The sequence below is a fragment of the Rattus norvegicus genome, chromosome 15, assembly GCF_036323735.1.
Source record: "Rattus norvegicus strain BN/NHsdMcwi chromosome 15, GRCr8, whole genome shotgun sequence".
Lineage (NCBI taxonomy): Eukaryota > Metazoa > Chordata > Mammalia > Rodentia > Muridae > Rattus > Rattus norvegicus.
This window is the reverse complement of record NC_086033.1, coordinates 29,697,643-29,841,821: the sequence shown is the minus strand read 5'-3', so window position 1 is coordinate 29,841,821 and position 144,179 is coordinate 29,697,643. Positions and strand designations below refer to the sequence as shown.

Genomic DNA, 144,179 nt, shown 5'->3' with positions numbered 1-144,179 from the left:
ATAAACACTATACTCAAACATCTCACACACACAATTACACACACACCATACACAGCACTGACACCTATTGAATATATGCCACACACATACATATACATCACAAACATCACACAGACACAAACACATCACATGCACACAAACAAATATTAACATACATATCACACACAACATGGACACCCACACACACAGTGCCACAAGCACACAGAAACAATCTATGTGATAAATATATATTATATATCATTTTAACTTTAAAAGTTTGATGCCTATTTATAATATCCAGTGTCTCTTTAAAAGTACAGTTTTTTTTGTATTTTAATATTATGTTATTTAATTTATTTTGTTCATTATTCTCTTTATTTCCATATCAAATGTTATTCCCTTTCCCAGGTTGCCTTCTGGCAACCACCTACCCCATCCACCCTCCCCCTGCTTCTCTGACAGTGTTCCCTACCCACTCTCTCCTTCTTCCCCGCCCTAGTATTCCCCTACACTGGGGCATCCAGCAGTCACAGGAACAAGGTTCTCTCCTCTCATTGATACCCAACAAGGCCACCCTCTACTACATATGCAGCTGGAGCCATGGGTACCTCTATGCGTACACTTTTGTTGGTGGTTTATTCCCTATGAGCTCTGCGGTGTCTGATTGGTTGATTGATTCAAAAGCACAGTTTTTAATTGATGTCTCATATAAAAATTTTATCATTTATAACATATATATAATGTTATTATATAATGTGATATATTTATATTATAATGTCAACACCTATAATATAATATATGATATAAAATAGCATTATATAATATTACTACATTGTTATATATAATATAATGTGTTTAAATTATAATATGTAATGATATATATACACATATAATTTTTATAGGAGCAATTGAAAATTGGATATTGAAAGAGACATTTTAAATAAGGTTGAACTTTTAAAGTTATACTATATTTTAATTGCAGTATTAGCATTACATCTTTGGGAACAAACAAGAAACGGAAGGTTATGGATTTACTACTGGTGTTTATGTGGTGAGAAGTAAAGGGATCAACTTGTACTAGTTTTTGTCAACTTGACACAAACAATAGTCATCTAGAAAGAAGGAACCGATACTGGATAAAATGCATTTCCACTGGCATGTAAGCAAATCTATGGAGCATTTTCTTGGTTAATGATCAAAGTGAAAGTACCAAGCTCACTGTGGGTGATGGGACTCCCATTCTTTTAGTGCTGTGTTGTTTCAAAATAAAAATTCTCCTGAAACCGAGGACCAAAGAGGATCACCTCGGTTAGCAGCATGGGTTCTATTTCAGTTCCTGACTCTGGGTTCTTCCTTGACTTCCTGCCTTGGCTTCCTATGATGATGGTCTGTAACCTGTGAGCCAAATTAACCCTTCACTCTCCAATCTGCTTTTGGTCGGATTTTATTTCAGTAATAGAAAGAAAACTAGGACAGCATGTAAACTCCGCTGTCTAAAGACAGACTTTCAGGAAGGACAGAAGCTTTGGTGTAGTGAGCAGGCTGTGAAAGCCCCAGGCAGGAGGTGGTGAGTGTCCCAGTCCAGATGACAGGATCAAAATGAGCAGGGTCTTAAGAGGCTTGGAGGGAGAACTTTGATTTCACTTTCAAGCTGTCTACTCTTAATCTTTTTCGGTTTGTTATAGCTTTGTATTGTGAATATTCTATTGAACGACCATTCATACACTGTAGTGTAGTCTATGATTATTGTTTTACACACAGAACCATCTCAACATCATCAAATAAATTTTAACAAAGTTCCTCACCACAAAAATCAACTTCATACCTAGCAATAGTTATGCCTATCTTTTTCCCTCTAATTCTGTCACTGATAAAATCTTGTCAATCGGTTAATAGCTATTACATATGTGGTCTGTTGCAGTTGGTTCCTATCATGTGCTTTTTTAAGTATTTCACACTTCATTTTTTAGCAGAGGTCAATATGTCATTTTTTTCCATTGCTGTGACATTGCTTTCCATGGGTTGGCTACATATTTTCTAGTCATCTACTGGCAGCCACTGGGTTATTCCCACTTTGTGAAGTTATGGGTACACAGACATGAGCACTTGTATACTACTTCTTATGTAATACACACTCTCACTTCTCTTTAATACATTACTAGGAAATTAATTACTATTTTCCAGAGCAGCTTCAATTTTTTCCTTCCCATAAAGAGTGCATGCTGATTTCAAATTCTCCAGACTTTAGACAAAACTTGTTCTATTGTCTCTATTTTATATTTTCAGTTTTAGTGGGAGTGAGTGGTGTTGTCTTATGATATTATTGCTGTGAAAAGGCAGTGTGACCAAGACAACTGTTTGTATAAAAACATTTAATTGGGGCTAGCTTATAGTTAATGGACATTACAGATAACAGACAGGTGTAGCCCATTATTATCATGGTGGGAATCCTGGTAATGCTCAGTCATGGTGCTGAAGGAGATGAAAGTTCTGCCTCTTGAACCTCAGGCAATGAACACAGACTGGATGCACCTAAGACCTCAAAGCCCTGTTTCCACAGTGCAATACTTCCACTAACAAGGCCACACTTCCTCCAATAAAGCCATACTTACTAATAGTGCCGCTCCATATTCAAACACAGGAATCTTTTGGGGTGGGTGTACCTATTCAAACCACCACCTGTACAGTATACTCTTAGAATTTTGTCCTTCTCTAAAAATTCACAGTGTTCAACATTCTTCCATGTGTTTATCAAGCATTTCCATAAAATCATTAGAAGACCACCTATGCAACTTTTTGCTCATTTTTAAACCTATGTTATTACTTTGTTTATTGCTAAAGTATGCAGAGGATTATGAATTGTGGTTTGAAGTATGCTATCAGATAAATGAATTGTAAATACTTTGTTCCCATTGTGGGGCCATTCTCATGTAATTGTTAAAGTACTTTGAACCATAAAGATCATTTTATTTGTTTTCATTTTTCCTTCCTATTCCAGTAAAATACTTAAGACTTGCCTCGACCATTCACAAGAATCTACACCATGTTTGTTAACATATGCTTTATAGCTTTGCTCTTTTATTTTTAATCTAGGATCCATTTAGATTTAGGTTTTATGTATTGAATAAAATAGAGGTATCTTCATACTTTCACACAGGAACATCGAAATTTGTTCCCAAATTCTCAGCCTCATATAGAAAAAAGAAACAGGATAGCTTAAACTTACCTTCAAAATGAAAAAAAAAAACACAAAATTCTGGAGATATAACTATCCCTGACTTCCAGCTGTACTACAGAGAAATAGTAATAAAAACTGCTTGGTTTGGGTATGTAAACAAACAGGTTGATCAATGGAATCAGATAGAACACCCAGAACACCCAGAAACAAACCCCCACATATGTGGTCACTTGATTTTTTGAAATAGAAACCAAACTGATACAATGGAAAACTAGAGCATCTTGAACAAAAAGTGCTTATCTAACTGGATGTTCTCATGTAGAAGAGTGCAAATAATTCCTATTTATCACCCTGCACAAACCTCAAATCACAGTTGATCAAAGACCACAACATAAAATCAGATAAACTAAATCTAATAGAACAGAAAGTAGAGAATAGCCTTAAACCTCTTGGTAAAGAGACAACTTCCTGAACACATCACCAATAGCTCGGGCACTAAGATCAATAACTAAAAAATGGGACCTCATAAATCTGAAAACCTTCAGTAGGTCAAAGGACTCCTTCAATGACACCCTACATATTGGGAAAATACTTTCACCTACCCACATCTGACAAAGGATTAATATCTAAAATATAGAAGGAACTCAAGGAGGTAGACACCAACACAAATAACCCAATTTAAAAAATAAGGTCCAGAGCTAACAGAACAGAGAAATCTCCTACAAATCAAAGCAACCTTGACATTCCACCTTATCCAGTGTCTGGATGTGCATGGATGGGGGGTGTTGGGGAGAGTATATACTCATAGTCTCCTCCTTCTCAGGGGAAAAAGTAAGAAGAGAATGGAGGTAAAATCTGTGTGAAAGGGTATTGTTAGAAGGAGAACTGATATTGGGATGCAAAGTGAATAAGTAAATCCATTAATAATAATAATAATAGCCCAGACCCGGTGAGAGAGAGACCCAACCGCCTGGTCAGGTGGGCACTCCTGAGGCTGCAGAGCGGAAGAGACCACCAACTCTGCTCACCCCTGCCCACATCCCTGGCCCATGAGGAAACTGTATAAGGCCTCTGGGCTCCCGTGGGGGAGGGCCCAGGAGCGGCAGGACCCCTGTGCCTGAGACACCGCCAGAACCTGAAAGAAACAGACCAGATAAACAGTTCTCTGAACCCAAATCCCGTGGGAGAGAGAGCTAAACCTTCAGAGAGGCAGACAAGCCTGGGAAACCAGAAGTGACTGCTCCCTGCACACACATCTCTGACGCCAGAGGAAAAAGCCAAAGACCATCTGGAACCCTGGTGCACTGAAGCTCCCGGAAGGGGCGGCACAGGTCTTCCTGGTTGCTGCCGCTGCAGAGAGCCCGTGGGCAGCACCCCACGAGCGAACCTGAGCCTCGGGACCACAGGTAAGACCAAATTTTCTGCTGCAAGAAAGCTGCCTCGTGAACTCAAGACACAGGCCCACAGGAACAGCTGAAGACCTGTAGAGAGGAAAAACTACACGCCAGAAAGCAGAACACTCTGTCCCCATAACTGACTGAAAGAGAGGAAAACAGGTCTACAGCACTCCTGTCACACGGGCTTATAGGACAGTCTAGCCACTGTCAGAAATAGCAGAACAAAGTAACACTAGAGATAATCTGATGGCGAGAGGCAAGCGCAGGAACACAAGCAACAGAAACCAAGACTACATGGCACCATCGGAGCCCAATTCTCCCATCGAAACAAACATGGAATATCCAAACACACCAGAAAAGCAAGATCTATTTTCAAAATCATATTTGATCATGATGCTGGAGGACTTCAAGAAAGACATGAAGAACTCCCTTAGAGAACAAGTAGAAGCCTACAGAGAGGAATCGCAAAAATCCCTGAAAGAATTCCAGGAAAACACAATCAAACAGTTGAAGGAATTAAAAATGGAAATAGAAGCAATCAAGAAAGAACACATGGAAACAACCCTGGATATAGAAAACCAAAAGAAGAGACAAGGAGCTGTAGATACAAGCCTCACCAACAGAATTCAAGAGATGGAAGAGAGAATCTCAGGAGCAGAAGATTCCATAGAAATCATTGACTCAACTGTCAAAGATAATGTAAAGCGGAAAAAGCTACTGGTCCAAAACATACAGGAAATCCAGGACTCAATGAGAAGATCAAACCTAAGGATAATAGGTATAGAAGAGAGTGAAGACTCCCAGCTCAAAGGACCAGTAAATATCTTCAACAAAATCATAGAAGAAAACTTCCCTAACCTAAAAAAAGAGATACCCATAGACATACAAGAAGCCTACAGAACTCCAAATAGATTGGACCAGAAAAGAAACACCTCCCGTCACATAATTGTCAAAACACCAAATGCACAAAATAAAGAAAGAATATTAAAAGCAGTAAGGGAAAAAGGTCAAGTAACATATAAAGGGAGACCTATCAGAATCACACCAGACTTCTCACCAGAAACTATGAAGGCCAGAAGATCCTGGACTGATGTCATACAGACCCTAAGAGAACACAAATGCCAGCCCAGGTTACTGTATCCAGAAAAACTCTCAATTAACATTGATGGAGAAACCAAGATATTCCATGACAAAACCAAATTTACACAATATCTTTCTACAAATCCAGCACTACAAAGGATAATAAATGGTAAAGCCCAACATAAGGAGGCAAGCTATACCCTAGAAGAAGCAAGAAACTAATCGTCTTGGCAACAAAACAAAGAGAATGAAAGCACACAAACATAACCTCACATCCAAATATGAATATAAAGGGAAGCAATAATCACTATTCCTTAATATCTCTCAATATCAATGGCCTCAACTCCCCAATAAAAAGACATAGATTAACAAACTGGATACGCAATGAGGACCCTGCATTCTGCTGCCTACAGGAAACACACCTCAGAGACAAAGACAGACACTACCTCAGAGTGAAAGGCTGGAAAACAACTTTCCAAGCAAATGGTCAGAAGAAGCAAGCTGGAGTAGCCATTCTAATATCAAATGAAATCAATTTCCAACTAAAAGTCATCAAAAAAGATAAGGAAGGACACTTCATATTCATCAAAGGAAAAATCCACCAAGATGAACTCTCAATCCTAAATATCTATGCCCCAAATACAAGGGCACCTACATACGTAAAAGAAACCTTACTAAAGCTCAAAACACACATTGCACCTCACACAATAATAGTGGGAGATTTCAACACACCACTCTCATCAATGGACAGATCATGGAAACAGAAATTAAACAGTGATGTCGACAGACTAAGAGAAGTCATGAGCCAAATGGACTTAACGGATATTTATAGAACATTCTATCCTAAAGCAAAAGGATATACCTTCTTCTCAGCTCCTCATGGTACTTTCTCCAAAATTGACCATATAATTGGTCAAAAAACGGGCCTCAACAGGTACAGAAAGATAGAGATAATCCCATGCATGCTATCGGACCACCACGGTCTAAAACTGGTCTTCAATAACAATAAGGGAAGAATGCCCACATATACGTGGAAATTGAACAATGCTCTACTCAATGATAACCTGGTCAAGGAAGAAATAAAGAAAGAAATTAAAAACTTTTTAGAATTTAATGAAAATGAAGATACAACATACCGAAACTTATGGGACACAATGAAAGCTGTGCTAAGAGGAAAACTCATAGCACTGAGTGCCTGCAGAAAGAAACAGGAAAGAGCATATGTCAGCAGCTTGACAGCACACCTAAAAGCTCTAGAACAAAAAGAAGCAAATACACCCAGGAGGAGTAGAAGGCAGGAAATAATCAAACTCAGAGCTGAAATCAACCAAGTAGAAACAAAAAGGACCATAGAAAGAATCAACAGAACCAAAAGTTGGTTCTTTCAGAAAATCAACAAGATAGATAAACCCTTAGCCAGACTAACGAGAGGACACAGAGAGTGTGTCCAAATTAACAAAATCAGAAATGAAAAGGGAGACATAACTACAGATTCAGAGGAAATTCAAAAAATCATCAGATCTTACTATAAAAACCTATATTCAACAAAATTTGAAAATCTTCAGGAAATGGACAATTTCCTAGACAGATACCAGGTATCGAAGTTAAATCAGGAACAGATAAACCAGTTAAACAACCCCATAACTCCTAAGGAAATAGAAGCAGTCATTAAAGGTCTCCCAACCAAAAAGAGCCCAGGTCCAGACGGGTTTAGTGCAGAATTCTATCAAACCTTCATAGAAGACCTCATACCAATATTATCCAAACTATTCCACAAAATTGAAACAGATGGAGCACTACCGAATTCCTTCTACGAAGCCACAATTACTCTTATACCTAAATCACACAAAGACACAACAAAGAAAGAGAACTTCAGACCAATTTCCCTTATGAATATCGACGCAAAAATACCCAATAAAATTCTGGGAAACCGAATTCAAGAGCTCATCAAAACAATCATCCACCATGATCAAGTACGCTTCATCCCAGGCATGCAGGGATGGTTTAATATACGGAAAACCATCAACGTGATCCATCATATAAACAAACTGAAAGAACAAAACCACATGATCATTTCATTAGATGCTGAGAAAGCATTTGACAAAATTCAACACCCCTTCATGATAAAAGTCCTGGAAAGAATAGGAATTCAAGGCCCATACCTAAACATAGTAAAAGCCATATACAGCAAACCAGTTGCTAACATTAAACTAAATGGAGAGAAACTTGAAGCAATCCCACTAAAATCAGGGACTAGACAAGGCTGCCCACTCTCTCCCTACTTATTCAATATAGTTCTTGAAGTTCTAGCCAGAGCAATCAGACAACAAAAGGAGATCAAGGGGATACAGATCGGAAAAGAAGAGGTCAAAATATCACTATTTGCAGATGACATGATAGTATATTTAAGTGATCCCAAAAGTTCCACCAGAGAACTACTAAAGCTGATAAACAACTTCAGCAAAGTGGCTGGGTATAAAATTAACTCAAATAAATCAGTTGCCTTCCTCTATACAAAAGAGAAACAAGCCGAGAAAGAAATTAGGGAAACGACACCCTTCATAATAGACCCAAATAATATAAAGTACCTCGGTGTGACTTTAACCAAGCAAGTAAAAGATCTGTACAATAAGAACTTCAAGACACTGAGGAAAGAAATTGAAGAAGACCTCAGAAGATGGAAAGATCTCCCATGGCTCATGGATTGGCAGGATTAATATAGTAAAAATGGCCATTTTACCAAAAGCAATCTACAGATTCAATGCAATCCCCATCAAAATACCAATCCAATTCTTCAAAGAGTTAGACAGAACAATTTGCAAATTCATCTGGAATAACAAAAAACCCAGGATAGCTAAAGCTATCCTCAACAATAAAAGGACTTCAGGGGGAATCACTATCCCTGAACTCAAGCAGTATTACAGAGCAATAGTGATAAAAACTGCATGGTATTGGTACAGAGACAGACAGATAGACCAATGGAATAGAATTGAAGACCCAGAAATGAACCCACACACCTATGGTCACTTGATTTTTGACAAAGGAGCCAAAACCATCCAATGGAAAAAAGATAGCATTTTCAGCAAGTGGTGCTGGTTCAACTGGAGGGCAACATGTAGAAGAATGCAGATCGATCCATGCTTATCACCTTGTACAAAACTTAAGTCCAAGTGGATCAAGGACCTCCACATCAAACCAGACACACTCAAACTAATAGAAGAAAAACTAGGGAAGCATCTGGAACACATGGGCACTGGAAAAAATTTCCTGAACAAAACACCAATGGCTTATGCTCTAAGATCAAGAATCGACAAATGGGATCTCATAAAACTGCAAAGCTTCTGTAAGGCAAAGGACACGGTGGCTAGGACAAAACGGCAACCAACAGATTGGGAAAAGATCTTTACCAATCCTACAACAGATAGAGGCCTTATATCCAAAATATACAAAGAACTCAAGAAGTTAGACCGCAAGGAAACAAATAACCCTATTAAAAAATGGGGTTCAGAGCTAAACAAAGAATTCACAGCTGAGGAATGCCGAATGGCTGAGAAACACCTAAAGAAATGTTCAACATCTTTAGTCATAAGGGAAATGCAAATCAAAACAACCCTGAGATTTCACCTCACACCAGTGAGAATGGCTAAGATCAAAAACTCAGGTGACAGCAGATGCTGGCGAGGATGTGGAGAAAGAGGAACACTCCTCCATTGTTGGTGGGATTGCAGACTGGTAAAACCATTCTGGAAATCAGTCTGGAGGTTCCTCAGAAAATTGGACATTGAACTGCCTGAGGATCCAGCTATACCTCTCTTGGGCATATAACCAAAAGATGCCTCAACATATAAAAGAGACACGTGCTCCACTATGTTCATCGCAGCCTTATTTATAATAGCCAGAAACTGGAAAGAACCCAGATGCCCTTCAACAGAGGAATGGATACAGAAAATGTGGTACATCTACACAATGGAATATTACTCAGCTATCAAAAACAACGAGTTTATGAAATTCGTAGGCAAATGGTTGGAACTGGAAAATATCATCCTGAGTGAGCTAACCCAATCACAGAAAGACATACATGGTATGCACTCATTGATAAGTGGCTATTAGCCCAAATGCTTGAATTACCCTAGATCCCTAGAACAAACGAAACTCAAGACGGATGATCAAAATGTGAATGCTTCACTCCTTCTTTAAATGAGGAAAAAGAATACCCTTGGCAGGGAAGGGAGAGGCAAAGATTAAAACAGAGACTGAAGGAACACCCATTCAGAGCCTGCCCCACATGTGGCCCATACATATACAGCCACCCAATTAGACAAGATGGATGAAGCAAAGAAGTGCAGACCGACAGGAGCCGGATGTAGATCGCTCCTGAGAGACACAGCCAGAATACAGCAAATACAGAGGCGAATGCCAGCAGCAAACCACTGAACTGAGAATAGGTCCCCCGTTGAAGGAATCAGAGAAAGAACTGGAAGAGCTTGAAGGGGCTCGAGACCCCAAAAGTACAACAATGCCAAGCAACCAGAGCTTCCAGGGACTAAGCCACTACCTAAAGACTATACATGGACTGACCCTGGTCTCTGACCCCATAGGTAGCAATGAATATCCTAGTAAGAGCACCAGTGGAAGGGGAAGCCCTGGGTCCTGCTAAGACTGAACCCCCAGTGAACTAGACTATGGGGGGAGGGCGGCAATGGGGGGAGGGTTGGGAGGGGAACACCCATAAGGAAGGGGAGGGGGGAGGGGGATTTTGCCCGGAAACCGGGAAAGGGAATAACACTTGAAATGTATATAAGAAATACTCAAGTTAATTAAAAAAAATACAAAAGAAAAAAAATAATAATAATAAAATATTTCTGGTTTTAGTCTTGTTCAGTTCACAAGGCACACTTTGCTCTATTGTTCAGGAAGTTAAAACTGTTTGGGGAAGATCAAATCCTTTATTATCATACCTGGAAATAACTAGCAACACTAGGAACACATTTACACATTTCAGTAGAAATTGCCCACACTTGAATGGGGCTCTGGCCACGGTCATGTGTGTGTGTGTGTGTGTGTGTGTGTGTGTGTGTGTGTGCGCGCGCGCGCGCGTGCACATGTGTGTGTATAATCATGCCATAAGGATCACAAAACTAACTCGCCATGGCATATAAAATAATATGATAGTAGCATTAAAAACATGGACCAATGAAATGAAAACAAAGACCCAAACACTAGTGCATAAAAGTTCTGCCATCTCCTATTTTGACTATGGTGCTGAAAACCAGGACCTTCCCCAGACAATGTGGAAAAATTTGATGCCCACTTGTAGAAAAATGAACTTACTTATCTATCACCTTGCACAAAGCCTAAACCCAAGTAGATCAAAGTTCCCATTGTGAATGTGAAACACTGAAACTGATAGAAGAAAACATAGATAGTACCTTAGATCATGTAGATGTAGGGAAAGAGTTTCTTAAGAGGTTTCATTTTGTCCAAAAATTAAGGACAAAATCTGACCTGTAGGATGGGGGGAGCATAATTGATTGCCCAGGGTTATGGAGGAAGGGCTAAGGGAGATTCAATCCTGAATACCTCAAACAGGAGGATGGCAGAAGTTGGCTTCCTCCTTCCTCCCAGTCTGGCACCATCAAGCTGACTCTCCCACCATCCACACTAGGAAGAACTTACTTCACTGCTTGTTTCACCTCATGAGTCCCCGCCCTGGTTCAGCCCCTGAGTATGCAGATGAAGTCTCTTCAAACGCCTCTGCCCTAGCCAAGGGTACACAACCACACAAATCTTGTCCCAGAGACCCTGGCCACCTCCCCAGGGGCATAAATGCAACCTTTGCCCTAAAAAATCCAAACCAGTTCTTTGAAGCTGGGCCCAAGTGTGTTCCCAAGTGTGATGCTACACTGCACTCACACACATCCAGTTAAGCTTCCCTCCATCAAGTTCAGCCTGGGGAAAAATGGGCCTGGCTACCAAATGAGGTAAGTGGACGCAGGGCAGCATGTGACTTCATAGAACTATAAAGTTTCTACACAGTAAAGAAACAAGCCAATTAAGAGGAAGCTCACAAAATGAGAGAGAATTATAGCCAGTTAGATACATGACCAAGGACTACTATGTATATAAAAGAATTTTTAAATTGTCAAAACCAAACTACTCAGTTACAAAATGGGCTATGGTTTAGGATAGAGAGCACTTAAAGAAGAAATAAAAGTGGCTAAGAAATATTCAAAGTATATAATATTCTTGACAATTGTCAGATTAAAAATACTTTGAGATTTCATCTTATCCTAATAAGAATAGCTAAGATACACAAGACAATTGACAACAAATCTTGGGAAGGCTGTGGGGTCCTGGAGCCCTCACTGACTGTTAATAGGAAGGGAAGCTGGTCCAGTCACTCTGGAAGCCCATGTGGAGAACCCTAAAAATAAATCTACCACATGACCTAGCCGTCCTACTCCTTGTATGTGTTCAAAGACTAGACATTCTTTTCCATTAATACTTGCTTAGCCATGCTCACTGCTCCTATATTCATAATAGCTAGGAAGTAGAAATGAGCTAAATGCCCCCAAACTGAATGCCTTTTCATGAAGAGCTCATGAAAAACTGGTGCATTTCCTATGGAGTACTATTCAGGTATAAAGAAAATAAAGTCGTGACCTGTTCAGGTAAATGGATGGGACTTGGAACTAGAAAATATTACACTGAGTGAGGTAACCCAGACCCACAAAGTCTCTCTTAATTGTGATTTCCAGATTACAGTCTTAAGATGTGAGTAATTGGCCTGAGGAAATGCAGAAACTGGAAAAGTAAAAAAGTATCGTAGTGGGGAGAAAGCATTATAGTGAGAGGCTTAGAATGCCAAGGGTGCGTTTTTTTTTTAAATAAAGAAATAGGAAAAATTGGAGATACTGGATAGAGAACAATATACACAAAAAAAAAGGAAGAAGGAAGAGGAATGACTAGCACTACGTGTGTTTTAAAAACCATAGGAAATAGCACATGGCTTTAATCTCAGTATTTGGGAGGCAGAGGCAGGTGAATATCTGAGAGAGTGAGGTCAGCCTTTTATTCACAGTGAGTTCCAAGACATTCAGAGATGCATAGTGAGACCATCTCAATTGAAGAAGAGGAAGGGAAATAGGAGGAGGAGGAGAAGGAGGAGGAGGAGGAGGTGGAGGAGGAGGAGGAGGAGAGGCAGAGTCAGAGGCAGAGGAGGAAGAAGAAGGAGAAGAAGAAGAGGAAGAGGAAGAAGATGATGAGGAGGAGAAGCAGCCAACATAGGGGATCATATCTAATGTTTATCTAAAATAATATATGCTATACGTAAATGAAATATATATCACACAAACACACATCAAGTTCTGATACTTGAAAAAATTGCTTTCTATTTTAATGATTTTCTATAGCATCCATTAATATCCTAGTGGACATACTAAGTACCATTATTAAAAGATAAGAACCTTTGTATTATGAGTATTCTCCACCAGTTGCACTGAGATGTCTTTAGAGTGGGGGCAATCTAAATGGCACCTGTCAATCAACTCTAGAGTGTTGACATCTAATTAGTTATTCTCACTAAGACGTCATTCAATATGCTCATTGTATGTTTTAGAAACAGGATTTTAAGATGTATTAGAACATCTGTTTCCTAAGCATAAAATACAGGAAACTCCTTATCTCAACAGAGGAAAATGCATCTGTCTTTGGCCATGGTCTCAGGTTTATGTACAGACAGGACGTGCCTGAGGAGCACTGTGTACTGACTGCACAGAAGTATGTGGCAGAGTCCCCAATATGGGCAGATGTGATGTTCAGCGAGAGCCGTTTGTCTTTCTTGTTCAGTAGGACAATGATTCCTTGTCCTTCTTTTATTTCTGTACTCCAGAAATCCTGCATAATAAGCAACTGGAGACCTGCTCTAGGCTCGTGCTTGTACCAGTAGAAATACGAGGAAAGGCTGTCTGTGTAGGTGCAGATGATAACGGCACTGTCTCCCTCCAAGACACTCAAGTGAGACAGGTGCTGCTCCACCTGCTCTCCTCTGCTCACACCTGTGCAAAAGAAAAGAGAAGGCGACCATGAGGCTGCCATTCTCCAGACATTTCTTTCCTTACTACAGTGATTTCAGAAAATCTGGAAAAGGCCAGTCTGCTCCACAGACTGATAACGAACACTGACAAACACCTTGTTCCCCCAAAGCTCTCACTCACAATTCAGCTGCAGCCAGAAGAACAGGAACAATGGTTCAGTCAGTGTCTTCATTGCTCTCCCTCCGGACTGTGGCCTTCAGTCAGACAGGATGCTTCTGTGATCAGCTCTGTGTCAAAGCATTGAGGCTTCTTCATCTGTCTGTGCAGAGGGCTGCGGATTGCAGGCTGCTCTTAGGACAGGCAAGCAGAGAGTCTCTTTGTGAGTTTGCAGCCATGGAGATGCTCTGCCACCTTGTGGATAGCTCCTTTCTTCTGCACCAGCTGCTCCAGTCCCCTTTATGATATTACTTTTCTTCATTTAATTTTTTTGCTTTTATTCAAAATTTGTCTTACAGTTATAGAATGCAGAGCTGAGAACTGATTGAATGTTATCTACCTATAGCACACAGTTTTATATATTTCTATAATCTTAGAATAAATATTTCTGACACATTCCTGACAGCTTCATCCAGCATACAGAATAGTTAATGCTAAGTAGAATTAGAAGACATTGAGACAGATACTCCATTAATGGATCTCACTGTTCTCCTGCCAGCCCAACCAGGATACAATGCCTGTTCAGACACTAGCCACCCCAAGATGTACAAATTTGGAATTTCTGGAACCAGTGAGAACCTACACAGTGAAAAGATTTTAAAACTGATAGCAATCAAACAACACAACTACACAGAAAATTGGCACACATAAAGTGATTGCAACCCTTTTGAGCAACTGGCCCTTGAAAACAGAGAGAGAGAGAGAGAGAGAGAGAGAGAGAGAGAGAGAGAGAGAGAGAGAGAGGAAAGGCAGTTTACACACTAAACCATATTCCTGTCTCTATAACTGCTTTTAATGAACCTAAAAGATTTTCTTTTCTTTTCTTTTTTTTGGAGCTGGGGACCACCTAAAATATTTTTATAATTTGTGATTTATTTTTCATTTTATTCTAAGAATTTTGGAGTTTTTCCATTGTTGTTTTCAATGTATCATCGGCTCTTTTCCCATGTTATGTAATTGTTCAGTTTCTCTTGCTAATAATTTCTAATCCTATCCCACCACAATCTTATAAGAAACAAGCATTCATTTTAATTCTTTTGTATTTGTTAAGGATTAAATTATTACCAGTAGTGTGATCTACTTTAGAAAATGTCCCATGTGCTATGGAGAGGAGGAATTTGTACTTTGAAGCTTTAGGTGAAGTGTTCTGTGGATGTCTGTTAGATCCATGGCGTCTTTTAATTCTGATATTTCTTTCCTCATTATTATTTAGCATGTTCTATGTAAAGATGAATGGGGCTTGATGGTGTGATGGTGAGCATACTTACCTTCCAAAGACGTGTGCATATTTTATCCATCAAATGTTAGTTAGCCACCAGGTTCTCTCTCTCTCTCTCTCTCTCTCTCTCTCTCTCTGTCTCTCTCTCTCTCTCTCTCTCTCTCTCTCTCTCTTTCTCCCTCCCTCCCTCCCCCCTCTCTCTCAATAAGAGTTTTAGGTAAAAATGTTTACAGAAGTTTTCAGTTTTAAAAGAAAGGTTTATAATTATAAATCTTTCATTAGAATAGCAGAGAAACCCTCTTCTGGTGAAACCCAATTGTACCACCTGGGAACTAAACTTCATGATTGTCCATGGGCACATGAACCAGATCTACCAACAGCTCCCAGGAATCCCTTGAATTTGCTCCAGAAATCTAGCATACTCAGCTTCCTACAACAAGTAGGAAACATGGACTCCTATGCTTACATGCCTACCCAACCCAGAAACTTAGTAAACAAGAAACACAATCCATGGGCTTCCTTCAGAAAAGGATTTGTTTCCCCTGCTTAGGTGTACACATCTCAGAAACTATCCTCCAGTCCCTGGCCAGCCTGCTGCACTAGATCCATCTAAAACCTCTAGGAACTTCGTTCCAGCAGCCCAGGCCACAGGCTTTTGTAACAAACAGGCTACCTGACTGCTCCAGCTTAGGATAGCACATTCCATTCTGGAACATTCTGTACCAGACCCATGTAGGAAAATTACTCACACTTAATCTTTTCCTGTACATTATACATGCCTCTACTAAGAAGAAAGGCAGACTGAATAAGGATCATGGGATGGAGGAGTAGTAAAGGAAGGAAAAGGAGAAGGAAGAACCATAACCAATGATGTACTGTAGATGTGAAATTTCAACACAGAAGCAAGTGTAAAACCAAGATATAGGTCTACTCCACACATCACTAATCCCATACACCTTTCCTGGAAGAAATTCCAGACAAAGAATTCAAAAGAGTGATTTTAAGTGTGCTTAAACAACTGAACACAGACACAAATACAGTAAAAACAAAACAAAACAAATCAAAGCAAAGCAAACAAACCAAAGAAATGAATGAAATAAGGAATTATATCCCAGTCATGAAAATACAGTTTAACACCAAGATAAAATTGCTGAAGAAAACTGAAACTGAAATGTAGCAGAGAAATAAACTCTCAATGAAATGAGACTTCGGTGAAAAGTCTTACCAATAGAATAGATTACATAGAATATTGAATCCAAGCACTGGAGAATATGCACACTTCTCAATGCTCCATGAAAATGTTTACAGATTGACCATGCATTAGGATAGAAAGCAAGTCTCAACAAATGGAGGACATTTGTCATAAAATCTTGTATTATATCTCATAATAATTCAATAAAGATGGCTGATAAAAGCAGTGGAAACTGCAGCACGGGCACAAGCCATGGAGACTAAGTACCACACTAGTGACTGGTAATGGATCCAAGATGGAAAATATTAAATCCCTAGAATTCAAAGAAAATAAAAACACAACATAACAATATTTATGAGGCACACTGGAGGCATTTATACGAAGGAAGTTTATTTATTTGTTCTTTTTTTTGAGACAGTGTCTCTATTTCTAATCCTGGTTGTCCTGGAATTCACTATGTAGTTCTCACCAGGTTGGCCTCAAAGTCACAAACATCCACCTGCCACTACCTCCTGGGTGCTGGGGTTGAAGGCATGTTTACCACACCCAGCAAAGGAGATGGACCTACTTCAAACAAATTGAGAAATATCCAGTTTGTAGCTAAATATACACTGAAAAGCCTTAGAAAGTTCTTAGAAATGACACTCCTAAAATAATAAATAGAAAGAAATAATCAAATCAGGGATGAATTTAATTAAAAGCAAGAAATGCAATTTATTTATTAAACCCAGGGTCGGTCTTTAAAAAGACTATTATGCTTTTACCCAAATTAACCCAAAGAAAGTGATAAACTCAAAATTAATCAAAAGAAAGTGATAAAGTCAAAATTAAATAAAGTTATAGATGAAAAGGAGATATTATAACAGACACAAAAGAAATTCATAAAATCAGAAGAATGTACTACAAACATTTATGTTTAAGTCCTTTTAGAAAATCTAAAGAGAACAGATCAATTTCCTAAGACTTACCAAAGTTAAATCAAAATGAAGTAAAAACATTGAAGAAGACATTTTACAATCTACAAGATGAAAGCTGTAATTAAAATCCCCTATCTAGGAAGGCAAAAAGACACATGCTGTTAATCCTAGCAGTAGGAAGGCAGAGACAGTTGAATAACTCTGAGTTACAAGCCAGCCTTGTCTACATAGCATGCTCCAGGACAGTGAGTGCTACAACACAGAAAGACTTTGTCAAAACAAAACACAACAAAAACAAAACCAAACAAACAAAATCCTTTCTCCATCCAGAAAAAGACAAGGGCCAAATGAATTCAGCACAGAGTTCTATTAGACCTTCAGAGAACTGACACTGTATTCCTCAAATTATTCCATAAATCCACAAGAAAGGGATATTTCTAAATTCTTTTAATGAATGCAGTATTACCCTGATATCAAATCCAGTAAAAAAAATTAACAAAAAGAAAAAAAATTGACAAATTTCCGTAATGTACATACAAGCAAAAACTCTCAACAAAGGACTTTCAATCAAACTTAAGAACTCTTCAAAAAAGAACACATCAACTGTGATAGTTAGGCTTTATCCTACAAACTATAATTAGATCCTTATATTTCACTCTGAACAAAGCTCAATTCCAAGTGTATCAAGAGCCTCAGCATAAGACCTGATGTCCTGAACTGTTAGAAGGGAAAGTAGGGAATTTGCTTCAACTTAAAGGCACTTTCTGAACAGGGCTCCAGTAGTACAGGCACCAAGACTGTCAATCAATGATCAGGACTCTGTGAAACTGAAACCTTCTATACCACACAGAAGACCATCATGTGAGTGAAGAGGCAGCCTAGGGAATGGAGACACCTTTCTCAGATACACACTGCTGAAGACAAGTACGAAATAGCAAGACAAAACAACCTAATAAAAAATGGGATTTGAAATAAAGATAGTTTCTAAAGGAAGAAATACAAATATAAATTTTTTTATATATCAAAATCATTACCCATCATGGAAAAGAAAATTAAAGCTAATTTTTTTTTGTTTTTTTTCTTGGATATTTTATGTATTTACATTTCAAATGCCCCTCCTCCTCCCATATTTCCTCCTCCTCCCCCTGCTTCTATGAGGATGTTCCCACTCCGACCTACCCACTTCAACCTCAACACCCTGGAATTCCCCTAAATTGGGGAAACAAGACTTCACAGAACCAAGGGCTTTTCCTCCTATTGATGCTGGACAATGCCATTCTCTGCTACATATGCGGCTGAAGACATGGGTCTCTCTATGTGGACTCGTTTGTTGGTGGTTTAGCCTTGGGAGCTCTGGTGGGGTCTGCCTGGTTTATATTGTTGTTCTTCCTATGGGTTTGCAAACCCCTTCAGCTTCTTTAGTCTTTCCTCTATCTCCTCCACTGGGGTCCCCATGCTTTGTCCAGTGATTAGCTGCAAGCATCCTCATCTATTTCAGTAGGGTTCTGGCAGAGTCTCTCAGGAGACATCCATATTGGGCTCTTGTCAGCAAATACTTTTTGGCAGCAGCAAAAGTGACTTAGTTTGGTGGCTAAATATAGAATGGATTCCCCAGGTGGGGCAGTCTCTGGATGACCTTTTCTTCAGTCCCTACTCCACTTTTTGTCCCTGTATTTCCTCCCGTGAGTATTTTGTTCTCCATTCTAAGAAGGACTGAAGTACCCACATTTTGGCCTTCCTTCTTCTTGACCTTCATGTGATCTGTGTAATTTTTCTTTGGTGTTCCAAGCTTTTGGGCTAATATCTACTCATCGGTGAGTGCATACCATGTGTGTTCTTTTGTACTGGGTTACCTCACTCAGGATGGTATTTAAATTAAAACTGCTTTAAGGTTTAGTCTTATTCCAGTCAGAATGGCAAAGAGAAAAATGACAGATGATGATGTGGAGACAGGGGGATTCTTAATCACTTTTGGTAGTGTAAACTAGTGTCACCACTATGGAAACTAATGTCGGTGTTACTCAGAAAAGTTAAAATAGCCCAACCATATGATCCAGCTATACCACTTTAGGACAGATTCTCAAAGGACACCGTATCCTTACTACAAAGATAACTGTTTATCCCTGTTCATTGCTACACTGGTTGCAATAGCTAGGACGTGGAAACAAAGTAAGGGTCCATTAGTGATTGAATGGATAATTGGCTGTGATACATGCACAAGATTATACAATCAAGCCATCCAAAATTACCACATAGATGGGGAGAAGGCTCATGGAGTCAGTATTCTTCAGTCATGTTGCCATGGACATCTACCGATGATCTAGGACATGGTTCCACATTCATCCACATACTGAAAATTCTAAGTAGACTCAGTAGCTCTAAACAAAGATAGGACTTGAGGTTTATGGGAAGGGTGTTATGAGTTGAATAGGAGAGGGTTTAGAAATTGGGGAATTAGGATTGAATTTGATTAAACAAAAGTTATATATTATGACATTCACAAGTCACAACTAAAAGATAGGCAAGATAAAAATAAAGCAGGAGAATAATTAACTAAACAAACTAATGTTAATGATGCACCACAAGGTCCTAGAGAAAGAAAGAAGCAAAACCTCAAAACAGAAGAAGTAATAGAACACAAGTAATATAATGCAGAAAACGAAATGGAAGGTATAGGACAAAAATTTAAAAATAAAACAAAGATAGTTTGTTAAAGGAAAAGACTGAAAATCCTTATCCCCATTAACCAAGAGATGGACTAACACAAATTCATAAAGCTATAGGTAAAATGGGTGGTATAAGAGTTATACATAAATCCTATGGGCTGTTACGGCTGTTTATTTTAAAACTATACTCTAAGAGGATGAAAATAGAAAAGTAGATGAAAATATAAAAGTAGATAATTTCCTGAATATATATATGAATTACTGGATTTACTTCAGGAAGACCTAAACCACATAAATAAATCCATAGCAGGCAATGAAAGCGAAGCAACCAGAGCCTCCACACAGAGAAATGGTCAGGACAGGACACTGAATGCCAGATTCTCCCAGAACTTTAACGAAGTATAACCATGCTTTTCAAAATGTTCCATTTGTAGAAACTGAAGGAAATCTATGAAAATATCCTGTGATATCTGCATTACCTGCTACAAAACTCAAGTCACACACACACACACACACACACAAACACACACACACACACACACACACACACAAACACACCAGTGGAATTGGACTTTAGGACTTAGAAGTAAAACAACACAACTCTAGCACATGCAATGGTGAAAAGACATTTTCTTCAGTAAATGGTGCTGGTGAAAAACAGATTATGAAGAAGAATGAAATGTTGGCTGTCACCCTGTGCAAAATTAAGTACAAATTAACCAAATTTAAGACGAGACCTTCAAATACTAATTACTGAAAAGATAAGACAAGGGAAATCACATTAAGAATATACCAGGTTTTTTTTTTTTTTACTATGATTGTATCTTATGTACATTCTGGTTTTTGTTAGAATTGCAAGTTTTACAAGATTAATTCATGTAAATCTTAAACAAAATTTAAAAGCCATTTTTCATAGACAAAGAGAGAAAAACGATCTACAAAATTTGTATGGAGGTACAAAAGACCAAAGAGAGCTAAAGCAATCACAAACAACAAAGATGGTGAGGGAGTTACAGATTTCAAATGTACTACAGAACCAAACAATTAAAATGGCAGGATGAAGATGTATAGACATAATTTCACTGGGGATCAAGATTAAAGGAGTCAATGGTGAACAGCATGGAGAGACCTCTAATGAGGGTGCAGCCTCAGCAGAAGTAGACTCTGACATGTTGAAGACATTAGGACGTGGCTGTGGGACAGTCCGTCATCAGGAACAGTGGCAGCTCTAGGGTGGGCACACCTTGAGCCTATGAAAGAAGCCACATGTGCTGTGCATGGCAAAGCTGTTGAAGTGGAGATAGCCAAGCCCCTTGGAGCTCAGAAAATCATGAGTGAGTTCCAGACACCAAACAATGAACATTCACGCTGGTGGGCTTATCTTTAATCTGATTGTAGCTGTTCCCTGGTTTTAATTTGTTCTTATTGTGCAACAATACATCCTTAAGATATTAAGTTGGATTTTAACAGCATTTAAAAGGTCTCTGAAGATGTGAATTGTTTAAAGACTGTGAACATTTTAAAGTCATACTCTGTTATATATTGTAACAGTAACATGAAATCCTAGGAATCACCAAGAAAGGAAAGGTTATGACTTAGTACTGGTATGCTTATGTCAAATACACAAGTGTTCCACTGTGGCATTTATATTAGGCAACTCAATACAATCTACAGTCATTTGGGAAGAAAAAAAACTTTAACTGAGCAATCTCTTCACTCAGAATGGTGTCTAACCATATCTGTGTAGTGTTATCTTGATTAATAATGTCTGTGAGCAGGCCCAGTCCACTACAGATATCCTCCTTGGACAGGTGGTCCTGTCTTCTCTAAGAAAGCTGAGTGGGCCAGAAATCCAGAAAGCCAGAAAGCAAAATTTTTCTATTATCTCTGCTTCAGTTCTGGCCTCCTGCCTTGAGTTTCTGCCTTAGATTCCTTGTAGGACAGGTTAGAATTGGCAAGGTGGAATAATCCCCTGTTGATGTTATTTTTATCACAGCAACAGAGACACAAGCTAGGACAAAATGTTTATGTTTATACCCCTAGGCTGCCAGTGGTGTCAAAAAGCTTCTTTTTGCATTGGGCACCATTCAATGCAGAAATCAAAGAACTAAAAATAAACAACTGAGAGTGTTCAACCCTAAGTGGGACATTTTTATTAGCCTCTCTGATAAAGGCTCACGGAACATTCAAGAAAAGGAGGTAGAACAAATATCAAAGCTGGGTGGTGGTGGCATGCACCTGTGATTCCAGTACTTAAGTCAGGTTAATCTCTGAGTTTGAGGCCAACTTGATCTACAAAGCAAGTTCCAAAACATCTGGGGCAACAGAGAAAAACCCGTCTCAAAATATTGTGAAAAAATAGATAGATTAGGTAGATAGACAGACAGACAGGGAGGCGGGGAAGTAGATATACAGACAGAGATCTGAGAGCCTGAAGATAGGAAGGATTGCTGGGGATTGCTGTTTTCCCAGCATGACATGGCTGTCATAGTTATGAATTCCTAGCATATGTGATTTCTGACATGACCTCTCCTTACATGAGACTAAGCCAGCCAAATATGCCACATGAATAGGGAACTGCTTCGTGGGCCTCACTCCATGCAAAGGACTATTGTCAGCTGATAACTTCTGGAGAATGGCAAATAACTCTTCTTTGAAGATGTAGGCATTTGTAGGTTTCCCATGCACACACCAATATAAATATTGACCAGACTTAGTGGAATTGGTATCTGTTGCTATGACCACAACAAACAAACAAAGCAACAACTTGGGAAAGAAAAAAGCTTTATCTTAGCTTATAATTCCAGATGATAGTCTATCCCTGAGAGAAGTCAGTGCAGAAACTTGAAAGCAGCCCTGCCTGCTATTTTATCCAGTATTACCTCTGGCCACTTTCCAGCCAAAAGGATAGAGCATGAACAAAGATGCTGTTTACTATCTGTCCTGCAGGTCACCTTGTACACAGAGATTTCTTAGACAATGTAGGACCATCTGGCTAGGATGATCTGGCCCATAATGGGCTGGACCTCCCAGCAGTTATTAACAAACAAGACAATTTCCCAAGACAAATCTCTGAAGGTCCCCATTCAAATAGGACAAATATTCACGGTTCACCAAAATACAAAGAATAAGGTGATAAAAGCTGCAAACAGAGGTAGAATCAGTTTCCTCCAGCAACAAACTCCCACATAGGTTTTCCAATCCTGTCTCATCAGGTCTAAACACATGTATATATGGACAATACCAAATGGAGTCAGTAGGTTGCATGTACTATACACGTATACGTGTATATGTATATGATGTGTCTATATGATGCATATGTACATGTATATCATTTGTATATATTATGCATATATGTAGAGAGAAAAAGGGAGAGACAAATGCAGACTGGGAACATTTGTAGGAAGATAACACTAGCAGGAGTAGGGATGGTACAAGGGATGGTGTTGAGGTAAATATGAGCAAACGATGATATATTTGGATGAAAATGTCATAAGAACACATTATTGTGCACATTGACTAAAAATAATTAAGATTCTCTTAGTGACTGTAATTTCTTCCCCTGTGAGAACTCTAACAAATACTTAATTGCAAAGGAATGCAGCGAAGCACAGATGTGTCGTTCATTAAGACAACATCACAACAAGAGCACAGGAAAGCCAGGCTGTGATGGGCATTTTGTGGCACTTGACAAGCATTCATTTCCTGATACACACAATTTCCTTTTGTGTAATTGACTTTTTACACTTTTTGACATGGGTTACTAAGAATTGGCAGCCATCATAGCGAAATTTGCAGTAGATATTAAGAATAATCATATCCAGGAATGAGGAAATCAAGCACAAAATTCGTGAAGCAGTCTGCTCAAGTTCCCTCAGCTACTAAGTCCAGAACTTGAACCCAAGCCCTATTCTCCTGAACATTGCTATGCTGTCCCACGACAGAAGATTCAACATCTTTGGCATGTCTGCTAAGTACTGAACAAGAAAGCACATGGAAACCACACAGCTCAGAAGTGCCCCTACTTCAAAAGCTTAACTGGATTTGCTTATCATGCACTCCATACAGACTAACAGGCATGCTCTGAAGTTCCAGTGTCTCTCATAAGACAAACTCATAGAGTCTTCTGAGTTCTGTTTGACAGTGCAACTTAATGACAGCTTTCATGGCTTCTCATAGATATCTGTGATCAGTCTCCCATCCTACTGCCAACGGGGAAACTGTTCATTAAGTTGGAAGGGTAGATGCACGATAGAAGGCAACAAGAGCTCACTATGATACACTACCTACAGCAGCTTCTTCTCTATCAGTGCATTGTTCCTAGATCTCAGGATATTTCTGTAGTACGAAGAAGGTCAACATATAGCATGAATTTCACTTAGCAAGAAAAATGCCCCACCTTGGACAACAAGGCAAGTCCCATACCTTAAGTAGTCTTCTGCTAACCAGTGCAGAACGTAGATGAAGCATACTTGGCACTGCTACATGAATCAGCATTGTATCTGACAGCTGTAGATAAAATATAACCTTCTTCCTGGATCCTCCCCTGCCATGATTGTCAAAAACTTCTAACTGCAAATCAGCAATGATAGCTACTGCTACCACGAGGTGTTCTTCCAATTTAATTCATGAGCACTAGAGGTCAGCCAGGAGCTCAGCTCAAATATCAAATTCTTCAGTTAGACCTCTGGTGGTAGATTTGGTCAAAAACATTTTTTTCTTTGTCAGAACAAACACTGTGTGATAATTTTTTGGATATTTTTTATTTACATTTCAAATGTTATCTCCTTTCTCCCACCCAACCACCCAACACTTCCCACCTCCCCTCCATGTTCTGATATTCCCCTACACTGGGGGGTCTAGCCTTGGCAGGACCAAGGGCTCCTACCTTTGGTGCCCAACAAGGCCATCCTCTGAATTTGCAGAGGAGACATGGGTCTGTCCATGTGTACTCTTTGGATGGTGATTTAGTCCCTGGGGGCTCTGGTTGGTTGGTATTGTTGTTCTGGGGTTGCAAGCCCCTTCAGCTCCTTCAATCCTTTTTTCTAACTCCTCTAATGGGGACCCCATTCTCAGTTCAATGATTGACTGTGAGCATTCGCCTCTGTATTTGTTATGCTCTCACAGAGACTCTCAGGGGACAGCTATATCAGGCTACTGTCAGCATGCACTTCTTGGCATCAGCAATATTGTGTGGGTTTGGTGGCTGTATGGACATGGACTGGATTCCCAGGTGGGACAGTCTCTGGATGGCCTTTCCTTCAGCCTTTGCTCCAAACTTTGCCTCCGTATCTCTTCCTGTGAATATGTTTGTTCCCCCTAAGGATGGATGTATCCGCACTTTGGTCATCCTTCTTCTTGAACGTCATGTGTTCTGTGCATTGCATTTTGGGTAATTCAAACTTTTGGGCTAATATCTACTTACCAGTAAGTGTATACCGTGTGTGTGTGTGTGTGTGTGTGTGTGTGTGTGTTTCTTTTTTTGTGTGTGATTGGGTTACCTCACTCAGGATATTTTCTAGTTCCATCCATTTGCATATGAATTTCATGGTCATTGTTTTTAATAGCTGAGTAATACTCCATTGTGTAGATGTACCACATTGTCTGTATCCATTCCTCTGTTGAGGGGCATCTGGGTTGCTTCCAGCTTCTGGCTATTAAACGTAAGGCTGTTATGAACATAGTGAAACATCTGTACTTGTTATATGTTGGAGCATCTTTTGGGAATATGCCCAGGAATGGTATAGCTGAGTCCTTAGGTAGTACTGTGTCCAATTTCCTGGGATATTGAATCACTGAGAGGCACCCAAAGAAATGTTCAACATTCTTAGTCATCAGGGAAATGCAAATCAAAACAACCCTGAGATTCTCCCTCACCCCAGTCAAAATGGCTAAGATAAAAGTCTCAGGTGACAACAGATGCTGGCGAGGATGTAGAGAAAGAGGAACACTTCTCCATTTCTGGTGGGATTTCAAGCTGGTACAACCACTCTGGAAATCAATCTGGACGTTCCTCAGAAAATTTGGAATACTACCACCTGAGGACCCAGCTATACCACTCCTGAGGAACCGTTAAAAAGGACAACTACTAACAAATTCATAGGATATTACACTTATTTATTCATTAAAACGTTCTTTAAATTTGTGTCCTTGTTGACTTCTCAGGCTTTTGCTTCTTACAGTAAAGAATATAAATTTTGCGTCTGCTAAGATTCTGTCGCTTGCATTCAGTGAGTTCTCTGAGTGCACATTGGCTTCCCTTCCCTGCCTGGGATTCTCCTGCCAAACTCAGAGAGGTGGACTTGCAGAATCCTTCTGCTCTGAAGTTTCCTTGTTGGTTTTTAATTTAGGAAGACTTGCTAAAGTCACAGTGAAACATTGAAGTCTAAGATCATTAGTGATTAGGGACCCATGTGACATTTTCTGTCAATTAGAGTTTATTTTGTTGAACCGGGAGCCATGCTCCGTGTACTCACATGCACAAGACTTACCCTCTGTGGCTATGCAGTGGCTCTCCTCAGCTCTCTGACTAGCTGTGGCCTGAAGTCTCCTTTGTCAAATATGAGACGTGCAGTGCCATGTTTACAGCTGTCAATTACTTCCGATGCTGATCTCTATGGTTGGACTTTCAGTGTTTGATGTCCTTAGCTACGGGAAGTGTTTCCTGGAGACACAGATAGTATTCTTTGTCAATGCCCCCAGGTAGCCTATGGTTTTTAATTGGTGAATTGAAGTTATTTACCTTCTTTATCATGTACAGTTTATGCAAATTACCTAGAAACAGGACCTGGATCATACACTCCCTAATTAAAAGCAGTCACTGCTTTTGCAGAGGACTTAGATTCAGTGCCTGACCTCCACGTGGTAAATCCTTTCCTCTAATAACGCCAATTTCCAGAATCTAATATCCCTTTCTGGCCTCCATGAGCACCAGACTTCACCCAGTACACACATATACATGCTGACAAAAAGGTTACACACATGATATAAAAATAATCTTTAAAAACATATCTGGAAACACATTTCTCAGAATTTCCTTCTCCATGTTGCTGTGTTTTGGGGGTGGACATGGAAAAGGCAGCTGTAGAAGACTTAAGAAACAGGTGTGATGTATTTAATTATTTTTATATAGCCCTGCAGATTCAGGCCCCATAAATATTTGATGTCCATTAGATTCCAGCTCACTTTACCATTAACTCTCTACTCCTCACTTCTACAGCTTTTCTTTATTCAGGTCGATTCTGTGTGCATCACATTGGCAAATGGCGTGATTTCTGATGCTCCCCCAAACCAGAGGGACTGAGGAGGTGAGGGAGGTTTATCCTTCTAGATTCCATTGGCTTTCTGGGTCTCACTGAATTCTTACAAATCTCAGGACAGCCAGGTGCTATGCTCATGTACCTGTCCTCCCCAACTGCTGGTTAAGCTGAACTTCAGTACCTCAGGCTCAGCATTAGATACAAAGGTAAAGATTGGTGGAGTCACCACCAGTATTTCATGGAGAGAAATCCTTATAGTCTGTCTCTGACTACCACATTCATGCTGGATCTCCTTCTGAGTGTAGCTTTCTCCAGGAAATTATGCTCTTTGCTATTCCAGATGCCTCCTCTGAGGTATGTTCTGTTAACAAATTAAAGAGAAACTTCAAATTATTGTGGTGCAAGATTCCCAAGTGAAGAAAATATTACACATATTCTCAGCAGTCTATTTTTAACTCTGTTTTAAGTCAGTGTAGTATACAAAGCCGCTCACGATAATTATTTCTAAATTGCATGCCCTGAGGTTTTACTTAGAAACACAGTTCTCATGCAGACCACAGACGGGGCATCCACAGTTGAGATCTTCTTGTTCAGGATGTGCAGGTGTGCATCTCAGCTGGGCTCCCTCTCTCAGGGAGCCTCTGCTTAAGGAGCCCCAGTTTTTGTTCAGCTTGTGCTATCACTTCAAACACTGTGTCAGTTTCCCAGAGAGCACAGAAATACTTCCCCGAATCCTCTGGCTGAGAGGCTGAAATGACAAGGCTGATGGACTTGAGTGATTGCTGGAAGATTACAGAATAGCGGCCGCTCCTCTGGTTCTGAGAATCAAAAGAAGGTTGGAGAATAAGGAAAACCATCTCTCCACTAAGAAGCTGCTTGTACCAAAAAAGATAATATGTGCCATAACTTGTCTCATATGAACACTCCAGGGTGACTTCTTCCCCCTCCTGCCTGCTTGCTGATGAGTGAGCTTGAGTCACTTTCTGGGCCATATTACATCCTGCAAAACAACCAGAAGAACGAATTAAAAGCTTATCCTGTGGAAGTGTGAACCAAACATTGTTGGAATTGGGCCCCTTAGGACCCAAAGAGAAAGGCAACTGAATACAAATTTCTCTGGCTTCCCTCAACTCCTTCTTGCCCCTCGTATCTATAGGAACCGTCATTTGCCTGGGGCAATGCTTCCTGTTAGATACACTTAGTTATACGTGATGCATCATACCAGACAAAGCCAAGGCCACCAGCACACAGAGCAGGCTCTGAGGAGGAATGTGGCACATGTCCCTCTGCAGGAGTGTGTCTGTTCCACCTCAGCTCAGCTCAGCTCTCAGTCTGAGCAACAGGCAGTGTGCACATGAACTGCCTGTGTGTCTTTCATTACCTCAAGCAGGAAATGGGGTTTTGTGTGATCATAGGCCACAAGTTCCGTACACAGTGATCAAATGTGTAGCTCACCACAGACCTTTACTTGCTTCCTTGTTTTTCTTAGTAGTCAAAAGAGGCAGCACTTAGAAAAGGGAGCTTCAGAAAACTCGTGCCTGCTGAGGGTGTAGCTGCTTTAAACACGTGGGTGCTATTCTGTTGCCTTATTAAACTTAATAAAGAAAAAAAGTTCTCAAGGATCTCATAAATTACCCCATGAACCTTTGGGATCTGAAATAATCTTCCTTTCTTAGTGAGTGTGTTGGTTTATCTAAATTCCACAATGAACAAAGTTAGTTTTAAATCACATGGTGAAGGATAGTAGATCAGAATTATTAAAGATCCATGTTTGTTTCTAGTCTGTAAAATAGTAAGAGGAATGACATAATAATCTTTAAAGGCTAAGTAGATGCTCAGTGTGTCAGGGGTCACTTATGAATCATGAGTCATCTCCAGCAGTCACACATGAATTCAGTTGCTGTGGGTGCACCTGAAGTCTGAGCACTAAGAAGCAGAGACGAGAGAATCCTGGAATCTCACTGGTCAGTCAGTCGGTGGGCTTCAGTCTCAGTGAAAGCCTCAACCAAAGACACTAATCAATCAATCAAATAAACAATTATTCAATCAATAAATGTACAAAGCAATAGAGGAAGATACACAATTTGACCACTGGTTTACACACACACACAGACACACACACACACACACACACACACACACACAGAAACACAAATATACACAGACAGGGAGAAAGATGAACAGAGAGACAGAGATACATACACACAAACACACACACATATACAAACACACATATGCACACAGAGAGACAGATGAACAGACAGAGAAACATACATACAGAGATGGGGAGGGGAAGATTGACAGGCAGACATTACACCAATTAAAAAACCCACTGTTACAAAAAATGATTAGGTTTTTAAAGTCTAACATCAAGTTTTATTCAGAAGGTATGTTCATTTCTCTCCAAACAGAGAACTATACTTATTACATGTCCTTGAAGTTTCTGTCCCACTGACATGAAGGATTCAGTCTTGCTTGTTAAATTCTGTGTATTTTTAATTTACAAAACAGTCTCATAATAAACTTGCCAGGTCTCTCTGTGACTCAAACCTATTACATGTCCATGCTACACATAAACCGTCTGTACTTAGAAACATGCTAATTCCAGGTGACTTGGTGGTGGAATTTCTGTGTCCTGCTGTATCCTATTCTGAATGTAGCTCTTCATCTTCCAGGTGTAGTTGTTAATCCAACGGATGAATTAAAATAACCCAGGAAGCAATCAAAACAGAAAATACAAACATTGTCCCTGAAAGAGTTCCAGGCCTCTCTGAGATCAAGTGACCCATAAGCAAGTACATCAGAGACTACTGAGGACTCTGAGGTATCCTCCTCTGTTCACTTCACTGCTGAGAGCTGAGATCACATGCCCTGGACTGCAGTCTCTGTACTTAGCAGGAGACCATGGGAGCCACAGCAGCCTGAGGAGCTCAGGATGGCAGGGCTCTGCCCCTGCTCTAGTTCTCCACAGAGCAGGTGGATGTTCTCCTGCATAGCCACAGACTCTGAGATGTGGCTTTGGAGTACACTGGGTTTGAGTCCTGGGCTGAACAATTGGTCTTATTCTAAATGATCCTGTGTCTTTCCTTGTGATTTATTGATAGACAATACTTCCTAGTGAAGACAAAGTTTAAGATTGGTAGAGAGACAGCTCATCAGTGAACAGCACTTGCTGCTAATAATAAAGGTAGAAGCTCAGCTCCCAGAACATTTGACAAGCTAAGTGTCCTGCAAAAACTCAGACTCCAGCCTTGAGGGATTGGACACCATCTTTTGTCCTTCACATGCACACAGGAGTGATCAACCATGTATATACACAAGTCTTTGTGTACTCACACAGATGTGTGTGCTAGCATACACACACATACACAAACACAAAACCAACCAACCAACCAACCTATCAATCAATCAATATAATCTTTTAAAAAGAAAGGAGCTGGGGCTGGGGATTTAGCTCAGTGGTAGAGCGCTTACCTAGGAAGCGCAAGGCCCTGGGTTCGGTCCCCAACTCCGAAAAGAAGAACCAAAAAAAAAAAAAAAAAAGAAAGGAGCTTAATATTCAAAAATAAGAAAAAGAAATTAGTAATTCAGGAAAATTGGGATAATGGTGTGCTTAGCTAAGAAGTTGGGAGGAAGTTCAATACAGAGAGAGAGAGACAGAGAGAGAGAGACAGAGAGAGAGAGACAGAGAGAGAGAGAGAGAGAGAGAGAGAGAGAGAGAAAGAGAAAGTATAAATGCCACTGAGGATGTTTGAAATAGCCTTAAAGATACTTATTGTTTCATGTTTACCTGAACTACACTCTGTATTTTTTAAGGAAGTTATCCCAGTCAAGGTGGCAATACCCCTCAAGAGACAGATCATCTAATAAGAAACCAAATGCCAGGCATGAGAAACTTCTTTCCATATGTGGATCATGGAAATCCAAGAGGCTCTAGGAAGAGTGCTGGCTATTCCTGTTGCCCTTGGATCCCAGAGATTGAAGTTAAGTCCCTATTGAAGATACAGTGCACGTTGTTTATAGGACTTTAAAGACTTGAACTGGATCTGACCTGAAAACCTCGCTGCTGACCGCTAACTTTCATAACATCAAAAGGTGCCATTCAAGTTGCCAAAGCAGGGAAGACACCAATAGTTCTACCTTGACGTGATTCTTATGAATCACATTAGTGGAGAACCCTGCAAGGTACTTACAAAGGTGCAATGGTAGCACTAATAAATTGGTTATAAACAATGCCTCTCTAATGGGACTCATGGCCCACTCAGCAAGAGAGAAATAAAGCTTGGCATTAAAATGTAGCTAACTACTCAGACCTCATGACATAATGGGTCTTAGAGGAGAATCTACTATTGCCTCTTACTAAACCAGAAACCTTTTATACTGTAATCTAAATACTCCTCCTTATGCCCATGAGTAAGTGTAGATCTCCTACTTCTCAAGGAAGCTTTCCTTTGCGGCAGATGGAGACTATTATAGGAAACCACCACGGGTCAAAATATAGACAACAAGCCATGGGATAGTCAGCCCCTTCTATACATCTACAACAAGGTGCTGAATCTCTCTCTACATCTACATCTATGTTGAATGCTCAGAAAACACTGGAGAAAAGAAGGTAGCAAGAAAGTCTAAGAGTGAGAAGGCCAGGAAGTCTGCTGTAAGACTGTCTGTTAGAAATGACAGGGAAGCAATGCTCTTGGGTGATACCACAACAGACTGCATAACTAGTCCTGAACAATGATGGCGCCCATAGACATAGTAAATGTCATGGGGCTCCATCCCTAGACAAAGAACTACAGACAACTGAGTACAGAGACAAATGGACATCCCCAGGGAGGAGCATTTGATGAATGCTACAGCATCAAGTGGTCAGCACAGAAATCATATGGACACAAACAACACCAGACTCAACAGGTTTATTTATATAGTCATGTACACACACTAGAGGGGTGTGTGTGTGTGTGTGTGTGTGTGTGTGTGTGTGTGTGTGTGTGTGTGTGTAAAAGGGTAACCATAGAAACAGTGGCCACGGATTTGAAGTTACTATTGGAGAGCTTAGGTAAAGCTGGAGGTGGAGGACACAGAAGATGTTTCAGGGAGGGAAGAGGAGGGGAAAATGAGATAAATATGTTTTAATCAAAATAAAAATAATAACCTAAAATATCAAAGTTAATAAATCAATCTGTGATCTGTGATAAGGTCTGAGGGGCCATCTCAGAACTAATTTTTTTAATTTTTATTTACAGCATCATAAAACAAGTTTTTCATGCAATATTTTTGATCATATTCTTTCCCCTTACCCCAACCCCTCCCAAATCCTTCCCCCTACCTTCTACCTAACCCAACTCCATGATCTCTCTCTCTCTCTCTCAATCTCTCTGTCTCTCTCTCTCTCTCAAAGCCATTATTTTTTAAAAAATGTAATAGATTAAAAAAACAGTGAAAAGACAAAAACAAACCAAAACAAAGAGAATGTGGAAACCATTATGTGTTAGGGGTCCTGCCCTGTAGTGTAGGTGGAATGCAGACTACCATGCTAATTAGGGTAATCAAGATTATAAGAGCCCTTTAATTTTTGGCCAGTGACCAATAAAATGGTAATGCCTTAGAGTCTCTTGGTGTCAAAGGTGTCAAAGGTCAGGCATACAGCATTTTTATAAAATCTGTGAAAGACAAAGTTATATCAAAATTCAGCTAGTGTTTTAGTAACTTTGTAACTTCTATTTTGACAGAACATAGTAGGAATTTCAGGCACAACACAACATTTATTTTGACTCTATCTTCAATTATTTTATTTTATATTTAGTTGGTATGAATATAATTTTGGTTAATATATCTGGACCAAGGTCAGGGTTACAGAGATTCCCAGTGTGTGTGTGGTCAAGGCAGATGTGACTGAGAAATGTGAAAACGGACATAAAATGGAGTTAGGAGACAGAGCTGCCTCACTGATGTCGTGGTTGACATGGAAGAAAAGTGGTTTCATTTAGCACCAGGAACCAACTGCAATAGCTTCTTCCTTTTTACAATCAACACTTTTGTTCATATAGCATATTTATTCAGGTTTTCCCCTCCCATTACGCCTGTCATTTCAGTTTTGCTTTGTTTTGGCACGTTTAAATATATTGGCCTGTTTGTTGTTTTGATTATTATTTTGTGGGTTTTGATTTTGTTGTTTGGGGTGGGTGATACTTTTGTTTTATTTTGTTTTTTGAAGCTGAGAGAGGGAGAACGAACATGAAGTTGGTAGACTGGAAAGGGGAGTTGGGAAGATAAGCATGAGTCCCCACTCTATTGCCTATACTCACTCAACTTTCAACTGTTCTGACTCCAGTCTGATTAAAGGTGAAACATGATCACCAACCCTGGCTTTTTGCAGAGACAAACCAGAAATCCTTACCCTTCCTTCCTCCTTACCCAAAACCACTGGGAATTCACATCTCCAAAACATCACAGAAAATTAAAATCAAAACAGATTTGTGAGACTGAACTGTTGTGTTGGGTCCTCAAGAGACAATGGCCCCGACAAAGGCTTATCCGATGACATAGCTCTGGGAATCTTGGCAGGAGTTGGAGAAGGAGAAGAATGAGAGTGAGGAGCTTCAGTATCTAGATGTTCAGTGATGCCATTCACTGTCACAGGAGCCTATACTTGGTGTTGTTCTTCAGTTATTGTTAGAGTTTTCAGAAAAAGAAAACCCTTCTGTAAATCATCTTTCTCTCACAAAACCATGACTACATCAGCAATGGCCAAAATATTTCTTCAGACACTGAAGCATGGAGACCCACACACACAATTGACTGCAGGCTGAAAATGCATCTGGCAAAGGAATTTATGTCAAACCTCAAACTCCAAAAGCAGACGTTTGCTTGCCCACCACAGGAAGACACCGAACTGGTTATTGTTATGTTATACTACATCAATCTGTCAAAACTCTCTCTCAGCTCTCTTTAAATAATTTCCCGCCTTCCATTCCAGAGGAAGCTCAGGGTTCGGCCTCAAGGTACCCAGAGTTTCCAAATTCTCTGTGGTACATCCTTAAGTATGCATTCCCTCTCCTGCTGATGTCCAGCTCAGTGTTTGCATTCTGTGAATCCTACCCCAATCAGATGCAAATACTGTTTCCAATTTCTGACTCTAGTTTAAAATGTGACAAGGATAGAAGACTTTGAAGGACATGGGAAGGTCACTTACTGGTATTTTGAGATATATCTCCTATGCTTAATGCCAACTGGCTTTATTTTCCTTTGTAACTTTCCCTTTGTGATACTGAAAATCTATTCACTGTGGATGAGAAAGAGAATTTATAGCATTCACATTCTTAAATTAAATATCTTCCACAGTGTTTTTGTTCATTTTGTTCTCCTGAGACAGAGTTCCACTGTGTTGCTAAGGCTAGATTCCCAATCCTAGGCTCACATTCCTTCTCACTTGGCTTCCATCTTGTCACATCAACTCTGTGACAAGAAACTATTTAAACGTATAAGACAATGAAAGTTTTTCCATTAGAAATCTGGTTGGCATTTCTACAGCACCAAATGAGTAAACCTTGCAAAGTGTTATGCAATAAGAGGTCCTTTTTCAATTCTGTGCATTGCAGATGGCCGTACAGATGGGAGCTGATTTTATATGATAGGAGTTTTACATCCACTTTATATTTTGTTCATCTATGAAATATACATGTGAAATCATTTCTTTAGTGAAGGTTATGCATTTTCATTATATGAGGAAATTGAATTCTTCATTCCCCACTGATGTCTTCTGTCTATTGTAGACATGACTGCATCCTTGTGAAAACCTCCTGCTTTGCATACTTGAATTTGTTGGAGGTAGATGACATGAGAGGCAAAACAAGAGGAAGTGGTCATGTGAATCACCACTACTCTGGTCATCAGAGGAAATTAAGGTAAAAGAAAGCTCTATGTGATTCCTATCCCAGGATCAAAGTCATTGCCTCCTGACACTGCACTGTAACACCACACATTCAGAACATTGTTGACAAGAGTGCAGGGAGACAGGGACTCTGTAATTTATAGTTGCCACAAACCAATCACACAAAGAACTATTTATACAACTACGCAGCAAAGTGGTTCATCTAAACTAGCTAAGGGAATGGATGGAAGACGCCAGCTGCTCTTGAGGGAGACAGGAGAAAACAAGCCATGACTCCAGCTTGGTCTGTCTCTGGACCAATGGTCTAATCCTCACACTCACTGAGTGACCCCTTCACCTGCTCCTGCAAATGACAACTCCTGTGCATCTCTGCCAGGCTCAGCCCGCAGCAGGGCTTTGCTGGAGCCTCAGCTGCAGGTTTGGGTCTGGGCTGCAGGTGTGTGGAGAGCACTGTGTACTTGCTGCACAGAAGTAGGTGGCTGAGTCTCCAGGCTGAGAGTCTTCGATGTGCAAGGAGAGCTGTTTCTCACTTTTCCTGAGGAAGACTGTGAATCGTCCATCTTTCTTTTTATTGGACACTGATCGTATGGCTATCAGGGGTACAGGGCCTTCCCCAGGGAACTGCTGATACCATGGGAAGTAGTCAAAAGCGCTGTCCTCATAACTGCAGCTCAGAAATGTGGGTCCTCCTTCCCAGACTGTCAGAGATATGGGACTTTGTTTCACCTGCTGCTGGTCACGTCTCTCCTGCTGGCCACTCACCCCTGTGTAGAGAAATAACAACTGTTGTTAGCTTTCCAGGAATTACTTCCTGCTTATGATATCATGACTTCCTGGTGCCTCAATTCTCTTGTGCCTCCACATTAATCCATTAATCCACATTATCTTTGGGTTTCTCCTCCATGACTCACCAGCCAGGTGAAGGCCTAGGAGTAAAAACAATGCTGTCAGGATCTTGTCCATTCCTCCTAGACTGAAGCATGTGGGGAACTCAGGTGGCCTTTTATCTCCCCACAGAACAGACTCCAACTTCACAGGCACCTCAGTCCTTTCAGCAGGCTCCACCCTTCACAAACACTTTGTCTGAAGCTCTTTCTGACATAGAAAGTACTTCCCATTTTGCTCAAGAGATACCTGCATATGCACATTTATTTTAGCACTAAAACCATTGCCAAAATGGAGGTGCAGCTCATGCACCCCCTGTCTACTGATGAATGGAGAAAATCTTGTACCTAAAACAACAGAGTGATATTCATCTATGAGGAAATAGCAACTCACAAAATATGTAGGAACATGCATGGTATTGAAGGACGTGATATTATAAGTAAAGCAGACATGTAGGGACACACATCACATAAGTATTCTTCTATATGAAAGCACACACACACACACACACACACACATACACACACAGTCACAAATAAATAAAGATGGGGGAAAGTAAAGATGACCTAAAACTGTAAGTTAGACAAATGCGTAAGGGGAGGGGGACAGGGGCAGAGAAAACAAGAGGACAATGAAGAGTGAAGGCAAGATGAATATGAAAAACCTCACCACATATGTGTATATTAATATTTCACAAGTCAGTAATTTGTACAATTAATGTGTGCTGATAGCTTTGATGATGTGATGAAAGAAAAGATAAATTTAAAGGTTCTCAATCCTAGAAGCATAGACACACACACATGGGCTAAGGGGAATGCTCCTACAAGACACCACAGGCTAGCAAATAAAAAAGCCAGCGCAAAGAATGGGCTGCCTCTTTTGGTGTGTGAATTAGCTATTTTTTTCTACTGCCAAGATAAATATAATGACCAGAAGCAACTTGGAGAGGAAATGATTTCTGCGGTTTACATTTCAGATTATTGTGTATCCCTAAACAAGTCAAGTCAGGATTTCAGGCTGAAATCGTGTCAGGAAACATAAACAAAAAGCGCTCACTGGCTTGCTCTCCTGGCTTGCACATCTTGATTTTTATACAATCAAGGACCTCTTGCCCAAGAGTGACAGTGCTAACAGTGAGCTGGGCACTTCCGAATCAATTATTTTTATTTATTCTTCCTTCATATATAACATCCCACGTACAGTTTCCCCTCTACCCTCTCTTCTCAGACCCTCCTCCCAGTTTCTTGTTCTCCAGATTCTCTCCTCCTACATCTAACTTTGGAAAAGGCAAGCTTCCCAGGGATATCTACCAAAATGGATGTCAAACATGGATGTCAAGCTCATATCAATTGTCAATGAAGAAAATGTTCACATACATGCCTCCGAACCGTTAGTAAGTCAAATACAAGTTTTGGATTGTGGTTCCTTTTTCCTGGGTATCTACTTTGTGTCAAGTTGACAAAAAATTATCCATCACAACTTACCACTTGTCAACCTGATACATAAAAATCATTATTAAACGACAATCTTTCTTTTCAAGTTGACAAAAAATTATCCATCACAACTTACCACTTGTCAACCTGATACATAAAAATCATTATTAAACGACAATGAGCTACAAGTTCTCATTTTAGTATCACAATATAAAACAAAATATAACTTTTAAATAACCAGTCTTTTAAAATATTTTAAGTACTTTAAAGGTTCAAAACCTTTTTAATATCTAAACTTCTCTAACACTCTGTTCCTGTAAAATCCAAAACAAGTTACAAACTTCTTACTCCAAGTGGTAAGAACCAGAGTCCACTTGGAGCAGACAAAGTAAATTCCTGGTGCTAAGCCTTAGCTTCTCCCATGTTCCCTTCTGTCCTGCAGCTTCTGCTCTGCAAACGGTGTCATATGTGAGACTCTTACACTTTGATTGCTATGTTGTTTTTACAGTTGAAGCCCTGATCTCCCCAGACCACAGTTTCTGTGTGTGGAACCTTAGGAGAGAATTCCAAGAAGATTTGCTTCAGTTAATCCCATGTTCATTACAACTGACTCTTCAGGCCTAGCTCCTCAGAACAAATTGTCCCCAAAAAGCAGAGGATTCATTTGCACAGATTTTAATTCAAATCATCTAATCAACTGTCCTGGTAGGGTTTTTCTTCTCTTTTAAATCTTCTAAGCCAGGCCTACACTGTCTGTACATCTCACATGATTCTTATGTCCTAACACCCCAGCAGTAGAGCTCATTACATTCTGAGCACTTATGGCCTTTCTCTTCCAAAATTCCAAAAGACTCCCACAATCTTCCCAAAAGGCAGCATGGTCAGGTTCGACATAGCAACACCCTCATGCTCCTGGGATTAATTTCTGTATTAATTACTTCCTGCTATGATGAAACTCTGACCCAAAACAACAAAGGGTTATTCCGTTTTACCAGTTCTACATTACAGTCCTGCACCGAGGGTAGTTAGGACAGGATCTGAAGCAGAGAAAATGGAGCCACACAGCACAGTGACACCTGAACAGTCCTTATAGTGACACATGGCTGCTTGGTAAAAAAGTCCTGTAACATGCACAGCAGGGAGACATTGGCCAAAGCTGCTCCATATCAATGGTGAGGGTCTCTGATACTGCCAGAGAGGATGGGTGATTTCAACTATCTCTAAGATTCTCATTGAATATTTATTTTAAGACTGTGACTGAATACAGAGACTTGAAAACTGAAAAAGTCAAAGAAGGATGAGGAAGAAGTGCTATCATTCGCTGAGTGCCTAACTTCCAACTCTCTGGGTTGTGTTTCCGTGTCTTTCCATGACAGGCACAGTTCTAGTCTTTGAACTAGCCTCAGCACTCAGGAACAGAAAACTGAAGACGACCACAGATACCTGTGTGTCTAGAGAAGATGATGAAGGAAAGAGTGTGGATATCGCCTCCCCATCCAGTCAGAGAAGATCTTGATGGAGAAGATTGAACTGGCTTCAAATGAAACACAGATTTCCCAGTGGAAAGCACTGGGTTATATCAGTGTGGCTTGAGAAGAACCACATGTGGGTGACAACCTTAGAGATGGACAATAGAGAAGTTAATGTGCCCTTGTCCTTGAAGGATAACGTGCATCTTCCTAGTGTTCACTTGCAAATTCCTGTTTGTTGACAAGAAGGGCCCAGGATTAACAGATATACTATAGGTAAATGACTGGATAGATCCATGGATTTGATCTCTAAGTAAACTTAGGCAACATAGGAGATAAGGCTTTACTTATTTTAAACAATTTAAATTCCATCTTACTGAGGGGTGCAGAAGAGCCAGCGCCCTCAGCCGCTCTGAAGCAGCACTGCCCCCCTGTGGCCACATAGGAAGGTCTTCCCTCAGCAGATTTTTGAGCTTAAGGTTCAGGCCTTGAGGAAATTCATGGACACGCTGGGGGACAATATTTCTGACCTATGTTGAGGTCAACTACAGGATGGCTTTCTTTCCTTCCCTTCCAGACATTTCTCCAAGTCCCCATCTTCCTATCTTGCCTAAAACTACTTCCTTCTGGAAAACGAGAAGCCACTCATAAGAAATGAGGAAATGAAAATGCACATTACTTATATTAAACCATCATAAAATAAGTAAATGGCTGAATTTGACATGAGTTATGTTTTATTTACCCCGAATACAAACTACTTGTACAAATTATTATTAAACCATAAACATAACTTTTCCACTAATTTTATGTTTCTCTTAGTATTGGGAATTACATATAATCACATCAACCCCTCCTTCCCTTTCCTCTTCCCCAAACTGGCCATCTATTTCTCCTTGCTCTTCAAATCTATGTCCTCTGTTTTCATTAAATATTGTTACATATGTATGTGCATACACATTTATTCATGCATACAGAAATACAATTTCTTCAGTCTCTATGTTAATTGTGTGTATGTCTTCAGTACTGACCAATCAGTATTGGATAACCAATCGGTGTGCTCCTCTCAGGGAAAGACCATTTCCCCATCATCGGCATTCTTGGTTTCCAGTAGTTCATTGTCTAGAATGGAGACTGTGTGTGCTTTCCCTGTCCATTTTAGCTGCTGTGTTTCAGCTCCTGTTGAGGCAGTTATGTTGGTGAGATCTCATCTGTGCAGCTTCCAACATTCCTAGGAGACACAGTTAGTTACACAGCATCACCTGACCCTCTGGCTTCCACCATCTTTCCTGCTGACTTCTCCAGGGTTTCTTGAGTCTCAGCAGGAACAGGGGTTGTACTGTAGACACACCCACCATCACTAGGATCCACAGCTCCTCACTTTGAATTGCTGTGGTTTTCTGTAATGGCCTCCATCACCTACTAAAGTCATGGAGACCCCACAACCTCCGCTGTACTAAACCAGACAATCCCTAGCTGAATTCTAAGTATTTGTCCTTATCCCATGCATGCTCATTAAGAGAGTCATTATATTGTTCATTATAGAATGAGTCAGTCATTCTCTTTTATCAAGTTGTAAAAGCTTTGAAAACATTCTATTTAAAGTTATTTAAACTATGTGTAATAGTGTTATATATACTGTTTAATAATAATACATGGTTGAGTTCTTTTTTCATATTTTATAGTTATTTTCTTGAAGATCTTCAGATGTCTGTCTAGAAAATCTCAAAGCAGTGACAAGTAAAGTTAAATGAATGAAAAGATAACTCAAAAGAATGAACTGGAAGATTCAATAGCTTCAATATACCCTAAAGTTTTCTGTAAATTTAATAAAATTACACTATAATGCTAAGGAGCATTTTTTGATGTATTGGAGACCAGCCCACTGTGGGTGCCACCATTTTGTGGGAAAGTGACCAGGTCTATGTAAGGAAGCTAATGAAGAATGAGTCTGTGAGTGAGTTAGCAACAGACTTTCTCCACGGTTTCTATTTGAATCTCCTGTTTGAGTTCCTGCCTTGATTACCACCAACGATGAACTATGACCTGGAAGCAAAAGCACAATACATTCTTTCACCCTCTAGGTTGCATTTTTTCATAGCAGCGATAAGAATGCTGGAGCATCCACCTTTCTGTGCCTCCTATAGCTTACATGGCTTGATCTTCTGGCTGTTGCTGCAGTTTGATTTCTCTTCACTAACCCTGACCCCATCCACAGCAGTACTACCTGGATGCCTGCCTTTGATTTCCACTCCGTTTCTCCTTACAATTTCTTGCCCTTTCACCACTGATTAGAAACAGAGAAATAGCTGTTTCACAGATGGTTGTCATTGCAGCATCCAGGAGCCCTGTAAACACTCCCATGACCTCTGAGAAGATGGGTGCTCTGCAGAACAATGGAGCAGCTTTCCCTCACCTCTTCATTTCCTGAGCCAGATCCTTAGGTGCCCTGAATGCTGACAGCCAGACTCACAGCAAACCTGGGTGCACAGAAGCCCCAGCAGAGAGCACAGCAGCTGTCTTTGCAGTGTGGCTTAAATGATCACATTGATTCAAACCTCCTGTCAGCCTCTCTATTAGTTCTAGAATGGACATCTATGCCTCAGAACAAAGCATGTATTGAACAATAAAGATAAAAACCAAAGTCCTTAACCTCATAGGCCAAAGCTTACATGAAGTTAAAATTCTACAAATATAAATAAAAAAATGATATTAACCCTGGCAGACATTCTGTGGTGGCTTCCTGATGTCTTGTGACTGGTTAGGCACTCACCCACCCAGCTGAAGTTTTGTGTACAGGCTGCAGGTGTGTGGGGAGCACTGTGGATTCATAGCACAGAAATAAGTGCCTGAGTCTGTGGTCTGGGAGGAAGAAATGTGCAAAGAGCTGCTTCGTTCCTTAACCACTGTCGTGGATGTCAGTCTTCCACTCTGCTTTGTCCCAGAAGGATTGTTCAACAGGCTGACCAGGCTTCCCCCAGGACGTTGGAAAAACCACTGCAGCTCAGTTGCTGTGGTGGAAAATTTGCACTGCAGCTCTGCGTTCTCTCCCTCCTGCAGAACCAAGGACACAGGACTCTGCTGCACTTGCTGCCCTTTCACCCCTGATTAGAAACAGAGAAAGAGACACTGATGACTGTCATTGCAGTGCCCACAGAGCCTTGAACATGTCCTCTGAGAAGGTGGGAGCTCTGCAGGACTCCTAAGCTTCACCCCCACCCCTCCATGTGCTGAGCCAGATCCTCTCAGGTGCCCTGAATGCTGACAGCCAGACTCACAGCAAACCTGGGTGCACAGAAGCCCCAGCAGAGAGCGCAGCAGCCTCTTCATGGTGCTTGTGTGGCTGCTGGAGACAGAAGCAAGTAACCAACCCCTGGGCTGTGGTGACAGTGGGGATGGTGAAGTGACCCCTCCTCCTGAGACTCATCAGCTCCACCCAGGAACCCTAAGAGGCCATACCCTGTGTTGTTTCCTCCCTGACTTCAGAGTCTGAAGCTCCTCACAAGCCAGACCTGCCTAGAATCTGGGTGGAGAACAGTGAGGGAAGGGTACATTTTGAGATGACCCTGGGGTTCTATGTACTTAGGAAACCAGGAGCAGGGGAGGACCGGCACATCAAAGAGAACATGCTTCAGCCGCACAGTAGCCTGGAAACTCAGAGAAACAACAACCAGGGAACAGGTGCGTGCTCTCCCGAAAGACCATGAACTGCTGCCTGAAAGATGGGTCAGCAGATAATGGTGCCTGCTGTCCTGGTAGGACCTTAGTTCCCTTCCTAACATCTGCACCAGGTGCCTCACAGCTGCCTGTAACTCCAGCTCCAGGGATTCTGATGCTCTCATCTGTCTTCCTCAGAACCTCTGCATGGGTTGACATTGGCATAGACTCACTAACAAACCTTACAAAAACCAGTCTTCACTGTGAAATAATTTAAATGAAATCACTGCAGTAGGGAGAGAGAGAGAGAGAGAGAGAGAGAGAGAGAGAGAGAGAGAGAGAGAGAGAGAGAGAGGGGGGGGGGAGAGGAAGAAAGAAAGGAAGGAAGAAAGGAAGAAAAAAAAGAAAGAAAGAAAATAGAGATATAGCATAAGTGTAATGGTTTCCTAGCTTTGGAATGCATTTTAAAATGTGGGACACTCCTGTAATAGTCAAGATGTGTTCTAAATGCTGCAGAAAATGGTGACTGTGTATGAAGGAAGAACACTGGGGAAACTAATGCAGGAGTGTGCATTTTAAAGTTTCACCATAATGAAGATTACTTAAGAAATGAAACCAGTAAGAACACACATACACACACACACACACACACACACACAATCTCCTCAAAACTAGCTCACAGTAAACATTATGACATCTAAGCCTGTAGTTGTCTCATACAGTATTAAAACAATTAATTACCTCTAGTTTGATCAGAATTCATTAATGTAATTTTGTACAATTTTTACTCTTCGGTGAAAATGTTCCTCAAGAATCAGATATCTTTTTCTAACAAAACACAAGTAAATGGCAGCTCAGATTTATCCCATAGGAATGAAGCACTTCCCAAGATTGCACTTTCTCTGCTTGTTGCTTTCAGGGACCATGCCAACCCCCCTGAAAGTGCCTGAGGCTGGGACCCTGGTCTCCTACTCCGCAAGGCTCAGGTTGTGTCCACCTCAGCACTTGTGACTCAGGGCAGAGGAGCACCCAGCTCCCTTGGTCCCATTCTCAGGGGATCCTCATTTGGTGAGATGTTCACCCTTCCTGCACTGAACCTGAAAGCTCCCCATGCCTGAGACAAACAGAATTCCTGTGTGAGCTTCAGGTGACCCAGATGAGAGTGTCACACATGCAGGGAAGGACCCTGAGGGACAAGGGATGAGCAGCTGCTGAACATTCACGGGTGCAGCCATCATGGTGGGGCGCCCCTGGGCTCTGCCCCCTCCTACAGCATCAGTGCTGTGTGGGGAACTCAGCCACAGGAGGGTCTCTGTTCAGACTAAAGCCACACACTGTTCTTTCTGTGAAGAACACCTACTGAGGCAGTGACACTCACAGGGTTCTCTGAGCTTTCGTGTACACAACAAGGTCACCAAGGTGAGCAGAAAGCAGCTCACTCCTTCCTGAGAGATTTCCAGGAAGTAAATAGAGTTCGATGAGGTACACAGAGGTTGCTCTGAGCTGAAGGAGCTTTAGAAACCTTCATCCTAATAACACTGAAGAAACAACTAAGAAGAGACATTTTCTTTTCCTTGGCCTGCCTCTACCCTCTGTGTAAGGTAGAGCAAATGTTCTGTCGGAACATTTACTGAAAGTGGAAGAGGTTTTAAAAAATAATTATTCAGTAATTTCATACACGAACATAATACACTCATGACCACCACCTCCCAACACCTCCTACAACTCGTTCCAGAACCCACTATTATCCCATTCACCCTCCCAAAGCCAGGAAACTAAAATGGGGTAGTAAGACAAGAATGAGTTGGTAAGAAAATAGGGTAGTAAGCACAGGTAGTATAAAGCTAAATATGCCATGGGGAGAGGTGAGTTAAGATGAGAGGGGATGGCAGGGCAGGGCAGAGATGGGAGGTTTCCTTGAGTTGACTGTAATCTATGGCAAAACCGTTCATTTTGCAGAGAGGAGTGTCCTCAAGAGGCTCAACTGAGAACTGAGAAGTTCCCAACTGCTGTGGACTTTCCTCTGTTCCTGCTGCCTTCCCAGGGTGAATAAGGAGGATTGGTAATCATCCACATGGAAAGGGTAATGTGTGTCTAACTGTAAGGCTTATAGGTTTTAAAAAGAAGAATATAAAGTTATGAAATGAAATGGGAGAAAAATATTATACAGTGATAAAATCACAGCTTCTTTACTCATTTCAAACAAAAGCCAGGAACACAGAATTCAGACACTGAGGAGTTACTAGATTTCTAGAATATGTCATCAAAATGCGGAGAAAGATGTGTGATTTATGCAGCTAAGAATATTGCACATGTGTTTCCATATGAATAAGTGAATTTAGAAGTATATATTCAAATAAACATTGTGAAAGTACATTTAAAATAACAAGTCCAGCACAGACAATCTTCAGTTTGGTGAACTCTAAGTCCCATCAACAAATGGTAAAGTGATGAGAGCCTTAGTTACCTGTGTAGTGCCTTCCTTTCTTATGAATTCAACATAACTTAGGATTGCCACCTGCCATACTGTAAGTCCTGCCTACAGGAGGAAACTATGCAGAGCATGGACACCAGTGGGCAGTGGTTATGAGAATCGACTTCCTGTTCCAGTACCACAATTCTCAGTCTAGCAAGGGTTAATCTCCCTCTCCCTCCCCCTCTTCTTCTCCTGCCTGCCTCCCCCAGTGTGTGTGTGTGTGTGCGCGCGTGTGTGCGTGATCAATCAAAATGAGGGCATTGAGAACCTTAACAGGTCCATTCTGTGAGGCAATTTTTGCAAAGGCAGCTCACTAAGGACAAATCCTCCTTAGACAGGTCAGAGAGCACAAAGTGTCGAAGCAGTGAACAGTGAGAGCAGAAAAGCATATTAGAAGCAGTTAGGGAGGGGGGAGAGATACAGGTTCCAACACCAGACACTGTCTGGAAATAAACCACTTTGATTTGAGTTAAGGAACCAGGAAGCAAATACTCATAATGTAAAACAGCATTGGCTAAAAGCTGAGAAATGATGTTGGCAGCATCTACAATGGAGAGACTGTGGACTCAGCCATGCAACCGAGCCAGATCCAAAATATGTTTATGGCCACTTCCTCATCACCTGGTGGGTGAAATTGTAATTGAGGGGCATTTGGTGAAGAACAGTCTTCAAATTGTTGTACTTTTTAAACACAGTTTAAAACTCAAGACTATGCCACGTGACCACCCCACTGGCACTTCTTATACCTGGAGTCTATCTGGATAAGGGACTCTGGAGCACAACTGGGACTGGACATCTCATAGTCATTTACTCTGCATTCGGGTCAGTTGTCATCGCTGTAGTGGCCTCATCTGCTTCAAAATGAAAGTTCTTTGATGAGGGCTGAAAACTACATTTGTCTCTGTGTGTAATTATAAATATTTTGAATACAGTTAGGAGCTACACTGATTTAGGAAAGCGGCTGGAGTGGGTTCTCCTTTAGCGTCTATGACATTCTCAGCCATGGGGACTTTACTAGGTTTAGAGTTTTAGGCTGAAGTTCCCTCCTACTGAACGTGCCTTAAGTTCAGTAAGGCATATGTTAGCTTCTCCCAATGTAGAAGTGCTGCTATTACACCCCTGTGGATATCCTGACACGTTGGTCATTGTTTTCTTTCAGAGACTTTACATTTTGCTATGATTATTCATTGCTTTTCTCCAGTGGAGTCTTACAGAACATCTCTGCACACTGTGAGAACTCACCTCAGGGAGGAGTCTTCAGGGCAGTTCTAGTTATATATTCCTCCAAGCCCTATGTCTGAAGTACATGGTGCCCTAAACAAAATGGTCTTACCTTCATGTTCTATGAGGCAATCAATGGCAGTGGTAATAGTCAATTTTATTTGGAAGAAACTCTAGAAATCCTCTGACCAACAACTTTAAAGGAGGGTTCCCTTGCCTGACACTGGGATTTTTTATTACACTTAGCACTCATTCCAGTCTTGACAAGCTCTCACCTGAGAGACTCTGTTCTATGCTGGGCCATTAGTAAGAGTTTTTGGAGTAGAAACACAATTTGACATTCCATTTTTCTCCATAAACTGTAAGATAACATTCACTTCTTTATGTACAGAAAACTGAGTCTTTCTTTTTTTTTTTTTTTTATTATTAACTTGAGTATTTCTTATATACATTTCGAGTGTTATTCCCTTTCCCAGTTTCCGGGCAAACATCCCCCTCCCCCCTCCCCTTTCTTATCGGTGTTCCCCTCCCCACCCTCCCCCCATTGTCCCCCTCCCCCCAACAGTCTAGTTCACTGGGGGTTCAGTGTTAGCAGGACCCAGGGCTTCCCCTTCCACTGGTGCTCTTACTAGGATATTCATTGCTACCTATGAGGTCAGAGTCCAGGGTCAGTCCATGTATAGTCTTTAGGTAGTGGCTTAGTCCCTGGAAGCTCTAGTTGCTTGGCATTGTTGTACATATGGGGTCTCGAGCCCCTTCAAGCTCTTCCAGTTCTTTCTCTGATTCCTTCAACGGGGGTCCTATTCTCAGTTCAGTGGTTTGCTGCTGGTATTCGCCTCTGTATTTGCTGTATTCTGGCTGTGTCTCTCAGGAGCGATCTACATCCGGCTCCTGTCGGTCTGCACTTCTTTGCTTCATCAATCTTGTCTAATTGGGTGGCTGTACATGTATGGGCCACATGTGGGGCAGGCTCTGAATGGGTGTTCCTTCAGTCTCTGTTTTAATCTTTGCCTCTCTCCTCTCTGCCAAGGGTATTCTTGTTCCCCTTTTAAAGAAGGAGTGAACCATTCACATTTTGATCATCTGTCTTGAGTTTCATTTGTTCTAGGCATTTAGGGTAATTCAAGCATTTGGGCTAATAGCCACTTATCAGTGAGTGCATACCATGTATGTCTTTCTGTGTTTGGGTTAGCTCACTCAGGATGATATTTTCCAGTTCCAGCCATTTGCCTACGAATTTCATAAAGTCGTTGTTTTTGATAGCTGAGTAATATTCCATTGTGTAGATGTACCACATTTTCTGTATCCATTCCTCTGTTTAAGGGCATCTGGGTTCTTTCCAGCTTCTGGCTATTATAAATAAGGCTGCAATGAACATAGTGGAGCACATGTCTTTTTTATATTTTGGGGCATCTTTTGGGTATATGCCCAAGAGAGGTATAGCTGGATCCTCAGGCAGTTCAATGTCCAATTTTCTGAGGATCCTCCAGACTGATTTCCAGAATGGTTGTACCAGTTAGCAATCCCACCAACAATGGAGGAGTGTTCCTCTTTCTCCACATCCTCGCCAGCATCTGTTGTCCCCTGAGTTTTTGATCTTAGCCATTCTCACTGGTGTGAGGTGAAATCTCAGGGTTGAAACTGAGTCTTTCTTAACACACATTACAGTTTGTTTTTTTATTTTTTAAATTTCAGGTCTTTCTTTCTTTAGAAAGAGATAAACATGAATACCAGAGCATTTGAGTTTAAACTAATATTTTGTTTAGAGAATTGAGAAGATTCAAAACCTTTCTCTCCTTTCCCATATTATCAAAGAACCCAAATCCCAGGTGAGTGGCTACACCACATTATCAGGATTTAGTCAAAGTGCAATGGAGGAAGAGAGTGGTCATTAATGGGGAGAGTTTTCTCGATACACAAGCTCCCTCCTTCACAAGATGTAGAACTGGGAAGGGAGGGAAGGAGCTCCCTCTCCGGGCATCATCTTGAAAGCTCCACCAGCTGTATTTCATGAGCACATTCACTAAGTGAAGACTGTCACGGAGTATGGTGGTTTGAATGAGAATGGCCCCAATAGGCTCAAATATCTGAATGTTTTGTTCTTAGCTGGTAGACTGTTTAGGAAGGATCATGAGGTGAGATCTTGTCAGGAGAAACATGTCATTGGTGGTGATCTTAGAAATCTCAAAGCCAAAACCAGGCCCAGTTCTCCCTCTCTCTGCCCCTTGCTTGTAATATGATGTAAGCCCTTAGCTACTGCTCCAGGGCCATGACTGCCTGCCTGCCTGCCTGCCTGCCTGCCTGACTGACTGATTGACTGCTACACTCCCCATCATAATGGTCACCCTCTGATACTGTGATTAAACCCTCAATTAAATGCCCTTTTTGTAAATTGTCTTGATTGTGGTGTCTCTTCACAACAAAAGACAAGAACTGAGACAGGAATAAGGAGGGAATCTTTGAAAGATGTACCTAGGAGAGGAAAAATGTACATAACTTATGGAGTGAGACTGAAGCAGATTTTGAAAGCTAGAGTTTATGTTCTTCATTTGTCATAAATTCATGGGGTAATAACAGACGATCGTTGGAAAACTTAAATCACTCAATTTTGTAAGACAGCCAGGTAGAGCTAAGTTCCATGGTAGGGTGTCCCTGGAGGTATTTTCTGGGAGAGGGCTGGCGCTATTTCTGGGGATCAAAACCTGGGTTCTTACTAGCACTGACATCCATCCTATCTTGTCAAAATAACCACAAATACCTACATTTCTAGCAATTTGACCTGTGATTTGTAGGTATTTTTTAAGCAGCTAGGAAAACAATCACTTAGCCAAAGCACATAGCCTCCCTCCCCCGGCCTTCCCTCTCCTCAGCCCTCCTGCACCCTTGGTTCATGTGCAGCTTCCCCTGCCGTCTCCCTCACTGTGTCTCCACAGCACAGTAGTACAGGGCAGAGTCTGACAGCTGTGCTGAGGGCTTCTGCAGACGGAAGGAGCGGCTGCTCTTATGGAGAGTGGCGTGGAACCCTTCGTGCTCGGTCCTCTTGCTGTCTGTGGAGCTCCTCAGGAGTAGCCGAGGGGCTTCACTGAGATATTGCACATACCAGAACAGGGTAGGACCTGAGTAAGTAGTCTGATAGGTGCAGGTCAGCATCACAGGCGACCCCTCTGTGAGACTGACCAGGCCTTCTGTCTGGGTCACTGAGTCTCCATTACTCCTTCCTGAAAATAAATAATAAAAATGAATAAATAAGTACAAAAATGCATAAATACAGAGGAATTACTTTTTTATCTGAGAAGGAACACTAAAGACTTCTAGAGTTGTAAGAAACGGACATCATTAACCCTTAGAGTTGAACATAACTTACGGAGCATTAGGAGGAGCACGAGAACAGAGCAGGTGTCAGGAAGCATGTTCATAGAAGAAATGACACTTGGTCCTTGAGGGCACCAAAGTCACAGGGCAAGTCCTCTGCAGAATCTCCTCAAACTCCTCACTCAGAGACAAGAACTTCTGTCTGCACAGTGAGTCTGTCCTTTTAAACAACCATGTGAATGAGATGTTAACCACATCTGAAGAGGCAGCGCCCTCTGCTGATTTCCCTTCAACCTGCACCACAGAGGTCAGCACAGCACATTGTAAAGAAACTTGGAAGCTCCACAAAGGAGGCAGGTCTCCAGTCCCCAGTGGATGCCTGAAATCACTAGTGCTACTGAACTATTTGTATCCTACGGTATTTAGTGTGGTGAGCATATATAAAAGAATATACACATTCAAATACACCTCTGATAAAATTTATCTACCTTTTCTCATTTTATTCGTTCTTAGAGAATGTTATGCAATGAAGCTTGATTGTATTTATCTGTTCTTTCCAGTCTAACCCAGTTCTGTGTCCCCACCCCCTTTCTTTTTTTAAATTTTATATTTCTTGAATATTTTATTATTTACATTTCAAATGTTATCCACCTTTCCCCTTCTCCATACTTCCCCCTGGCCCCGCTTCTGTGAAGATGCTCCCACGCTTCCAGGACTAGACTGAGGCTAGTATACACAGGCAGTAAGCTCCAGAGACTACAATTACATCTGGCGAATAAGAGATACTTTTATAAACATGACTTCATAATAGAAGTCCTAAAGAGACTAGACACAAGGGACATGGCTCAACAAAATAAAGAATCAATATACAGCAAACTCACAACCAAGAATCAACCTAAATGGAGCAAATTTTAAAGCATTTCCACCAAAATCAGGAACCATACAAAGTTGTCCATTTAATCAATTTAGTGATTGAAATCTTAGCTAGAGTTATAAGACAATTAAAGATCAAGAAGACACAAATAAGGAAGGAAGAAGTCAAGTATCTTTACTTGACAATTATATGATTTTTATATGTTAAAGACTCCCCTAGGAACTCCTACAGCTGATAACACTTTCAGCAAAGCAGCAAGAGAGAAAAGAAACATGTATAACTCAGTAGACTTCCATATAGTAAAAACAAACACATTAAGAAAGAAATCATGGAAACAACACAATAGTCTCAAAAATATAGAAATATCTTGTATAAACTCTACCAATGTAAATGAAAAATGTATATAGTAGCAATTTTAAACACAGAAGAAACAGAAGAAATCAGATATGATACCCCAGGCTTATTGGTTGGCAGGATTAATATAGTGAAAGTGGCCATCCTAACAAAAAGCAATTGACAGATACAATGCAATCTGCATCAAAATTCCAACAGAAATCTTCACACAAGTAGAAAAATACTTCAGCTTCATATGACACACCAAAAACACAGATGGCTAAAACAATCAAGAACAATAAAAGAACTGCTTGTGATGTCACAATCCTGGATTTTGAGTTGTTCTACAAAATTATTGTCAGAAAAAGAGCATGGTATTGGCATTAAAACAGACATGTTGATCAAGGGAATATAATTAAAGACCAGACATAAGTCCATAAAACTCAAGTATAAATAGAACAAGGACATGAATAGATGTAAAGATATTCTGAATCTAACAGAGAAATGTGGAATAGTCTTGAAATCATTGGTACAGGAAAAAACCTTCTGATCAGGACATCAATAGCACAGTTGCTAAAAACAATAATTGATAAGTGGAACTTCATGAAACTGAAAAGATTGTGTATAGGCCATGATTTGAACAATATGGGACTTTATGGAAGGAGAAATTATCACTATCAATTATGCATATGATATAGGACTGTCATAGTCAGAGTTTCTATTCCTGCAAACACATTATGCACAAGAAGCAAATTGGGGAGGAAAGGGTTTATTCAGCTCACACTTCACATTGCTGTTCATCACCAAAGGAAGTCAGGGCAGAACTCAAGCAGGTCAGGAAGCAGGAGCTGATGCAGAGGCCATGGATGAATGCTGCTTACTGGCTTGTTCCCCTGGCTTGCTCAGCCTGCTTCCTTATACAACACAAGCCCAGGGATGGCATCACCCAGAATGGGCCCTCCCACCCTTGATCACTAATTGAGAAAATGCTTTACAGCTAGATCTCATGGAGGCATTTCCTCATTTCCTCAAGGGAGGCTCCTTTCTCTGTGATAACTCCAGCTTGTGTCAAGTTGACACACAAAACCAGCTAGTACAAGGAATTATATCTAATATAAATAAATAAAAAATAAAAAGACTGCTCATCAGGAAAAGAAACAACCTAAGTAAAACTGGGAATGATCTAAACAGAATGTTCTCAAAATATAAAACAAAGATGGCTGAAAAATATTCAAAGAAAATTTCAACATCTTTAGACCTCAGGAAAAATGTGAATTAAAACCTCTATGAGATTTCACCTTACATCAGTAATAAGGACCAAAATCAATAAAATAAATACCTTATGTGAGTGAAAATGTAGTGTAAAGGGAACACTTATCCACTGCTGGAGAGAGTGCTAACTTTGACAGCCACTATGGAACCAAGTGCGATGTTCTTCAGGAAGACAGAACTAGATGCATTTCAATACTCAACTACCCCACATTGGGCACATCCTCATAGGACTCTGTCCTACTACAGAAACACTTGTTTTCTGCTCTTCAATTCATAATAACTAGAAATTGGGAGCAGCCTAGATCCCAGGATAGGTAATGAAGATGTGGTACATATACACAATGAAATATCACTCAGTATTGAGCTATGAAATTTACAAGTAAATGGTTGAAACTAGAAAAAAATCATCCTGAGTCATGTTACCCAGACCCCCAAAACAAATATAGTATGTATTTGCTTAAATGTGGATATTAGCTTTTAAGTCTTCAATAGGCTTCCTACAATCTTTACTCCTACAGAAGTTCAGAATAAGATAGTGATTAGGGTAGAGGGATTATTTTTCCTGAGTAGAGGAAAAATAGAATAGATAGTAAAAGAGACAGAGTGAGTATGGAACAGGAGGACTAAACAGAAAGTAGGAGGGGTGAGAGGATAAGGGAGGGGACAGAGGAAGAGAAACTAAGCTCCAACTGAGACATCATATGGAACCTACTACAGAGGAAGCTTCTTAATAAATACATTCATCTGTGTGTGCGTGTGCATGTGTAAATGGAATCTAAATGAAATTATCAAATAACAGGGAGACAAAGAACCAAGTAGACATCACTTACCAACAAGTGAATCCACCAGTTCCAAGAATGGGTATCATCTGAGTTGTTAGCCAAAGGTGCCCCATGGAAATATTTAAAAAAAACTCAAGCGATTTCCTAGTTTTCAAGGCTATTGGTTTCTCTCCACAAACTGATGGTAACACACTGTTGTTGAAGACAATACATACACATCCCATTAAAAATGGCAATGTCAGGCTGTTGCCTAACTAGAGTTTTCAGCCCTGTGGATTAATAATGTTCATGGTATAGGAAAGGACTCTGAACACTGCCAGAGGAGAGAGATAAACACAAACACAGCTCTAAACACTTTGACTTACAATGTTGACCTGCCTAAATGGTACACTAGTGCAATAATGGCACAAATGATACTGGACTACCTCTGAATGGAACTAAGGCCCACTCCATGAGGAGGAACCTGTGCCTCATTCTTCTGTGGTGGACAAAAACCTCAAACTAGATAGGGCATAGACCCTGGGAAAACCACATATTGTTCTCCTAAAGCATGTATCAATATAATGACTTCTAATGACTTCTGCTATAGCCTGAGATCATTGTCTTGTTTGGAAATAAGTAGGGAAGCATCCTCTGTAGTAGATGGAAACAAACAGAGAAACCTACTAGTCCATGACTGGAAAATGCACAGAAATGAGAGATTCTGAAACTTCCAGTGCTAAATAGAATGTTTTCATTGAACTTCTTCCCTCAAGTAATTTTATAGAAGAAAAGCAGAAAGATTGTAAGATCCAGTGGACATGGAAGGCAGTAAGGAAATAATGCCTTTTAGAACCATTAAGAGTGATTTACATGTGAACTCAGTAATAAGGGCAACCTACACAAGGCCTGCACAGATCAAATACAGATAGAGTTTCATTTACGACAGGAGGAAATGGGCATGATGCTCAGGCCTAAACAAGAAGTCTCCAATTGACAATGTCAGAAAAACAAAAAACAAAAAAACTTAGTTTTTTCCAACAGAGTTCGACTGTGTACATAAACCACACTTGAAGGCAACCTCATGTCCAGAAGTAGATGGCAAACTCATATAAATTCAAAGTATTTTCAGAAATATTTTCTCCTCTCAGGATGTTCTGTCTGGGGATTGTTTACCATATTTGTCATTTTCTTGTACATGATGGTTTTGAAATTTGTGTTTTTATGGATTTTTGTATGTGCACATGTCCCCATGTGTTTGTGCTTCTCATGCATCTTATTTGGTTGTGTTTTTTTCTGGTTGTTTCTTTTGTTCCATTCTGATATGTTTATTTGCTTGCTTGTTTTCTAAGAATAGAGGGAGGGTGTAGAGTTCTATGTGGGGAGGTGAGGAGGTACTGGTAGGAGATGACGGAAGCAAAGCTCTGGTCAGGATAGATTACATGAAAACCATATATCTTCAATTAAAAACAGAATAACAGTTGTTCAGTCTGTGTCTTGCTTGCTCCAAGTACCCATGTTACACAGATTGGAGCTCTTGTTTCTTGTTGGTAGACAGATTGGACCATGTCCTTTCCAGACCCAACATACATAGCTGAAAATGGTGGATTTAACAAGAGGTGATGGTTCCTGCAGGAGTGAGGTGGAGACAGAAGCCTAATCCCTGGCTGGAGGATACCTCCTGGTTCTAGGCAATGACAGAGGCCCAAGATGAGGAAGGATTCACTTTTTGGATTGAGCCCCCTTGAATAACCACTGTGGTCTGTGATTCCACAGGACTCCATGCTGCTGTTGGAGGTTCATGCTGCTGTCCGAGGCTGCAACAAAGCCTGAGAAACATGAGGACTTACACAGTCTGTACTACTTCTTGATGCCTTGGTGAAGTTCTCGGGCTTTGCTCCCTCATGGAGCCATGTTGAGGTGAGCAGTATATGTAAACCACCGGACACCACGTTGAGGTTCCTCGACTATGCAGTCACTGAGGGCCATGAGTTGGTCACTGGTCCTGATGTACCCAAGGTCAGTGTTATGTCTTCACCTATATTACCACCTAAGCCAGTGCTGCCTGAAGCCATGTTATTGCCCAAGACTACGGGAGGAGTTGGCCCCTCCCCTTAGTGGCAGTCACACAGAGGCACTAGCTATGGATGATGGAGAGCTGGCCCAAAGCACTGCAGTATGGGAGGGTAAGGAATGGGAAAACTAACTCCAGACACCTCATAGCTCTCTTCAGATGATGGTTTTTGGCATGGATGCAGGAGGAGGAAGATTCTTTCTCTTTTTGGGGTATTGCCACTAGGAATTTGATGATGCTTTGGTGACGAAATGGACCATACAAAAGGGACATTTCCCCTCTTTTATGTGGGAGGAGGTCAAGAGGAGAAGGCATGGGTATGAGACAATTGAGAGGTGAGCATGGTCAGGGCATATGCTGTGAGATTCCTAAATAATAAACTAAAATTAATAATAATAATAAAAGTTCATTTTATATCTTGTCTAGAAAACATCTAAAATTGCTATCTGTAGTCCTCTAGCTCATTTGTTTATGAGACAAACTCTTTCAAGTCAAGGCTAATCAGGAATGGAACTAGGACAAAGCTCTATTGGATCAGTTAGGAAGCATTTTCTGGGTACCACATTTCTGGACCATGTTTCCATGTTTAGATCTAACCTAATTCAATAGCCATATCCTACCAGGAATCTATGGTTACGGTCGGTGGTTGCTAATTGCGAACTCTCTGAGATGACTGAATCAATAATTCTTACTGCAAAGGCTATTACTCTAGTAACACCACTTGTAGCTATGCTCACAGAAATCTTACTGGCAATTAGGAATTGTTTATTGTCTAGGAAGCTCAGAAAAGTCTGTATTTTAAAGGCATGTAGTTGCAATAGGGATGGAAGCTGTCTGAATCACAAGGGGGTCAGTCAATCTGTGAAGCTCCAGAAAGAAAAGGTTTCAGCCAATCCATCATCATTGTAGCCACTCAGCTGCAGTTGTAAAGGGATAACAGCAATGGACAGACAATACGTGAATGCGTAAGGCTGGATGTTTCCAGTTCCTCACAGAAAGTGGCAAGGCAGGAGTTTTCAACTGTGCAATGTAATCTGCCAACCCTTGGGGAAAATCAGTTGTTAAGATTACATTTAATTATTTAATTAAATAATTTGTCCAATATTGTATGTTATTGGGGAGGTTTTCACTTTTTATTTTGAAAGCACTGTTTTAATAGGTTTTGCATGTGTATACTTAAATATATAGATAGATAGATATACTACTTATAGATATATAATATATTATATGAAAATATATTATTATATGACATATAAACATTTTGGTAGATCCATTGCTAAAAGCAGGACTGTGATAAAAGTTGCAAATAAGGTCTCTGTAATTTATAATTTAACTTTTGGCTTTGATTCTTTCTAAAGCAAAATATTTTTATAATACATAATTAAATGTATTATATTTTTAAAATGTAAAAACAATAGAAACGATGTCTTGATTTAATAATAAGATTTGTTTGTCTTGCCTTTTGATGACTTAATTTATTATACCTTCAGGAATTAGTACTCTTATTAACTTCATGTTGAGCAGATTAGCTGGAAGAGTTGTTGGTGCTCTCTAAACAGAGGATGGAAACCATTGCTCTCAGTTCTCATTTTGGGAAATGACCCAAATGACTCAGCACTATTTAAGAGAGGTTTATATTTTATGATAAAAGCACAAGAATTTGATGAAGTGTGGTGTATATTTTAATCACTGATGTTTCTGAGTTTTTAACATTCTACAAATCAGCATCATTCAGTATGAATTTAACTGTGCGCTTCTGCAGTGAGATTTTTATTTTTCCTAATGCATTCTCTATAATTGGTGGAGATCTGATGAAGCCACAGCTGTGCAAAGCCTCCTGCAGAGTCTTCCTGTGGCAGGGGTTGTAGTCGCACACCCAGCTGCAGTTTGTGGCCAGGCTGCAGGCTCACTGGGAGCACTGTGCCTGCCCTGCACAGAGGTAGGTGCCTGAGTCCTCCAGCTGGGCATTGCTGATGTGCAGGGTGCTGTAGCGCTCCTTAGAACTGAATGTTGAGTTTAATCTCCCGTTCTCCTTTGTTCCTGAAGCCAGGTAGAACAGGTTGATGAGGCTGCTCCTGGGATTCTGTCGGAACCACTGCACAGTTGTAATGGTGATAGAAAAATTGCATCTCAGAACAGAACTGGTTCCCTCATGTAGACTCAAGGCTGAAGGACTCTGCTCCACTGAATCTCCTTTCACCCCTGTTAGAAACAGAAAAAGAAATCAGAACTAAAGAGAGGTATCCACCCATATCAATCAAATACCCCATGAAACACCCATGAGGAAGAATGCACAGGAGATTTTCATCTACTTTCTCCCCCTCCACCACCGACATTTCTGGAGAATCCCTAAAAGGAACTTAGCTTAGCACAACTCACAGCAAATCTGCACCCACAGAATCCCCAGCACAGCTCCCAGGTTCCTCTCCATGGCCCTGTCCACTTGCTGGGATGTCTTCTCTCCAGCTCTGAAGGGCGTCAGTCTTGTGCCCAGACAACTTGTGCTCACAGACTACAGGTTCTCTCTGAGTCACTGAGCTCCCTCATTCATCTGAACAAGGAACTCCACCCACCTCCACCTCATGACTCTGCACTGTCATTGCTCCAGGACTGTGGAGGGCATTGATGTAGAGCCCAGGACACTGTTTCGAATGTAGTGTGTAATATAAGGAGTTTGGGGGGAAATGTGTGAGGAAGGGGAATACATTAATGAAGAATGCCAGTGAGGAAGGTAATGGCTCCAGTGTGTAAAGCAGAGCCTTGCAGAATCCTAGCGAGACTGTTTGACGTTTTGTTGTTCTGAATTTTTTCCAGACAATATGATCTGGTCATTGTCTCTACTCCTCCATCACGTCCACGATCTTTCCCACCTCCTCACCCACCTAACTCTATGCCCTTTCTTTTTTCTCTCTTTAGAAAGCAAACAAACAGGGGAACAAGTAAAAACCCCTTAAAACACATTTAAAATAAAAATAGCAAGAAAGACACACACACACACACACACACACACACACACACACACAACCATAAAAACACAAGGCATGTAGCCCTAAAATAGAGATGAAACCAGTATGACAAGAAAAAGAAAAGAAAAAAGGAAGGAAGCAAAGAAGAAGGAAAAAGAAAGAGCTCAAATTAAGAAATGTGACACAAGGACACCACTGGATTCATTCTATATTGGTCTTCTAATGATGAGCGTAGGGCCCACCCTTAAGTGTGATCATTGTACCCAATTAGATAAGCCCTGATAGGACTCTTAAATTACACAATGTAACAAATCAGCGTGCAATGTGCTACACAAAATGAAAATAATTTCTTGCAATTAAAATATTCTTATGCGTAGAAAATGTTCCCAACACAGTTTTAAGAAAAACAAGGCATGTCTGTGTTTTCACCTTGATTTATTTTCTAACTCTTGGCTTCTTTTGCTGTGCTCATTAGGAAAACAAAACTGATTCAGAACAGGCTACAGACGACTGGTCAGATTAAGTAAGGCTCTCTCCCTTCTAGTTTTTCATACATTAAATTGACCAGCTTTCTGCTCAAGAAGTAGTTATTATCTTTTGTTCTAATTTAGAATGTATATTATATTTATTATATATGATATAAAAGATATTGCAATAATCTCTAGTTCTTTGATTTTATGAAATTTTAGGTATAAAACTAAAAAATAGAAAGCAGTGGAGATTTTTTTTCTCTTGTGCGCCCATCCTCATAATAGAGGAGTTTCTATTTTGTTTAAATCTGTTCAGAGATTTGTCCTTTAAACAGGCTCTAGCTATCTCTGCTTTCATACAGAATGACCAAGTGCTAATGGCTGTAGTGCTAGGTAGCTACACTCCATCATCCCTACTCCTTTCTTTGTGAGTGGATTGCCTTATGTCCTTATGTCACGTCTCAGTGCTTCAAACCTCAGGGAAACTTAAGAAAAAGTAATTTCTAGGAACCCTGCAGTGCCCCCTAGTGAACCCACACAACCAACAAAGTCACTTCAGACCATCCTCACAAGCCTCATTACATCAGCCCTTTGCATCCTGGTGAAGGAAATGCAGAAGTCAGAAGACAAGGGTGTCTAAAGTACTCAATAGAAGAAATAAAAATGGCTAAAAGACATCTGAAATTTTTTCATCAGCCTTAGCAACCAGGGCAATGAAATTTAAACAACTTTGAAGTTTCATCTCACTCAAGTAAAAAATACAAAGTAAAACAACTGATAGCAATTTCTAGTGGTAGCTACGGGGAAAGGAACCCACATTCATTACTGGAGGAGGTGAAGCTACTCTGGATATTAGTGTGAAAAATCTTCAAACATCTAAAGATAACTGTACCACATGACCTACCAGTGCCACCTCTTGGTATATGTCCAAAGAATGCTACCTCCCACTCCAGATACTTGCTTAGCTGTGTTCTATGCTGTTCTATTCACAGTATGTTGGGAATGGAAACACCCTAATGTGCTTCAACTAGTGAGCATAATGAAAATGTGGTATCTATATGTAATGGGATGTTCGTCAATGTAAAGAAAAATGGCATCATACACTTTGCAGGAAGATCGATGGAATTAGAAATGATTGTAATGAATGACTTGACCAAGGCTTGGAAAGACAATGGCTGCATATTCTGCCACTGAATTCCTAACTCCATAGGAAAAGGTAGAGGTTCCTAGCTCCAAATTTTCAAATAAAGTATATGACCTGGTGTAACCACAGAGACCAGAAAGGTACAAGGGATCATGTGTTTGGGGAGAAGCACTAGAGTAAGAAAGAGCAGGACAAGGAAAATTTAATGGGAGAAATAGGAAAAACGAAGCCAGGGTAGTTGGGAAAGGAAAGGATGTCAACACAGAAGGAGAAGGAGAAAGATGAAATAACAATAACCATGCCTTTGAAAAGAAACATAAGGATCTTGGGACTGAACTGAACTGATCCAACATCTCCCTGCACTCAAATCCCTTGGAGGAGATTGCTGAACACCCAGAAGTGCAGACAATCCTGAGACCACATGACAGACCGCCTCTTCTGCCCACATCTGCCCACATCTCTGGCCCAAGATGAAACTGCATAGCGCCTCTGAATACAGGAGTATAGGATCAGTCAGCAGCAGAAACCTGCTGGTGTTGGGAGCGATGCCCTTGAAGCCCTCCATTAGTGATGTTATTATTATAGTTAGATTTAAGTATGACTGGGTTCATGGAAAATCCCCAGCCAGCTGAAGAAGACTAATACAAATCTAGTGGTCAAGATGAATAATAATATGATAAATTCTCTTGCTGAGAAATACATCTGACATCAAGACGCCCAATGTGATGACTTGTAACCTTTCTGAAAAACTGACATCCTGCTGACTAATATGACAAACATGTGAACTTTCTGACATTCTATCAACATCAGCCCATTCCCCGATCGTATAAATATTGTGTCCTTGGCCTGTGTAAATGTGTCACACTACCCCCTCCCTCTGTTACCCTTGTTATAGTATAACTTCAGCCTTGGGAAAATAAAATTGTCACCTTGATCAGACTCTTGTCTTGGCATCCTTCTTCCTGTCTCCTGTCCCCTATTCTCTTCCAGGTACCCAGCACCCTCAGTGACATGCTGGGTCAAGCCTGGGTCCAGAACTGAACTGAACTGAACTGGTCACACAGCTCCCCTCACCCAAACCCCGTTGGGGGGGGTGCTAGACCCTAAGAAGTGCAGACACTCCTGAGAATTCAGAGTAGGCTACTCTCTGCCCACATTCCCGATCCAAGAGGAAATCGTCTAGTCTGTTCCCAATCCGATTGAAAGAAAACAGGTCTACAGGAGTGCTGACACACAGGACTACAGGAAGGTCAAGCCACTGTCAGAGACAGCTAGACAAGCTAACGCCAGAGACAACCTGATGACGAGAGGCAAGCCCAGGAACCTAAGCAACAGAAACCAAGACTACTTGGCACCGTCAGAGCACATTTCTCCCATCAAAGCAAATACTGGATATCCAAACAAACTGGAAAAGCAAGATTTAGGTATAAAATCACATTTTATGATGATGATGGAGGACTTTAAGAAGGATATACATATCTCCCGTAAAGAAATACAAGACAACACAAGTAAACAAGTAGAAGCCCTTAAAGAGGAAGCATAAAGATCTCTTAAAGAATTACAGGAAAAAAACAACCAAACAGGAGAAGGAAATGAACAAAACCACCCAGGATTTAAAAATGGAAATAGAAACAATAAAGAAGCACAAAGGGAGACAACCCTGGAGATAGAATACCTAAAGAAGAGATCAGGATTCATAGATGCAAGCATCACACACAAAATACAAGAGATAAGAGAGAGAATCTCAGGGGCAGAAGATACCATACAAAACATTGACATAACCGTCAAAGATAATGTAAAACATAAAAGGCTCCTAGCCAAAAACATCCAGGAAATACAGGATACAAAGAGAAGATCAAACCTAAGACTAATAGGGATAGAAGAGAGTGAAGATTCCCAATTTAAAGGTCTAGTAAATATAATTTGGTAACTAAGTAAAATTATCCATCCTATATAGATATATTTAGAGTTCTTTATCTAAATATATTTTATCCTAACTAGCATTACCATGCTAAGACCTTCTTAGACTAGATCATCATCTTAAATCCTAAACAACTTAAGCTTATAGTAAGACTATAACTATATAGTCTTCAATCTCATCAGAGACCTGAGGAATAAATTTTACCTGGGTAGGCAGGGACTCAGCTTCCAAATATTATACAAATGGCAGAGACAAGCAGACTGGCTGGACAGTCCCCACAACAATTGTGTCTCCACAATGTTGGAGTACCCATTTTCTGCCTCAGTATATCTGACAGATGTTTTATGAAGCAGGGATTATGAAGGAGTTGCCTTCCCTGTAATGGTAGAGCTTGACAAGCCACTTCCCTGCATCCATATTTTTTTGGACAGATTTTAGTCTGTAGATAAGATTAGAACATTTTTTTGTCCAGTGCTGAGCTTGCCACAAATTAAGTATGTAGGGTATATGCAATCACATGTGTGTATGTATGTATGTACGTACGTATGTATGTATGTGCATGTTCATGTGTACATGTAGAGACTAGCGAAAAACCTTGCATATTGTTTCTCATATTCTGAAGAGGTAGGTGTGTGTGTGTGTGTGTGTGTGTGTGTGTGTGTCTGTGTGTGTGTCTGTGTGTCTGTGTGTCTGTGTGTGTCTGTGTCTGTGTCTGTGTCTGTGTAGCTTGTATTCCAATTGGGTCCATCAAAATTGTTTTGATGAGAGGGTCTGCCTGTAGCTTCTGGGAGTACACCCCCAGTTAATTCTGATTGGTAAATAAAGATGCCCGTAGCCAATAGCTGGGAAGGAGAGACATTGGTGTGGTTTAGGCTTCCTGGGCTTGGAACTACCAGAAGGAGGAAGGAGGACGACACGGAAGTTGCCATGGAGGGGTAATAATGTGAGGAGGGAGAAGCAGTGCCACCATATAAGGGACCAGGAGAACATGACCCAGAGGGCTGGTCAATTTGGTCAAAATCAGTCAAGATGGAACATAGAAATTAGTAAGTTGTAACTCAGAGTTATTGGTAGGAGGTAGATTCTAACAGCATAGAGGATAGACAGTCATCCAGCTATTGTACTGCTTAAGGCGTATTAAAATTTAAAGGCTGTTTGTGTGACTTTCATTTGGGAACATAAACCACTGAGGTAGGTATTAACTCTGTGCTGGGAATAATATAATATAATATAATAAAATATAATATAATATAATAATACTATGCATGTGCATGAATATGTTTGTTTAGCTATCCATATGTGCATATTCGTGAGGAGCTCAGATGTCAATCTTGGATGTCATTTTTCTGAGGCTATCTACCTTGTATATTTTAGACAAGCTCTCTCACTGATGCCTGGAGTTCATTATTGATGGTTGAGTATCAGGCTACAGGGATCTCTCTGTTCTTACCTCTCAGCACAGCCACCGTGCCCTACTTTTATGTGTGCACTGCAAATCCTACTCAGGTGCTCACGGTTACATGGCGACTACTCACTTGCATTTCTCAAGCCAAGCAACAGCTTGAGAATTCCCTCTTACTTTTCCTTTTTTCCTTTTGTTTACTCCTGAGCATTCATCCTCATAGGCTGTGTTCATAGAAGTAAAATATCTTCTTGTACAATCATCACCAGTAGAAGGAGAGGAAACTAAAGTTCTGTCCTGGAGCCAGCGAGCACTAATGTGCTAGCACTGCGACTCCTGTCTGCATTTCAGCAGGACATGGAGATGTTAGGATGAAAGAATCGATTTCTGATGTTCCCATGGTGGAATCATACACATCAGGGAGAAGACAGTGCATATAAAATATTCATAAGCATACAAAATAAAGTCGCAGAAGGAATCATACTACAATTTTTCAAGTAGATTTCAAGAATTTAAGGTGACAACAACAATAGAAGAATACATTTATAACTGTGAAGATTGCTTTGGAAAAAAATACCAATGAGCTAGAATTCATTATTCTTCTCTTTTATTTTTAGTGGTTGTGAGGAATGACATAATTATGAAAGATTTCTAAGAATTCCTGGTTCTGGTAAATTTTTATATTAACTAACAAGCAACAAATTCTTTCCGAAATGGAAGTACTTAAATATTATGACCAATTCTCATCAGTACATTTAGCATTGAAAGAAGAATATACAAGGAATTCAGCATGAAAGACTGAGTAGAGAAGGCAAATTTTAGGACAAAAATTGAGGAGCATTCCTATCATTTCTGTAAAGGCAACACATAAAATGAGAAATTGATGTCCACATTCTGGTATTCCACTATCAGCCATTTCGTCTAGTCACTCTTGAAATAATGTCTACTCAGAAAATAATTCTCATGGACAATAACTCTTGTCTCCTTTATTCAAAAACAATTATCATTGAACATTAGAGAATTTTGAAAATACACAAAGGACTTCTGAGACAAAGTCAGACAGTGGATATTTTAGGTAGAAATTAGTTGAGCAAAGACAGCTGGGACTGCTCAACTTTACTTCTCTCCTCACCAAGTCCAAAGAGATGCTTCATAAACCTCAAGGATAGAAATCGTGAGTCTGAGAATCCCCTGAAATGGGTGTTTGTGTTCATCTCCCCCTACAGACTCAGACACTGTGCGCTCAGAGCACAGAAGTACACAGCCGAGTCGCTCCAGTGCACAGAGGCTTTCCGCAGGTGGAAGGAAGAGTCACTCTTGTTGAATTCAGTCTCAAAGCCATTCTCTCCTTGAACCACGGGGTCTCCTGAATAGTACCCGAGGAGCAGCTGCAGCCCCTGCTGTGGGTACTGGACATACCAGAACAGGGAAGGTGGCACAGAGGAGGAATACTTGCATCTCAGCTGCAGAGAGGCTTCTTCAGAGACAGTGACATGAACATCAGGTTGAGTCACTGACTGAGCTTGGCCATCTCCTGGAAGGGAATATTAGGTCAGTAAGTTCAGTGCAGTCTTCAGTGAGGACAGTCAGAATGCAGAGATGCAGATATCACAAGGAAGCTGTACTCACTCAGGAGAAAGTTTATCCCCAGCACCGGGAGGAGCACCAGGAACATGGTTGAGCCTTGGAACTCTCAGGAATAGGATAGGTAGGAAAATCACTGAGGAAGGCAAGAGCTTGAAAGCTCTTATGAGGAAGGGTCTGCTGGAGAGGTCTCCTGCTCAGGTAAAAACAGATGCTGCAAACAGGAGCCTGGAAAGTTTTGAATATCTGATTCTTGTCACTTGCCTTTGCTAAATACTGAGCCAACTGCAAGAAGGATGCGGTGAGCAGGTGGAGATCTTCAAAGGAAGAAGGAACAGTAGTGAGTGCAGCAGCGCCCTCTGGAGGCCACATGAGGAACCAAGGGTCTTGAGGTTCCCCATTCTGCCTCCTGTGGTGTTCCTGTTTTACAAACAAAGCAAAACTTTCACAACACATTGCTCCTTTCCTAATCTATGATGAGGGATTAGGTTTAGCATCTGGTGGACATGGATGGCTGGTTAATATTCCTTATGAAACCAGGTTTTGAACTAAACCCTAGACTTCAGATGCAACTGTCTCAGACTGAGTGTGGATGACTAGCACAGCCATGATGGTGAGGCTTTATGGTACAGCTATAGCCCTTGGTGGATGCCCTGCAGCACAGAGACAATGAAAAACACTCGGAGTTAGATTGCCTCTGCTGTCAATGATTACCTCTACTGTCAATGACAAGACAGGACTCTAGATAGGAAAGGCTGACTGCTAAAGCTAGAGGAACTACAACTATGAGACCTCTATGGCTGGTTAAGGTACTATCCACTGGGAAAGAAACAGGATTAAAAACATTAGGTTTTTTCTGGGTCAATGGAATGCAATGGCTCAGTGTTAATACATATGTTTTTTGACTTCAGGAACAAAAAGGAAATTCATCCCAAGGGTCTTCTCTCATCTGTTTTTTCTTGTAGTGATTGTCTTTCCTGGGGAAGAGGGGCTTTATCAATGCCAGCAATTTGTGAGTGTTTAGTCTATAAATGAACCTGTGGGGTGGGTGTGTGTGTGTGTGTGTGTGTGTGTGTGTGTGTGTGTGTGTGTTTTCCAGGTTTTTTTTCAAATCCCCCTCAAACAAGGCAAAATTCACAAGAGTTAGAAGATAACAGTCATCTAAGAATTCAGGTTTACAAATACTTGAAGAAGATGGAAGGAGATAGAGTCACATTGAAACTTGGTCAGAAAGAAGGAAACTCATCAAAAACAAAGACCAGCAATTCCTGCTGGCTTTCAGTTTACTTTGGCAATTTGCAGAACCCAGCATGTATGTGTGCATGCATATGATTCTGGTAGTTTGAATATGCTTGGCCTAGAGAGTGGCACCTTGCTGGAGTAGGTGTGGCCTTTTTGGAGGAAGTGTGCCTTCTAGCTACCTGGAAGTCAGTTTTCTCCTAGCAGCCTACAGAAGAATATGTAGAACTCTAAACTCCTTCATTGCCAACCTGCCTGGATGCTGCCCTGCTCCCACCTTGATGATAATGGATTGAACCTGTGAACCTGTAAGCCAGCCCCAATTAAATATTCTTATAAGACTTGCCTTGGTCATGGTGTCTCTTCACAGCGATGGAAACCCTAAATAAGACAGAAGTTGATCAACCAAAATGATGTAATTGAGACCTTAACAGGCCCATTCAGTGAGGCAAGTTTGTGCTAAATACAGCACAAGAAGTACAGAATTCTCTCCAAACATATCAACTGCATATGTAGGGAGTTGAGATACCCATTCCAACACCAGACACTGTCTGGAAACAAACATGTGATTTTGAATTAAGGAGCCAAGGAGAAAATACTCAAAATATAAACCAGCATTAGCTAAAGGCCATGGGTCACTTAAATAAGTCCAACTCAGTCATGCATCCTAGCCAGATCCAAAATATATTTATGGACACTTTATCATCACCTGGTAAACAAAATTTGTAATTGAGGAGTATTTGCTGAGTAACAGTCTTCAGAATCTTTTACTTTTAGAATACAATTTAAAATTCAAGACCATGGCCTTCACCCTTTTCTCATAGTACACTGTACCCAGATCCCTTGGGGAAGAGAGTTGGACTCTCAGAAGTGTCGACAATCCTGACAGCTCAGGTGACACCACCACTTCTGCGCATATTCCTGGCCCTAGAGGAACCCACCTGGAGCTGTCTGGGCACAGGAAGCCTGGAGCAGTCTGGGACAGGATCCTTCCAGTTTCTGCCTGCTCCCTGAGCTGACCCTGTGACCCATCTCTCTGTACCCAGACCTGGAGTGCTGACACACAGAATTACAGGAGGGTCAATCCACTGTCAGAGACAGCAAGACAAGCTAACACCAGAGAAAACTAGATGGCAAGAGGCAAGCACAGGAACCTAAGCAACAGAAACCAAGACTACTTTGTAACATCAGAACACAGTTCTCCCACAAAAGCAAATCCTGGATATTCCAACACACAGAAAAAAAAAGATTTAGATTTAAAATCACATTTCATGATGATGATAGAGTACTTTGAGAAAGACATAAATAACTCCCTTAAAGAAATATAGGACAACACAAGTAAACAAATAGAAGCCCTTAAAGAGGAAACACAAAAATCCCTTAAAGAATCACAGAAAAACACAACCAAACAGTTGAAGGAATTGGACAAAACTATTCAGGATCAAAAAATGTAAATAAAAACAATAAAGAAATAATAAAGGGAGACAATTCTGGAGATAGAAAAATTAGAAAAGAGATCAGGAGTCATAGACATAAGCATCACCAACAGATTACAAAATATAGAAGAGAGAATCTCAGGGGCAGGAGATACCATAGAAAACATTAACACAATTGTCAAAGAAAATGTGAAACGAAAAAGCTCCTAACCCAAAACATCCAGAAAATGGAGGACATAATGAGAAGATCAAACCTAAGGGTAATAACTATAGAAGAGAGTGAAGATTCACAACTTAAGGGCCAGTAAATATCTTCAACAAAAGTATAGAAAAAAACTTCCTTAACCCAAAGAAAGAGATGCCCATAAACATACAAGAAGCCTACAGAAATCCAAATAGATTGGACCAGAGAAGAAATTCCTCCTGTCACATAGTAGTCAAAATACCCAATGAACAAAACAACAACAGAAAAGAATATCAAAAGCAGTAAAGGAAAAAGGTCAAGTAACATATAAAGGAAGACCTATCAAAATTACACAAGACTTCTCACCAGAGACTACAAAAGCCAGAAGATACTGGGCAGATGTCACACAGACACTAAAAGAACACAAATGCAGAGGTGGATGCTGGCAGCCAACCATTGAACTGAGAATGGGGTACCCATTGGAGGAGTTTAGAAAAAGGATTGAGGGAGCTGAAGGGGTTTGCAACCCCATAAGAACAACAATACCAACCAACCAGAGCTTCCAGGGACTAAACCACCATCCAAAGTGTACACATGGACAGAGCCATGGCTCCAGCTGCATATGTAGCAGAGGATGGCCTTGTTGTGTACCAATGAGAGGAGAAGCCCTTGGTTCTCCCAAGGATGGACCCCCCAGTGTAAGAGAATTTCAGGGCAGGGAGGTTGGAAGGGGTTGGTGGTTGAGTAGGGAGTACCCTCATAGAAGATCAGGAAAGGTGAATGGGATAGGAGGTTCATGGATGGCAACCAGGAAAGGGGATTACATTTGAAGTGTAAATAAAATATATGCAATAAAAAATTCAAGACCATGACATATCTTGTGATCACACCTCTTGGCTCTTCTTATACATGGAGTCTTTCTGTATTTCATGAAAAGTTCATCAAGTGAAGGCAGTCAGAAAGTGTGAGAATTGGGTTCCCGGTTGATAGTCTGTTTAGAAATCATCATGAGGGTTGGTCTTGTCAGAGGAGCCATGTCATTGTTGGTGAGCTTTGGAGCCAACATCTCCCTCTTTGTGGTAAGTTGAAGGCCTCAGGTACTGGTCCAGTGCCATGCCTGGTTGACTGCTACTACACTCCCTACCAGGATGTGAATCTGTAATCAAGCCCCCAGTTAAATGCTTTCTAATAGGTTGTCTTTTTTTCTTATAAAGAACAACATTAACTTGGAGCTGGCTTACAGGTTCAGAGGTTCAGTCCATTACAATCAAGGTAGGAACAGGGGAGCATCTAGGCAGGCGTGATGCAGTCAGAGCTGAGAGTTCTATATCTTCATCTGAAGGCTGTTAGAGGAAGACTGACTTCCAGGCAGCTAGGATGAGGGTTTTAAGCCCATGCCCACAGTGCCACACCTACTCCAACAAGGCCACACCTCCTAATAGTACCACTTCCTGGGCTAAGCATATACAAATCAAATTCCACTCCCTGATCCCCATAGGCTTGTTCAAACACCTGAGTCTGTGGGGGCCATATCTACCTACAGCATAATAAAAAAAAAACACATTTAGTCCACCTTCCAAAGTTCCCATAGTCTATAGCAGTTTCAACAATATTAAAAGTTTAAGTTCAAGGTCTCTTCTGAGATTCATCCAATCACTTAACCGTAATCCCCAAAACAAGACAGGAAACCAGCTGGGCAAACTTCAAACTCTGCCATCTCCATGTCTGATGTCAAGGTGGTCTTCAGATCTCCAGCTCCTTTATCATCTTTGTTGACTGCAACAAACTTCTTTCTCCTGGGCTGGTTCCACTCCCTGTTAGCAGCTTTCCTCAACAGATTGCCCATGAATATGGCATGTCAAACATCTTGGGGTCTCCTAGGCAACATATGATTTTCTGGGCTCCTCCAAAGGCTAAATCACTTCTCCAGCTCTGACCTCTGTAGCACTCTAAGCTCAGGTTGATCCACTCCAGTGTTGCTGCTGTTCTTGGTGATCATCCCATGGTACTGGCATCTCCAATACACTAAGGTCTTTTGCTTCACTAATAGTCTCTCATAGGCTCTCTTCATCATGCCAAGCCTCAAATCCTTTGCATGACTCCTTCAGTCCTGGGCCATCAACTGCAACTGAGTCTGAACCTTCACCAATAGCCTGCCATGACCTCTCACAGCGCTATGCCTCAGCTGCTCTTCATGACTTTAAAACCAGGAACACTTTAGTGACTCTTACATGAGCCAAATACAGCTGCAGCACAAGGTACAACCTTGGCTATCTCTGAATCACAACTTCTTCATTCTGTCAGAAGACATTTCCCAGAAGATTTCATCTCAATGATGCTGGTCTCTTCTTTTTTTTTAATTTTTTATTCGATATATTTCTTTACTTACATTTCAAAGGTTATTCCCCTTCCTGGTTTCCTATCCATAATTCCCATCCCCTCTACTCCCCCTCCCCCATACAGGTATTCCCCCCATACATCCCCCTTTCAGCCCCCCATAATCCCCTGCACTGGGGGTCCAACCTTGGGAGAACCAAGGGCTTCCTTTCCACTGGTGCCCCAACAAGGCTATTCTCTGCTACCAATGCATTTGCAGCCCTGGGTCAGTCCATGTAGAATCTTTCAGTAGTGGTTTAGTCCGTGGAAGCCCTGGTTGGTTGGCATTGTTGTTTTTATGGTTAATAGATTGTCTTGAACATGGTCACTTCACAGTCATAGATAAGCAAGCAAGTCCAGAATTTGGGCTACATTCTCTGTTTTATGGATCAAGGAGAGGAAGAATATAAATAACTTAAGGAGTGAGCCTGAAGAAAATATTTAAAGACTAGAGTCTCTGTTCCTCATTAGGTTATGAATTAATGGAGATTTGCGAAAGATTGTAAGAGAATTTAAGCCACTGAATTTTGTAAGACATTTTCGTAGAGATAAATCCTAATCAGGGTTTTCCCAGATATGTTTCCTGCGAGAGATCTCTAGGGAGAGAACAATTATGTCAGGTAATCAAATCGTGTTTTGGTTTGTTTGTTTGTTGGTTGGTTGGTTTTTTATTTTGTTCTGTTTTTTTCTTTTCTTTTTTGCACTGATGTCTATCCTACCCTGTTAGAATATCCAGCAATTCCTAGATTTCTAGTTATCTGATCTGACATTTGTTCATGTTTTCAAGAAACCAGGTAAACATCACTCAGTGAAAGCACTTAGGCTCCCTCACAGAGCCTCCCCCTCAGCCCTCCTGCACCCTTGGTTCATGTGCAGCTTCCCCTGCCGTCTCCCTCACTGTGTCTCCACAGCACAGTAGTACAGGGCAGAGTCTGACAGCTGTGCTGAGGGCTTCTGCAGTCGGAAGGAGCGGCTGCTCTTATGGAGAGCGGCGTGGAACCCTGCGTGCTCGGTCCTCTTGCTGTCTGTGGAGCTCCTCAGGAGTAGCCGAGGGGCTTCACTGAGATATTGCACATACCAGAACAGGGTAGGAGCTGAGTAAGTAGTCTGATAGGTGCAGTTCAGCATCACAGGCGACCCCTCTGTGAGAGTGACCAGGCCTTCTGTCTGGGTCACTGAGTCTCCATTGCTCCTCCCTGAAAATAAATAATAAAAAATGAACAAATAAGTACATAAACACCTAAGTACAGAGGAATTACTTTTTTTATTTGAGAAGAAGCACTAAAGACTTCTAGAGTTGTAAGGAAAGGACATGATTAACCCTTAGAGTTGAACATAACTTACAGAGCATTAGGAGGAGCACGAGAACAGAGCAGGTGTCAGGAAGCATGTTCATAGAAGAAATGACACTTGGTCCTTGAGTGCACCAAAGTCACAGGGCAAGTCCTCTGCAGGATCTCCTCAAACTCCTCACTCAGAGACAAGGACCTCTGTCTGCACAGTGAGTCTGTCATGTTAAGTCACTACCTGAATGAGATGTTAACCACATCTGAAGAGACAGCGCCCTCTGCTGATTTCCCTCCAACCTGCACCACAGAGTTCTGGAAAACACAGTGTAAATAAACTTGGAACCACACCCAAAGAAGGTAGGTCTCAAGTCCCCAGTGGATGGCTGAAATCACTAGTGTCACTGAACTATGTGTGTCCTACCGTATATAGTGTGGCGAGTGTACATGAAAGAATGTTCACACACAAATAGACTTCTGATATAATTTATGTACTTTTTGATTTTTATTAGTTCTTACAGAATATTATGCAATGAATTTTGATTATTATCCTCTGCTCCTTCCAGTCCTGAAAAGATTTATCCACTTTTGTATAACACTCCAGTTTGTGTCCCATCGTCCCATTTAAAATAAAACTCAGCAAGTTTTGTGTTATAGGCTGCACTGCCCATGTACTCTTGGATATGTGGCCTTCATTGGAAGGCAATCTTTGCACCAGGAGCTGCAACTTCAATGAAAAAAGGTGGGAATGTCCATCTTCCTTCTCTGTGATGGAATCTTTCTGGCTTGATCCTTTGCAGGACTCGTGTGTACTGTCAACCTCTGTGAATTCACATGTGCAGCTGCCCTACTATGTGCAGGAAACACTGCTTCTGTGTAGTCATCCACCACTCTCACAGTTTGTCCACAGCCTCTTCCTCGATGACTTCTGAGCCAAGGGAGGAGAGTGTGGGATGTAGACGTTCCACATGGGGCTGAGTCAGCTACAGTCTTTTTGTCTCTGAAGCATAATGAGTTCTGTTCTCTCATAGCCTCCATGTGCTGCCAGAGGAAAGCATTAAAATTATATTTCAATTTTAAAACTATTTTTAAAAAGAAGGATAGAGAAAATTGTCCTAAATGGATTGAGTTATAACTGACATTGGAATTTTCTGTTTTTAAGTCTGCACTGTAGCTGCAACTTAAAAGGAACCCCTGGCTAAAGCTGCACTGGAAGGCGTGTGACACAGGATGTGGATGGGGCTCCAGGCCCCATGGCAGATTTGAGGACAGACTACAGGAGCCATTGAATAGTGTGCACTTTCGGCACAGAAGCACATGGCTGAGTCTCAATGGCTTGTGCAGAGTGAAATGCTTGGCTTTCTTATTCAGTAAAACTATCAATCTTTGGGTCTGCTTTCTTTCCATATTTGAACGAATGTCAATGAGGAGCTTAGGATGCTTCCCAGGTTCTTGCTTGTACCGAGGGAAAGAGAGCAGGGCACTGTCTACACAAGTGCAGCTGATGCGAGTACTGGTCCTCTCCTCGCCTCTCAGGATGGAGTGGAGCTGCTCTCCACCTGCTCACCTTAGCTCATCCCTATGCAGAGATGGAAATGATGGAGAAAGACTGTGAGGCCATCACTTTACAGACGTCTTCTTTTCTACAGTAGCTAGAGAAAACCTGAGTGAGATAGCATATGCCTAGATGTCTCATAGATTATTCTGTGGCCCTAGAATATTAACTCATCATACAATACAGCCACAGAAATATCAATAATGTAGGAAACATGTCTCCATTGTTCTTCCCAATTAAGGTAAAAGCCAATGTAGATCGCGATGACTAGCGGGCATGATACAGCTATCAGGGTGTTGTTCATTGTGTTTTATTTAGTTTAGTTTTGTTTTTTAGTTTTTTATTCATTTTTATTGGATATTTTCTTTACCTACATTTCAAATATTATCTCCCTTTCAGTTTCCCCTCCAGAACCCTCCCATTCTATCCCCCCACCCCCTGCATCTATGTGGGTGCTCCCCACACATCCACCCCTCCCTCCCACCCTTCCACTTGCCCTGGCTTTCCCCTACAATGGGGCATCCAGCCTTGACAGGCTTCTCCTCCAACTGATGCAGCAAGGCCATCCTCTGCTCCACATGTGCCTGGAGCCATAGGTTCATCCCTGTGTACTCTCAGGATGGTGGTTTAGTCCCTGGGAATTCTGGGGGATCTGGTGGTTGATAATGTTGTTTTTCTTATGGGATTGCAAACCATTTCAGCTCCTTCATTCCTTCCCCTAACTCCTCCATTGGGGACACCATTCTCAGTCCAATGGTTCGCTGTGAGTGTTGCCCTCTGTATTTGTCTTGCTCTGGCTGAGCCTCCCAGGTGACAGTTATAGCAGGCTCCTGTCAGCATGCACCTCTTGGCATCCCCAGTGGTGACTGGGCTTGGTGACTGCATGTAGGATGGATCCCCATGTATGGCAGTCTCTAGATGGCCTTTCCTTCAGTCTCTGCTCCAAATTGGTTGTTCATTCTTAGTAATAATTCTAGCTCTAGAGTCAACCCCTCAGCCACTGAAAAATCACCTTTGCTTCTTCCCCAAGCCTGAACCATCAACATACACCAAAGAGAATTCTCTGCATTCTCCCCAATACTTGAGATCTAATAGCACCTCGTGGTTGCATCCCTAACAAGCAAGGACTAGTGCTCTTATCCTATGAGATACTCAGACTCACAACATACAATATGTCATGTTAAATGGGTTCCTGGACTTGGAAATCCAGAAAAGTATATTTACACACTAATGTTGATAATATTTATATTTAAATCTCACATATCATAACTATTGTGTTTCACATGCAAGGTATATATGTGATATTTTCATACGTAAATGTATATATGTGACAGATGGTTGATCTGATCCTGATTTAACATTGGTATCTGATCTTGGTCTAGAAAATTGTCCATTTTATCCAGATTGTTCAGTTTTGTTGAGTATAGGCTTTTGTAGTATAATCTGATGATTTTTTGATTTTCCTTAGTTTCTTTTGTTATGTCTCCCTTTTCATTTCTGATTTTGTTAATTTGGATACAGTCTCTATGCCCTCTGGTTAGTCTGGCTAAGCGTTTATCTCTCTTTTTAATTTTTTCATTGAACCAGCTCCTGGTTTTGTTGATTCTTTGTATAGTCCATTTGTTTCTACTTGGTTGATTTCAGCCCTGAGTTTGGTTATTTCCTGCCTTTTACTCCTCTTGTGTGCATTTGCTTCTTTGTTCTAGAGCTTTGAAGTATGCTGTCAAGTTGCTAGTGAATGCTCTCTCCAGTTTCTTTTTGGAGGCAGTTGGCGCTATGAGTTTTCCTTTTAACACTGCTTTTCTTGTGTCTCATAAGTTTGGGTTTGTTGTGACTTCATTTTGATTAAGTTCTAAAAAGTCTTTAATTTCTCTCTTTATTTCTTCCTCGACTGAGTTATCATGAATAGAGCATCGTTCAGCTTCCATGTATATGTGGGCTTTCTGTCGTTTCTGTTGTTACTGAAGAGCAGTGGGGATGGAAGGCAAGCAGTGTACACAGGGTCTCTAGAGCTCCACTAAAGACAGCGTCCCAGTGTCAATCATAGGAGGTCAACATGATGCCCTCTCAAATCCAGAAACCATCCCCAATTAACAACTGCTCACAAAATAGTTTTGTCGAGAGTTTCACTTAAGACTCACTTTCACAAACCACACTGAAGAGCATGCGCAGTGGCCGATGGGCAAATTTTCAAGATGTTTTATCATAATGCTTTATCTGGTCATTGTTTAAGGGAGGCGTCATATGCTTGTACATTATATTTTCCAAGTTTGGTTTTTATGGATTCTTTATGGAGGCATGGGTATCACATGTGTGTGTGCTTCGTGTGATTTTCTTGTTATCTAATCTCTATTCTGGTTTGTTTGTTTGCCTGTATATTTTCTAAACAGAGAGAACTAAGGCATGGAATTGTTTGTGTGGGGAAGTGGGGAGGATCTGGAAGGAGATGAGGGAGGGGAAACATTGAGCAGAAAACATTGCATGAAAAAATCCACTTCCAATTAAAAACAAAAAGAGCAGTAGGGTGCAGCCTGATTCTTGCTTGCTCAAAATTCGCATGTTACACAGATTTGAGCTGTTGATCCTTGTGATCAGACAGATTACACATTTCCTTTCCAGATTCTGCATTCAGAGCTGAAAATGGTGGATTTTCTACAGGGTGATTGTTCCTGCAGGAATGAAGTGGAGACATAATGCTAATGAGGAAGTCTGGAATAATTTTCTCATAATTTCTGTTTTGTAATGGAATTGGATAAGGGACTTCTCTGAATTTTTCAGTCTCTGAAATTCTTTTGTGCTACTGAACATAGAAAATATCCAAAGAAAGTAGTGTCAGGCATAGAGAATAATGGGACTGGGAGAAAGTGTCACATAATATGGAAACCTAAGACCATTCATTCACATTTTCATGCATCTAACAAACCTGCTGTTTCACTGACATGACCGTGGGCCCCTGAATTATCAGACAGGATCCTAACCACATTTCTAAACCTCCCACAACATAAAGGGATTGATAGTGGATCATTGGGAGATTAATATTTATAGTCAAATAAAATATAATTTGCTAAAAAATAATGATCATATGTGATATGATGTGGGGGTGGACTCTGTAGCCTAAGCAGAGATAGGCAGGATGTTCCTTTATGGAGGGGGTGTTCAATCACTAAATCTAACACACCTTTCTTATAAGAAATATATGTACCCTGCAACTTTAAAAACCTGAGAATGGCATATTGATTATTAATATAGGAGCAAAAGTCACGCTGATGGTCTCATCTTGCAAGATTTCTGGAGTTATGTACCCTCTTCACAGGGGCAACAATTTGGCTCAGATTCGCAACTGATAAAGCTTGTGATACCTGATGTAAAACAAAAAATTGTTTCTCTCTGCAGATCCAGAAAAAAACAACCTTTTAAAACACAGAATTTGTACTCAGGAAAATTAGCTTATACACTGAAAATTCAGCATTGTAATTTATATAAAAATATTTATGAAGGGAAATGTGTCACCTACAAGCCACCGTTTGTTAGATTGTTCAGTCAGAGTGGGTGGGACCTGAGTGTGTGATGAAGGTTACAGGAAGAGACTGAGCCAGAGATAACCTAGAGAGGGGGCTGTTGTCAATGTGTGACTGCAACCATTTGCAAACCTCAGTGTAGAAGGTGAAAAACAGTGAAAGGATTTAAGATGCTCACTAATATAAACTGAGAACCATCAGATTTGATCCAGATGACCTGCCACTTCAAGAAGTTGGCAGATAAATTATTGATTGCTTCATCAAGAGTGGAAATAAATTAATTAAATATGAAGATGGAGCAAACATGGCACATCTATTCATAATTATTCAGTCACTAATGAAGGTGACAGCTCAAGAGGCAGCCCTGGCTTTGGAGAAGTTGAAATTCTGGAGAAGAATTTGAAAGTCAACTAAAGACTAAAGAAGTGAAATTTAAGATAGTCTAGTAGTCTGTAGGTGGACATGGTACTCGTTTCATGTGATGAAATTTGTTGACTTGAAAAACAATTGCAATAAAAAGATAAAAACTTATAGAATGTGGAAAATTGTTGAATAGAAAAATGTTAATGCAAACTTGGTTCTTTGAATGGGGATGCAGAAAATGGAAACAGCTAATTAAGAAGATCAACAACAGTTTTGTCGGACATTACTGAGGACCAGAAATATGTAGATTCATAAAAGTAATCCCTTTGATCAGGAAGAGAAGACCGTGACAGCCACTTCTAAAAAGAAGTGTAAACTTGTTCAATATTTGGTTGAAGTTCAGACCTTAATGGATGCTAATGAGAAAACTGAAATTCAAAAACAAGAAATGAGAAAAAGATCTCGAAGAGTCAGTACAGGAAATGGAGCAGGTGACAGATGACTATAACAGGACGAAGTTAATTGTGCATCACACTGATTCTATTTACAGTAAACCAGATTTAAAAAGAGAATGGGCATTACCAACTTTAAGTGTGAGAATTCACAGACCTTCTGAGAGCATGGGATGAAAGGGACACAGTCACGATGACGGTCGATGAGAACAGCAGAATAGAAAGTGCTTTTCTCAATAAATAAAACCTTCTCTAGGTTTCTATTTTTATTTAATGTTAATTTTTATTTTACTTTAATGATTTACAGAGACTATAACATTTATATTGCTTCTCAATATTCAATTCTATGTCTTGACTAGAAAAAGTCTTAAATGGTCATCTATAATACTCAGGCATATTTGTATATTAAACAGGAATTTCTGAGTACAAAATAATCAGGAATGGGATTAGGAAAAAGTTCTAGCAAGATCAGTTAGAACGCCTTATCAGGGATCCCTGTCTACACCTAATTGCCACATCACCATCTCATCTAATTCCACAGTCATACCCTATAAAGGAACTAGAATTAGGGTGGTTGCAATTTGGGAACTCGCTGAGATGACTGAACCAACAATTCTTACTGCAAAGGCTGCCACTGTAATGACACCACTTCTAGACACGCTTTCATAAATCTTTCTGGTACATAGGAATTGTTTATCATCTGGGAAGCTCAGATAATCTGTTTTTTAAACAAGGGTTGTAGAGAGAATCGCTTATAAACATCACCTGTCAATAAAAAGCTGATGGCCAATGAACTGAGGCAGGAAATAGGAGGTGGCACCCTGGCAGGAAGAGAGAATTCTGGGAAATACCAAGAGATCAAATGGAGACATGGAGAGGGGTGAGAGGGGTGAGATGAGAGATGGACCTAGGAGATGGACGTGAACTAGAAGGGAGACGCTGAGGAGAAATGAAGGAAGAAACAGGCAGGGACTGAAGGAGAGGTAACTAACCACATGGCAGACACAGGATAGTTTAAATGGATAAATAAGTTCTGAGCTAGTCAGGGAATGAGCCAAAGGTTGTGGCCTAGGAATTTATTAATAGATATTTAGCCTCAGAATCATCATTCCAGGAGCAGGACTGGGAAAGCAATCAGCTATAATTTTTTAACATATGGTGCCGTACATGGAGCACCATGTGTAGGCTTGGATTTTTTCAAAACCTCCTTTAATTGGAGTTCTTTAACATTTCAACTTCCCTTCTAGGCCATGAACGAAAAGAGAAAGATGGTTACTAAGGCAAGGATGTGGACCTGTTTAGAAGTCGTTCTTTGAGATGCTTCCAGTCTTTGTTCTCAGGATCTCAGCAATCCAGTCCAATAGCAAACATCAAACATGAGTCAGTAATGGGGTCCAGCAACAGCAGCTCGGTCCAGCAGAAACCATGAGTGAGGCTTTGTCAAATCGGCACAAGTCTGCAGAAATTTGAAGAAGCAGCCAGAATACCACGAGAAGTTCTTTAGCACATTTCTCTATAAAATCAGGAAAACCAAGATCAATCAACAAAGACTGATGAGGCATTACAAGGTGTACCAATGCAAGAGTGTTCTTAGTGAAGCCCAGTGAAGCCCTGCTAAGTGTTGCACACCAAGAGAAGACTGGCCAGTGAAGACCGGTGAAGTGTTTCAAGGCATACCAATGCAAGAGTGTTCTCTTACTATTTATTGGGTACCATTCATACTCTTCCAAATATCACAAAACCTCTCAAGTGTCCACTCCAGCAAAACACCCTCTCACATGTCTGCTTCAACAAAGAATTCTCTCATAAGATAGCTTCCAGCAAAGCATCACATGTCACAATTGAGTCTCCAAAGAACCAGAAATTTTCACTTCAAAATACAATTGCATTGGGGAAGAATGTGAGTGAATCACAAGGGGGTAAATTAGTTAGTGAAGCTCAGGAAAGGAGATGTTTCGATCAATCAACTCACTGTTATAGCCACTCAGCTCCTGGTTCTAAGTGACAAGAACAATGGACAGACAATACCTGAGTGAGTGAATGGCATGGCTGTCTGTAGTTCCTTACAGAGACTAGGATAAGCAAGGTTCCTTCAACTGCGATATGAACTCAGCCACCACTTGGAAAAACAATTGTCTCGCACTTAATTATGGTATAATGACTTAATCCCCTATTGTGATATTTAGAAAATTTTCAGTTTTCTTTTGAAAACATAGTTTTAATGAAAATTTATATATATATTACATTGCAAATGTATAAATATTTCAGAAGAATCAATTGCTATAAATACAACTGTGATACAAATTGCAAATATCTCTCTCTCTAGTGAGTCATTTGTCTTTCAGCTCTCATAATTTTTATGTGAAATATTAGTTTCATATTACATAATGAAATGTATTAGATTTTTAAATACAAGGACATGGTAGAAATGATGTCTTGATTAAATAATAAGATTAGTTTACTCTGCTTTCCTACAGCTTAATTTATTAGATCTAAATATTAACAATTTTATCAACTTCATATTTGACAAATTATCTGGAAGTTTGGGCAGATGCACTCTAAACAAAGGACAGAAACAATGTTTTCTGTTTCTGATCAAAGGAAATGACCCAAATGATTGGGCCTCGTGCAGAGTCATCCATGCCGGGGTTGTAGCTGCACACTCAGCTGCTGTTTGGAGTATATATGAGAGTGGGGTTATTTTGTGACGTTAGCACAAGCATTTAGTAAAACGGAGTGTGTATTTTAATGTTGCGGGCTGATGATGATTCTGAGCATTGGACATACAAGCAGTCAGTGTCTCGTAAGTCTGAATTTAGGTAAATCTAAGTGTGAACTTCTGCAAAGATGTTATGTTTCCTCACATCTTCTCTGTAATTGGTGGAGATCTGATAAGGCCACAGCTGTGCGAAGCCTTTTACAGAGTCTTCCAGGGCAGGGGTTGTAGCTGCACATCCAGCTGCAGTTTGGAGCCAGGCTGCAGGCTTACTGGGAGCACTGTGCATAAGCAGCACAGAAGTAGGTGCCTGAGTCCTCCAGCTGGGCATCACTGATGTGCAGGGTGCTGTAGCGCTCCTTAGAATCGAATGTTGACTTTAACCTCCCGTTCTCCTTTGTTCCTGGAGCCAGGTAGAACAGGTTGATGAGGCTGCCCCTGGGATCCTGTAGGAACCACTGCACAGTTGTCATGGCAATAGAAAAATTGCATCTCAGAGAAGAATTGGTTCCCTCATGTAGACTCAAGAATGATGGACTCTGCTCCACATTATTTCCTCTCACCCCTGTTAGAAACAGAAAAAGAAATCAGAATGGGGAGAGGTATCTACCCATATCAATACCCCATGAAACACCCATGAGGAAGAATGCACAGGAGATTTTCATCTACTTTCTCCCTCTCCACCACCGACATTTCTGGAGAATCCCTAATAGGAACTTAGCTTAGCACAACTCACAGCAAATCTGCACCCACAGAATCCCCAGCACAGCTCTCAGGTTCCTCTCCATGGCCCTGTCCACTTGCTGGGATGTCTTCTCTCCAGCTCTGAAGGGGGTCAGTCTTGTGTCCAGACAACTTGTGCTCACAGACTACAGGTTCTCTCTGAGTCACTGAGCTCCCTCATTCATCTGAACGAGGAACTCCACCCACCTGCACCTCATGACTCTGCACTGTCATTGCTCCAGGACTGTGGAGGACATTGATGTAGAGCCCAGGACACTGTGTTTCTAATGTAACACGTAATATGAGAGAGTTTGAGGGAAATGTATGAGGAACGGGAACACATTAATGATGAATGCCAATAGGAAAACCAATGGCTCAGTGTGTAAAGCGGAGCCTTTAGAGTCCTAGCGAGACTGTTTGACCTTTTCTGGCCTAATGGTTTTTACACACTGTATTCTGATCATTCTCTTCCCTTCTGTATCACCTCCAAATCTTTCCCAACTCCTCAAGTCCAGCCCTTTCTTTTCCTCTCTCTTTAGAAAGCAAACACTTAAACAAACAGCCCTCAAACAGAAGTAAATGAAAATTAACAAAGAGGAAATGCACATACACACACACACACACACACACACACACACACACACACACACACACACACACCACAAGACAGGAAACTATAAAATACGGACGAAGAACCATTAAAACAAAACATGTTCAAACTAAGTGATAAGGCATTGTGTGCTGGCCATCTTCTGCTGTGTGGTCAATAGAAAAGATATACACAAGGAAGTCCTGGCAGGACTCTTAAATTACACAATCAGGCAAATCAGCATATAATCTACTACACCGAATAAAAAGAATATCTTGCAATTAAGATCATCAGCACAGTTTTGTTGGTTATAGGAAGAACAAGACATGCCCTGTTTCAACCCTGGTTTCTTTTCTGTCTCTGGACGTCTGCTCTGCTGTTCTGCTGGGTTCTGCAGGGAAGCACAGCTAAGGACGCCGGCTCAGGTTCAGGGAGGCTCGCTCCCTTCTAGTTTCCATACCTTATATCTTCTAGTTTTCCTTTTTAAAAAAGCAATTATTTTTTCTTTCCAGTTTAGAATACAACACACACACACACACACACACACACACACACACACACACACACACACAGTATGTGATTTTATGGAATTATAGATGAAATTCTAAGATACAGAAAAAACAGTGATAAAAGTTGCTCTTGTGTGTCCATCCTCAGGGAGACTCTGTTTTGTTTACATCTCATCAGAGAATTGTTCTTTAAAGAGATTTATACACATATGAGATCCAGTGAACCGGCTCTGGATATCTGTGGTTTTATTAAAAAAGTGACAGGGAGCTAAGGGTCTGTATAACTCTGAACCATCACCACTATTCCTTGCTTTGTGCGTGGATTGACTTATGTACTGTATCTCAGCTCAGCCCTTCAGACCTCTGGGCATCTTAAGAATCAGTAATTTCTAGGAACCCTGCAGTGCCCCCTAGTGGACTGACACCACCAACAAATGTGACTTCAGGCCATCTCCACAAGCCTCATTAAACCAGCCCTTTACTTCCTGGTGAAGGAAATGCCAATGGTCAGAAGACAAGAGTGTCTAGATGGAGTTCTCCATAGAAGAAACAAAAATGGCTTTAAAAATCTCAAAATTGCTCATTATCCTTAGTAATTAGGAGAACACAATTTAAAACAACTTTGTGATTTCAACTTACACCAGTTAGAACGTCTAAATTAAAACAACTGACAACAAATGCTGAGGTGGGTGTTGGGAGAAAGGAACCCACATTCATTGTGAGGGAACTTGAAAATTTGTGGAGCTGCTCTGGATCCTGTGGAAAATCTTCAAAAACCTAAAGACAGATGTAGCATACGATCCATCTATTCTACCTCAGTGTGCGTCCAAAGAACTCTCCATCCTGCCTCACAGATTCCTGCTTTTGTTCATCGCTGCTCCACTCACAGGAAGTAGGAAATAGAAACAGCCTAATGTCCTCCTCCTGGTGAGTGCAGAATGAAAATGTGGCACTTATAAGCTCTGGAGTATTTTTCAGTGTAAAGAAAAACATCGCCACAAATTTTGCAGACGGAACTAGAAATGATAATTTCAAATGAATTGACTGAGACCCAGAGAAACAAAGACCACACATTCCGACACTGAGCTGACTGCAGTGGAAATTGCAGAGACTCCCAGCTCTACATTTTCAGATGGACAGATAGAACCTGGAGTAACCACAGAGGCCAGAAAGGTACAAAGGGGAACACGGGGTTGGGGAGAAGCACCAGAGAAAGTAAGGGCAAGATAAGCATAAGTTAATGGGAACAATAGGAAAGAAGAACAGAGGTAGCTGGGAAGGGATGGGAGGTCAGCACAGAAAATGGGGTGCATGTACACAAATGAGTATTACTCAGTTTTCAAAACAATGACATCATGAAACTTGCAGGAAAGTAGACGGAGCAAGAAAAACAATCATTCGCACTGAGGCAGTCCAGACTCAGGAAGACAAACACAGTGTGGACTCACTTATAAGTGGACATTAGCCATGAAGTGAAGAAGAATCATGCTACAATCCACAGACACAATAAGGCTAAGTAACAAGGAGGATGAATGGGGGAGGGGGAAACATGATTCTCACTGAGAGAGGGAAATACAATAGTCATGGTGGGTGGATATGGAGCTGGGATTGAATGAGGTTGAGGGTAGGAAAGCAAACATAAATGATCACATTGAGAGAGGAAAAAGAGAGAGAATAACGGGACAGACAATTGGAATTGAAGGGGGATGTCCGGAACGAGCTAGAAACCTGGGGCAATGGCAACTCCCAGAAATCTATTAAATGATCTTAGTTAAGACTCCTAGCAATGAAGGACATGGAGTCTGAACTGGCCATCTTCTGTAACAAAGCAAGACATCAAATGAAGGGACTGAGACAGCAACCAAGCCACAAAACCTCCAACTTACAATTTTCCTACCCACAAAATGTGCAGGGGTACAGATGGAGCAGACAATGAAGGATTCCTAAACAGTTACCAGTCCAGCCTGATAACCTTGCCATGAGGTTGCCCACTTGACACACTATGCTTCCCATAGGTGTGCCTAGCATAACCATCATCAGAAAGGCTTCATGGAGGAACTAGTAGAAACCTATGCAAAGACCCACAGCCGAACATTAGGTGGAGCTTGGGGAATCCTGTGGAAGATGCGCAGGAAGGACAGTAGGAGCAATACTAGTCAAAAAACAAGAAAACCTATACAATTAACTACCCTGGGCCCATCATGTTTATAGAGGTTGTGCCATCAACCAGAGAGCTTGCATGGGACTCACTTAGGCCCTCTGCACTTATGGGACAGTTGTGTAGCTTGGCCCTCATGTGGGTGGTCTCCTGACAGCAGCAGCAGGGGCTGTGTCTGACTCTCTTTCATGCCTCTGGGATTCTTTCCCTAAAGTGAGTGGCCTCCTTAAGCCTCAACAGGAGAAGATGAACCTACCCTGGCCTTACTGTAACTTTATATGCCAAGGCTGTTTGATACATGTGGTAGGCGTCCCCTTTCCTGAAGTTAAAGGGAAAAGGAATTGGTGGGGGTGAGGATGGATGTGGAGGGAGGGAGGACTGGAGAAGAGGAGGGAGGAAAAACTGCAGTTAGGATGCAAAGTTAATTAAAGGTGTATATTTTTATACACCTTTTTTATTATAAAAATGAAAAGGTGGGAAGATTTAATTGCCCTTTATAACTTAATAGTCTTAGTATTTGAATAAGTTAATGAACACGTAAGTTATTTTTAAAAGACTAAAAGCACACTCCATTCATGGTAAAAGCATATACCCTGAACACCCTGGTCCATCCTGTTGAATTCATCACTCGCCATCCTAAACTTCTCCTTCAGCTTTCCTTTTGGAGCTGATGCTGCCTGGTGTTTTCTTAAAAAATCGTAATCATATATTATACGTGCAGACTAACAGGAAATATAGAGTATTTCATGTCTCATTTTCTGTTTGATATAAAATCTCAAATTTGTGTTGCTCCTTTTGTACTTTTATTTGCAATCTCATAAGCCTCAGCTGAGGATGCTGGGGCATGTCTGGGATCCCAGCAACTGGCAGGTCAAGGAAGGAGGATCAGAAGCTCAACATCATTGTGAGCTAAGAATTGAATTCATTTGATGTTAGCCTAAACCCCATGAAACTCCATCACAACAAACAACTAACAAACAAATGAGTCTTTCTCACGTTAGCAGCTGTAGCCTCTGCTTTTGCCTTGCACTGCGTTATGGACACATCTCAGGTTCCACATCCCACCTTCAAACAGCTTGACAAATACATATTTATGTGTAACAATATATGCACATAGTTTCAACAATGGACTTCATCATTAGAACTGAAATACAGTTCTGTATGCAGATGCTCCAGTTCATTTTGCCAAAGAGAACAATGAAGTCTTTGTCAAAACAACAAAAGAAAAAAAATTGAGATTACCAAAAACACTGACGTATTAAAACTGTATCCAAATGTAAAAGTTGTATAAATGTTTATCAAAAAAAGATCTTCTGAATGAATCAAAACTTTAATTCTTTGTACACTGAAGTGGAAACTTAAGGGGTCTTTGAAAAGTTAGTTGTGTTGAAGAGTGTTTTTCTGGGGCAAACACATGAAGGAGTTTTTCCTTGAAGCAGACACAGGTGAAAGAATTTTTTCTGAAGCAAGCATGTGAAAGAACAGATGATGAAGGATTCATTAATGATATGCATGCATTGGTCTGCCTCACACTACGTAGTTGAACTCCATTTTTCAGGACTGCACCAGAAAACTTCTGGCGATATGTTGCTATTTCTTTCTACTTCCTCAGACTCAGGATGATTGGCAGAGTGATGTCATCTAAGATGGACGCACCTATTGAGACAAGACCCATGGAGGACACATGGTGTTTGGAGGAGTACATAAAGGACTCAGCAGACAGTGACGGAAGCTTGCTTGGCTTGCTTGCATAGCTAAATGCTTCTCAGTCTTACGTTTTGGCTGATCTTGGCTTCACCCAAAGAGGCACAGCCAAGAATGTTGCCTGACATTCCTGGTGATCCTGGTCTCTCCTGCTTACACAGAGATTCAGCTGAGGCCTGGCTGTTCCTACTAGGTTGTGCCACTGCTGATGCTATCCTGACACTACTGAACTGGACTGCTGGAGTATCCGTGAAGTGTTTCCAAGTGGGTTGAGCTGCTGTCCTGTGAACTGAACTGCTCATTTCTTGACAATGCAGATAGGATTTGCTTCAAAGAACCATTTCTAAACAGATCCACTTCCCCTGTATCCTTTTTTATCTACTACTTCTGGTGGGTGGTAGGCTAAAAGGGAGGGTAAAACATTTAAGAACACTTGCAGTAATAAAAAGTGTTGCAACCGGTTCCTGCCCCTACCGCCCTGTGCTTCTCTTCTGGGCTCTCTCTAACCTTGGCAGTTGCTCTCTCACAATTTCCAGCCTCATTGGGCCAAAAGGAACTATCCATGCTAGTGCCAGCACCCATGGGACCAAATGACACTGCGGGTTATCTTTATCTCAGAGGCCACACTGCACTCAAGTCCTCGCTAAACCTGGGGGTCTGCAGTCCCTTCCAGAGTGGAACCTTGCCACCCTGGTCTCTAGAGTTAGTTCCAGCAACAGGGGGAGCCAAATGGAACTAAGCATAATTTATCCTAACTTAGCACCTCTGCCGGCGGCTCTCTCCTAGCTGTGAACTCTCTGGTCCCAACTGCCCGGTAAAATCAGGGCTCTAGAAGTCCAGCATGGGCTGGCCTAGTATGTCTCTCTGCCACAGACTCTGCTCATGATCTCAACAACCCAGTGAAATCATGACTCAATAAAGTGTAATTTTTCAATCAGATTTAAATTCTCAATCCACAATACATCCTCCCAATGAACTCACAACCAATTGATAAGGATATAAACCTCCTACATAGATAAGCTCTACATAGATTGCCTACAGAAATCCATCCCAACTACCTTGACAGTTCAAGACACCCAGATCTGGGTCATCCTTCTCCATCTTCGTCTTGATTCTCCACTCCTCCCCCTTCTCCTCTGCCTTCAAAAGCTTTGCTTCTGCCTTATATTTACTGTCCAGTCATGGCCTTGACCTAACTTGAGTCAACCCTCACCTTCATATAGACATCAACATGCAAGGTCCATCATTAAAAATAGTTTTGAAAAATTAAAGTTACAGCACATGTTACTTTGGGAAACTCTAATCAGAAACCACCAATGCTGAAGACAACATAGGACACGTTTCCCCTGCTGTCCTTGTGGAAGGATTGACGCCTTCTCTCTAACCCACTCACCATAACCACCACAGCCTTCTCCACAGCAGGCCTGTTCTGCTCTCAGGTGGAGAGAGAGGACGGCCTAGGAGACAGTCAGGTTTGTCAGGTGAATCAGCTCATGCTACACAGAAACCGTGTTTCTGAGAGGTGTGAGTGAGGGTTGACTTAACATTTAGATCAAAGAGAAAATGGGAAATAGGCAGAGGAGAAAGACCAAGAATAAATGAAGCAGAAAAAAATGAAGCCAAAACTGAGAAATTTTCATGTACTGAGAGGATAGAGAGCTGCATAGCCAATTCTGGATAAAGTCCTTCTGTTCAGTTACTATTGCGGCTCCATTCCCTTCCATTCCTTCACAATTACCTCATTTTATTTTGTTTCAGGTTCTTCTAGAAACATGCAAGTGATTGTGTGTAAATGCAATAATCAAACTTACATGTGATTCAGCTTGACTCACTATTACACTTATACACATTCAAGCTTATATACATACACACATACATATACACTGACACACACATATATAATATATATATATTACATACATACATATATATATATACACTTCACACATACATACATTTCCATGCTTATACACATGTATACACTGAATGGAATAAAATTACATTAAAAGGTGACTGTTTTGCTGAATTATCATGTTAAGTATTGCAATGCACTACTTTAGAACAATATCAAATAAAACAACCCAATATTTGAGCATATAGGATAGAATTTGTCCAGGTGTGTATGTGTGTATGTGTGTGTCTGTGTGTGTGTGTGTGTCTGTGTGTATGTGTATTCATGTGCACAGCAGAACTCCATATATTATCATACAGATAACATTATTATTCTTAAAAGGATATTAAAGTCTGAATTATGTGCTACGCAAAATATATATGCTGGAGTGCTCACACCAAGGACTCCAGTGTGATGATACTTGAAGACAGTTGGTTAAAAGTTGACTGAAGTAAAATGAATGTACACATGAGGGCCAGACCAATCAGACTGATGATGAGCACAGACCTGCACATCCTCTGACAGGGACCTTGTTTGGACTCACTACTGTGGACTTCTGGGACCACAGAGAGAGATCTCAGAAAAAGTGGGTCCTGCTCACAACTCCATCTTGGACTGTCCCCTCTAAGACTTCAAGAAAAGAAGTTTTGTTCTCTCAGCCACACACCCTGTGGTGTGCTGTGAAATCCCCCCTCCAAATGAATATACTTGGCCATTTTTAGATTCTATTACACAAGCACAACCAAAAAAGCTTCTGGAGACATAACTCGACAGATGAAATAATTCAACAGTTTATCATTCTACTATTTTATTTAGTTTTAGAGCTATTGTCTCCCAGGTAATACTTCTCCATTCTTGCCAAAATCCTCCTGATAATTCTACCTAAAGTTCTGATGGCCTCACCAACTTGTCAAGGTGCTGAGAAGACTGGGGTCTGCATTTCCTGCACTGAGCTCCCAATGCTAATGTAAAGAAGTGAAATCCCCCCTGTAGGTTCTAAAAGGCTTTAGATATTTTCACACCCTGTGCTTGTATCACAGCACCAGGACATCTTAGGTTTGCTCGGAACACATATGGAGAAGGAAAATCTGCTTGGCATAAATCTTATAAATCTTCAGAGTGTGCAGGGGCTATTTCTAAAATTTTTTCAACTTCTGTATATCTCAACCACAAAAAAATCTGTAAACAGGTACAACTGTGTAGGTTTACAGTTAACATTAAATCATTTTGATTCAGGCATGCTCTATTGCTTATGTCCCACTGAAGTTACTCTCAGTTCGAAAGTGTGAGGTGAGCCTTTCAGAATTCTCCTTCCAGGGGTTGCCAGATGCCATTTTAAATAAAGACAATGACAGAAGAAACTGAAATTCTTTTGACAACAACATGATAAATACACAAAGCATCATCACATTTCATAGGAAATATCACATGGTAGGTTTTGCTAGCAAGAGAAGAAGCATGTTGCATAGCCTGTACCTAGACCCACTAATAACTAAATATTTAATCCCTAACAATTCCTTGTCTAGCCACTGTGAGACACAATGTAACAGAGTGGAGTACGTTTGTCTATGAGGTACTGTACTGCAACGACAGTGATGGATGATGAGGAGGAGGATGAGGAGGAAGATGAGGATGGTGGTGGTGGTGGTGGCGATGGTGATGGTGATAATGATGACGATGCACAGAAGAACATGTGGATCTACGTATCGACTGCATGCAGGTGAGCAGAATGAGAAACAGAGGAAGTCCTGCCACATAACTCCACAGACCTGAAGTTCTCAGCCAGGCCAAATGTGCAGTGGCAAGAATGGGGAACCTCATCACTTGCAGCAGGTGAGTAGACTGGAAAGGCATACATGAGCATTCCTGGGCTGGTGTAGGCTCTGTGTCTTACAATTGTATACACTGCCCCTGCCTTCTCATTTCATTATAAAGAAAGTCAAAACTAAGAGAGTAACAGTAATGTGTGAGGTAGATTACTCAATATTAACATCTTCAGTTAACTTGTGTTTGTGTTCTATGTTAAAATATTTATGTGTACATGTATGTGCTCTTTGTGTGTGGGTACAACTGAGTGGGGCATGTAAAACCACATGTGTATGTGTACATGTAGAGACTAGAGAAAAAACTTCAATGTTCTTCCTCATGTTCTAAAGAGCTTCTCTCTCTCTCTCTTCTCTCTCTCTCTCTCTCTCTCTCTCTCTCTCTCTCTCTCTCTCTCTGTGTGTGTGTGTGTGTGTGTGTGTGTGTTTAAGTGCACAAATGTGCACATGCATGTGGATGCCAGAAGTCAATTTTGGATGTCGTTTTTCTGAAGCTATCTGCCTTGTTTGTTGGAGAAAGGTCTCTTACTGTTACCTGGAGCTCACGGTTAGTCTAGGCTGGATGGAGAGCACAGCCTCCATGCCCAGCTTTGATGTGTGCACTGAAAATCGTGCTTAGGTCCTCATGGTTCGTGGTGCCCGCCTACTTCCATTTCGGAGCTGAGCAGCACTAGAAAAATCTTCCTTTCTTTCTCTCTTATCCTGACTATTCACCCTCCTCTGCTGTATGCAAGAGAGTATAAGAGCTTCTACAATCCTCCCATTCAGATGGAGAAGAAACTAAAATTCCTCACTGTAGTCAGAGAGCACCCACTTTCCCTGTGACTCTTGCCTGTATTAGGGCAGGGCAGGACTATGTTAGAAAAAGGAATCCATCATTGGAATTCTATCCTAGAGTGAAAGCAATGAGTAGTTAAAAAAGATGCAGAAGGACTCAGACCACGGAGTCTCAAGGAGATGAAAAGATTTGAAGAAGACAACAAAGACAAGATAGTACACTTACAACTGTGATGAATCTTTGGAAAAGAAATACCTATGAGCTCGAATTCCTTATTCCCCTGTTTTCTTTTTAATGGTGAGTAGAACTTACATAATTATGACAGATTTCAAAACTTTTGTATCACTGATGAAATCCTATATTGACTACCAAGGCATCAAATTATTTCCAAGACGACGGTACTTAAATAATATGACCAATTCTGATGAGTATAATTAGTAGGAAAATAATTTATAGGGAGATTAGCATAAAAGATTGAGAAGAGGAAGAAAATTCCAAGACAAAAGCTGTAGAGTACACCTTTCACTTTCTGTGTAAATGATAAAGTGAGAAAATCAAAGTCCAGCTTCTGGTTTTTCCTATCATAGGCTTAGTCTAGTCACTATCCAAGCAATGTCCACTCAGGAAATAACATTCAGGATAACAACACAGTCGCCTCCAATCCACAGAATGAGCTCTTTCTCGGATGGTTTAGCTGGAAATGAGTTGTAGAAAGACAGCTGGGACAGCACAACTTTCCTTCTTTCCTCTCCAAGTCCAAAGAGATGCTTCAGAGACCACAAGGAGAGATCTTGTGTCTGAGCACCCACAGTCATGGATGTTTGTGTTTAGCTCCCCCTATAGCCCCAGACACTGTGCGCTCACAGCACAGAAGTACACAGCTGAGTCGCTCCAGTGCACAGAGGCTTTCCGCAGGTGGAAGGAAGAGTTGCTCTTGCTGAACTCAGCCTCAAAGCCATTCTCTCCTTGAACCACGGAGTCTCCTGAATAGTACTTGAGGAGCAGCTGCAGCCCCTGCTGTGGGTACTGGACATACCAGAATAGGTAAGGTGACACAGAGGAGGAATAGGTGCATCTCAGCCGCAGAGAGGATTCTTCAGAGACAGTGACATGAACATCAGGTTGAGTCACTGACTGAGCTTCGACATCTCCTGGAAAGGAATATTAGATCAGTAAGTGCAGTGCAGACTTTATTGAGGATAGTCGGAATTCAGAGATGCAGAGACCACAAGAAAGCTGTACTCACTCAGGAGGAAGTTTATCCCCAGCACTGGGAAGAGCGCCAGGAGCATGGTTGAGCCTTGGGAAGGCTGCAGCTCTGTTGTGGAGGAACTCTGGAACAGGAGAGGTAGGAAAGTGACTGAGGAAAGCAGGAGCTTAAAAGCAGGTGTAGGGAAGAGTCTGCTGGAAGTCTTATGCTCAGATAAAAACTGATGCTGCAAACAGGAGCCTGGAAAGTTTTGAATATCTGATTCTTGTCTCTTTCCTTTGCTAAATACTGAGCCAGCTGCAAGAAGGATGAGGTGAACAAGTGGAGATCTTCAAAGGAAGAAGGAACAGTAGTGAGTGCAGCAGCGCCCTCTGGAGGCTACATGAGGAACCAAGTGTCTTGCGGGTCCCCATTCTGCCTCCTGCTGTGTTCCTGTTTCACAGATGTAGAAAACTTTGGCAAAGCACATTGTAGTGTTGCCACCACACCTTGGAACAAATAAGACGCACAGGGTTAGGGTTTTAGCATTGGTGATTCGTGTGTCAAGAAGAAAATGTGTCAACTTCTGCCTTTTCTCAACTTGACAGGGGCAAGAGTCATCTGGAAAAAGGGAACCTCACATTAAAAAAAATGCAAAAGACAAAAACCCTATCAATCAGCAGTAGGAAAATGTATGGAGCATTTTCTTGGTGATCAATATGAGATTGCCAAGCCAACTGTGGCAGTGTGACTCCCAGTCTGGTTGTCCTGTGTTGGTTAAGAATATCAAATCTTCTGAAACATGAGGATCAATGAGGATCAACTCAATTAGCAGCTTCCCTCCATGGTTCTATTTCAGTTCCTGACTCTGGGTTCTTCCTTGATTCCTGCCTTGGCTTCCTATGATGATAGCCTGTAACCCGTGAGCCAAATTAATCCTTTACTTTACAAGCTGGTTTTCCTCGGATTTTATTGCTGCAATAAAAAGAAAACTAGGACACTAGGTAAACCCTGCTGTCTAAAGACAGACTTCCAACAAGGACAGAAGCTTTGGTGCAGTGAGCAGACTGGGAAGCCCAAGGCAGGAGGCAGTGAGTGTCCCAATCCAGGACAGGATCAAAATGGGCAGAGTCTTAAGAGGCTTGGAGAGGGAAGCTTTGTTTTCACATCATGGATATTTACTCTCTGAATTAAGGATTTCAATTTGTGAGAGATCTGTCTTGTAAATGTTCTATTGAAATACCATTCAGACTCCATGCAACGAAGCCATTCAAAGGATATTTGAAGATTATTGCTTTACTCACAGAACTCTCTCAGCATCATCAAATAGATTTTATCAAAATTCCTTGCCACAAAAAGAAACTCCATACCTAGGAACAGTAACCCCATCGCCTTCCATTAAATCCTGCCACTGATAGAGTTTTGTACACCAGCTGTTACATAGAAATAGACATTTGTTTCATGTGGTCTCTTGTGCTTCTGTGTACTTCAAACTTCCTTTTGTAGCAGGAGTCAGTACGTCCTTCCTTTCCATTGCTATAGGGCATTGCATTCCACAGGTAGGCTACATTTTTCCATTCATCAGTTGATAGCCACTTTGGGACATTATGAAAATGAAGATATGAGTACACACACACACACACACACACACACACACACACACACACACACACCTTCATTTGTCTTTAGTAGGTTACTAGGAAATGAATGGGCATTCCCGGAAGCAGATTCAATATTTTCCTTCCCATTAACAGTACCTGTGGATTTCACATTCCTCACAGCCTAGACAAGACTTGTACTATCATCTGTATTTATATACCCTGTTTTAGCGGCGATGGTGGGACATTTTGTTGTATCTTTTCCTTTTCTAAAAAATGCAGTGTTCAACATTCTTTCATGTTCTGATCTAGTATTTTCACATCATCCATGGAAACTGTCTATCCACATTTTTGCTCACTTTTAACCTATGTTATTTCTCTGTTTTCCACTGTAGGATAGAGGTAATTACTCATTGTTGTTTGAAAGGTGTTATCAGAAAAATCATATGTGAAAAAAATTCCCATTGTGATGCCATTTTTATACTATTGATGATCTCCTTTAGATCATAAAGATAATTTTCCTATCTTCATTTTCTCTTCCATTTGAGTATAATACCTAAGAAGGATTGCTCAGACCATTGCACAGGAATGCACACTCCAATGTCTATTCACCTGTGCTCTATGGCTTTGTTATTACTATTCTAATCTGGGGTCTGTTTAGACTTAGGTTTTATTTATTGCATAAAAAATAAGAGTCCCAGTACTTTCACATGGAGCCATCAAAATGTGTCCCTGTTTTTCATGTAGGGTAATGACAGTACCCTGAACTACTTACTCAAAAGACACACTGTGGACTGTTACTCATGGACTTAAACACATCAGGGCTGATCAGATCCTGTACTCTCACACCTGGATATAACTAGGAACACATTTGAGTAGAAACTGCCCACACCACACTTGATGGGGCTCTGGCCAAGGTCATGTGTATTCAGGTTGAAAGCCCGAGTCTCTGCCATTGTAACACAATGTGGAGGGGATAGTAATTCAACACGGGTATCCCTTGAAGTGAATGTTTATTGTGCTTGAACTCTTGCTTCTCAGCTAGTGAGAAGTTTCAACCAGATTCCAGGATGAGGAGACCCTCCTCTCCCTCATGGCCCCACAGTTCTCCTGGATTTCTAGCCTACTTCAGTTTTATTCTGTATCAATCCCTTGGTTATATTATCTATCTATTTGTCTAATATAGCACATGTGTGTGTGTGTGTGTGTGTGTGTGACTTACAAAACACAGTTTTTAAAGAGTAATAAATAACATTTTTAATTTAATTTTGTATATAATAACCAATTATTATAAAAAATAAATTTAATTTTGAAAGGACAAATTCACTTGTAATAATACCTTATTCAGGGCTGGAGAGATATCTGAGATCAGCAAGTGCTTTTTTGTACAAACATGAGGTTCTTTGTTCAGTCTCCAGAACACACATAAAACAAAACAATGAAACCTACAAGTATAGGTTCAAACATTCACTTGTAATTCTGGTACTGGATATATAGAGACAGGCTGATCCCTGGCGTTTCTTGTCAGTCAGTCAAGCTTAGTCAGTGGTTCCCAAGTTACTGAGAGACCATTATTCACAAAATAAAGGTGGGCCCTGGTTTCGCATCAAGTGTGAAAGCCCAGTCTGGTTAGCTCATCTGAATTTTCCCTGGCCACAGCACCTCCAATCTTTAGGCCTTTCCCAAACCGCTCATTCTATATCAGGGTTCAGTCTGACCTAGTCTGGACTGCACAGTGCACAGCTGTGCATTTCTCTAGCCTAATGAGCCACAGGAATGTGACTGTCATGCTATCGCCAATCTCCAGGCTCTGTTTAAGCTACCGACCCTGTGTGCTAGATTAGCCTGGTGACTTACTAAGTTCTCAGGCCACCCATGTCATTCTCATGCTCCTGGGTAGTGCAGCTTGTATGGTAGATTGAGCACATCTGTTCATTTGTCATGGCCTCAAACTTTGCAATCACCTTCACTCTTGCAAGCCAAATCCAAATAAGAAAAAAGAAAAGAATAAAAAAAAGAAACACTAAATGTATAACCTGATTACTAACTCAATATACCTGATCTAAAATCAACAATGGTTGGACAACAACAAAAACAAAACACAGCTTCCACTCAATGGAGGCAACCTAGAAGGTTACATTGGAAGTCAAATGAACAAAAGAAGTTCACACCTTCAGGCCTCACCAGAAAAACACAGACAGTATAAAAGACCAAGCCTATAAATCTTCCCACAAACCAATCCGTCCTATAGAAATGTTCCTCAATGAGAACTATCTAAACCTTAGGACACAGAACATAAAACAACAGTTCAGCAAGTAATCCAAAAAAGTCATAGCTCTAATGAGAACACTGAGAAACACCTGAGTGATGCCCAAGAAAATATAAACATAGGAAAGAAATGAAGAAGACAAGTCTAGGATTTGAAACCCAGTAGGTAACAGGAAAAATAATGAAAAGAACTCAATGTGAAATGGAAATAAAGTGGAAAAACTAAATAACACAAATAGGAAAGCTGGGAGAAACCTTAACATAGGAAGAATCAGGTAGATAAATTACTCTACACTAGCAAAAAATTTGAAAAATTAATACATGAAAGGAACATGCAGAAACTCTGAGATGCCATGAAAAAAACTAAAAGTTTGAAATCAATGGACAGAGATAAAGAAGAAGAATCCCAGATTAATGGTATAGCCCCAATCTTCAACAAGATCACACAGGAAAATTCCTCTAAGACAAGGAAAGACACATGCATACAATACAAGGACACAAAATACCAAATAAGACACAAAGCAAACTACATGATATATAAAATAATATGATGCTAGCATTAAAATGCATGTACCAATAGAAAACAAAGATTCAAATACTAGTGCACAAAAGTTTAGCCGTTTAATATTTGATAAAGATGCTAAAAAGACACACTGGAATAAACTACAGGATGTTCAACAGATGATGCTGGGAAACTCTGATGTCCACATAGAGAAGAACAAATGTACTTACCTATCACCTTGTACAAAACCTAACTCCAAAGAGATCAAAGAACTTCTTGTGAACCTGGGTGCTTCCCCACCTGCCCACCCATTCCTTCCCCACTACTATCACATCCCCTTGTACTGAAGTATCAAGCCCCACAGGGCTAAGGGCCTCTCCTCCCATGGATGCCAGATAAGGCAAACTCTGCTACACATGCAGCTGGAGCCATGGGTCCCTCCATGTGTACTCTTTTGGGGATGCAATCCCCTTCAGCTCCTTCAGTCCTTCCCCTCACTCTTCCATTGGGGTCCCCAGGGTCAGTCTAAAGGTTGGTCATAGGTATCTGAAGCTTTTGCAGCTTCTCACAAACATCTGTGTTCTGTCACATGTCCTAATGGTAATGGGAGTACATCATGTTGGGAGGGTGGGAGGCAGAGTAGAAGGTAGTGAGAGCTCTCTGTCGTGCTGTCGCGCGCCCAAAGTCCCGCCAGCAAGAACGACGCATGTCAACAGGATTCTTCTGCAAGCAAGCCTTTACTGTGTTACAGCTCTTCTTAGTGTTACAGCTCTTCTTAGTGTTACAGCTCTTCTGAACAGGGACCCCGAGCAGCAAAATCGCTCGGCTTATATAGACAACAGTATGCTAATTATCTCTCAGGGATTGGTGGGGCTTGGATCACCCCACTACTTGTCCTACAGGGATTGGCGGAGAATGAATCACCTCATTAGCATGTTAACGGTCAACTGACACCTGGTGCATAAACCGCACATGTGCAGTACCGCTGTTCACCACTAGAGGGAACCCTAGCAAGGGGACAAGCCTGCACATGCGCAGTAAGTCGTTTATATCCAGACAAGGCTGGATGTCAGCGCCATCTTTGTTTCGCCGCGCTGCTCTCTATATCGTGCTACATACAGGGGCTTCTTCTGCATCAATAACTTGTTTCTACAACTCAGGATATTTCTGTAGTTCACAAAGGGTCAGAATATAGGCATAAATTTCACCTAGCAAAGAAAAACAATCCCAACTTAGGCAACATGTCTAAGTTCTGTGAACTTTTGTCAAGCCATGCATATCTTGTCTGCTGGCTCTGGGCTTTGAGGACCTGAATGTTTGTAGCGGACTACAATCTAATGCTGTACACATTATTACAGCTTCAGTACACTTTTATACATGAATGTATCAAAGAAAGCAATGATGAGAGGAAGGTTGTTTTTGAGTTCAAAAAACATATAAATAAGCACCAGTAACCACAGACTAAATATTAACAAAGCAGCCCTTTTCCAGAACTTTCTCAAGGCAGACCAATTTGAACACAGCTTCCTGGCATGTAGTATAGATTATATCTGGGAAGGCAATGAAAACAAGGCAGAAAGCCATATTCAGATTCAGGGTACACTGACCAGATTAGGTTCTATAAATACATTCTGATAGCCAACAAGAATAAATATACCTTATAAGTTGATTGCGTTTGTCATACAAGGCACAAAATTACGTCCAAGAACAATCCAGGGAACATAATGTACCTGGGTATTCTTTAGACCACATCTGAACAAGCTCCACATCTTAAGCAATCTTCTGTTCTCCAGCTCAAAACACCCATGAATCACATTTGACACTCCTGCATGAATCACCATTGCACCTGACAGCTGAGGGTCAAATACCACAACCTTCTTACTGAATCTTGCCTGCCATGATTATTCCAAATTCTATCTTCAGATCATCAAGGATAGCTGTGTCAACCAACCACTAGGCATTCTTCCATTTTAACTCCTGAACACTAGAGGGCAGCCAGGAGCTCAGCTGAAATATCAAATACTTCAGTTCGATGTCTGGTGGCAGATTCAGTCAAAAACTACTTCCCTTTGAGTTTCAGAAACACAAATATTGCGTTATTTTTTCTTTTTCTTTTTTTATTGGATATTTTTATTTACATTTCAAATGTTATCTCCTTTCCCAGTTTCCCGTTCATAAAGCCCTACCTTTTCCCCCTCCCCCTTCATCTATGAGGGTGTTCCCCAACCCATCTACCCATCCCTTCCTTCCTTGTCACACAGGGGGCGGGGGTCATGCATACGCAGGTCCTAGATTTTAAGGTGTATATATGCATAGATGTGTGGAAAAATGTCATTGACTATTGGACTAGAAGAGGATAAGAGAGAGAAAAAAACAAGCTCTTAATGGAGTGCTGAAAGTGGAAGATAAGCAGAAAGACAGAGTAACAGTATACAGGTAACAGGAAACTGGAAGGGTCTCGAAGGGGGAGTCAGGGAGCCAGCAGCAGGAGGGGCACAATTAAGGAATTGATTTTATATGCTTCTTTATTGAGTCACATAATGTGAAAGCCTGCCTGTCAGCCAGAGTCAAGACAAGTCTTGGTCTGCTGGCAGATTCCCTGACCTGCTAACATATAGAATGATAAGAGGAGATAGAGTTTAAGCTCACTGTGAGGGGCTGAACACTCTATTAATATTGGTGGAAGGAACAGGGAGGCCTCTGGGTAGGAACAGAAACCCTGTGTATATTGGCCATTGTCTGTGTTAGCTTGTGACTTTGTTTCCCACCACACAGTAAAGTTTATAAAGGTGATGAGAAATACATTCACTGCTGGCATGGTACATCCCTGCAGCCCTCCCAATTTCTAATTTTGTCTCATAGTCTTCTTTCCGATTTTCCTATAATCATCCTCACTCCCCCTCAGAGGACTATTCGACTTCACATGGGCAGGCCTGGTGCAGGAGAATTTGTGAAATGGCCAAGCTTTACTATTTTTATTGATTCTTATGTTCCTGGATTTATAAACTTCTTATATACTCGGTATTTGAATTAATTTCAAAAATGCACAATGCAGACACAGACACTGTGGCTCTTGCCTATAGTACACACGATGAGAAAAGAGGACAGTCTGAGCACAGAGTAATAATTTGTAATCAGAAAGGGCAGCATAGCAGAACTCTATTTCTTCAGAGACAGTAAAAAAAAAACAAAACTGTTCATAGCAAAAATAAGATTCCAGTGTGCCAATTAAATCTATTGTTGTTTTGTTTTAGGGAGGTTGTAGCTGTTGTATTTGATTCTGATTCAAGTGTATAGGTCACTTAAATCTACAGTCAGGTGTGGGGCAGTGGACAGTGCCAGGAAATTTGGGAAGGTTGAGTGGGTTGTACGCCCTGGGAACCTCTGAGAGGACAGTAGGAGCTTCACCTGCTTCTGACCAGGCCCCTGTCATGTGACCACACTCCCAACATAGGAACTTGACAGGTCAGGTCAATCAGAATAGAGTTCTCCATGCTAATGAGGTATCTAGAGGCCCTGGGGGTTTAGTCAATAAGCTTCCCTTCCTGGACACAGCTTCCTGCAAAAGGTATTTAGTCTCTGGTCCACCCTGAGAAGGTGGTTTGCACACAATTTCCAGGATGAACAACCAATAAACAGTTTAGAACCAAGGACTTTCTCTTTCATCGAAAAAACATTGTGGGGAGCATGGAGAACGCCTTCATCTGCAGAGCTGCACCCACAGAAGGCCCCTCTACACTCCCAGACTCACCACCAAGGACTGAGCTAAGCAGAGTTCCCTTTCCTCCCATGGTCTCCTCAGCCCATTTCCCCAACTTCATTCCCAACTCTGCAAACCGCAGTAGTATCTGGATGTCCAGGAAATTGGGAGCCCGTGGGCACTCATCGCTGGCCTGTGGACCCAGACCCTCCATTTCAAACTCTCTGCAGTTTCCTGTGGTAATTAGATGTCCAAAAGTCAGGGAGCCCTAGCTTCAGCCTCCCACATCTTAGACTGTGTTTTCCACTCCTTGAGCTGTGTATCAGGCGCTTCACTCAAGCCTAGGACCTGATGGCAGTGCAGGGTAAATGCAGGCTTAGGCTCCATATTCTCTCTGCCCAGAAGCATTCCCACACCCCAGGGACAGAGCAGAACTCGAAACCACAGTCAGGGGCCATGAAGTCTAATCCAGTAACCCTTAAGAAGAATTAATTCCAAATCACTGCTAGCATCTTCCTTTATGTCCAGTTGGTGCAGACGATTCCAGCGCGCTTCACCTTCTAATCTTCATTTAATAACAACCATTTACTTTTAACTTTAACTTCTATAGTAGCCTGCCGTCTGCCATGATTGTCCTGACGTTTTGGTTGCATGGATCATTGGTGCCTTCTCATCCTTTCATGGTCATATTAGGGGTCTGTTGGTTGACTGTCTTGGACATGATAGGCTCCTTCCTGGCTCTCCTCCTTTTATCCCTTCTTTTCATGAAATTTATTATGTGTGTGTTCTTTCTCCTTCCATTTATAGAGTTGCTCTAAAGAATTTCTGCTGGGTTATCTTACTTGTTGTGAATTGTTTAAATTTATGCTTTTCTAAAAATGTTTTCATTTCTCTATGGAATTGAAAAGATCACTTGACAAGTATAGCCACCCTGACTGATAGTTAAGTACTCTCAGGCGTTAAAATATGTCAGCCCATTTTTAATTGCCTCTTGTGAGTAACCTTGTCTTTTCTGATGCTTGTGATTTGAATTCCTGTATTGGCGTTTTTCACTTATCGTTCTTAATGTCATTTTTACGTGTCATGGAGTGGTTCTTCTCTGGTCATGACTGTTTAAGTTTTCAATGTTCTCTGGTTTAGATCTCCTTATTTTCACTTGGTTTAAAGACTTCAGCTATCATTTGATTGAATAAATTCTGTTCTCAGACTTTTTCTAAATTCCTTCTTCTGTCCCATTAATTCTTGGATTTGGCCTTTTGGATGTGTCTAACAGTCTTGGAGTTTGGGTGTCTTCACTCTACTTCTAGATATTTTTCTAGTTGTATTGCTATGTCAACCTCATCCTTCCTCTCTGAAATTCATCCATCTTACCTGTTAATGACAGTCTCTGCTGTTTCTCTTTTATCTAATTGGTTCATTTTCAGAGTCTCAATTTTCTTGCTGACACTTTCCTACATTTTTGTTTTGCTTTGTTTTTTATTTTGTCAAGTTACTGACTATTTTGTTCACTTTTATAACTTTCTTATCCAGATCCTGAGTTGACTTTTCTAAATTGTTCTTATGTGTAATTGACTCTCCCATATATAGTCATTTATATTATTTCAAAGGAGATCACTATGTCTTTATCTGATATGCTGGCTGTCTCCTTCCATGTCTATTACTGGGGAGCTATAACTTTGGGTGGATGTCACAGTGGGCAGCTGCCTCATGAATTTTGTTTATTCATTAAGCATTGTGCAATTGATGATAGAAGTGTCTTCTAAGTTTTTTCTTCGCCTGTTTTTTTTTTTACTTCAGTTTGTCATATATGATTTCTCCTGGTGATTTGTGTTACCTATGGCTGTTCAGCAGAGAATATGTCTGTACTACCAGACATAATGACTAAGCCAAATTTCCAGTGATGACTTGCAGTAGAAAACACTACAACATTTTTCCAAATCCCCTATAGAGTTTAATGACATTTGGATGAAAATGTCCAGATTTTGAACTAATATTTACCTAGTGAAATGATTAAGGAAATGCAAAAGAGAAGGGCTTAAATGAGAAAGGAAGCATGGGGGTTGGGGATTAGGCTCAGCGTAGAGCACTTGACTAGCGAGCGCAAGGCCCTGGGTTCGGTCCCCAGCTCCGGGGGAAAAAAAAAAGAAAGAAAAAAGAGAAAGGAAGTATGATGGTCATAGTTTTGGGCAGTAGAGAAGCTGTTGTAAGACTAAAGTCATAAAAGATTTGACAACAAGATTCAATTGCAAGACAACAACATAACAAAATATAAAACTACACATACTAATAACAAATATGCAGTCTTCTAGGAAGGACATTGAAGATGAAGTCATGAATTTACAAAAGCCATGGATACATACACCATATTGGACCTCTTAGTATTCTATGATTGTCATGAGGCTCCAACCCTATAAGAGGAGCAACATTCTGTTGGTGCTTGCTGGAGAAGGGAAAGCCATATCCTCAGTGATATAGGTACTGACAAGGAATTTATCTGTGTGCCAATGACTCCCTCACTCACATCCACCCTAGTGGAAGAAACCCTAATTAAGTGCAGTGGGCCACTTAAAGGGAAGGACATAAATATAAGACATGAATGAAAACTGTTGAAAGAAGATGGGGTTTGTGGGGACAGAAAGAATAGTCAGGATAATGGAGGGAATGCAATCAAAGTACAAATATACACAAAGTACAAGTATAAATACATATATGTATGCATAATTATGTAGTAAGGATAAGTTTAAATTTTAAAATACCCAATAGCTTGAAGTAGAAGATATCATGCATAGAGTCATTATTTCTTCCTCTTCAGGATGACATGGTCTCTCTGTGGGTGGATTATATATCAGTTTCCACAGGTAGAAAGTTCTGCCAGTCTCATGAATTGAACCAAGTCCTCGGTGGGTCCTTCCAGGTGAAAGACCATTTTTCTGTCAGAAGTGTTGTTCTTGTTGCTGTTGTGAGACCCCTGTTTGGATTGTTTTGGTTGCTGGAATGAAACACTGACAAAAACCAATTTGGATAAGAAAGATTATTTCAGATGCTACCTCTACCTCACAGTCCACCGTTGAGGAATGAAGTCAGGACTTAGAACAGGAACCTGGAGGCAGGACCTGAAGCAGAGACGAGGAAAGAATTCATGAGCACAGCTGAATTCTCAGTCTGTGAGCCTCACAGCCCATGCAGATGGACACCTCACTGCTGACCACAGCGGGTACTGTCAGGCAGACACAGCGCAGCACAGCTCTCTTGCTTGGCTGGTTCTATGTGGAGAAAGGACTGCCCCCTTTTGTTTGCTTTAGTTCGTTCTCTTAAATGACACATGGTGCTTTTACCTTAGCTGTTTTTCATGTTATCCCAGAAACCCAATTGCTGTCTGACAGTTTACCCAGATGTGCGCTACAGGAGCTCTGTAGTCTCCACATGAATTACCTGGAAATAGGGGATGGAGATTTGGATAAAAGAACTTGCAGCTCTTTTAGATGATTTAGATTCCGTGCCTAGCACCCATCTGTTAACACATTCCTTTCAATAACTGGATGTTAAAGCTCTCTAATTTCTTATTCTGGCATCCATGAGCATCAGAGAACACAAATCACACACATACATACAGGCAAACCATTTATAAAAGTGATACTTTAAAAATAAATCTTTAAAAACATAACTGAAAACACATTACCCAGAATTTACTTTCCATGTTGCTCAGGTTAGATGTTGGACATAGAAAAGGCAAATGTAGAAAACTTGAAAAAGAGGTTTGATATTTATGTTCTGTTTGCTCTGAAAATTCAGGCCCAAGGTACATATGATGTCAATTTTTCCCTGATGGCTTTATTATTGACTCCTGAACCCTTACTTCCTATAGCATATTTTCATCTTGATTTAAGTGTATGTGCAGCATGTTGGCAAGTGACACAGCTTCTTCTGAAGTCCCATCCCTACCCTACCCCCACCTCCACCCTCCACTCCAGCCACATACACATACAAGATTTGGGATAAGAAAGATTTGTTTTTCTAGGCACCAATTGCATTCTGGGTCTCACTGTACTTTCACAAATCTCAGTACATGAGATGTCTTTATGCAGCTGTCCTTCCCAGTTGCTGGTCAAACTGACCTTCAGCACTTCAGGCTCAGTCCCAGATGCAAAGACAAAGTTTTGTGGTGATAACCCAGTCACCACCAACGATTTCATGGGGAAAACTCCTTATAATCTGTTTCCGCCTACTTCACTCATGCTGGATCTCCTTCTCTGAGTGGAATCTTTACCAGGAAATAAGTTTTGCTATTCCAGATACCACATGTGAGGTATGTGCTGTTCTCAACTTAAAGAAAACCTGATACTTAACAAATTACTGTGGTGCAAGATTCCCAACTGTGGAAAATACAACACCTGTTTTCTGTGATCTATTTTTAACTCTGTGTCAAGACAAAGTATTATAGAAAGCCGCTCACCATAATTCTTTCTAAATTGCATGCCCTGAGGTTTTACTTAGAAACACAGTTCTGAAGCAGACCACAGACGGAGCATCCACAGTTGAGATCCTCTTGTTCAGGATGTGCAGGTGTGCTTCTCAGCTGGGCTCCCTCCCTCAGAGGGGCTCTGTTTAAGGAGCCCCAGTTTTTGTTCAGCTTGTGCTGTCACTTCTACCACTGTGTCAGTTCCCAGAGAGCACAGAAATACTTCCCCGAATCCTCTGGCTGAGAGGCTGAAATGACAAGGCTGATGGACTTGAGTGATTTCTGGAAGACTACAGAATAGCGGCCACTCCTCTGGTTCTGAGAATCAAAAGAAGTTTGGCGAATAAGGAAAATTATATCTCCACTAAGAAGCTGCTTGTACCAGAAAAGATGATATATGTTCTGACTTGTCTCATATGAACAGTCCAGGGTGACTTCTTCCCCCTCCTGCCTGCTTGCTGTTGACTGGACCTGAGTCACTTCCTGGGCCACATTAAATCCTGAAAAGCAATCAGAAGAACAAATTAAAAGTTTATCCTGTGACAGTGCGAACAAAACACTGTTGGAATTGGGCACCTTAGGACCCAAAGAGAAAGCTGACTGAATACACAGTGTGCTGGCTTCCCTCCAATCCTTCTTGCCCCTTGTGTCTATAGGAACTGTCATATGCCTGGGGCAATGATCCTGTTGGATACCCTTAGTTATATGTGATGCATCATACCAGACAAAGTCAAGGCCACCAGCACACAGAGCAGGCTGTAAGGAGGCATGTGGCACATGTCTCCCTGCAGGAGTGTGTCCGTTCTCTCTCAGCTCAGAGATCAGTGTCTGAGTGCCTGACAGTGTACATGTTCACTGCTTACATTCTTACATAGCACCCCAAACAGGAAATGGGTTTTTGTAAGATCATAGGCAACAAGTTCTACGTAGAGAGAGAAAAGGTGTAGTTCACCGCAGACTTTTACTTACATCCTTCTCTTTCTTGTTAGATAAATGAGGCAGCACTTTAAAGGGAGCATAGGGAAATCCATTCTGAGGACGAACCTCATTACACACATGTGTATTATTCAGTGGGATAATTCATCATGAACCATATGTGACAAGAAATGCACTTACAGACCATTATCATATGTTTACTTACTACATCAATTTGCTAATAAAGGTTAACAAGGAAAAAGTCCTCACAGGTATTTGCATCTCCCCATGAACCACTGATCTGAAGTAACCTTCCTCTTTTAATGAGTGCTAGGGTTTATTTAAATTCTGTAATCAACAAAGCTAGTTCTAAATCCTGTAGTAAAGGGCAGTCCATTCGGGTTCCAGAAGACCTCTGTCTGCTTAAGTTCTGTGAAATTGTGACAGTAATAGAATGATAGTCTTTGGAGGTCTTGGAGATACTCGTTGAGTCAGTTCTTTCTGTAAACCATGAGGACCTCTGTGTGGATCACTAGCAGCCACATACGAATCCAGATGTTGTAGGGTACACCTGCAGCTCCAGACCTGGAAAGTGAAGACAGAAATATTCTCAGGTTTCACAAGTCAGTCAGTGTAGTTGAGTTGGTGACATTCAAGTTTGGTGAGAGTGTCTACCCCAACTCCAAATAAAAAGGTGGACGGCCATAGAGAAAGATAGCAAATGTTGACCATGAACACAGGTTAACACACACAAATACACAGACACAGACACAGACACAGACACACACACACACACACACACACACACACACACACAGAGAGAGAGAGACAGAGACAGAGACAGAGACAGAGACAGAGACAGAATGAAAAAGAGAGACAGAGACAGAAAGAGATAGAGAGACAGAGGCAGACAGACACAGGGACATAGAGACACAGAGACAGACAGAGACAAAGAGAAAGAACCTGAGAAACACAAACAGAGATAAAGAATGATAATTAAAAAATCCATATTTACAAGCACAGATTAACTTTTAAAAGTCTAACATTAAGGTTCACTCAGAAGATGGTTCTTACACTCTTAGATAGAGAACTCTACATATTATATCCTAAAAGTTTCCATACCATTGCCCTGAAGTCTTACTTGTTAAATTCTACTTCATTTTAATTTACAAAATGGTCATTGATAAGCTTGCCATGTGATTCTCTGCCTCAAGACTATTACATGTGCATGGTACAAATAACCTGCAATCACTGAGGGGCATGTTAATGCCGTGTACATTGGTGGTTGGACTTTTGTGTGCTATGGTATTGCCATTTAGAATGCAGTTCATAATCTTTCACTTGCTCTCATTATCCCAATGGATGAAATAACTCAAAAGAGACTTGAAAGAGAAAATACAAACAAGGTCTCTGAAAGACTTTCAGGCCTCTCTGAGATCAAGTACATCAGAGACTACTGTCTGGACTCTGAGGTATCCTCCTCTGTCCATTTCACTGCTGAGAGCTGAGATCACATGCCCTGGACTGCAGTCTCTGTACTTAGCAGGAGACCATGGGAGCCACAGCAGCCTGAGGAGCTCAGGATGGCAGGGCTCTGCCCTGCTCTAGTTCTCCACAAAGCAGGTGGATGTTCTGCTGCATGACCACAGACTCTGAGATGTGGCTTTGGAGTGCATTGGATTTGAGTCCTGGGCTAAACAATCAGTCTCATTCTAAATGCTCCTTTGTCCTTCCTTGTGATTTAATTGGCTGACAATACTTCTAGTGAAGATAAAGCTTAAGAGAAATTGCTCGACTGTGAAAAGCACTTGCTGCTCATGGTAAAGGCAGAAGCTCAGCTCCCAGGACCCATTTGACAAGCTAGTGTCCTGCAAAACCTGCAACTCCAGCTTTGAGGAAGTAGACACAATCTTCTGGCCTTCACATGCACACATGTGTGCCTACACACAAGTCTGTGTATGCTCATATATATGTACACAAACAAAAATAAACTCTTTTAAAAACAATAAAGCTTAATATTTAAGGAATCGTAAAAACAAGTCAATAATTCAGGAAATGAAGGATAATGGTGTACTTAATTCAGAAGTGAGATGGTTGGTCAGTAAAGGAGAGAAGAGAAGATAAATACTGAGGGCCTGCCCCAGCTGGGATGGGTTGAGCGAAACAGCATTGGATGAGAGCCAAAAGAAGTTTCCTGCATGATACTTAACTCTTTCTTACTGTTCTGTGCTAAAACCTTAAATTTTTATTACAGTTCTGTGTCTCATTAAACGCTGGGGAAACTTAAGTCTCTATTTCTTTTATTATTTACTTTATAATTCTCTATTCTTACCTAAGTACTGGAATTCTTAATTCATTATAATTTACTTTATAATTCTCAGTGCTTAAATAAATGCTGGGAAACTTAACTCTTACTTTATAAATTTACTGTATAATTCTCTGGAAATTAGCATATGCTGTATAGCAGTGGAGGATTAAGTAAAGAAATTCTTTGTTCTTTTCTCTCGTGCCTGGAAGTCCAGCCTCTTACTAGAGGGAAGCTTGGAGCATTAACTTTTAGTGAATCAGGAAAAGAAAGTAATGCTCACAGAAGGAAGTAGTTTTACACAAGCAAACATGCATAGACATACATACACATTCACACACACATTCATGCACAAACAAACACATCAGGCCTGATCACCTGTCTCATCAACTGTGCATGTATTTATGCATACATACATGCACACGCCTCTACTTACATATGCATATGGATGGAGCAAAAGCCCCCATGAGCAAGCTCCATAGAGTAAATGCCAATACAGAAAAACCTCACTCGTTCTGGATGAAAAATAAGCTTTAACCTTTATTGCTTAGAGAAAGAAAAACTTTTTTTGTTGAGTATGAAAAGCCCTGTCCTGGACAGCAAGAAGAAACCTGCTGTTAAAGAAGAAAACTGCCTCATGATTAGAAAAAGCCTGACTTCTTTCTCTGCTGTCTTTACTAGGTTTCTTCTCTCTGCTCTCTCTGCTCTCTCTGCCCACTCTGCTCTCTGCTCTCTCTGCCCACTCTGCTCTCTGCTCTCTGCTCTCTCTGATCACTGTGTTTCAAACATCTTCAATGGTATTTTCTGTCAGGAGCCATCTAAGGAAGGCTAACACATACAAGTGACCTTCTGGAGATAACACATCATATTACACAGCTGCGATGGACAATTCTGAATTGCAAGGCTTTCAGAAATCTGACCTCAGGATTGAGTCTTATTGCTGATAAGCTTTTCAGTCATTATTAGATCCATATAACAATCCTGAGCATTAGCCCACCTTATTGGTCAGATTTTCTGCAGATCAACTAGGACTTACTTTTTTTGTAGCAATGCTATGTTGACAAATTGATGATTCCATAATTCCTAATAACTATTCCATAGAATTCCTAAATTTATACAAGTAATCTTAATCCCTCTGTAATATGAAAGCTGGAATTGGGGCTCTGTCAGCTTTCATTATGTGAGTAAATTAAATTCTTCTTTCCCGTCTGACGTCATTTGTCTGTTGTAGATACACCTTCATCCTTGTGAGGAGCTCCTGGTTTACATACTTGAGTTTCTTGAAGGTAGATGTGGATATGAGAGGCAAAGCTAGAGGAAGTAGAAGAGGTGAGTGGTCATGTAAATTACCACTTCTCTGGTCATGAGACAAAATTAAGGTAAAACAAACGTCTATGTGATTTCTATCCCAGAAGCCAATGTCAAGGTCTCCTGACCCTGGGTTGTAACCTCCACACATTAACATTGTTGACAATAGAGTAGGTAGACGGGGCCTTTATAACTTACAGTTAATACAAACAACCACATAGAGAATTAGTTGTACAACTACTCAGAAGAACAATTCATCTAAACTGGTTAAAGCCATGTAAAACTCCAGCTGTTTCTGAGGAACAAGGGGAATAGAGAAAAGGAAGCTGTGACTTTAGCTTGGGCAGTCTCCGGACTGAATGAGTCTAATCCTAACACCCACTGTTCCTACAAATGACAACTCCTGTGCATCTCTGCCAGGCTCAGCCCGCAGCAGGGCTTTGCTGGAGCCTCAGCTGCAGGTTTGGGTCTGGGCTGCAGGTGTGTGGAGAGCACTGTGCATCTGCTGCACAGAAGTAGGTGGCTGAGTCTCCAGGCTGAGAGTCTTCGATGTGCAAGGAGAGCTGTTTCTCACTTTTCCTGAGGAAGACTGTGAATCGGCCATCTTCCTTTTTATTGGACACTGATCGTATGGCTATCAGGAGTACAGGGCCTTCCCCAGGGAACTGCTGATACCATGGGAAGTAGTCAAAAGCACTGTTCTCATAACTGCAGTTCAGAACTGTGGGTCCTCCTTCCCAGACTGTCAGAGATATGGGACTTTGTTTCACCTGCTGCTGGTCACGTCTCTCCTGCTGGCCACTCACCCCTGTGTAGAGAAATAACAACTGTTGTTAGCTTCCCAGGAATTACTTCCTGCTTATGATATCATGACTTCCTAGTGCCCCAATTCTCTTGTGCCTCCACATTAATCCCATATCCTCGGGTTTCTCCTCCATGACTCACCAGACAGGTGAAGGCCTAGGAGTAAAAATGATGCTGTCAGGATATTGTCCATTCCTCCTAGACTGAAGCTTGTGGGGAACTCAGGTGGCCTTTTATCTCCCCACAGAGCACTGTCTCCACCTTCACAGGCACCTCCGTCCTTTTAGGAGGCTCCACCCTTCACAAACACTTTCTCTTCTAAAGCTCTTTCTGACCTAGAAAGCACTTCCCATTCTGCTCAAATTTAGTACTGCTGTAAGCAGAGTTCTGAGACTCAGGAACCCTGACATTGTAATTCTGCCATCATATGTTCTCGTTAAAATTTGTGTTGATAAAGCCACCAAGTATAGCAGTGTGGATTTTCTGAAATAAAAAGAAAAGAAAAGAAAGAAGGAAGGAAGGAAGGAAGGAAGGAAGGAAGAAAGAAAGAAAGAAAGAAAGAAAGAAAGGAAGAAAGAAAGGAAGAAAGGGAGACCAATGATCCAGCTAATATAATACCATTTATATACATTTATCTAGGGAACTGAGGTCACCATAAAAGACAGATACCTGTGTCTGTATGTTATTCTAGCACAATTGACCATCGCCAAGATAAGTATGCAACCTAGTCAGACAATGGATGAGCAAAACATTAATTATATCTGAAACAAGAGAGTAATATGCAGCCACAAAGAAATATGAACATCTATAGAAAAATTAATGTTATTGAAGGACATGATGTCAAGCAAAATAAACCAGATGTGTAGAGAAACACATACATATGTATTCTCCGGTGTAAAAACAAAAAGAAAATGAAAGAAGGGGAAAATGAAAGTAAAGAAAATAGAAATTAGATAAATGAGTAGAAGAGGGGATTTGGAGGGGGAAAGGAGAGGACAGCAAAAGGGAAGGCAAGGAGATGGGAATCACTACAAATGCATATATTAAAATGTTACTGCAAACCTACTAACTTGTACAATTAATGTGTGCTAAGAATTATGATATTTATGATTAAGAATGGATGAATTTTTTCCATTCTAAAAGCTTATACACACGCATACATAAAAAGACTTAAAATGGAATAACTATACATGGGTCACGAATAGGCCGACCAGACACCACAGGCTAATGAACAAAAAGGCAGTGCCAGAAATGGGTTACCTCTTTGGGTGTTTGAGTAAATTTTCTATCTATTACTAAGATAAATAACTAAGAAGCCACTGAGATAGGGATTAAAATTCTTTCAGTTTACATCCAAATCATCAATGGCTCAGGAGAAAGTCAAATCAGGGATTCAAGCTGGAAAACTGGCAGGAAACAGATGAGTGCCACTTACTGGCCTGCTCCCCCTGGCCTGCTCATCTTATTGGTTTACACAACCCAGGACCTCCCACCTAGGGGTGACAATGCTCACAGTTGTCTGGGCCCTCTCACGTCAATAATTCATGAAGATTATATCCACAGACATGTCCCCAAAACAGTAAGACAAATAAAACCATTTGACTGAGGCTCTCTTCCCTTGGGTATCTCTAGTTTGTGTCAAGTTAATAAAAATTAATCATCACAACTTACCACTTGTCAACCTGACATATAAAAACAGCATTATTTTACCATAATCTTTATTTGCTTGTTGATTCCCCAAGACCTCATTTTTGGAACACAAAGTACAAACAGTTAAAAATTTTAAGTAACCAGTCTTTTAAAAAACTCAAAAACTTTAACATTTAAAGTCTTCTACCACTGGGTTCCTATATAATTCAAAACAAGTTACAAACTTCATAACCCAACTGATAAGAACCAAGGCACACTTAAATCAAACAAAGCAAATTCCCGGTGCCTAGCCTTAGCTTCTACCCATGTTCCCTTCAGTCCTGCAGCTTTCACTCTGCAAAACCTGTGTAATATGGAGACTCTTACACATTACCAGGTTGGGTTTACAGATTGAAGTGAAATCCTGACCTCCCCAGGCCTCGGTGTCTATATGTGGGACCTTAGATAACTCCCAGAAGATTGGCTTCAGTTAATCTAATTCATTACAGCTGATTCTTTAGCCACCGCCAATCAGGGTCAGTTGATCCAGGTTTCATATCCAGATTATTCATTCAAAATAACTCTTCAATTGTCCTGATCACAGTTTTTATCATCTACTCATCTACCTCAAGCTTTACAAACCAAGCCCCATTATGTGTACCTCATTCAACATACTTATGTTCCAACTGCCCAGAAGAGCTCATTAAATCTGATCTCTCTATGGTATTTTCTAGCCCCAAATTCCAAAACATTTTCACAGTCTTTCCAAAAAGCAACGTGGTCAGGATCATCATCATGTCTAGATACTAATTTCCATATTAATCACGTTCTGCTGCTGTGATGAAAATCTGACCAAAACCAACAAAGAGTTTATTACATTTTACTAGTCCCAGATTATAATTCATCACTGCGGGAAGTCAAGAACTGAAGCAGAGAAAATGGAAGAACATTAATTAATGGCTTGCAATCCATGGCTTAGCTTTATTTCTAATACGACCAATGACTACCTGCTGGGGAGTGACACTGCACGACTGGACTGGGCCCTACCATATCATGCCCATATGCTAATCTGAGGGGAATAATTTCTCAGGAGATGTTATCTTTCCCTGAATATCTATATTTGAAAACATGTAACTAGAACATTGCTGTTGACCAATAGACCCATAGACCATCCCGGCCAAACACTAAAATACTCTTGGTTACCAGCAGTAACTTGTTGGTAAGAATCTATTGCTTAAGGTATTACACACTTGAGTCATAGAACATGGATACTGATCTGGAAACTTCATCCCTACTGGAGAGCTTTCATATTGCTGGGAAGCACTAAGCATGGTACCAGGGGAGAAAAGGGATTATCAGTCTCACCTAGCTGTGAGCACTGTGAGCTATAATAAAAACCGCCCTGACAAGACACACCCATTGGGGCAATAGTTGTGCAAATATCATGGCACTAACCAACCACTCTCTGATAATATTCCATAAGAGATACCCCACACCTGGCACCATTATTATATCAAAAATCTCTGACTATGCATACCATGCCCTAGGGGAGAACTTATTACTATTCTACTAAGTACACATCGTACAAATCCGACCGCTAATCACTTAGCATTGTGCACATAGATTAATGGAAATCTCAATCCTCGTTAGAGGAACTAATTGCAGTAGTTTATGATTAACACTGTGTCCCACTATTGGCCCATATGCAGGGAATGTCTGTGTTATAGTCAGCCCTAAGGAGACATTTGTACCACATCCTGTCCTCCCAAGGTTAGGGATTATTGTCGAATAAAAAGTAGAAAAGGTGTCAGAGGTGGTCGATGACTCTAAGTAAACAGTGTCTTCTGGGTATAGCAGGAAAGTTGCCTAGATGAAGTCTCAGTTTCAGTGACAGCCTGCAGAAGGCCTGTGCAAGGTAAAGGCAGACAAAATCCTAGCGTGGACAGTCAACATAAGCATGAATACAGCAAGTACACTTAACCACTGAGCCATCTCTTCATGCCCTGAGCATTGGGGATTTTTTGCAATTATGAATCATACAAATTCAAGACAATAATGAATTATTATATCTTATTACTAGTCCTGGTTATGAACCAGATGAACCAAAGAAAACATATGGTCCTTTCAATTCAGGGAATTTAAATTTTGTAATCATCATTTACAGGTGTCCACATTTTACATCCTCTTACAAATGTAGGTTTAAATTTACTTAATTTCATTGTATCTTTATAAAGACTGAGTTAACTAAATGTATCTGAAAATATGCCTGCGAACAATAAATTAGGAGTTAGTGGATGATCCACCCTGGAAAGTCTGTGGTCTCCATATCAGTGAGAGAGGATTGAAAACGCTCTGCACCACTCCTGGGCATATACCCAAAAGATCCTCCAACATATAACAAGGACGCATGCTCCACTATGTTCATATAAGCCTTATTTATAACAGCCAGAAGCTGGAAAGAACCCAGACTTCCTTCAACCAAAGAATGGACAGAAAAAAAATGTGGTACATTTACACAGTGGAGTACTACTCAGCTATTAAATACAATAACATCATGAAATTCTTATGCAAATGGATGGGACTGGAAAATATCTCCCTGATATTTTTGCGAGCTAACCTACTCACAAAAGAACACACATGGTATGCACTCACTGATAAGTGGATATTAACCCCAAATATCAGAATACCCAAGATACAATTCACAGACTTTATGAAGTTCAAGAAGAAAACCAAAATATGGGTACATCATTCTTTCTTAGAAGGGGAAACAAAGTACTCACAGAAGGAAATATAGGGACAAAGAGTGGAGCAGAGACTGAAGGAAAGGCCATCCAGAGACTGCCACACATGAGAATCCATCCCCTATGTAGCCACTCAGAGCTCTGTGGTTCCTGAGCTCCCATGTCTCAGAATGCCCTTCCTTGTGATACTGTTCCACCTCAGAGACGTGTGGTTTCTGGGCTGCCATGTATCTGGATTCCCTCCCACTGGGATACCTCATCCCTCAGAGCTGTTGGTTCCTGAGCTTCTAGGTCTCAGGCAACCCTTTCATCTGAGCAGAAACATAGCCCTGGCCTTCAGGGAGAGCAGGCATCTTCATGGTGTTCACTTGCAAATTCCTTTTGTCAACACTATGGGCCCAGGATAAACAGATATATAGGTAAATGACTGGATAGATACATGGATTTGATCTCTAATTCAACTTAGGCACCATAGAAAACAATTCTTGAATTATTTTAAATAATTTAAATCCTAGTTTACTGAGAAACATGTTGAAGAGCCAGGGCCTTCAGCCTCTCTGAAGCAGCGCTGCCCCTCTGTGGCCACACAGGAAGTCTTCACTCACAGTTTCCTGACTTAAGGCCTAGGCCTGAGGAAATGCATTGAATATTTCTCTGGGGAAGATATTTCTGAGAAGGAAAGAGAGTTTGTCTATGTTGAGGTCAGTTATAGGGTGGTTTTCTTTCCTTCCTTCCCAGCCTTTTCTCCATGCAACATCATGAGTCCCCATCTTTCTATCCTGCCTAAAACCACTTCCTTCTGGGAAATGAGAAAATCCACTCATACAAAATGAAAACATGAAAATGCTCACTACTTACAATAGAGCTTTAATAAGCAAATAACTGCATTTGACACAAGTTATATTTTATTAACCCCTTATTTAGACAACTTGTACCCATGGTGATTATTAAGCCACAAATATTCTTTTTCACTAAAATCCTTATATTTTATTCTTTGAGATTATAATATAATCACACAAATTCCCTCTTCCCTATCATCTCTTCAAAACCTTCCATATAGTCCTCCATGCTGTCTTTTGAAAGTTATGGCTTCTTCTTTTATTAATCATTGTTATATATATATATTCCTCAGGACTGACCAAACCGTATTGGATAACCAATTGGTGTGCTCCTCTCAGGGAAAGACCATTTCCCCACTATCGGCATTCTTGGTTTCCAGTAGTTCATTGTCTAGAATGGAGACTGTGTGTGCTTTCCCCATCCACTTTAGCTGCTGTGTTGCAGCTCCTGTTGAGGCAGTTATGTTGGTGAGACCTCATCTGTGCAGCTTCCAACATTCCTAGGAGACACAGTGAGTTACACAGAGACACCTGATCCTCTGACTCCTGCCATCCTTCCTGCTGTCCTCTCTAGGGTTTCCTGAGCCTCAGCAGGAGCAGGGGTTGTACTGTAGACAAGCCCACTGTCACTAGGATCCACAGCTCCTCACTTTGATTTGCTGTGGTTTTCTGCAATGTCCTCCATCTCCTAGTAAACTCGTGGAGACCCCACAACCACCGCTGTACTAAACCAGACAATCCCTAGCTGAGTTCTAAGTATTTGTCCTTAACTCATGCATGCGCATTTAGAGAGTCTGCTCATTTTGTTCATTATAGGATGAGTCAATCATTCTCTTTGAGTTGTAAAAGCTTTTAAGATAGTTAAAGTTATTAGAAAATTTTAAAAGTAATGATGAATAAAGTTAATGATTAGAAGATTCAAAAGTCACTGTGGGTGCCACCTTTGTGTGGGAAAGTGGTCCTGGGTTTTATAAGGAAGCTAATTAAGGATGCGTCTGTGAGTGAACTAACAACAGCCTTCCTCCATGGTTTCTGTTTCATTGTCGTGTTTTGTCCCTGCCTTGATTAGCACCAAGGATGGACTATGACTTGGAAGTGAAACCTAAATTAATCTGATCCCCTTCTAGGTAGACTTTACTCAATGTTTCATCATAGTGGCAAGAAGGAGACTGGAGCGGGCAGGTATCTGTGCATCCTGCATCTTGCATGGTTCACTGTTTTTACTGTTGCTGAGGTTCTGTCTCCTCACTAACCCTGACCCTGTCAGAGCAGTTCTACCTGGAAGCCTGTTTTCCCTTCCATTCCTTTTTCTCCTCATCATTTATGATTTCTGCACACTGTGCCTTAAATGATCACATTGATTCTGTCCCCCATCAGCTTCTCTGCTAGTTCTAAGATGGACATTTATGCTTTAGGAGGGTGTGTATTGAGCAATGAAGATAAACACCAATGTCCTGATCATACGAGGCCAAAGCTTACCTGAGGTTACAACTCTACCAATACAGGAAAGGGAGATTAAATCGGACAGATATTCTTTGGGGTTTCCCGTGTCTTGTGACTAAGAAGAGACATAAACACAGGCTGAAGGTTTGTGTACAGGCTGCAGGTGTGTGGGGAGCACTGTGCATCCATAGCACAGAAATAAGTGCCTGAGTCTGTGGTCTGGGAGGAGGAGATGTGCAAAGAGCTTCGACTTTCTTCAGTGACTGTCGTGGATGTCAGTCTTCCACTCTGCTTTGTCCCAGAAGGATTGTAAAACAGGCTGACGAGGCTTCCCCCAGGACTCTGGTAAAACCACTGCATTTGGTATATAGAGGTGGAAAAGTTGCACTCCAGGTCTGCTTTCTCTCCCTCCTGCAGAACCAAGGACACAGGACTCTGCTGCACTTGCTGCCCCTTCATCACTGATTAGAAAAAAGGAAAGAGACACAGTTGGCTGCCATTTCAGTGTCCACAGAGTCCTGGGCACACCCATGTCCTCTGAGAAGGTGGGAGCTCTGCAGGACTCCTAAAGTGCTCTCCCCACTCCTCCATGTCCTGAGCCAGATCCTATCAGGTGCCCTGATTGCTGACAGTCAGACTCACAGAAAACCTGGGTGCACAGAAGCCCCAGCAGAGAGCACAGCAGCCTCTTCATGGTGCTTGTGTGGCTGCTGGAGACAGAAACAAGTAACCAACCCCTGGGCTGTGGTCTAAGGGTGGCTGTTGAAGTGTCCCATCCTCCATCCCCCTTCCCCAGTCCTCTGCAACCAGTCAACTCCACCCAGGAACCCTGCCAGGCCACACCCTGCTGAGATCCCTCCCAGCCTTCAGAGCCTGAAGCTCCTCCCAAACCAGACCTGACTAAGAGTCCAGGTGAAGAACAGTGAGGGGAGGAGGACATTTTGAGATGACCCTGGAGTTGTATGGGATTAGGAAACTAGGATCAGGGGAGGACTAGGCCATTCCAAGACAACATGCCTCAGCTGTGTACAGAGCCTGGCAAACTCAGGAAAACAAAAAACAAAAAACAAAAAAACAAAGTTAACTCAGGAAACAGGCACATGTTCTAACTAAAGACCTTTTACTGGGGCCTCAAAGATGGATGAGCAGTGAAAGGTACTTTTCTTTCCAGAGGTCTTAGCTCCCTTGCTAGCATCCACACCAGGCGACTCACAGCATTCTCGCTAGAGTTCAAGACGATTAGATGGTATCTCCTGGCCTCCTCAGAACCTGGACACAGGTACCAGATGTTTACATAGACCCACACTCCTAGACATGACCAAAAAAGAAAAGTCTTCATCAGTGACATAGTTTAAGTGAGATCAGTGCTGTAGAAAAAGAAAGAGGAACACAAAGATCCAGCCAAGTGTAATGGTTCCCTGGCCTTGGAGTGCATTTTAAACTGTGGGACGCTCCTGCAACAGTCAGGTGTGTTCTAAATGCTGGTGAAAAATGTGACCCCATAAGAAAGAAGTGCACTGGGGAAAACTAATGCAGGAGTGCTGCATTCTAGAGTGATAGGGGCAGGGTGGGCAGCAGCCCTAGTGTGGTGGTGCACATGGTGACTGCAGGAAACACTGTGCTGTGCAGAGGACTACATTTTAAAAGTTTCACCATAAAGAGACTGGATGCTGAAAGAGACTAGCGATAAAAGACAAATCTCGGTCCCCAGCTCCGAAAAAAAAGAACCAAAAAAAAAAAAAAAAAAAAGACAAATCACAAAATCTGATCAAAAACAGTTTACAGCCAACCTCCTGCCCTCTGAGCTCAAATAATAATAGAACAACAAACATTTCTACTTTGATCAGAATCCTAGGGCATAATTAGGGTAAAATTTTCCCCTTGAGTAAAAATGTTGTTTCTCAGGCTGAATCAGATCGTTCCAATTCTAAACAAGTGAGTGACAATTAACAGCTATCCCATGGGAATGAAGCACTTCCCACCATTCTACGTTCTCTGTCCTGTTGTCTTTGTAGAACATGGCAAGTCCCTGAAAGTGCCTGAGTCTAGGACCCTGGTCTCCTACTCTGCAAGTCTCAGGTTGTGTCCAGCTCAGCACTTGTGACTCAGGGCAGAGGAGCACTCAGATCCCTTGGTCCCATTGTCAGGGGATCCTCAGTTGGTGAGATGTTCACCCTTCCTGTACTGAACCTGAAAGCTCCCCACGCCTGAGACAAACAGAATTCCTGTGTGAGCTTCAGGAGGCACTGGTGACCCAGATGAGAATGTCACACATGTAGGGAAGGATCCTGAGGGACAAGAGATGAACAGCTGTTCCTCAGCTCCAGAGCAGCTGCTGAGCATGCACAAGTGTAGCCATCATGGTGGGGCTCTGCACCCTCCTACAGAATCAGTGCTGTGTGGGGAACTCAGTCACAGGAGGGTCTCTGTTCAGACTGAAGCCACACACTGTTCTTTCTGTGAAGAACACCCACTGAGGCAGAGTGAAACAGAGCTCTCCAAGCTTTTGTGTACACAGCAATTTCACCAAGGTGAGCAGAAAGCAGCTCACTCCTTCCTGAGAGACTCCCAGGAAGCAAATAAAGGCTGAAGAGTAGGAGAGGTAGACAGCAGTGCTCTGAGCTTGAGGAGGCTTAGACACTTTCACTGTAATAGCATTAGAGAGACAATTAGGAAGAGACACTTTCCTTTTGCTCGGCCTGCCTCTGGCATCTGTGTAAAATGTGCTCTGTCAGAACACCTACTGAGGCAGTAGAGGGGGTTTTAAAACAATATAATAAATTAATATAAGAACACAATGTATTCAGACCAAGTCCACCACCACCCTGCTTCCTCTAAAACTGCTCCTAGAACCCACTATATACTACCCCTCCCTCCACCTCCCCCCACTACCAAAGCCTGAAACTAAAAATAGGGCATTGGAGGAGAAGGAAGTTTAAGAGTACAAGATGGGGTAGTAGAATGCAGATAGTTTAATGTCAAAAGGGGGCCGTGAAGGAGTGTGTAAGTGGGAAGCAGGACAGGATGGCAGGGCAGGGCTAGGACAGAGGTTTGTGTGAGTTTATTCTCATCAATGAAGAAGCCATATACTCTTTTAAAGGGAGTGTCCTTTGGAGGCCCAATAAAAAAAGGAGAAGTTCACAGCTACAGTGGACTTCCCACTGCCCTTGCTGCCTCCCCAGGGTGAATTCCAAGGGATTCTGATCATGCACAGAGGAAGGCTTATGCTTTCTAAGTGCAAAACTTGTGAGTTTTTTTTTTTAAAAAGAAGGGTATAAAGTTATGAACTGGAATGGAGAAAATATTTTAGAGTGATAAAATTACAGCATCTTTCCACATTGCAAATCAAGAGCCCGGATGATAGAATTCAGACGCTGAGGAGTGACTGGACTTCTACACAATGTCGTCAAAATGCCTGGGAAAGATGTGATTGGTGTTGCCAAGAACACTGCAGGTGCATTACACTATGGAGACTGAATTAAGGAGTATATGTTTGAATAAACATTGGGAACATGCATTAAAGAAAAACAAGCCCACTGTAGGGAGCTGCAATGGGCTGCGCCTCAAAGATGGCTCTGGTTTCTGCCTTCCACCCTCCCGATGGTGTGCGCTCCTTGTAGTAAACAAGTCCTTATTTGGCTATGCCTGCCTGGCCTGCTAGGTTCCGAATAGTGACAGCCTGTCTGCATGACCCACGTGGCACTTTGGGATTGGTTGGCGTTGGGTACTTAAGCTGATGTAGGGCGTTCCCTGGGGTAGAAGATTGTATCAAGGTTCCTGAGTAAACTGCCTGAAGAAGATCTCCTCTGGTCGTGTCTTCCTTGCTGGTCGAGGTTGGGCGCAACAGCCCACCACAGACAATCTTCGTTCATGAACTCAAATTCATCAGAAATCAAATTCATGAGAACCTCAGTTACCTATTCTGAGTATTACCAGTCCCTTGGGTTTTCTTACCAAATGTAACAATTCACCAGTGTCACCTGCTGTATTCTAGGCCCTGCCCACAGGAGAGATTATGCAGTGCATAGGTACCAGGGGGCAGGAGTTTTATAAGCATCATCTTCTAATTCCAGTACCACAATTCTTACTCTAGCTGGTATTCTGAGGGTTAACAAGTCTCAGTAATCGATCCCCCCTCCCTGTGTGTGTGTGTGTGTGTGTGTGTGTGTGTGTGTGTGTCTACATGTGTCCACTATGTTCATAGCAGCCTTAATTATTATAGTCAGAAGCCGGAATGAACCCAGATGCCTTTCAACAGAGGAATGGAAACAGAAAATGTGGTTCATTTACACAATGGAGTATTACTCAGCTATTAAAAGCAATGACTACATGAAATTTTTAGGCAAACATGAGACTAGAAAGTATCATCCTGAGTGAGGTAAACCTGTCATAAAAGAACACACATGGTATGCACTCACTGATAAATGGATATTACCCAAAAGCTCGGAATACCCAAGAAGCAATTCACAGAGCATGTGAAGCTTAAGAAGAAGGAAGACCAAAATGTGGATACTTCAGTCTTTCTTAGAAGGGGGAATAAAATGATCATGGGAGGAAATACAGGGACAAAGAGTGAGGCAGGGACTGAAGAAAAGGTCACCCTGAGGCTGCCGCACCTAGGGATTACTCCCATATGCAGTCAGCAAACCCAGTCACTATTGCTGATGCCAAAAAGTGCTTGCTAACAGGAGCCTGGTGTAGATGTCTCCTGAGAGACTCTGCCAGAGCCTTACTGATACAGATGAGGATGCTTACAGCTAATCTAAGCATGGGGACCCCAATGGAGGAATTAGAGAAAGGACTGAAGAAGCCAAAGGGATTTTCAACCACATAGGAAGAACAACAATATCAACCAACCAGACACCCCAGAGTTTCCAGGGACTAAACCGCCAACCAATGAGGACACATGAAGGGACCTATGGCTCCAGCCACATATGTAGCAGAGGGTGGCATTGTCTGGCATCAATAGGAGAAGCCCATGATCATTTCCCCAATGTAGGGGAATACCAGGGGGTTGAGGTGCGAGTTGGTGGATGGGAGTGGAAGCATCTTCACAGAAGCAAGGGCAGGAGGTGTGGGAGAGGGGGACAAGGAATAACAATTTGAATGTAAATACCTAAAATATAAAAAAATACATGTCTTTTATGAGAGTGTGAACTACACTGATCTGTGTGTATAATTATAAATATATAGAATACAGTAGGAACTACATTGATTTAGTAAAGTGGCCGTAGTAAGTTCTCCCCTAAGGTCTCTGACCTTTCTATCTATATGAGTTAATTAGGTTTGTGGGCATATGTTAGTTTCCCCCAAGATAAAAGTGCTACTGTTGCATCCCTGTGGACATATTGCCACGGTGCACATTGTTATGGTTCATTGTATTTTATTGTCTTTATTCATTTTGGTAGGATTAATTATTGCTCTTTTCCCTGGACTCATGCATAGCACCATTGGTTACTATGAGAACTTGTCCTCAGAGAGGAATCTTCAAGTTAGTTCTAACTAAATCCCTCCAGGTTCTATGCCAGAAGCATGCAGTTTCCTTAAAAACAGGGTCTTAACTTCAAATTCTGGGAGGGCAACCAAGGGCCTATTTCATATAAAGGAGTCTCTTGACGCCCCCAGTTAACAACCGAGGGAAGGGTTCCATACCTGGCACTGGAGCTTTTATTAGACCTGATATTCCATCCACGATTGAGGATTGCTCATCTGACAGATGCTATTCTATGTTGTGCCATTAGAAGTAGATTTGGCATTTATAAATTCAATTAGGGGGCTGGAGAGATGGTTCGGCAGTTAACAGCACTGACTGCTCTTCCAGGGGTCCTGATTTCAATTCCCAGCAACCACACAGTGACTCACACCCATCTGTAAATGAGATCTGATGCCCTCTTCTGGTGTGTCTGAAGACAGCTACAGTGTACTCACACACATAAAGTAAATAAATAAATATTTAAGAATAAATTTAATTAGACATTCCACTTTGCTCCCTAACCAGTAAGATAATGAGGATATCTTCTTTGTGTACACAAACATGAGTCTTTCTTGAGAGACACTATGGCACTGTAGTCTTTATTTCAGAACTTTCTTCCTTTACAGATATAAATATGACTACTAGAGCATTTTATTTTTAACCCAGTATTTTTTTACAGAAACCTTGTCCTTCTTTCCCATATTTCAGAACTATTGTCAGAGGATCTAATTCTAATATCAGATGACTGAAGATACCAGGATGTCAGGATTTAACAAAAGTTAGACAAGAACAGACCTTAAGAGGGAAGGGTCTTCTGGACAGTCTTTTAGGACCAGGCTGCACTATACACAGTGCTTAGGACAAAGAAGGACCTGCATCTCAGGGCATCATTTTGAGAGTTCCAAAGGCTGTTTCATGAGCAGCTTCTCTAAGTGAAGGCTGTCAGGGAGTGCGGTGGTTTGAAAGAGAATGGCTCATAGGTTCAAATATCTGAAAGTTTGATTCAAGCTTGATAGACTATTTAGACGTGAGGTATGAGGGGTGGCTTTGCTAATGGAGGAGGCAGGTGGTGAGCTCTGTTCTCAAAGCCCAAGCCAGGCCCAGTCTCTCCCTCTCTGCATCTGATGTGATCAGATATAAGCTCTCAGCTACTGCTCCAGGGCCGTCCTGCCTGCTACTGTGCTTCCTACCATGACAGTCACGGGCTCACCCTCTAAACCCTAATCAAGTCCTCATTTAATGGTTTCTTTTATGAGCTGATTTGATCATGGCATCTCTTTACATCAATAAACAAAAACCTCAGATGTGAAGTCAGGCTGAACTCTCTGTAAGAACCAAGGAAAAGAAGAATATAAATAACTTATAGAGGAAAACTCAAACAGATTTTTAAAGACTAGAGTCTATGTTTCTCATTTCAGTCATAAATTTGAGGGGTAATAGAAGAAGATTGTTGGAGAATTTAAGTCACTATATTTTGTAAGGCATCTTGGTAGAGATAAATCCCATGTCAGGGTTTTCCTGGAAATGTTTGCTGTGAGAGTTTCCCCACCTAGGGAGAGAACTTTATATATGAGGATCAACGCTCAGATTGTCTCTAGTAATGACTTCCATGCTATCCTGTCAGAATATCCACTAATTCCTAGATTTCTAGGTGTCTGATCTGACATTTGTCCATGTTTTTCAGGAGGCTAGGTAAATACCACTTACTGAAAGCTCTTATGCTCCCTCACAGACACCCTCAGCCCCCAGCATTCCTGCACCCTTGGTTCATGTGCAGCTTCCCCTGCCGTCTCCCTCACTGTGTCTCCACAGCACAGTAGTACAGGGCAGAGTCTGACAGCTGTGCTGAGGGCTTCTGCAGTCGGAAGGAGCTGTTGCTCTTATGGAGAGCGGCGTGGAACCCTTCATGCTCGGTCCTCTTGTTGTCTGTGAAGCTCCACAGGAGTATCCGAGGGGCTTCATTGAGATATTGCACATACCAGAATACGGAAGGATTTGAATAAGTAGTCTGGTAGGTGCAGTTCAGCACCACATGCGACCCCTCTGTGACAAGAACCAGGCCTTCTGTCTGGGTCACTGAGTCTCCATTGCTCCTTCCTGAAATAAATAAATAAATAAATAAATAAATAAATAAATAAATAAATAAATAAGAATTACTTTTGTCTGTGAGGAGGAACACTAAAGACTTCTAGAGTTGTAAGAAACGGACGTCATTAACCCTTAGAGTTAAACATAACTTACTGAGTATTAGGAGGAGCACAAGAACAGAGCAGGTGTCAGGAAGCATGTTCATAGAAGAAATGACACTTGGTCCTTGAGTGCACCAAGGTCACAGGGCAAGTCCTCTGCAGAATCTCCTCAAACTCCTCACTCAGAGACAAGAACTTCTGTCTGCACAGTGAGTCTGTCATGTTAAGTCACCACCTGAATGAGATGTTAACCACATCTGAAGAGGCAGCGCCCTCTGCTGATTTCCCTTCAACCTGTACCACAGAGCTCAGCACAGCACATTGTACATAAACTTAGAACCTCACTGAAAGGAGGAAGGTCTCAAGCCCCAAGGGGATGGCTGAAATGACAACTGTTACTGGACTCCGTGTATCCTATGGTATTTAGCATAATGATTATATATAAAATAATACAGACACATCTGTTAAATTTTATCTATATTCTCTTGGACTTTTAGTTTTTCAAGATTGCTATGCAATGAATTTTGTTTGTACTCACCTGCTCCCTCCCTTTCTGCCAAATCCATCCCCTCTTTCATACCAAAACAATTTGCCCCACCCCTTTTAAAATAAAGCATATCGAGTTTTGTGTTAGAGCTTGTACTATTCATATACTCTTGGATACATGGCCTTCAGTGGAGAGTGATCTATGTGCCAGTGTCTGTACCTTTAAAAAATGGAATCTCATCTCCAGCAGATACCAACTGCCAATAGTTCCTTAGTAAGGATGGGAACGCCCACTTTCCCTCTTTGTGACAGAATTTTTGACTGACCTGATCGTTTGCAAGGTTTGTCAACCTCTGTGAGTTCATATGTGCAGTTGTCCTGCAGTCTCCAGAAAATGCTGTTTCCTTTACAAGTTCATAGAATCTTCCCACCCCCTCGTCCTCAATGAACTCTGAGTCTTGGGAGGAGGGTGTGGGATGTACATGTTCCATCTGGGGCTGAGTGAGCTACAATTCTTCTTCTCTGTATCATGGTGGGTTCAGGTCACCGGTTAATCACTATATGCTACAGAAATAAGAAAACTGTATATAACAGTAACTCATTAGGAGTTGGTTTGGTAATATGTCTATTTAGCAGAATAATAACCAAAGGGTATCCTATAGGGTCTACAAATTTTCTAATCACAGGTTCTTAGCCCTGAAAATGGCCCCATAACCCTTCAAAATAGTCACAAATAACATAAAATTCCTTGGTGTCACTCTAATCAAGCAAGTGAAAGATCTGTGTGACGAGAACTTAAAGCCTCCGAAGAAAGAAATTGAAGAAGATCTCAGAAGATGGAATGATCACCTATGCTCATGGATTGGCAGGATTAATATTGGAAAAATGGCCATTTTGCCCAATGCAACTTACAGATTCTATGCAATACCCATCAAAATTCCAACTCAATTCTTCATAGAGCGAGAAAGAGCAATTTGCTCTTTGGAATGACCAAAAACCCAGCATAGCAAAAACTATCTTCAACAATAAAAGAACTTCTGGAGGAATCATCATCCCTGACCTCAAGCTGGGTTACAGAGCAATAGTGATGAAAACTGTATGGTATTGGTACAGAGACTGGCAGGTAGATCAATGGAATAGAATTGAAGACTCAGAAATGAATTCACCCACCTATGATCACTTGATCTTTCACAAACGAGCTAAAACAATCCAATGGAAAAAAGATAGCATTTCAACAAATGGTGCTGGTTCAACAGGAGGTCAACATGTAGAAGAATACAAATTGACCCATTCTTATTGCCCTGTACAAAGCTTAAGTCCAAGTGGATCAAGGACATCCACATCAAACCAGATACACTCAAACTAATAGAAGAAAAAAAAATGGGAAAGAACCTCAAACTCATGGACACTGAGGAAAATTTCCTGAACAAAACATCCATGTCTTATGTTCTAAGATCAAGAATTGACAAATGGGACCTCATAAAATTGCAAAGCTTCTGTAAGGCAAAGGACACTGTCATTAGGACAAAATGGCAACCAACAGATTGGGAAAAGATCTTTACTAATCCTACATTTGAGAGGAGAGCTAAAATCAAAATATACAAAGAACTCAAGAAGTTAGACTCCAGAGAATCAAATAACCCTATTAAAAATGGGGTACAGAGCTAAATAAAGAATTCTCAGCTGAGGAATACTGTGTGACTGAGAAGCACCTAAGGAAATCCTCAACATTCTTAGTTATCAGGAAAATGAAAATCAAAACAATCCTGAGATTCCACCTCATACCAGCCTGTCAGAATGACTAAGATCAAAAACTCAGGTGACAACAGATGCTGACAAGGATGTGTAGAAAGAGGAACACTCCTCCATTGTTGGTGGGATTGCAGACTGGTACAACCACTATGGAAATCAGTCTGGAGGTTTCTCAATTAACTGGACATAGTGCTACCCAAAGACCCAGCAATACCACTCCTGAGCATATACCCAAAGCATGTTCCAACATATAATGAGGACACGTGCTCCATTATGTTCATAGAAGTCTTATTTATAATAGCCAGAAGCTGGAAAGAACCTAGATGTCCTTCAACAGAGGAATTGATACAGAAATGTGGTACGTCTACATAAGGGAGTACTACTCAGCTATGAAAAACACTGACTTCATGACATTCTAAGGCAAATGAATGGAACTAGAAAATATCATCCTGTGTGAGGTAACCCAGTCATAAAAGAACACACGTGTAAGCACTTACTGATGAGTGAATATTAGCCCAAAAGCTCAGATTACACAAGATACAATCCACAGACCACATAAAACTCAATAAGATGGACAACCAAAGTGTGGATGCTTCAATCCTTCTTAGAAGGGGTGACAAAAATATTACCAGGAGAGATATGGAAACAAAGTATGGAGCAGAGACTGAAGAAATGGCCATTCAGAGCCTTCTGCACCTGGGGATCCAGCCCTTATACATACAGTCAACAAACCCAGATAATATTGCTGATGCCAAGAAGTGCATGCTGACAGAAACCTGATATAGTTGTCTCCTGAGAGGCCCTGCCAGATCATGACAAATACAGAGGCAAGTGCTCGCAGTCAACCATTGAACTGAGAATGGGGTCGCCATTGGAGGAGTTAAAGAATTGAAGGAACTGAAGTGGTTTCAGCCCCATAAGAACAACAATACCAACCAACCAGAGCTCCCACCATACAAAGAGTACGCATGGCCAGACCCATGGCTCCAACTGCATATGTAGCAGAGGATGGCCTTGTTGGGCACCAAAGAGAAGAGAAGCCCTTGGTCCTCTCAAGGCTGGATGCAGCGGTATAGGGGAATGTCAGGGTGGGGAGACTGGAAAGGGTTGGTGGTTGGGTGTGGGAAGAGGATAACATTTGAAATGTAAATAAGTAATATCCAATGGAAAACTGGCATACAAAAAGTAGATAAGAAAACAGTAAATAAATAAATAAATAAATAAATAAATAAATAAATAAATAAATAAACGAAAATGGTGCCATGTAAGGGTTTCAGTTTATGGAATAGACCATGACTTGAATCAGACATTTGTTGATTACTTCCTTGTCATTTGTGCCACTATTGAACTAATGGGCATATCTGCTAGGCTATGGTTTTAGCTCATAGGGTCTAGAGCTCAAAGAGACTGGCGTCTGTTTTCTCTTTCAGCATTATGTGTAACACATTCTAGCACTATGAAAACTGTGCAATCACACTGATGGTTCATGGTAAGTACCAGCTTAATTTTTCCATGTTTTGTGATTTCATTAATAGGTTTTTACCATCGAGTTCTGGGGGTTGACCAACAGTATTGAAATAGCTCATAGTATAGAGGGGAATACAGAACCTCACTAGCCAATAGGAAGTAAGCTACTTCTGGCACTTAGCATTTTGCTCATTATCCTGTGTTGGTCTAATGGGGCTTTGTTGCCCCGTCATAGGATAGCTCCACTTAAACTCTTTATGAATGTGTAGGTATGTATTTATGGAAGGATCTATAATTCATTTCTAAGTGAAATTTCCAAAATGCACAATGGGAAAAGAGCTTCATTTTTTCACATATACATCCAAGAACATTAAGTATCTCGAATATTAAAAGAACATAAAAATCTAAACATCAATAAATCAAACAACCAAATAAAATTGGAGCATGGAACTATATAAATAGTTCTCAAAAACTGAAGGACAGTTAGTGTTAACACCTCTAGATATCATCACAATACAGATTAAAGGTACTTCACGGTTTCATTTTATCCAGAAATAATGGCTAATGCCCAAACAAATAAACAAGCAAATCAGAAACAATGAATGTACTATTGTTTAATGACCAATTCATCAGCTCTATGTATTCCCTAACTACCATGAACAGAACAACAATGAACATGAATGATCAGATGCAGTCTATAGAGTTATAGAGTTGTCAATAACACAGAACAAAGAAAATATCCCAGGATCATCTGATAAACCTATTTCTAGACTTTGAGGAAACTTTACATTGATTCCATAGTGATCCATTAGTATGCACACCCATCAGCAGTGAATTAATGTTCCCCTTTCTCCAAATCAAAGGCATTATTTCTCATCCTTTGCTTTTTGGTTCTTAGCTATCATTTTTAGTACTACCCAAGTAATATAGAATCTCAAAGCAGCTTTAATTTTCATTTATGTAATAAGTGGGGATGCTGAACATTGTAAAATGTTTCTCAGCCCTTCAGTATTCAGTATTCTTTGTTTAGCTCCATCTTTAATTTTTCAATTGGACTTGTTTCTTGATGTTTATGGGTTTTAGTTGCTTGTATACTCTACATATGTATAGCTGAAAAGGATTTTCTCATTCTGTAGGATGGCTCTCCATGCACGTGTTGGAGCACTTAGCTGTGCAGAAGGTGTTTAGTTTCATTGGATCTTGTTTATTGCTTGCTGAGCTTATGTCAGAGCAGAGTATAGAATGGAAAGCAGAAGTGGAAAGTCATATAAAATTATATCTACTACTGTATAAGTTTCCTATGTCTATACACATATTAAATAGACTGAGCCTATAATGGGACAACAAAGCTCTTAAAAGACACCATGGAATAACAAATTAAAATCCCAGTGCCAGGATGAGTATTATTTTTTGAAGTTATTGTCCAATGGAGTTCTATATTCCCTCAAATATTACACTTTATTGCCAGTTCTCTATATTGGCTGTATATTGGCAGTGCTCTGGTTACTGTCCAGAACTTGATGATAAAACCCTATTCTGAATGAAACATATGCTTAAGTAGTAAAACATTAAGAAATGAAGCTGGTACTCACTTAGAAGCTCACCAACAGACACATTTATTCACTGGCTTACTCATTCTCTCACTCACTCACTCATTCACTCACTCACTCCTCACTCACTCACTCACTTCCTTATGGTCCCAAGACATCCAGTCCTTCACTAGGTAATTACTTGCTGCTTTTACCCAGACTTTTTAGTGAGAATGGAGAGAATAAAAATAGAAAGATATAACGTGTTTAAAGCTACAGACATGATAGGTGCAGACGAACATCAACCGTAATCATTCAATAGATCAATGCTGGTATAGAGAGTACACGCTACTTTTCACTGGAATGCTGGAAATGGTGCCTGGACGGTAAGATACCCCAGAGTAAAAGAATAGAAGATTTTTCACTTAAAGAAAAGGTTCCTGCAAAACAGTCTCTTTGGGCCCTTTCTGGAAAAAGTTTATGCTGGGAAGTGTTTTCCTTAATTTAGTCACTTAGACATTCAGGAGCCATTCCCTGTATCAGTGATAAAGGGTCCAGACTACAGGGGAACTTGGCAGGAGAATTCAGTGTCATTTGCCTAATGCTTGTTTTGAAGAATGTACCAGCCTGGTATCACCAATGCCTGCACTGAGGCACACAGGAAAGCTAGGGATACCAGGCACGGTACAGCACAACCAGATTCCTGAAAGCCTTGAGAGGCCAAAGGGTGAAGTTGGCAAAACCCAAGTCATAGTGGTGACCACTGAGTGTTTCAGATTCCAGGAAGAGTAAATGTCTGCTGAGCAAATCTGCAAGATTTGAAAACTCTAATGCATGTGCATAGTAGAAGCAAGTATAACTAGATATTAGAGTGCATTTAATCATAGGAATACTGTAACGGCTGGTTATATGTGTCAACTTGACACAAGCTGAAGTTATCACAGAGAAAGGAGTCTCAGTTGAGGAAATATGTCAATGAGACCCAGCTGTAAGGCATTTTCTCAACTAGTGGTCAAGGGGGAAGAGCCCAGCCAATTGTGCCATTCCTGGGATGATAGTCTTGGGTTCTATAAGAGAGCAAGCTGAGCAAGTCAGGGGAAACGAGCCAGTAAGTAACATCTCTCTATGGCCTCTGCATCAGCTCCTGCTTCCTGCCCTGCTTGAGTTCCAGTCCTGCCTTCCTTTCATGATGAAGTGTAAGCTGAATAAACCATTTCCTCCCCAACTTGTTTCTTGGCCATGATGTTTACGCAGGAATAGAAACCCTGACTAAGACAAACACCTACCTCCAAACCATACCATTTCAGGATGCTGCTCATTTTAACACCTCATGTTCAGCACTTCTTGGAACTGGAAGATTTACCTCAGTAAGTCAAGGGCCCATCTAGGACTTAATGCTACACACAGAGATTAGGGGCCTTTCACTACTAAGTCCTTCCTCATGATCCACAAGTATTCAAACCTTTTTATTCTGGACAGTATAAATAAATCTGCTAATATATATTCATATATATATATGAATATAGTTGACCAAGTGCCTTTGTGAGATGTTGGAGCATCGTTTGGGTATATGCCTAGGAGTGGTATAGCTGGGTATTGAGGCAGAAATATTCCCAGCTTTCTGAGAAACCACCAAATTGATTTCCCAAGTGGTTGTAAATATTGGCATTCCCACCAGCAATGGAGGAGTGTTCCCCCTGCTCCATATCCTTGCAGCATGTGCTGTCCCTTGAGTTTTTAATCTTAGTCATTCTGATGGGTATAAGATGGGACCTTATAGTTGTTTTGATTTGCATTCCCTGATGACTAAGGACTTTGAACATTTCCGTAAGTGCTTCTTGACCATTTGAGATTCCTCTATTGAGGATTCTGTTTAGTTCTTTACCTAGTTTTTGGTTATTTGGGTTGTTGGTGTCTAAATTCTTGAGTTCTTTGTAAATCTTGGATGTTAGTCCTTTGTCAGATATAAGATGGGTAAAGATTCTTTCTCAACCTGTGGGCTGCTTATTTGTCCTATTGACAGTGTCCTTTGCCTTACAAAAGCTTTGTAGTTTCTTGAAGTCCCACTTATGAATTGTTGATCTTATAGCATGAGCCATTGGTTCAGGAACTCATCTCTTGTGCCAATTCATTAAGGGTATTTTCCACTTTCTCTCCTATGAGATTTAGCATATCTAGTTTTATTTTGAGGTCATTGAACTACTTGGACATGAGTTTTGTCCAGGGTGGTGACTATGGATCTCTTTTCATTCTTCTATAAGTCTCTCAACTGAATAATGTATAAAGAAAATGTGGTACATCTACACAATGGAATACTATTCAGCTATCAAAAACTAAGACATAATGAACTTTGCAGGCAAATGGATGGGACTTGGGAATATCATCCTGGGTAGGGTAACCCAGTGCCCAAAGACATGCATGATATGAACTCATAAGTGGATATTAGCCATGAAATGCAGGGACCACGTTACACTCTACAAAACTGAAGAAGCTAAACAAGAAGGAAGATCCAATCTAGGGAGCTTGAATTTCATTTACAGAGGGGAAAAAATAGTCATAAGAGGCTGATGAAGGGAGGGTACTGTGAGGAAGGGAAGGGAGATAGGGGAATGGGGGAATCAGGATCAGGTGTGGAGGACAGGAGAGATGGCTAAATGACCATTAAAATGAATGGAAACTGCAATTAGTGGAGGTGAGGAAGTAGGGGGCATCTCCAGGATGAGACAGAGACCTGGGATAAGGGAGGCGCCCAAGAATCAATGGGATGAGCTTAGCTGTGACTCATTACAGGATATGGAACCTGAAGAAGCCACCTCCTGTAGCCAGACCGGAACCCCAGTGGAACAATGAAACATGATTCCACCCATAAAACTTTCAACTCAAAATTTATCCTGACTACAAGAAATGCAGGCACAGGGGATGGAGCAGAGACTGAGGGAATAGCCAACCAATAACTGGCCCAACAGGAGACCATCACATGGACAAGCACCAATCCCTAACATTATTAATGATACTATGTTATGCTTGCAAACAGGAGCATGTTGTTGTCTTATAGGCCCCACCCAGCAGCTGACTCAAACAGTAACAGACACCCAGAGCCAAACAATAAACAGAGCTTGGAAACTCTTATGGAAGAATAAGAGTGGCCCCTGAAGGGGATAGGAACTCCAAAGGAAGACCAACAAAATCAACCAACCTGGGTCTCTCATAGTCTTAACCACTGTCATGGTTAGATTTTTACTGCTGTGAACAGACAGCATGACCAAGGCAAGTCTTATAAGTGACAACATTTAACTGGGACTGGCTTACAGGTTCAGAGGTTCAGTCCATTGTCATCAAGGTGGAAGCAGGGCAGCATCCAGGCAGGCCTGGTGTAGGAGGAGCTGAGAGTTCTACATCTTGTTCCAAAGGAGCCAAGAACAGACTGGGCATCCTCAGGAGGATAGTAGGTAGATCTCCAGGTCTACCTCCACAATGACACACTTCCACCAACAAGGCCACACCTTCTAATAGTGCCACTCCCTGGGACAAGCATATGCAAACCATCACAACTACCAACCAAACAATATACACAGACTGGACCTAGGCCTCCCCACACATATGTAGCAGATGTGCAACTTGGTCTTCATGACGGTACCTAACAACTGGAATGGGGGCTATCTGAAAAGCTCTTGCCTGTATGTGGGATATGTTTTTCAGGCTGAATTGCCTTGTCTGGCTTCAATGGGAGAGAAAGTGTCTAACCTTGTAAAGCCTTAACATGTCAGGATGGGGAGGGAGATATTCAGGAGAGCCCTCACTTGCTCTCCTGAGAAAGTGAGAAAGGGAAGGGCATGGGGGAAGGATTGTGGGAGGGAGTAACTGGAAGGGCAGCAGCCATAAGTAAAACAAATTAATTTTAGTAAAATAATTATTAACTTATTCAAAAGGGAAGATTCTTTATTCTGATATTAGCGTATGAAGAATATTTTGTGATTGCTCATCTGCATCTTTCATTTCAGTTGAAGAAATGCAAGGTCATTACGCTTGAAGATGTGTACACAAGAATGGCCAGAGTTGAGCCTGGTTTTTCAGGTTTTAATCTAAGCTCGTGGTATTTTGCCTCAATCAAAGAACAGGGGAGGGAAAGGGATGGGTGTGGGGAGAGAGGAACATGATCTGGTACTGGGTGGGGAAAAGGACTGAAGCCTGAGGGCCAGCAGAGAGAATGGAAATAGGTGAGCTTGACAGGAAGGAGTTTGGGAAGACCCTCAGAATGTACCAGAGACCTGGGAAGTGAGGGACTCTCAGGACTCAAAGGGGTGGACCCTATATGATAGGCCCTACAGATGGGAGAGGGAACTTATTGAGTCCACCTCCAGCAGAAAGACTTGGCATCAAGTGAGGGATGGTGTTGCTATCCCACAGACAATGCACTGACCCATAATTCTTCCTGACTGAGAGAAATGCAGGCGTGGAAATGGAGAAGAGCCTGAGGAAAAGAAGGTCCAGCGACAGGCCCAAAGTAGGTTCCAGAACAAGGGGAGGCCCCAAGACCTGACACCATTACTGAAACTATGGGGCATTCACAAAAAGGGTCCTACCATGACTACTCTCCAAAAGACCCAACAAGCAGCTGAAAGACTCAGATGCAGATATTTGCACCCAACCAGTGAACAGAAGCTGCTGACTCCTCTGATTGAATTGAGGAAAAGATGGAGGAAGCTAAGGAGGAGGGCGACCCTGTAGAAGAACCAGCAGTCTGGATTAACCTGGAACCCTGAGATCTCTTAGACACTGGATCACCAACCAGGCAGCTACACCAGCTGAGATAAGGCCTCCAGCACATATACAGCAGAGGCCTCCTGGGTCTGGGTTCAGTCAGAGAAGATGCTCCTAACCCTCAAGAGACTGGAGACCCCAGGAAGTTTAGAGGTCTGGTAGGGAGGGTGGGGTGGGGACATCCTTGTGGAGATAGGGGTTGAGGGAGTGCGGGGGGCCTGGAAGAAGTATGGAATGTGGAACTCTCGGGGGAGGGGTGGTGGACCAGGAGGAGAATAAAATCTTGAGTGTAAAATTAAATAAATAAATAAATTTTTTTAAAAAGTCACAAGTTTTGAAAGGGTTCACCTCAACTACTAACAACATCCTTTTCTTTTCGAGAAGACATAAATACTAACTCCATCTATAGTTGGGGTTTGTTGGAAGCAAATGATATGATATAACAAGCACTGTAACCACAGCACAGCAGCAGTGTGTGCAGCCAGGAAAGGGACAGAAAAGTGCTCTGAGGAGAGGTCTTTTCACCTTCTGGGACTGTGATAAATTCCTTTTCTCTGTCAGTTAAAAAATTACTAGGTAGGAAAATCTTGAGCACAATATAGAAGCAGAGAGAACACAGTAGACAGCATCAACTGATGATGAGAATCTTATATTATCATGAGAAAACACATAGATGATAGATAGATAGATAGATAGATAGATAGATAGATAGATAGATAGATAGATAGATAGACAGACAGACAGACAGACAGACAGACAGACAGAGACCAGAGAAAGAACCTCTGCAGAACAGAGGCGGCATTCAGGAACCCAAAAGTGTAGTGTCTTCTGCAAGGCTGGTGTTTATAAGGATCTTTAAGAAGATTTCCTCCCCTCATTTAGGTCTGGTCAGTTTGAATAAACACAAGATGGTTGATTGGCCCTAGCTTTGGTGTAAACTTGTCCTGATCAGGTCTTGACCGTGTTCAGGTTCAGATTTAGCATCAGTGTAGGTAGGGGTACTTGTGGACAAAAGTCACACCATGCCTCTGTTTTAAACTGCCAAGCTTCATCTCAGGTAAGATGGTGAAGAAGAAGCCAGCCATCTTTGAAGTCCATCATTGTGGGTAACTATATGCCCCTCCTCCCTACCTGTCTGCCTAACAGTGAATCTATTTCACTCCTACTCCCTCTGTGTCAACAGTGATTTTAGTCTTCCACTGTTTCTTTGTCACAATTAACTTTATTAAGATAGCTGGGCGGACCTCCACCTGAGTCCTGCCTGTGCCGCTGCAGGGCAGCTATGGAAGCTATGCGACTGCAGTTCTTGGTGATATGTTCAGCCCCCTAGATGCTTGGGGCCTGAGAATTCCCTTCTTGTACGTTGTTCACCTCTAGACAGAAATAAAGGCTGGAGATCAGAAGTTAGCATTTACATTTTCCAAGTGCACTTCCAAACTATCAAGACCTGGCCTCTTGAAAGTTACAGCCACTGAACTTAGATGTCCCTGTTCCCATTACCAATAGATTAAGCTCACCAGATAGTTGAAGGCATGCAGTCATGAAAGCTCCCAGAGTTGATCAATTCTCACTTCTATCACAGGGGATGCAGCTCTGAACTCTTATTTGGCACTAGATTCCTACAAAAGAAGAGTGAGTTCCCGATACTGAGAACACACTCTAGTCTATTTTCCAGAGCCTTTAGTCAGAGGAAAGCTTAGTCTACACACACACACACACACACACACACACACACACACACACACACACACACACACACACATGTCTAAAAGGACAGAAGCACTGCCACATTGCCATCTGCCATCTGGTGCTTGCCACCTCATTCTGCCACTAGAACACACTGTGAGATTCCTGAATCCAGAGCTCCTCAGAAGAAATTACAAAGCCATTCCATTCTCTGCCTTCTCTAGAACAGTTTAGAGGCAACGGTTTAATTCAGTAAGACATGGATGTGGAAAGGGTTTTACACAGTTCCCAGGGATGCAGAGATCTGTTTGGCAGCCCCACTCACAACTCAGCTTATGCATGACCAAAGGACCTGGTGCCAGACACTGACATCACCAAAGATTGACCTGGGACAGTGGCTCTGAGTTTGTGACCTCAGGTCAATGAAAGTAAAAATGTGGACTCTTATATGTGTATACAAGCCAAGGAAATCTTTAAGAGAATTATAGAAAAGTGAGGATAAGGAAAAGTAAAAGAAACTTGTGAGAGAGACTCCAGAGAGGAAAGAGCTGGCAACCTTCTTATCTAAGGTCTTTATGGAGCTATGGAAGAGACTGGGCATGTGCCTGTGTAATTATGCTGACATTCGTTAATTATCTGGGTGATCATGCTCTATGCATGTCTCAACTTGGGAAATGACCATGTGATATTCAGGTACTAACCACCCACTAGAAGTTGACGAAGCCTCCTCTACCTACCTTAGAATTGTGCTTTCTTGGATGCTGTCCTTGACTGCCTAATAGCTGATAGTCACTGGCTGGTGTTGACACTTGTGCATCTCAGATGCCTCTAGTGCTGTTAACTATATTAAGCTTTTTATTCTTTAGGCCAATAAGAAAATGCCACATGGGACAGAGAATTCTATGAGAATGCAGAAAGGAAACCAAATTGGGTCTCCGCAAAATTAAACAAGGGATAAAGTGACAGAAAACAAAATATACATAAGAACTTTGACCCAGGCTTTAAACACTACAAAGGATGATAGCATGGGCTGAATAGGAACATGGCTAGTGTTTATACCTAGAGTCCTGAGGAAAGTCATAAAAGTGTGACCAGATCTGAGACTCCATCTAGGAAGTTTTCTTGAACCAACATCGATAACCTGATCATCCAAAGGAAGAGTCAAAATGTGCCGACAAGATGCAAGGAAGGAATGTGACTGAGTTCAAACAAAATGCAATGACCAGAATAGTGTTGGTCTTAACCTTGGTCCAGGAAGCTTTCTTTTCATTGAACTAATGCCGAGATGCATAAAAACTACCTGAGGTGCGGAGAGTAAGTGCTGAGGGTTCAAACCTAAATGGGATATCTATATCAGCCCCTCCAAGGCTGGGGAAACATCACAAAAGTGGGGATTGAGGAACTGTAGAAAGCCAGGGATCAGAGGAATTGCTCACAGTAATGAGAATAGGAGACCAAGAATGCTTAGCCACAGGTGAAACATCTACCAACTCCTCATCCCAACAAAGCTTAGGGAAAATCCTAGAAGAGAAGTGGAAAAAAACATAAGACTGAGAGGATGAAAGCTTAAAATCTTTTCTTTGGACATGACATGGCTGTTGCCCAACATGAACTCACAGGGCCTGCAGTTACCTGCACCAGACATGCACAAGATCAAGACATGTGAAACTTCAAGTATGAAGAGTAAAGAGGCTCCTGAGGCCCCTTCCATGCTGAGGAGCAATTGGTGGCTGTTGGGGCAAGGACAGTCATTATTCCTTAGAAAGGTGGCCCCTTGTAGGTTGCCCGTGTATCAGTAAATGATCCACACCATAAGCAGAGGGGCACCACTCATTAGAGTCACTAGATTATGAAAAATAAAACGGAGGAGGAGGGAGAAGACTCACGAAGCTTAAAGCACTATGTGTTGAGACTGAGGTATTGGCATAAGGTAAAGACTTCAAATCAAGTCTGCTCTAGCTCAGGCCTTGTGGGACCCAAGGTTTGGGTGCAGGCTGCAGGTGCCTGGGGAGCACTGTGTGCTCACTGCACAGAGGTAGACAGCAGAGTCACTGGGCCCCAGGTCTCTGATGTGTAGAGAAACATGCAGTCTGGCTATATTGAGGTGAGCTGTGAATCTGCCTTCTTCTTTTTCACCATTGGAGAAGATAGACACCAGCAACTCAAGGCCTTTCCCAGGAAGCTGTCTGTACCACCTGAAGTCGTTAGAAGCACGATCACTGAATGTGCAGTTGAGAGAGGTCATGGCTCCCTCTGGAACAGTGAGGGATTCTGGGCTCTGCTGCACCTTCTGCTGGCTGCTCACCCCTGTGCAGAAAGACAAAGGTCAGACAAATAAGACTGGATGCACTTGGATGGTAGCATTCTAGAATAACTTTTCCATGGTCCTCCCATCCCTTAACTAGAGACTTAAAACATCTGTGTTTCTACCATTATCCTAAAATAGACAATGACATCATACATCACACCTTCTATCCAAAAGAAATGCCCAAAACTCACAATTAAATTGGAGCCACAGGATCACTAGTGAAACACTCAAGGATTTCATCATTTCCCCTTATCTCTCTGTGCTGGGGATTCAGATCTTAAGCCCCTAAAAATGAGTTTCACATTTCTAATGTTTCTCCTTCTGGAAACATAAAAATGCTGCCCAACCAAGTAGAGTAAAAGCTCTTTTCAACACCCTTGTTCCATCAGCAAGCCCCTCCCTTTTCCCTTCCCCCTCCTCTCCTACCACTCCCCCAGGACTCTCATTCAAAAACACTTGAGAGTTTCCTCCAGAGTCTCTGAGAAGAGGCTGCCATCTTGTGGATATTGACAGTGACCAAAACAAAACAAAACAAAACAAAACAAAACAAAAAAAAGCCAACTTTCCTATTTGAGATGTTCAAAGTAAAAGTCTGACATCTTAGTGACAAAACGAAATCAAGAGGCATTTACTCCAAGACACTGTGGGAGAAAGTGTATGTTTTCGTGTATTTCAAGTTAGAACTGAAATATTTCCTGTTACCTCAAGCAGCCACTTTCCTGGGCCCAATGACTGATACTTTTTCTGTGACCACCTCGAAGTGAGATCTTATAGATCAGGATTATCTCACACTGAACAGCTTCTCTTGGTGCCAGACAACACACCTGTGTAAAACACTTCACCTTTGAATGGAAAAACTGTCTTCTAACTAAAGGATTTCTGGAAAAACCCACTGGGTTAAAATCTCACTTAATAAACATGGTTCCATCTTAAAATATAAGGAGGTTTTGGGGTTTCTTTTTTTTGTTTGTTTTTTGTTTTTTTTTGTTTTTTTGGGTTTTTTTTGTTTTTTGAGACAGGGTCCGCTGTGGTGGTTTGAACTGGAATTTCTCCCTTAGGCTCATATATTTGATGCGTTGTCACTGACTGGTGGAATTGTTTGGGAAGAATTAATAGATGAGGGATTTTGGAGGAGGTTTGTTATTGGGGATGGGCTTAGAGGTTTCAAACCACCAAGCTGTTCACAGTTGGCTCTCAGACAGCAGGCTGAAAGCTCTTACTTACTACTTTAGCACTATGCCTGCCTGCCTGCCTGCCACTGCCATGCTACCTGCCATGATGATTATGGACTCAACCTCTGAACTGTCAACCCCCGTTAAACTTGTTCACAAGGACTCATCACACTGGGAGAAAAGTCAGACAGGATGTGGTGGTGTAAATGGAAATGCCCCCCATAGGCTCATAGGGAGTGAGTGGCACTACTAGGACGTATGGGTTTTGGAGTAGTGTGTCACTAGGCATGGGCTTCAAGATTTCGAGAGACCAGGGACGCTTTCTTCCTGCTGCCTGCAGATTTGGGTGTAGAACTCCCAGCTCCTCCCCAGCAACGTGTCTGCCTGCATGTTTCCATGTTTGTAGACATGCTGACATCTCTGAAACTGTGATCTAGCCACAATTACATGCTACCCTTTATAAGAGTTGCGTGGTTGTGATGTCCCTTTATAACAGTAGAAATCCTAACTAAGACACGGGGCCTCTCTTTGTAGTTCTGGATGGCCTGGAAGTCTGTACAGATCAAGCTGTACTGGGAACGCTTTTAAATGTTATAACAATTTCTATAGTAGTAGTTTTCTATGATAATTTTCTATAATTTTATTTATTTTAACTGTAATTGTTTTTGAAATTAAAATATAAGTTTAACAAATATTCAGAGTTCCTGAGGAAATATCATTGTATTTTGCACTAATCACAGACTTGTGTCCAACTAGGAAGCCACAGTTATCTATTGTGTGTGGTAGAAGCCAAGGAGCCAAATCCTTTTCTTCACAAATACCTTGTTCTTTAAAAACATAACAAATGGATTTCTCAATAAATGTGAAGGCCCAAAGATGCATAGCAATGGCATATGAGAGCATCTGCCATGACTTAGAAAATGTCTGAATATTCAATAGAAAGCCTTAAAGACAATGCGTGGACCAGAGGCACAGTGTTTATAATAAGCACACCTATTAATAAGATGATTTTTAACAATGACAAGATAAAATATATAATACATTGAACACAGTAGAAATGCAAGAACCACATAGCAATGATAAACTAACAAATTATACTGGCTGAAATCAGGGTTGTACTGGAAAAGCTAAACATAATGGTAAGGGAGTGTGAAGACCTACAGGTTCACACAGGAGAGTATTACATTTGACCATGAGCCAAAAAAAGCAACAGTACATTTAGTGTTGCTCCTTTGTTTTCAATGGGAATAAATGGCTATTTATTCCAAAGCATATAAACCTCAAATATAAAAATTTTATTAAAAATTATGTCAGAACCCTTATATATACAGAAAACTATACATGTAGTTATCTAATATGTTATTAGGAACACATCTAGTGTTTATCTATTGTATCTTATGCATTTATTTTTTGAGCTATGTAAAAGGAAACATGCTACAAAAGATATTAATTTTGCATTTATCTATATATCAATTTTTATCATGTTCATTAATTTTGCATCACTCCAAGCTATTGCATGTTGCTTTTGTATTTCAGCTTGCAGTATTCTCCATATTTTATTAATTTTAATAATTAATTTTTATTTAATTAATTTATTATATTTTATTAATTTGTAGTTTTATGAGGTCCCATTTGTCGATTCTTGATCTTAGAGCATAAGCCATTGGTGTTTTTATCAGAAAATTTCCCCTGTACCCATTCCCTACTCTTTCTTCTATTAGTTCGAGTGTATCTGGTTTGATGTGGAGGACCTTGATCCACTTGATCTTATGGTGATAAAAATGGATCAATTTTCATTCTTCTACATGCTGACCTCCAGTTGAACCAGCACCATCTGTTAAAAATGCTATTTTTTTTCCATTGGATGAATTTAGCTCCTTTGTCAAAGATCAAGTGACCATAGGTATATGGGTTCATTTCTGGGTCTTCAATTCTATTCCACTGATCTACCTGCCTGTCTCTGTACCAACACCATACAATTTACGTCACTCTTGCTCTGTAATACTGCTTGAGTTCAGGAATGGTGATTCCCTCAGAAGTTCTTTTATTGTTGAGGATAGTTTTTGCTATCCTGGGTTTTTTGTTATTCCAAATGGATTTGCAAATTGCTCTTTCTCACTCTATGAAGAATTGCGTTGGAAATTTGATGGGGATTGCATTGCATCTGTAGATTGCTCTTGGCAAAATGACTATTGTTACTATATTAATCCTGCCAATCCTTAAGCATGGGAGGTCTTTCCATCTTCTGAGATCAATTTTTTTCTTCAGAGAGTTGAAGTTCTTATCATACAGATCCTTCACTTGCTTGGTTAGAGTAACACCAAGGTATTTTCTATTATTTGAGACTATTATGAAGGGTGTCATTTCCCTAATTTCTTTCTCAGCCTGTTTATTCTTTGAGTAGAGGAAGGCTGCTGATTTGTTTGAGTTAATTTTATAACCAGGCACTTTGCTGAAGTTGTTTATCAGGCTTAGTAGGTTTCTGGTGGAACTTTTGGGGTCACTTAAGGATACTATCATATCTGCAAATACTGATATTTTGACTTCTTCCTTTCCAATTTGTATCCCTTTGACCTTTTGTTGTCTGATTGCTCTGGCTAGGACTTTGAATACTTTATTGAATAAGTAAGGTGAGAGTGGGCAGCCTTCTCTAGTCTCTGATTTTAGTGGGATTGCTTCAAGTTTCTCTCCATTTAGTTTAATGTTAGCTGTTAGTTTGCTCTATATTGCTTTTACTATGTTTAGATATGGGCCTTGAATTCCTAATCTTTCCAGGACTTTTATCATGAAGGGGTGCTGAATTTTGTCAAATGCTTTCTCAGCATCTAATGAAATGATCATTTGGTTTTTTTCTTTGAATTTGTTTATATAGTGGATTATGTTTCTGGATTTCCCTATATTGAACCATCTCTGCATTCCTGAAATGAAGCCTTCTTGATCATGATGGATGATCGTTTTGATGTGTTCTTGGATTCAGATTGCAAGAATTTTACTGAGTATTTTTATATCAATATGCACAAGGGAAATTGGTCTAAAGTTCTCTTTCTTTGTTGGGTCTTTGTGTGGTTTAGGAATAAGAATTATTGTAGCTTCATAGAAGGACTTGGGTAGTTCTTTGTCTGTTTTTATTTTGTGGAATAGTTTGGACAATATTGGTATGAGGTCTTCTATGAAGGTCTGATAGAATTCTGTATTAAACCTATCTGGTCCTGGGCCCTTCTTGGTAGGGAGACTTTTAATGACTTCTAATTCTTGTGGAGTTAGGAGGTTGTTTGGATGATTTATCTGATCCTGACTTAACTTTGGTACCTGGTATTTGTCTAGAAAATTGTCCATTTCCTCCAGATTTTCCAGTTTTGTTGAATATAGGCTTTTGTCGTAGGATCTGATGATTTTTTAAATTTCTTCTGATTCAGTTGTTATGGCTCCCTTTTCATTTCTGATTTTGTTAATTTGGATATGATTAGTCTGGCTGAGGGTTTATCTGTCTTGTTCATTTTCTCAAAGAACCAGTTCCTGGTTTTGTTGATTCTTTTTCTTTCTACTTGGTTGATTTCAGTCCTGTGTTTGATTATTTCCTGCTTTCTACTCCTCCTGGGTGTATTTGCTTCTTTCTGTTCTTGAGCTTTATGTGTGCTGCCAAGCTGCTAGTGTATGCTCTCTCCTGTTTCTTTTTGAAGTCACTCTGAGCTTTGAGTTTTCCTCTTAGCACTACTTTCATTGTGTCCCATAAGTTTGGGTGTGTTGTACCTTCATTTTCATTAGAGTCTAAAAAGTCTTTAATTTTTTTCTTTAGTTTTTCCTTGACCAAGTTATCATTGAGTAGAGTGTTGTTCAACTTCCATGTATCTGAGGGCTTTCTCTTGTTATTGAAGACCAGCCTTATTCCTTGGTGATCTGATAGGATGCGTGGGATTATTTCAGTCTTCTTGTATCTGTTGAGGCCTGTTTTGTGGCCAATTATATGGTCAATTTGGGAGAAGGTACCATGAGATGCTGAGAAGAAGGTATATTCTTTTGCTTTAGGATGAAATATTCTGTAAATATCTGCTAAGTCCATTTGACTCATAACTTCTGTTAATTTTTCTGTGTTTCTGTTTAATTTATGTTTCCATGATCTGTCCATTGATGAGAGTGGGGTTTTGAAATCTCCTACTATTATTGTGTGAGGTGCAATGTGTGCTTTGAGCTTTAATAAGCTTTCTTTTATGAATGTAGGTTCCTTGTATTTGGAGCATAGTTATCTAGAATTGAGAGTTCTTCTTGGTGGATTTTTCCTTTGATGAATATGAAGTATCCTTTCTTATATTTTGGGATGACTTTTGATTGAAAGTTGATTTTATTCTATATTAGAATGGCTACTCCAGCTTGCTTCTTTGGGCCATTTGCTTGGAAAGTGGTTTTCCAGCCTTTTTCTCTGAGGCAGTATCTCTCTTTGTCTCTAAGGTTTGTTTCCTGTGTGCGGTAGAATGCTGGGTCCTCTTTACATATCTAGTCTGTTAGTCTATGACTTTTTAATGGGGAATTTAGTCCATTGGTGTTAAGAGAGATTAAGGAATAGTGATTGTTGCTTCCTGTTATTTTTGTTGTTAGAGGTGGAATTATACTTGTGTGTCTCTCTTCTTTTGGATTTGTTGCAAGATTATTTTCTTGATTTTTCTAGGTTGCAGTTTCCCTCTTTGTGATGGAGTTTTCCATCTATTATCCTTTGTAGGGCTGGATTTCTAGAAAGATATTGTGTAAATTTGGTTTTGTCATGGAACATCTTGGCTTCTCCATCTATGTTAATTGAGAGTTTTGCTGGATATAGCAGCCTTGACTGCCATTTGTGTTCTCTTAGGGTCTGTATGACATCTGTCCATGGTCTTCTGGCTTTCATAGCCTCTGGTGAGAAGTCTGGTGCAATTCTGATAGGTCTGCCTTTATATGTTACTTGACCTTTTTCCCTTTCTGCTTTTAAAATTCTTTCTCTGTTTTGTGCATTTGGTGTTTTGACTATTATGTGACGGGAGGATTTTGTTTTCTGGTCCAAACTATTTGGAGATCTGTAGGCTTCATGTAAGTTTATGGGCATCTCTTTCCTTAGGTTAGGGAAGTTTTTTTTTTCTATAATTTTGTCAAAGATATTCCTATCCCTTTAAGTTAGGAGTCTTCACTCTTTTCTATAACTATTATCCTTAAGTTTGATCGTCTCACTGTGTCCTGTTTTTCCTGGATGTTTTGTGCTAGGAGCTTTTTGCATTTTATGTTATCTGTGACTGTTGGGTCATTTTCTTTGCTATCTTCTGCTCCTGAGATTATCTTTTCTATCTCTCGTGTTTTGTCGGTGTGGCCTCTATGACTTCTGATCTCTGTCCTAGGTTTTCTATATCCAGGGTTGTCTCCCTTTGTGCTTTCGATATTGTTTCTATTTCCATTTTTAAATCCTGGATTGTTTTGTCCATATCCTTCACCTGTTTGGTTGTGTTTTCCTATAATTCTTTAATGGATTCTTTAAGGGATTTTTGTTTCCTATTTAAGGGCTTCTATTTGTTTACTTGTGCTGGCCTATATTTCTTTAATGGAGTTATGTATGTCCTTATTAAAGTCTTCCAGCATGGGGGCTGGAGAGATGGCTCAGTGGTTAATAGCATTGACTGCTCTTCCAGAGGTCCTGAGTTCAATTCCCAGCAACCACATGGTAGCTCACTACCATCTGTAGTGGGATCTGAATGCCCTCTTCTGGTGTGTCTGAAGACAACTAGAGTGTACTCACATACATTAAATGAATAAATTTTTTTAAAAAAGTCCTCCATCATCATCATAAAATGTGATTTTTAAATGCAAATCTTGCTTTTCCAGTGTGTTTGGATATCCAGTATCTGCCTTGGTGGGAGAGCTGGGCTCTGATGATGCCAAGTAGTCTTAGGTTCCTGCGCTTGCCTCTCGTCATCAGGTTGTCTCTGGTGTTAGCTTGTCTTGCTGTTTCTGAAAGTGGCTTTGCCCTCCTGTAGTCCTGTGTGTCAGCACTCCTGTAGACCTGTTTGCTGTCAGCCAGATCTGGGAAAAGTGAGTTCTGCTCTCAGGTGTGTAGGC

General features: G+C 41.0%; 1 long non-coding RNA gene, 1 pseudogene and 11 gene segments (V, D, J or C); 1 reads left to right on the top strand and 12 right to left on the bottom strand.

Annotated features, from left to right (window-relative positions):
- Positions 1 to 12,999: 12,999 nt before the first annotated feature.
- On the bottom strand, positions 13,000 to 14,106 carry LOC134478841 (T cell receptor alpha variable 5-like). The segment is given in 2 exon segments: positions 13,000 to 13,691; positions 13,851 to 14,106. Coding segments are annotated over 2 exon segments (471 nt in total).
- A 21,302-nt stretch (positions 14,107 to 35,408) lies between these two features.
- On the bottom strand, positions 35,409 to 35,993 carry LOC134482216 (T cell receptor alpha variable 23/delta variable 6-like). The segment is given in 2 exon segments: positions 35,409 to 35,794; positions 35,942 to 35,993. Coding segments are annotated over 2 exon segments (438 nt in total).
- A 4,537-nt stretch (positions 35,994 to 40,530) lies between these two features.
- LOC120097128 (T cell receptor alpha variable 22-like) lies at positions 40,531 to 42,144 on the bottom strand. The segment is given in 2 exon segments: positions 40,531 to 41,918; positions 42,093 to 42,144. Coding segments are annotated over 2 exon segments (387 nt in total).
- A 156-nt stretch (positions 42,145 to 42,300) lies between these two features.
- Positions 42,301 to 55,106, top strand: LOC134482215 (uncharacterized). The gene is made up of 3 exons (XR_010058261.1): positions 42,301 to 42,495; positions 44,431 to 44,554; positions 54,497 to 55,106. It is a non-coding gene; the product is annotated as an uncharacterized LOC134482215 (long non-coding RNA).
- On the bottom strand, positions 49,035 to 49,584 carry LOC134482214 (T-cell receptor alpha chain V region CTL-F3-like; annotated as a pseudogene).
- A 1,594-nt stretch (positions 55,107 to 56,700) lies between the features above and the next one.
- LOC134482039 (T cell receptor alpha variable 22-like) lies at positions 56,701 to 57,225 on the bottom strand. The segment is given in 2 exon segments: positions 56,701 to 56,996; positions 57,174 to 57,225. Coding segments are annotated over 2 exon segments (348 nt in total).
- Positions 57,226 to 63,917: 6,692 nt separating this feature from the next.
- On the bottom strand, positions 63,918 to 64,476 carry LOC134482038 (T-cell receptor alpha chain V region PHDS58-like). The segment is given in 2 exon segments: positions 63,918 to 64,231; positions 64,327 to 64,476. Coding segments are annotated over 2 exon segments (360 nt in total).
- A 5,934-nt stretch (positions 64,477 to 70,410) lies between these two features.
- Positions 70,411 to 70,906, bottom strand: LOC134482037 (T-cell receptor alpha chain V region CTL-F3-like). The segment is given in 2 exon segments: positions 70,411 to 70,712; positions 70,861 to 70,906. Coding segments are annotated over 2 exon segments (348 nt in total).
- Positions 70,907 to 79,675: 8,769 nt separating this feature from the next.
- LOC134482036 (T cell receptor alpha variable 22-like) lies at positions 79,676 to 80,194 on the bottom strand. The segment is given in 2 exon segments: positions 79,676 to 79,971; positions 80,143 to 80,194. Coding segments are annotated over 2 exon segments (348 nt in total).
- A 10,224-nt stretch (positions 80,195 to 90,418) lies between these two features.
- Positions 90,419 to 90,873, bottom strand: LOC134482035 (T-cell receptor alpha chain V region PHDS58-like). The segment is given in 2 exon segments: positions 90,419 to 90,732; positions 90,828 to 90,873. Coding segments are annotated over 2 exon segments (360 nt in total).
- Positions 90,874 to 103,483: 12,610 nt separating this feature from the next.
- LOC134482034 (T cell receptor delta variable 1-like) lies at positions 103,484 to 104,067 on the bottom strand. The segment is given in 2 exon segments: positions 103,484 to 103,797; positions 104,019 to 104,067. Coding segments are annotated over 2 exon segments (363 nt in total).
- Positions 104,068 to 108,247: 4,180 nt separating this feature from the next.
- On the bottom strand, positions 108,248 to 108,822 carry LOC134482213 (T cell receptor alpha variable 23/delta variable 6-like). The segment is given in 2 exon segments: positions 108,248 to 108,633; positions 108,771 to 108,822. Coding segments are annotated over 2 exon segments (438 nt in total).
- A 6,531-nt stretch (positions 108,823 to 115,353) lies between these two features.
- On the bottom strand, positions 115,354 to 115,975 carry LOC134482033 (T cell receptor alpha variable 22-like). The segment is given in 2 exon segments: positions 115,354 to 115,742; positions 115,924 to 115,975. Coding segments are annotated over 2 exon segments (441 nt in total).
- Positions 115,976 to 144,179: the final 28,204 nt, after the last annotated feature.